This window comes from Musca vetustissima, unplaced genomic scaffold (assembly GCF_032173495.1).
Source record: "Musca vetustissima isolate MV318-11 ecotype Yass unplaced genomic scaffold, APGP_CSIRO_Mvet_v1 utg26488, whole genome shotgun sequence".
In the NCBI taxonomy this organism is placed as follows: Eukaryota; Metazoa; Arthropoda; class Insecta; order Diptera; family Muscidae; genus Musca; species Musca vetustissima.
Window position 1 is genome coordinate 1 of NW_026881321.1, and position 108,852 is coordinate 108,852.

The 108,852-nt window shown below is 34.5% G+C and overlaps 1 protein-coding gene across 1 annotated transcript; it reads left to right on the top strand.

The window, feature by feature from the left end:
- Window positions 1-18,512: 18,512 nt before the first annotated feature.
- On the top strand, window positions 18,513-80,396 carry LOC133327307 (uncharacterized). The gene is made up of 3 exons (XM_061535872.1): window positions 18,513-18,717; window positions 66,685-66,798; window positions 80,272-80,396. Exons 1-3 carry the CDS (start codon window positions 18,513-18,515, stop codon window positions 80,394-80,396), a joined length of 444 nt encoding a protein of 147 aa, XP_061391856.1.
- The last annotated feature ends 28,456 nt before the right edge of the window (window positions 80,397-108,852 follow it).

The window sequence follows — 108,852 nt, forward strand, 5'->3', positions numbered from 1 at the left end:
ACAGTTGTTGTATCATTTGTCTATAATATGTTACACCACTTTTCTAGTGGCCAGCCGTTATAAGATTTTTCAAAACTCAACTTAGCATCGATCAATCTCCGGTGTATATTAAATTTAGTTTTTATCATTTCAGTGGGCGCTGAAGGGTTCAACCTACTGTACCGTACTAGGCACCAATCATTCAAATTTCTTTTACTACTTTGTAGCACTGTATTTAATGATATTTTAAATTTCTTTGTATTCCTTTATTTTATGTTTATTTTTCCTTCATTTCTCAGCTTGTTGGAGCCGTGCAAGGTTTTTCTCTTCCCGGTAAAAATTAATGCCATTACTATTTTTATGAACACAGCTGTGTATTTTGACATAATCACCTTAAAAACAATAATGTTCAAAAATTCCAAGGTGTGCAGTTTTCAACATTATGGTTTCGCCCATTGCAATAGTAATAAAATATTTAAATCGAACTTAAAGTGTGTCATATGTAGGGGAGACTGGGACACCTTCGGCATCCGCGCATCTTCGGAAATGGCGTTTTTGATATGAAGCTCTCATTGTACATCAATGCATGGTCAAACGGCTCATCAGGCATATTGGAAGCAATTGTAGGTGTGTGAATTAATTATCCATCGCTACAACAAAACTCTGCTTTGAAAAGGACTGTTTTTAGAATGAATACAAATGTCGAACTTTGACAAATTTTAATTTAATTCGCATATGCAAGTTTCGCAACAGGGCGGAATAAATACAAGTTATCAACATATGACCTTTGTAAGGCCACTTAGACCAATGAGCCGCTTAACCAACGGCAAACGCGTCTCATAATAGTGGGTACGTAGGTTCTTCTCCTGGCTTTCCTTTTCATATCAAAACTTAGATCATTAAGCTCGGCTCGAAAGAGTATAAATAATCACTTAAAAATTACTTTCAAATGATCACTGCCATCAACTCACACAGCTTAAGTAAACATTTCCTTCTCGAAGGTGTTTTCAATATGGTGTACTACCTCGTGAAAAGCGGTTACCACTGATTTTCCCTTTACTTACGCGTGCTGTTTGTACTTTAGCGGGTTGCGTATGTTGCTCATAATCGTGTTGTCAACAGTCGTTCCATATTTTTGAGTAAGAATGAAGTCAGGCTTATTTGCCGATAGGATATCGATTCTATATCGATTCCTGTATTAACCCGATGTGGATATTAAATTTAATAATTCTTTCTATCGGAGCCAGTGTTGTCGTCTCACTCCGATGGAAGTTTACCTGGAGACTTCTGTGAATTGTGCTCCAGTATACGGCCGTCTTGAGTATCTTCTCCTCGCGTTCCTTCCTTGTGTTTCTTCTTCAACCTCGATTTTTGCTCACGATCACGGGAAGCGCCCGTGAGGAGGCAGATAAACTCCAGTATTACTACGGGACAAGACGCTGATATGCATAAGAAATAATAATGGTCATTAGACAACATGGGAAATATTCAAAAAAGTTTGTTTAAACTTCTTACTTCTTCCAAGGTATTTTGAGAAAAAGGTTTCCAGAGGCCCAAGGATTGAATGTCCTGGTAATTGAGAATTTAGTTCAACATGCCGAAATGAGAGGAGAAACTAGAACGCATATTTACAAATTCAACATGCCAAAGTGAGAGGAGAAACTGGAACGCAGCTGAGGTAAGCGAACCACATGAAGGAGAACCGAGAGTGTTACATATTCTTAATGTGATGAAAATAGTTACTGGCAGATTTCTATGGCTAGACGAAGAAGAATCCGACCGCATATCCTGTTTATGCTGTCATCGATGGTCATGTTTATCGACATTTACCGCAACATATTAACGACGATGATTGTTTACCATGGAATCTGTGTGTACCAACGTAATTTAGAGTACAAGTTCTAATAGAAAATCATGATAGTGTAGCAAACAGTCATCTTGGAATCCGAAAGACAAGTCAGAAGGTAACCAACCGCTTTTTGCTGGTATGTTTCAGAAGCAAAAATCAAAGGGTTTTGAGAACAGGCAATTGCACGATATTGAGTTCTTATGATGCTGATTACCGATAACCGCGAATTAAAATTTGGTAAATTTCTTCGAAACATAGGTGTTGCGGGAATGTGTCCCTGCGCTAAGTTTCACAAGGTTGTGGACAAATACAAAGATTAGCAAATTCGATTTTTTATTAAATTCAATTATTTATGTATGTTTAAAATCCTAACTGTGGAATAGTTTTAAATAAGAATGCACATACGTTAATTCAGATTTTTTAGTTTATAGTTACTTTTAGTACGAAAGCGCGAAAACATATTTTTACAAATTAATTTCAATACATATAATACAGATTCCAATAATTTGATAAATGCGATAAAGTTAATTTCGCAGCCCTATTACCTACTTTAAGTCACGTCGAGTAAGGCAAATATTGATATAGGTCTTTCGAGGACACCTCGAGACGTCATAATTCTCCAATACTTTCTTCTGGCCCTCACATTTATCGGGAACGAAAGGCCGGGGAATGTAAGGTGCCACATGTATGTACAGCCCTAGGCAGCCTTGCAATTTGTGGATATGCTGGAGCTGCCTTACTCACTTTACATATTTGGCATTTTCGTATAATATTTTGTAAGTCACATAATGTTCTTGTTGAATTTCATTTATGGTGGTTTCGTAGTTTCCGTGATTATATTTTGCTTGCACCACGATGGTATACTGAACTTTGGCTTGTAATTCTTAAACTTATTAAGGGCTCATGGCAGGCACTCGTGGACATAATAATAATAATGTCAGCAATTTTGTTTCGTTCTCTGCAGACACTTTGCACTATATATATGTATATATATGTACTAAATGGAATTGGTCGAATTCTTTCTCATTCTTGAAATCTAGAAGTGGTTGCGGTGCGGTTGTGAGAAGAAGGCACACCTTAACTATTAGGCGTACAACAATACCGTTCTTTAATTTAATCTCTACTATTCTGACGTTTTTGTCTTCACCACTAAAACACGAGTGATTCGTCCTAGACACCACTCAGGTGGTGGTGTGGTGTAGCCTCTTTAATCTTTGCCATCTGTTGACATGAATGTGATTTTATGGGTATAGTTGGGAGGGGGATCCTCGCAAATAATGACCAGGAGTTAGTCCTCCTAACTGATACTGAGCACAATGGTCTCGATTTAAGTACAGATTCGATTCATACTAGGAGCGTTGTAAATTCTTCAAAGGTAAAGTTCCCCTTAACAGTGACTTTTTTCAAATGAGACTTCATACTTTTCACGGCTGCCTCCCATAGGCCGCCCATGTGTGGTGCATAAGAAGGTATACAAGTCCACGTGAATCCTTGTTCGCTGTAACTAACACATTGCTTTTCTTCTAGAGCTTTTAAAAAAATCAGCATGTCCTTGTAAGAGTTTGCGGTTGGCGCCGACAAAGTTACGTCCATTATCTGAAAAAATGCAACAAATCTGGAGAATTTAGCCAGGAAGGCATCTGCAGACAGATCAGAACAAGTTTCTATATGTACGGCACGAGTACCGAAACATACAAAAACTGCAGCGTATCTTTTCAGTAAGCGTAGGCCTAGTGAATGGCGAAGGTATAAGAGAATGGCAAAGAAAACGGCAATCTTTCCCTCGGAAGATCCCCCATGATCTGATTCTGAAACTTCCCCTAATAAATTGTGCATTTCATACATTTTCTTTATGAATAATCCACTTTTCACTTTCGAATAATATTATGTAGTCTCGGTATATAATATTCCTGTCTTACAATTCTGAGCATTACATTATGTTCCGACATTTCTACAAACCTATTACGTAAACCATAAAGTACACCAAATAAAAATGACAGCAATTTTCCAAAAAAATTTTTCAAATGTCCGCTATTTTGTTAAACTTTGAACGAAGTCAATAATCCTAGTTCATAACTAGCTCATAAATTTTGCTCAATTATAAATACACAACTTGACAGTTGGTCGGATAAAAAAATCATTTTTGTACTAATTTGCTCTGATGTAAAACACAAAACACTGCTTTATGTGCGGAAAATATGCAGTAGAATCTCGATGTAACGATTTATATATTGTCAGCTCTCATCGCTAAATCTAAAATATCTTAATATCAATTTCCATTTTTACTTACTGAAAACGAATGAAAGAATAAAACTACCTCTATTTTAATTTTTATAAATATTTAGTTTTATTAGCATTTGTTGAGGATTTCCCGAGAAAGAACACACATACAGTTTTATAAAAGAAAAATGTTATAAACGTCTTTATTGAACAATGCAAACACAACGAACGAAAAAATATTCCAGAAAATTTATAAAGCAAATTTTCAGGAAATTCAAATCCTACTCAATACAAAAAATACTGTTTCATTAACATGTAATTTCAACACCACCCCTTAATGAAAACGTATTTCACTTTAAGCCCATCTTTTCAGACAATTTCTTGTTTTTCAGTTTGGCTAAGGACTTTGTCAAAATATCAGCAGGATTTTCGCTTGAGGGCACATACTTCAAATCTAGCTTTCCGTCCTTGAAAACATTCCTTACATGATGTACTCAAATGTCAATATGCTTGCTCCTGGAATGGTATACTGGGTTTTTAAAAAGTTGTTGAGATCCAATGTTGTCACCATATAAGGTAGTGGCATTTCTCACAAGTCTTCCAAAACCAATTTCATGCAACAAGTTTCGAATAAAAATGATTTCTTTCGTCGCTGCAGATAACGCCATATATTCGGCTTCGGTGCTACTTAACGCAACCGTTTGTTGTTTTTTAGATTCATACATTACTGCAGCTCCAGCCAATATAAATACAAATCCTGTAAAAGATTTTCTGTCATCTGAGCCACCTGCCCAGTCGGCATCTGCAAATCCATATAATGGATTTCTAGTACATTTGTATTCTAAACATTGGTTTATGGTTGCATTTAGATATCTGAGAATATGGTGAGCTCCATTCATGTGCTTAGCATGCGGATCATTGTTAAATTGTGATAATTTAGTTACTGCATGTAGGATATCCGGTCTTGTGCATAGTCCAATGTACATTAAAGAACCAATCAGAGACTGATACTTTTTCATATCCACTTTTTTGCAATTTTCACACGCATCCGTACACTTCTTAAACTTTTGACCCGGATCTAATGGAGTTGCAACTTTTCTTGTATTTTCCATTCCATTTTCTTTTAAAAACTCTAAAATCATATTCTTCTGTGAAAGCTGTATAGGTCCCGTGGGCGTATTTCTCTTAATCTCCATCCCCAGAAAGTAGTCCACGGGTCCTTTATCGTGAATGTCTAAGTACGATCCAGTCTTAGATTTCACCTGTTTTATGTAGCTTTCATTGGAACTAACCAATATAACATCATCCACGTACACAACGAGAATAATAATATCCCTTCCCGTGTTCATGGTATACACACATGGATCAATCACACATTGTTTAAATCCAATTTGCTTCAAAATTTCGTCCAGTTTTTCATTCCACTTTCTACCGGACTGTTTGAGTCCATAAATTGCTTTTTGTAGCTTACATACCTTATCCGGGGTTTCGGTATTCTCAAACATCTGTGGTTGGGCCATATAAATGTCAGCATCGATTTCCCCATTGAGATACGCGGTAGTGACGTCTATTTGATGCGCATATAATTTTAATTCTGCTGACAAAGCTAATATGGTGCGTACAGTGGAATATCGGGTCACTGGTGAAAATGTTTCTGTGTAGTTTACCCCGTACTTCTGACTACAGCCTTTCGCGACTAGTCTTGATTTGTAGCGCTCTAAATTGCCATCCTTGTCTTGTTTCTTTGTGAACACCCACTTGCATTTTATAATGGGCACACCATCTGGCTTATCCACCAGTTGCCATGTTCCTTTATCGACTAAGGACTGATATTCGAGTTTCATCGATTGAATCCACATATCCCGTTCATTTCTTGCTAAAGCCTCTTCCACAGTTTTTGGAACTTCTGTTTTATCATTTATTATGAGATTGTTCATAATTCGCTTCCCAGATCGCAATACCTTGTAGTTTAAATCATCATATTGAGGGGACTCTTCAATCAGGGTTACACCTTCTTCAACTATTTGGCTTGGTTCCCTGATAAGCTCTGCCGATGCCCGATTTGTTTCCTCCGAATAAACATGCCTTGTATTTTCAGCAAGTATGGAAGCATCGAATTCTTCAACATTTTGGATTTTGTCTTCTTGACATATTCTTTCACCAAATATATCATATTTGTTTATAGGGTCGTTCGACACCGTTTCTATAAACTTAACATCTCGGCTTTTGTATAAAATATTTCTTTTTGTGTCATATAATCGATAAGCTTTCGATTCGTTGCAATAACCTGTTAAGACACATTCTATACCTCGGGCCTGGAACTTTGACTTGCCAGGTCGTTTGTCCAACTTGATTGCTTTGCATCCAAAAACTTTCAAGTGAGCGTCAGTTGGCTTTCTGCCACTCCACCGTTCAATCGGTGTAACACCTTCTACTGCTGTTGTAGGACAACGATTTCTAAGGTATACTGCAGTACCTACGGCTTCACCCCATAATGATTCATGCAAACCAGATCCGATTAACATGCTACGAGCCATTTCGACGATGGTTCTGTTGGCTCTTTCAGCCACTCCATTTTGCTGCGGCGTATATTCAACTGTTAGTTGCCTCTGGATTCCGAGTTTGTCCAGACATGTGGAATATTTGGTACTTAAATATTCCCGGCCATTGTCACTTCGCAGGACTTTCAATTTTTTTCCAGTTTGCCGTTCAGCCATAGCGATAAATTTTACAAATGCGTTATATATATCCCCTTTGTTCTTCAAGAAATACACAAAAATCATCCTTGAATAGTCATCAATGAACAGAGCGAAATATCGTGATCCACCACAAGAATCAATGCGCATAGGTCCACATATGTCGGTATGTATCAATTCTAAGACATCTTTGGTACACTGAGTTGCTTTCTTTGGAAATGATTCAACGTGGATTTTCGATTTGTAACAAACATCACAGTCTAATTTTGGTGGTGGGGTTTTTATATTCAAACCATGAACAATGTTTTGTTTTATCATTTCTCCAATAGCCTTTACATTTAGGTGACTTAGTCGATTGTGCCAAAGTGAAATTTCGTCATTTGATTGCGCCGAGTTCATGTGATGTAGTTGGACATTGGGTTTGTATATGTATAGCTGCGAACATTTTTTCCCGCTCAAAATCTCCTCGTCCCCATCTCGGACCCAGACATTGCCATTATCGAATGTTACGAATAGTTTTTCGTCAGCCAGTTTCGATATTGATATAAAATTATACTTTAGTTTTGGCACATAAAGTACATCACACAATCGTACATTTCTATTTTTATATTTCAGATGTACTTGCCCAATTCCTTCGGAGAATATGAAAAAATCGCCTGCCAGTTCAATTTTCTCCTTGTGTTTTCGAAATTGGTGGAACATGTTTCTGTCACAACACATGTGACTCGTTGATCCACTGTCATAAATCCATGTGGATTTCTCTAAATCGCCACTGGTTATTCCATTTAACATTGCATTTGCTGCAGTTCTTCTCGATTTACAATCTCGTGCCATATGCCCCTTCTTACCGCATTTATAGCACTTGATATCGGTCTTCTTACAGAATTTTTTATCCTTTGATTTTGACACGAAGGCCTGATGATGATTCTCTTCCACTGATGATTTACTTGTTCGTCTTTCAAATTCTTCCATAAGTTTATTTTTCAGGACTTCCAATGTTGGTAGAGCGTCTCTTGATTCCATTGCGATGACAAAGTTCTCGTAGTCTTCTGATAAGCTATCTAACAATATAATGGACAACAGATCTTCCGTTATATTTACCTCAACCTCGGAAAGCTTTTCAACTACGTCGTTGAAATTGGTCTGATGTTCTGACATTGATTGACTTTGGGTCATCTTCGTTGCTAGTAGCTTACGGAACAAATATATTTTGCGAGCAGGACCTTTAGGTTGAAATTTCTTTTCCAGCGTCTGCCAAGCACTTCTGGAAGTTGTGCAGTGCTTTATAATATTAAGCTGGGATCTCTTCATACTTAGAAGAATTGACGATAAAGCTTTTTGATCTTTGGTTTCCCATATTGTACGACCAGCATCATCGGAAGGTATCGGCAAAGCTCCGCTAACATAATCCCACAAATCAGCATGAATTAACACGGAACGCATGTGAATCTTCCAGCCGTCGTAATTTGTTTCCTCCAATTTTTCAATTTGGAATATTGATGACATTTTTGAAATTCTTTATTTTCAGCAGCACACAATTGTTTATTTTTAAATTTATTCGCGGCACAACTATTTTTCTTCTATTCTTCGATCTCTGGGCCCATAACCTTTGTTGAGGATTTCCCGAGAAAGAACACACACACAGTTTTATAAAAGAAAAATGTTATAAACGTCTTTATTGAACAATGCAAACACAACGAACGAAAAAATATTCCAGAAAATTTATAAAGCAAATTTTCAGGAAATTCAAATCCTACTCAATACAAAAAATACTGTTTCATTAACAAGTAATTTCAACAGCATTTTATACAAATAAGAATATTACTTTCAGTTTTTATTTCATTGATAGTTTTAATGAAGGTTATAGTATTTTGCTTATGTAAAACTTCAAGTTATTGGGGTATAACTTCTTCTTGATGTTGTCTTAAAACTCTATTTGGCCACTCTCATAAATTTGTGCAAACTATTGGTTCATACAAGAAATTTTACCCTTCCATTGCTATATTTTGAGTAACGTTTTACCAGTAAACCGTTTTACTTTAAAAAAGTCGATGTAGTTGATTGCGCTAAAATAACTTTACTATCTAACATGGAATGGCAAGTAAATTTGTTTGAAGGAAATAGCGTTTAAAGTTACAATACACATTTGGTCGATTTTTGACAAAACTCCCCCCACAGATGTAACTTTATATATAAGGACTTGTAGACTTAAAGGATAAGAAAATACATTGACATAATTTTGTGGCCTATATGTTGCAAAATATTGTTCGAAACTATAGTCGAGTTAGGTCTATTTCTTTGCTATAAAGATCCCAAGATTATTAGCTTAGGACCAACAATTTGGCACGTCGTACGACTTTTTGACTCATTTTACATATTTATAAGTAAATCAAAACGTAAGTTTTTTACACATACTATTATTTTTATTAAAAATATATATTTTTTTTTCTTTTTGTCATCTATTTTTATTTTCAAAATCTGGTCGTCTTAGCTATATCTAAATCTGAACAGGAGCGCTGGGGAAAATTTCAAATTATGGGTCTTTGGTGCAGCATCCAGGAATCGTATAATACTGTAAATGGGAATTTGAAGCGAATTTTACCAATTTTTGACCATGAGTCAAATAAATTAGCTACAGTCGACTCCGCTTTACTGAAACGGAAAAAAATCTGGATGTTTGTTTCAGTTATCCGATGTTTTCACTTAAGCGAAGTTCGGTTAACTGAAAATAATTTCAGTTATCCAAACTTCTCATAAGGGAAACATTGTCAAGTTTTAAGAATCTCAAAAATTCATATTTTATATCGAATTAGACGATAGAAATTCAAACGAAAATAGACGATAGAAATTCTAACTGGTTGACATGTTCACTGCTCAAAGGATTTTTATTATGAACAGTATTTTTTATGTGTAAGATTTCATATTAGCCGATTTTAGTCTTTTTAATAGCCGACCTGCCTGTAATAAGGCGGTGTAAATGAGTAACATTTTTCCTTGAAATTGTTTTCATTATAGACTCTATAATTAATGAAAAAAACGTCGAAAAATCATTAATTGCAGAAAAATATCTGTTAGGGCGGGCTTTGAATATGTGTATTCCTCAATGCAAAATATTCTGTCACTATCCTTTATTCTCGCAATTTTCAGCAATACGGAGTGATTTGAAAGGAAATTGGAATATTTGACTCCAAAAGCTATTTCAGTTATCCGATATTTTCAGTAATGCGAAGTTTCACTTATGCGGAGTAAATTGTGGGCGATTGACCTAAAATTTAATGGTGCAGGAAATCAGTTTCACTTATCCGATATTGTTCAGTTAAGCGATTTACAGTAAAGCGGAGTCGACTGTATACTAAATTTCGACCTGTACATTGTTGACGGGTTTTAATTTTTGATATTTATTTGTTTTAAGGGGACCCCCCCCCCCATTCTCGGGGTCAAATTTTTGTGGCTTAATTCCAATCTACACTAATTCAAGAATGTCCCTGCAAAATTTCACGTAAAAATCTCAAGAACTCTTGAAGATATAGTCGATTTATTGTGTCAGCATCAAGTGACGGCTGAAGGGCTTCTCAAACTTTAAACGTGTTTTCTCTTTTGCGAATGGCGTGTACGATAACTCAAAAACTAATAACCCAATCGATTTCAAATTTTTACACGTTTCTCTGTGAGTGTATAGCTATCGTATGAACTAGGATAAAGCCAATCGGTGAAGATTCCTTATTTTTTAATTTGGTTTTTAGTAAAAAATCGGCGATTTCCGAAAATATTTTTTCAAAGGTCCGCCATTTTGTTAATTTTAGAGCGAAGTCAATAATCTTAGTTCATACGAGAAACAAACATGTAAATTTGTAAATTATTTTTCTTCCTTTTTAAATTTTTAAATATATAGCATTTCCACATTAAATACAAACCTTTTCCAAATTAAATGAAACCTTTTCCAATTGAAATGAAACCTTTTACAAATAGAATGAAACCTTTTCCAATTGAAATGAAACATTTTACAAATAGAATGAAACTTTTTCCAAATTAAATGAAACCTTTATTCTTATCTAAGGAAATATAATATTTGCACTAATTTTAAACCAATATTTGAAAATTAAATCAAAGAATATTAACAAATATAGTTGTATGGCTATGTAATTAACATAAATATTCTTTAATTCGGTGTGATTTCATTTAATATCTTTACTACATAAAACTAAATAAATAGTAACACAAACTGGGGTATTTCTTGACATTTTAATGCTTTGAACAGAAATTTAATTTGTCAGCTCTTCTTGCCAGTCGTCAGCATGTTCAAAATACTTTGAACAGAATTTGGTAGTACAGAAGATTTGATCGTTGGAGTGTTTTAAGATAAGGGTCTAGAATCCCACATGCAGCGTTGATAAGACTGTTGTTGTTGGTGGTGAGATTTTATGACGCACACGTGGGAAACTCTCCACAGATCAAATTCTATTATTAGAACAAATAGTTTACTGATAAGTATTATGTGTTTGAGATTAGGCTAAGAAAGAGTTGTTTAAGTAGAACCTAAGGATAAATATTTTAAAATAAAATTAGTGCCTTACAACCACTCAAACAGTACGGTCAGGAGCACCGTGTCGTGTCTCCTTAATTTATTATACAGACGAGCTGCGGCTGTCTGTATATTTTTATCAATAAGAATTGAATACCCGGTCCTAAATGCGAAACACATATTTGACTTAATAAATTGTTGATGATAAGGTAACTGCTTATCTTAATGAAGGGGTTCCCGACTTGCAGCTTGTGGAATTTTCAAAACCATGTCCATAACGTAGTTAGAACAATCTTGCCGAGTAAGCTTTTGAATACTTCGCTCGATTACATCAACAATGTTATGTTCCATTGAAACGTCACACAGCTCAGCTCTTGCACATAATTTTATTTTGGAAAATGCATTTTCGATTGGATTTAGCATTGGAGAATAAGGCGGTAAGAATTTAAGGTTGCATCTTTTGGATTCGATCAAATTTTTTATGTCATGTCGCTTGTGTATTTGAGCGTTATTTTCCAAATCTGGATTGATTTTCTCAAAAAAAAAATTTCTATAAATAATTTAAATCTGCATTGACACTGTAATTAGAAACGATTGTGTGATGTACAACTACCGCGTTGTTTATTGCTGCAATTATAGTGACATTACGACCTCTGACCGTAGGCAACACAATGTGTGACTCTTGTTCCTTGTCTTGAACGGGCTTGGGTTCTTCGTATGTGAAGATTAAATCTACACTCATCAATGAATATAAATTTTTCTCCTTGTTGGGGTATCCATTTTGTAAAGTCTTGAGCATATTTTTGTCTCAAGCCTAATATTCTGGAGTCATTCTTTCGTTCTATTTCAATAGAGGCCATCTTAAACGTAATTTTTAATTTCCGTAATCCATATTCTATGCAGCTTGTGGAAATATTTATATCATTTTCTCTCAACAGTTTAGTTTTTATGGCTTTGAGGGTAATTCCAGGTTGACTTTCTATATAGAACTCGATCAGACTTAAAACTTGTGGTGTCAACAACTTAGTTCTATTTCCTCCACGCTTATTTTCCTTCAATGTTCCAAAATTTTGTTTGTATCTTCTTATAAATGTTTTTTCGGAATTTATGTTTATGTAGGTTAAATTTGCAGCCTCGGAAATGGTTCTCCCCTCTTCATAGAATTTAAATAATAACAATTTCATGTCTTTTGTTATTTTGTTATACTGACCCAATTTGTTTCGCGGTCTTGTAGATGTAGCTTCGGTAGATTCTGGAGCATTTCCACTTGCAATACTTGGCGAGGATATTGATTCTTCCTCAGGTTCCCAATTATCAGAGCTTCCCGAGCTAAAATCAGGTTCGCATTTATTTTAAACATTGCTATTTTTAAATACAGTGAACTCTCGATAATGTGAACATCCAAAACAGTAAACTCTCGACAATGTGAAGTAATTACAAACAAAATTTTGGAACATTGAAGGAAAATAAGCGTGGATGAAATAGAACTAAGTTGTTGACACCACAAGTTTTAAGTCTGATGCAACCTTAAATTCTTACCGCCTTATTCTCCAATGCTAAATCCAATCGAAAATGTATTTTCAAAAATAAAATTATGTGCAAGAGCTGAGCTGTGTGACGTTTCAATGGAACATAACATTGTTGATGTAGTCGAGCGAAGTATTCAAAAACTTACTCGGCAAGATTGTTCTAACTACGTTATGGGCATGGTTTTGAAAATCCCACAAGCTGCAAGTCGGGAACCCCTTCATTAAGATAAGCAGTTTCCTTATCATCAACAATTTATTAAGTCAAATATGTATTTCACATTTAGGACCGGGTATTCAATTCCTGTTCTTAAATATTTATTTATTAAAATGTCAAGAAATACCCCAGTTGGTATTACTATTTATTTAGTTTTATGTAGTAAAGATATTAAATGAAATCACACCGAATTAAAGAATATTTATGTTAATTACATAGCCATACAACTATATTTGCTAATATTCTTTGATTTAATTTTCCAATATTGGTTTAAAAATACTGCAAATATTATATTTCCTTAGATAAGAATAAATGTTTCATTTAATTTGGAAAAAGTTTCATTCTATTTGTAAAATGTTTCATTTCAATTGGAAAAGGTTTCATTCTATTTGTAAAAGGTTTCATTTCAATTGGAAAAGGTTTCATTTAATTTGGAAAAGGTTTCATTTAATTTGGAAAAGGTTTCATTTAATTTGGAAAAGGGTTCATTTAATTTGTAAAAGGTTTCATTTAATGTGGAAATGCTATATATATTGAACATATATAGTTAGAATCTTAAATTTTACATGGAATACTGGTTGGGAAGTAGTGTTGATACAGCATTTCCAGATTAAATGAAACCTTTTACAAATTAAATTAAACTTTTTCGAAATTAAACAAAACCTATTCCAAATTAAATGAAACCTTTTGCAAATTAAACGAAACCTTTTCCAATTGGAATGAAACCTTTTACAAATGGAATGGAAATTATTTCAAATGGATTGAAACCTTTTAGAATTGAAATGAAATATTTTCGAAATTAAATGAAACATTTATTTTAGTCCAAGGAAATATAATATTATTTCCACAATATGTGAAAATTAGATCAAATAATATTAACAATTATATTTGTAAAGTTCTGTAGTTGTTAATTTGTGATTGAATTTTTGCATTTAACATAAATATACTTTAAATCAAAGAGATTTTTTTAAATCCATACTACATAAAACTAAAAATAAGAATACAAACTGGAATAGTTCTTAATGTTTAAAAAAACTAGGAGGGCATTCTGTTCTATGAAATTTAACTAGATTAACCTAATGAAGGGATTTCCGACGTGCCGCTTGTGGATTTTTTAAAACCATGTCCATCATGTAGTTAGAGCAATCTTGCAGACTAAGCTCTTCAATACTTCGAATTTTAAACATAACTAACTCACACACAAAGGTACAACTACAAATCTGTTTCTAAATTGTAAAAATACATTAAGATAAGCAGTCATCAAGAATTTATTAAATCAAATATGAATTTCGTATTTAGGACCAGGCATTCAATGCTTGTTTTAAAAAATATAAAAATATTGATTGTTGCTTTCAAAATTTCATAGATCAACCAGTGAGCGGAAAAGTACATTCGGTACACATTCGGACGGGGCCGACCATATAAAACCTTACAAAACTTTCACGAAAATCTAATTTTTGTGGTTCTATATTCTGAGCTTGGACAATATTTCGCGAAATTTGACCGACTAGAAGTCAACAAATATTTACTAATATTCAGTGGAGGAGGGCTGTACTTGACCTGATTCCTTTTATCGTGGGTTATGTTGTGATGTTGGGCTTTCAATTGTAGCCTACAGATCGACTCGAAAAAACACAAATAATTAAGTTTTCGGTCCACTTCATCCCAATATTATTATCTGATAATCATCGAAAATTATAGGCGTTGTCCTTGAAATTACCTGGATCCTCTTGGAAAATTTCAAAGCTATCAGCGCTATATTTTCATCCTCTAGTGTGGTAATATGTCACTAAAATATATATGAATACGTAAGCACCTGTAAATTTTTAAGTGATCTCCCACATCCGAGTACCTACGACAATATAATTGGTATCAATTGGATATACTATCAACTTCTCGGGTATATGTCCTTTAGGAGTTAATGTATACGCTATAGAATACAAATTTTGTAATTTTTCACACAAAAGTCAGGGTCGTCATATCTCGACTACCTGAGTCGATCTAGACATGTGTGTCCGTCCGTCCATTATAATTTGTAAACACGATACAGACCACAGTTATGGACCAATCTTTACGAAATTTTGCATGTAGGATGGGTTCTGGTCAATGAAGACCCCTATTGTTTTTGGTAAAGATCGGTTAATATTTAGGGGATGAAATGGACCAAATACTTAATTTTTGTCTGATTTTCTGGTCGCTCTAGAGGCCGCAATTATGGCCCAAACATCGCGAATATTTACATGATCGATTTGAAATGTTTCATGAGGTTCCAGTTATGGTCAAGTACAACGCTTATAATTTTCGGTTATGATCAGATAATAATTTTGGGATGAAGTGGACGGAAAACTTATTTTTTTCTGTGTGTGTGTGTGTGTTTTTTTTTTTTTTTTTTTTGATTCGATCTATAGGCTACAATTATAAGCCGAACATCACAACACAACCCACGGTGAAAGGAATATGGAGAAGTAATTAGAAGGACTGTACTGAATATTAGTTATATTCGGAAAATATGTCAGTGTAGGGAAGTGGTGCTGTTGAAATATTGCACGGGCTCGGTATAAAAATAAGCAGAAAGTTAGAGATCCGTGGTAGTTGTGTAGGGTATCGTATGGTCGACCCCCTCCGACTATACTGCTCCACTCACTGGTTTTAAAATGTCAAAACATATCCCAGTTTGTATTACTATTTATTTAGTTTTATATAGAAAATATATTAAATAAAATCACACTGAATTAAAGAATATTTATGTTAACTACAAAAAAATCAATTACAATTACATAGCCACAACTATATTTGCTAATATTCTTTGATTTAATTTTCAAATATTGAAAACGGTCATTTTGACCGTTTTTCAATTTCAAGTACAAAAACAATTGTGTATATTATGACCCAGCTTTTTAAAATTTTGTGACTTTTTCTACCACATAGAACTACGTTTATTAATCATAGTAGCTGCTTCCTCCCCTCTTTTATTCCCCGTATTCACATGTGCTATACCTATATTGCCTAAATGCGGTCATTTTGACCTTTTTGAAATATTAAATAATCGAACTACTTTCATTATTGTATAAAGTAAATTTCTTATGTGACCAGATCGGTACAACAACATCGAAACCAGTTTGCTACTCTAGAAACGCGGGAAAAATAAATTTTATATTTCCAGTCGATTTCACTTTTAGAGTACAAACTTCCTCTTTTTCGAACATTTAGTCCGCGCTCTTATTTTTCAAAAGGGGAAACTCGAGAGCCCTACCACTGAAAACAAATAATAACAACGTAAAAAATATTAAAAAAAATAGTTAAAAACATTCCTTTAGACAATAAAAATTCTTTCAGAATGAGGTCATTTTGACCGATTTTAGGCAATATAGGTATTAATGGAAATGTTATATCTCCTTGGACAAAAATAAAGGTTTCATTTAATTTGGAAAATGTTTCATTTCAGTTGGAAAAGGATTCATTTACTTTCAAAATTTCATACAAATTGAATTTTGGTGAACAGATAGAGCAAGGAATCTTGAAATTGGGAATTTAAATCACTTTTAGAGTGTAGGATTGAGGTAGCTTAGGAAATTCGTACTTATGAGTACGAAAAGTCCTAAATTTAGTACAATTTTGTTTTTGTGAGAACGTATGGAGTTGAAAATTTAGAGCAGGGCTGTCAACACTAATACATGCAAATATTTGTTATTGTATTTGTTTCAAATACACAATTGTGAAAATTATTTTTATACCATTCACCACACTGTGGAACTGGGTATTATGTCTTTGTGCATGTGTGTGTAACAGGTAAAAGGAATCGAGATAGACACATGGTTCCTTTTGAAAATATGCATAGAATCACTTTCTAAGTCGATTTGTGCATGCCCGTCCGTCTGTCTGTCTGTGCATGTTAAATTGTAAACAAAGTACAGGTCGCATTTATGATCCGAATTGGATGAAATTTGGCATAGGTCACTTATTCGGCCCAAGGACGAACCCTATTGAAATTGGGAAAAATCGGTTCAGATTTAGATATAGCTCCCATATATATATTTTACCGATTTAATGTAAACGGTCCCTATATATCTTTCGATTTGCACGAAATTTGGTACAGCCTAATCATTTAGGTCTATAATGATGTATGCCAAGTTTCGAGAAAATCGGTCCAGATTTAGATATAGCTCCCATATATAGTTTCGTCCGATTTCATGTAAATGGTGCCCCAAAGTCCCTATATATCTTTCGATTTGTACGAAATTTGGCATAACGTACTGAATTGAGCCTAGAGTTATGTCTGCCTTGTTTCGTGAAAATCGGTCCAGATTTAGATATAGCTCCCTTTTAATATAGATTTACTTTAAGTTTTTTTTGAAATCGCTTAATATTTGGATAGAGCTTCCATATATATTTTCGCCCGATTTCAAGTAAATTGTTAGTCAGTTTGACATCAATTTTTGCACAACTTACAAAATTGAGCATAGAATTACGCAGTTGCGTTTTCTAGAATTACAGACATAGCCCAACGGATGACCTATTTATATTTGTTTGAACTCGATTTACATACTTTATGGATAGATCTAGGTAGATGCACATTTACATAAATATCACATATTTTATTTCATTCAATTTCATGTTAATAATCCTGTTTAATATACCCATAGTGGTGAAGGGTATCATATAGTCGGCACCGTCCGACTTTACTACTTTCCTTACTGTTTTTTTTTTTTTAATTTATGTTTCTCTCTTATTAAACTGTGAGAAAAATTGTAAAAACTTGTATTTCAAAATTTAAGACCGAAGAACATTTTGTATTCAATGCAAATATGCTTGTTAATGATATATTTTCCTATATAAAGATAGATTTGCTTCTGTTTCGCCAATCCCCATTGTATTGGTCGCATATTTCGATTTTTCTGAACTAATTTTTGTCAAACATGTCCTAATTTTTTCGTTCAGTGTATGAAAACAAAAAGGAATGAATGACAATTTTGAAAATATTTTTTTATTTTCAAATATTTCTATTTTTATCTTTGTGTGTGAGAGAGTTTTGACACACACCGACATCCCATGGGACCTGTTTTGGGCACTGCTGGTATAGAGACTTTTTGGGAATTCGTATTTATGTGTACGATAGATTTATACGGATAGTTTTGGTACAATTTAGATTTGGGTGAAAGGAGAGAGCTAGAAACTTAAAATTTGGAATAATGGCTGTTGTAGTGTAGAATTCAGATATGAAAGTATAATACTTAAGTGCACTAAAAGGTACTATATTTGGTACAACTTGATTATGTGTGAAAGAATAGGTCTGGACTCCTGAATTTAGGAATTTAAATTACTGTTGGAGTGTAGGAAAATACGAAAAGGGAGCAAAAAGTACTAAATGGTACCAAATATTTTACAATTTGGATTTATATGAACGAAAAGCGCTGTGACACTGTGATTTTTAGTGTAAACCTTAATTTTCGTTTCATTTGGCGAAAATTCTTAAACAATTTATGTTTCCGTGAACCTGACGTACATGAAATTATTATGTTACTATTTTACAGAAGCTCGTGCAGAAATATCTGGACCACCTATTCGTTACCTAACTCCCGGATCCACCCTAAAATTAAACTGTGTCATTGTTCAAAACACGGAAAATTCTGAATACATATTTTGGTACCACGATAACCGAATGATTAATTATGACTTCGACCGTGGGATTAACGTCTCAACAGACTCAGGTAAGTAGGTCATTAAAAAACGTGCATTGTATACTGTAAGACGGCAATATAATAAATCCCAGTATAAATACAATTTTACAAAAAGCTTATTTTGCTAAACCTCAATATATATAAACATATAAAACCCGGGGCCGGCCCGGGTATAATTAAAATTAAAAAACACTCTATTCGAATACTTTTGCACATATAAGAATCAAACTATTAAGCTATTTTTAATATTTTATCCACAAGTTTATACTTTTAATATGGTTTGGCATATTCTGAACCAATTTTTTTATGATTTTATGTGGGATTTTCTTACATTACATTTTACTCTTGTGTGTGTAGAAATTTAGAAAACTCTAGTGGAATTAAAAATTTTCTGTTGCAAAATTAAATTTATTAAAAAAAATAATTTCGGGGTGCTCGGACAATTTCATTGAAAATTTAAAAAAAAATATGTTAGAAGATTAGCATGTAATAATGTTACAAATATGTTACAAATTCTGTGCAGATTGCATTCTGATTATAAAATTTAACGTGCTGTCAGCATAGTCATATAAAAATAACAGGTTAAATACTAAATTTCAGAAATTCTGTATGTATTGACAAACATGACAATTTTCAGGGAGTTGTATTATAAACATATTATCTTTAAAAATAAAAGTACGGCTAAGACACTCAAAATTCCAAAATATGTGCGGGACGTTTAAATGGCTGATATGTCAAAACATGTACTTTAAAAAATCATTTTCAGCGGTGAAGTCAGTCTTTAAAGTCCCCACATGTTTACCCGTGTAATTTCGATACATTGAAAAAGGTTTACAAAAGTATAATTGGGCTCTACCTACCTAATACCAAAAACAGTAAAATCTTGGCCACTTTGGGAGATACCCCTAAGAATGTTTTTGATAATTATAGTAATACAAATAAAATGAAAAACGTGCCGGGCCTGGTCGGGCTGGGAATTATGAAAATGAAAAACGAGCCGGACCCGGCCTAATTAAAATAAAAAACTCAATTCGAACACTTTTGCACATGCAAGAAAAATCAAAATATTAAGCGTTTTTTAATATTTTATCCACAGTCTTAATGTGGTTTGGCATACTCTGCACCAATGGAGGTGGATGGAGCGATCCCCCTGGCCCCCAGATCAAACTCAGCGTCTTGTAGAGCGTGAGTTTGATCTGGCGAGAGGTAGCCAAGCTTTTGAGTTATATAAAATCGTTCACTACCTCGATGCTGTAGTTCTCAAGTTCCTGGTATACTGTCGATGTCATCGACTTCAGTCCGATAGCACTTTATATTCGATGGGAAAGAGACTTATTCCTAAATAGTTGACACATATCGTCTTGTCTCCCTTTGTGTGCACGGGAGACAGGATGCTGAGTTTCCAATCATTAGGCATGGATTCCTCTAGCCAAATTGTACTAATCAGTTGGTGCATGCTCCTGACCAGCATCTGACAACCGGTCATGAATAGTTCGGCTGGTAACACAACGGCACCTGCTGCTTTATTATTCTTCAGCCGATTGATTGCTATTCTGACCTCATCTTGGCTATACCGTCATCTATTTCATGTCTCGTTTCATGACAGCTATAATACAGGGCGTAATCTTCTGATTTACTTACGCCAGTACCTTTCCATCGCATTCCCTGTAAGGCAATAATATCGGCTTTGTACTTCTTGAGTACATCCGCCAAAGCGAAAACTGTGCCTGTTTTGTACAACGTGCGCACATTCCAAGTACAGATTCGCAGATCGTGGTTCTTAATACGTTTTTTTTTTCTGAGTGTGGCAACTAACCCGACGCCTCAACCCAATTTTTTTATAGTTTTAATGGGTGAACTCGGGGCACATATCAGCTCACTATTTCAACGGGTGATAAAAATATTTGCCCAAAGTGACACCACGGGGAGGTCAGTGTCCACAATTGAGATGAAAGAGGGACCAAGATAAGCCTGGTATTCACCATGTTAAAGCCAATCAGAGCCGTTGCTTGGTATCTCTCATCCCCTACTCCCCTGTTTAAATGCAAGACTTTTTGATAAAATTAGTGATCGTAATAATGGTTTGCTGTGGGCATGTGTCTACTGTAGAACCTACGAAGTAGACTTTAATCGCTTCTGTAACAATATATTTATATATATTTACAGATGTTGAGTATGAAATTGATTTGGAACAGTTTTCTTCTAATGCAGGGCTGTCCACACTAATACATGCAAATAGTTGTTATTGTATTTGTTTCAAATACACAATTGTGAAAATTATTTTTATACCCTTCACCACACTGTGGTACAGGGTATTATGTCTTTGTGCATATGTTTGTAACAGGCAAAAGGAAACGAGATAGACACATGGTTCCTTTTGAGAATATGCATAGAATCACTTTCTAAGTCGATTTATGCATGTCCGTCCGTCTGTCTGTCTGTGCATGTTAAATTGTAAACAAAGTACAGGTCGCATTTATGATCCGAATTGGATGAAATTTGGCATAGGTCACTTATTCGGCCCAAGGACGAACCCTATTGAAATTGGGAAAAATCGGTTCAGATTTAGATATAGCTCCATATATATATTTTACCGATTTAATGTAAACGGTCCCTATATATCTTTCGATTTGCACGAAATTTGGTACAGCCTAATCATTTAGGTCTATAATGATGTATGCCAAGTTTCGAGAAAATCGGTCCAGATTTAGATATAGCTCCCATATATAGTTTCGTCCGATTTCATGTAAATGGTGCCCCAAAGTCCCTATATATATTTCGATTTGTACGAAATTTGGCATAACGTACTGAATTGAGCCTAGAGTGATGTCTGCCAAGTTTCGAGAAAATCGGTCCAGATTTAGATATAGCTCCCATATATAGTTTCGTCCGATTTCATGTAAATGGTGCCCCAAAGTCCCTATATATCTTTCGATTTGCACGAAATTTGGCATAACGTACTGTATTGAGCCTAGAATGATGTCTGCCAAGTTTCGTGAAAATCGGTCCTGATTTAGATATAGTTCCCATATATAGTTTCGCCCGATTTCATATAAATGGTGCACCAAAGTCCCTATATATCCTTCGATTTGGACGAAATTTGGCATAACGTACTGAATTAAGCCTAGAGTGATGTCTGTCAAGTTTCGTGAAAATCGGTTCTGATTTAGATATAGCTCCCATATATAGTTTCGTCCGATTTCATATAATTGGTGCACTAAAGTCCCTATATATCCTTCGATTTGCACGAAATTTGGCATAACGTACTGAATTGAGCCTAGAGTGATGTCTGCCAAGTTTCGAGAAAATCGGTCCAGATTTAGATATAGCTCCCATATATAGTTTCGTCCGATTTCATGTAAATGGTGCCCCAAAGTCCCTATATATCTTTCGATTTGCACGAAATTTGGCATAACGTACTGTATTGAGCCTAGAATGATGTCTGCCAAGTTTCGTGAAAATCGGTCCTGATAGTAATACAAATAAAATGAAAAACGTGCCGGGCCTGGTCGGGCTGGGAATTATGAAAATGAAAAACGAGCCGGACCCGGCCTAATTAAAATAAAAAACTCAATTCGAACACTTTTGCACATGCAAGAAAAATCAAAATATTAAGCGTTTTTTAATATTTTATCCACAGTCTTAATGTGGTTTGGCATACTCTGCACCAATGGAGGTGGATGGAGCGATCCCCCTGGCCCCCAGATCAAACTCAGCGTCTTGTAGAGCGTGAGTTTGATCTGGCGAGAGGTAGCCAAGCTTTTGAGTTATATAAAATCGTTCACTACCTCGATGCTGTAGTTCTCAAGTTCCTGGTATACTGTCGATGTCATCGACTTCAGTCCGATAGCACTTTATATTCGATGGGAAAGAGACTTATTCCTAAATAGTTGGCACATATCGTCTTGTCTCCCTTTGTGTGCACGGGAGACAGGATGCTGAGTTTCCAATCATTAGGCATGGATTCCTCTAGCCAAATTGTACTAATCAGTTGGTGCATGCTCCTGACCAGCATCTGACAACCGGTCATGAATAGTTCGGCTGGTAACACAACGGCACCTGCTGCTTTATTCTTCTTCAGCCGATTGATTGCTATTCTGGCCTCATCTTGGCTATACCGTCATCTATTTCATGTCTCGTTTCATGACAGCTATAATACAGGGCGTAATCTTCTGATTTACTTACGCCAGTACCTTTCCATCGCATTCCCTGTAAGGCAATAATATCGGCTTTGTACTTCTTGAGTACATCCGCCAAAGCGAAAACTGTGCCTGTTTTGTACAACGTGCGCACATTCCAAGTACAGATTCGCAGATCGTGGTTCTTAATACGTTTTTTTTTCTGAGTGTGGCAACTAACCCGACGCCTCAACCCAATTTTTTTATAGTTTTAATGGGTGAACTCGGGGCACATATCAGCTCACTATTTCAACGGGTGATAAAAATATTTGCCCAAAGTGACACCACGGGGAGGTCAGTGTCCACAATTGAGATGAAAGAGGGACCAAGATAAGCCTGGTATTCACCATGTTAAAGCCAATCAGAGCCGTTGCTTGGTATCTCTCATCCCCTACTCCCCTGTTTAAATGCAAGACTTTTTGATAAAATTAGTGATCGTAATAATGGTTTGCTGTGGGCATGTGTCTACTGTAGAACCTACGAAGTAGACTTTAATCGCTTCTGTAACAATATATTTATATATATTTACAGATGTTGAGTATGAAATTGATTTGGAACAGTTTTCTTCTAATGCAGGGCTGTCCACACTAATACATGCAAATAGTTGTTATTGTATTTGTTTCAAATACACAATTGTGAAAATTATTTTTATACCCTTCACCACACTGTGGTACAGGGTATTATGTCTTTGTGCATATGTTTGTAACAGGCAAAAGGAAACGAGATAGACACATGGTTCCTTTTGAGAATATGCATAGAATCACTTTCTAAGTCGATTTATGCATGTCCGTCCGTCTGTCTGTCTGTGCATGTTAAATTGTAAACAAAGTACAGGTCGCATTTATGATCCGAATTGGATGAAATTTGGCATAGGTCACTTATTCGGCCCAAGGACGAACCCTATTGAAATTGGGAAAAATCGGTTCAGATTTAGATATAGCTCCATATATATATTTTACCGATTTAATGTAAACGGTCCCTATATATCTTTCGATTTGCACGAAATTTGGTACAGCCTAATCATTTAGGTCTATAATGATGTATGCCAAGTTTCGAGAAAATCGGTCCAGATTTAGATATAGCTCCCATATATAGTTTCGTCCGATTTCATGTAAATGGTGCCCCAAAGTCCCTATATATATTTCGATTTGTACGAAATTTGGCATAACGTACTGAATTGAGCCTAGAGTGATGTCTGCCAAGTTTCGAGAAAATCGGTCCAGATTTAGATATAGCTCCCATATATAGTTTCGTCCGATTTCATGTAAATGGTGCCCCAAAGTCCCTATATATCTTTCGATTTGCACGAAATTTGGCATAACGTACTGTATTGAGCCTAGAATGATGTCTGCCAAGTTTCGTGAAAATCGGTCCTGATTTAGATATAGTTCCCATATATAGTTTCGCCCGATTTCATATAAATGGTGCACCAAAGTCCCTATATATCCTTCGATTTGGACGAAATTTGGCATAACGTACTGAATTAAGCCTAGAGTGATGTCTGTCAAGTTTCGTGAAAATCGGTTCTGATTTAGATATAGCTCCCATATATAGTTTCGTCCGATTTCATATAATTGGTGCACTAAAGTCCCTATATATCCTTCGATTTGCACGAAATTTGGCATAACGTACTGAATTGAGCCTAGAGTGATGTCTGCCAAGTTTCGAGAAAATCGGTCCAGATTTCTATATAGCTCCCATATATAGTTTCGTCCGATTTCATGTAAATGGTACACCAAAGTCGCTATATATCTTTCGATTTGCACGAAATTTGGCATAACGTACTGAATTGAGCCTAGAGTTATGTCTGCCTTGTTTCGTGAAAATCGGTCCAGATTTAGATATAGCTCCCTTTTAATATAGATTTACTTTAAGTAATTGACGCACCAAGGAACCAATAGGCTGATAGGAACAAAACGTTCTGAAATTAGTATAACCTAACCTGTGACAAGTTTTTTTTTGAAATCGCTTAATATTTGGATAGAGCTTCCATATATATTTTCGCCCGATTTCAAGTAAATTGTTAGTCAGTTTGACATCAATTTTTGCACAACTTACAAAATTGAGCATAGAATTACGCAGTTGCGTTTTCTAGAATTACAGACATAGCCCAACGGATGACCTATTTATATTTGTTTGAACTCGATTTACATACTTTATGGATAGATCTAGGTAGATGCACATTTACATAAATATCACATATTTTATTTCATTCAATTTCATGTTAATAATCCTGTTTAATATACCCATAGTGGTGAAGGGTATCATATAGTCGGCACCGTCCGACTTTACTACTTTCCTTACTGGTTTTTTTTAAATTTATGTTTCTCTCTTATTAAACTGCGAGAAAAATTGTAAAAACTTGTATTTCAAAATTTAAGACCGAAGAACATTTTGTATTCAATGCAAATATGCTTGTTAATGATATATTTTCCTATATAAAGATAGATTTGCTTCTGTTTCGCCAATCCCCATTGTATTGGTCGCATATTTCGATTTTTCTGAACTAATTTTTGTCAAACATGTCCTAATTTTTTCGTTCAGTGTATGAAAACAAAAAGGAATGAATGACAATTTTGAAAATATTTTTTTATTTTCAAATATTTCTATTTTTATCTTTGTGTGTGTGAGAGTTTTGACACACACCGACAGCCCATGGGACCTGTTTTGGGCACTGCTGTTCTAATGCCATGTACTGACGAGCGAACACCGACTTTTGTACGTTGTTCAAATCGAATCACTCTCTGAATAACCAAGAAATTTGTCCCATCCCTAACAATTGAGAGAATTTATCGAAAATAAATTAATTTTGACAGTTTGAAAATATTTATAAAATTTTCAAACTTTTTCAGAAAAATTGAAAATGATGAATGAAAAGTAAAAAAATTTCTAGTTTTTTATATATGAGGATGTACATTTTTGTAATCTACATAACGCAATATGCATTTCTTTCCCTTTGGTTCTAATTATCGTACAAAACGAGAAAGAAATTTGGGGAAACCCAAACAAAAATTCTCCGATTTTGTATATGTGACATTTGAATTGAACAAATATGAAAATATATTTGTAACAACAATATTTTCAGAAAAAATGGAAAACATGAATTAAAATTATATAGATTTGGGTCCATACTATATTCAGGAGAAAGAAATTTTTTTTATTTAGATCCATATGCGCTTCACGCAAATATGTTACAGTTTGTGTGTAAAACAAGAAACAATTCTGAGAGCGAACTCACTGTGCAGTGGGTCCATGTAAAAATTGTAAATTCGTGGAATATATATATTTTTTAAATATTGCATTACAAATTATTCTTATATTAGTTGATATTTGCAGGGCTTTGGACTTTTAAACAAAATGTAACGTACATTTGGCAATTACAAACTCTTTTGGGTAATTTCATTGGAATTTTTTGCAAAAAAAAAATAAAAAAACTAGTGGTCGATTTGAAATATTTAAGAGGCATCTGTTTGGCCGATGTCGATGGTAATGGCTTCGAAAGACAGTATTTAAAAAATATGTATTTATTTAACAAAATAAAAAGAAGAACATATTTTATAATAAACAAGTTAAAAAGCGTTAAGTTCGGCAGGACCGAACTTTGGATACCCTCCACCATAGGTAAACTTACAGATACTTGAAATGAAAATATAGGGAAAATACCAAAAAGTGAACCTATACCGATAATTCTACAAACCGGTTTATGTAAACCATTGTGTACACCAAATACATATTTCAGCAATTTTAAATGAAAACCCCAAAGCGTGGACGTATACTAATAACGCATGGTAGAATATACAATACTCAAACTTCTCCGATTTAGATTACATACTGTAGGAATTAGCGTATACTTGGGGTTATAGTTATATGAGGGCTATGCCTAATTAATGTCAATTTCGAACCCAATATTTTTATTTTGTATTCAATTCTTTCCTTCAGGAGGTATAATTATATGGGAGAGATGCCTAAATGCTGGCTGATATATTTCATTATCGTCAGGTTCGACTTTTTTTATCGCGATAGAATTCCATAATTTGTAGGGCAAAACTGACTATATGGAGTAACGACTATCAGCTCACGGAACTAATCAGCTAACTAATTTATTATACGAAGGGGGTTATATGGGAATTATCAATATGGGGGTGGACATTTATAATTTTTGGTAGGAAGATTTGTTACCATATGCGACATATTACAGCGAATTAGATGGAAAAGCGCGCTCAAAAACCCCAAACTACCGAAAATTGAGGGCGTATTACAAGTGGGTTACTCGACAAAATGAGCGTATATTTATAATTTTTAGTGCAGAAATTTGGTACCCATTAAGAATCCATTGTGCAAAATTTCAGCGCATTCGGTTTAAAAACGCGCTTAAAATACCACAAAAAAAACGTAAATTGGGGGTACCGTTATATGGGAGCTACAAGAAAAAGTGGGGGCTACCAGAAAAAGTGGACCTATATTTATAATTTGTAGTGTAGACAGGTGGTACCCAAAAAATCGACCTATATTTATAATTTTTAGTGGAGACATTTGTTACCCAAAAAGAACCCAATGCGAATTCGCTTGAAAAGCGCGCTCAAGAACCCCAAAATATCGAAATTTGGGCGGTACCCTTACAATTGGGGCAACCGGAAAATTTTGCCTATATTTATAATTTTTAGTGCAGAAATTTGGAACAAAAAGAACCCAATGTAGCAAATTTCAGCGAAATCGGTTTAAAAACGTGCTTAAAAACCGCCATAATACCGTAAATTGGGGGTACCGTTATATGGGGGCTTCCAGAGAAGAGCGTGATTACAACGGACGGACGGAGGGACGTGGATAGATCATCTTAGAATTTTACCCTGATAAAAAATTTCAGTAGTGTTGGCGGTTTATTTGGGATACCATTTTTTTGCAAAACAAAATACAAATTGTTTTTGAAAAATAGTCAGGCTGAATCCCAGTTTGTTGTTTTTATAAAAAAATCAAAAATATATAAATACTTTATAGGGTCGGAAATGAATATTTCGATGAGTTACAAACGGAATGACAAATATGTTGGAGTGTTTAAAACAGTTAACCCCGCTTAAATACGTCAGTGATAGACAAAGATGTATTTCTGGAAGACATTTCACGAAAACTTTCAAAACAATAGATTTTATGTGCACATGTGTGGCAAGTGCACTAGCAAATGTAAGCCATTTTAAGTAAAGTTGCCAGATTTAAAAAAATACATGTGGTAATTACGGGGGACAGATTTAAAGGTACGGTTACTTTGGGGTAGGTTATTTAGGGGCAAATAAATGAAATGGGTAATTAAAAGGGGGTAATTAAACGTGCAATTTTGTAAGGAATTGTACTGAAAATAACTGGGTATTCTGAAATCGGATTAATTAACCGTGGAAGGTAATTAAGCGGGGAATACTGTACACATTTTATTTTCATAAAAATCGTAAATAAATTAAATTTTCGTATTAAAATATTTGTCTATCTCGACTTCTTCGTGCTTCGTGTGTGTGGAGCGCGCAGGTTCTAATAGCTCTATAACTTCACTGGAAAACATCTCGTGTTAAATTTTCCTTACCGATACTTCACTACTTATGTGTGGATCTGAAATAAGAAGTTATCATTGATAAATATCAAGGTTCCTTTGAACAATTCCTTGAAATATTCTGTCTGTATGACTGAACATGTTTATTTCGAGGTTCTACAGCCTCCTTCGACAATTGACTCATTGGCAGCATTGCATTATCTATGATGGTCGCCCCATGTGAAAGTAATTTAAGCATTGATGCCAGTCGGATAATTCCACATACATTTGCGCGGTGTTAAAGGCACATTCTCTTAATTTTGTTGTATTTATTTTGTGCCCACTTGAAATCGCCTCTAATAAAATTTTAAATGTATTCTGTATTCTTATTCTGCTTTTTTTTCAAAAAATATTGTCATTATTGGTATAACAAAAATTGGCTTCAGGCATGTCCACCAACAGTCCAGTTTCGGAATCTTTCTTGGATTTCTTCTTCTCTTCCTGATCCATTGCAAGAAGTCGTCAATAGAAGTCCATGTTTTAACATAATCCTATATATTTAGGACACTCCTTACTTTAGATATTTTAAAGGTTTTAGCAACATTGTTCTACCGAAGTGGCATCCATATTACAGTATCGGTCCAATTTCCGTAAGTAGCTGTAATTTGGAGTTCCGTGTTTTTGAAGGCCGCAACTTTAACAGAACAATTTCGATATGGTTCCATATAAAGATTGCTGTGATTTGGCATCTCGGGTTTCTTCTGAATAAAAAACTGCATAAAAATCATAATGAAAGGGGTTTTTATGATTTGCTTGGCTAGCATGCAAGGCTCCGCTTTATTTCCAATTATATATCAAATCGTCTTACTAACAAGTGTCAATATTAGTCCCATTTGAAGGGTAGTTCAGAGAAATTGTTTCCAATTTGATACTTTGGCTTCGGACTGAAGTCAAAACCTTTTACAAAAATTGTCAAATTGTTTTTAACCGCCTGGTGTCTCTTTCAGTATGTTTAAGATCCTACAATACCAACCTGAACTTTTAGTATTTAGTTAGCGTTTTTTCTTGTTTCTTTTTTATTTCAAGATGGAGATAAGATATTCTATAGAGGGTACCATGTAAGATTTTTATTATCGATGGATTGAACATTTTCTCACACAAAACATAAAAGTTTATTCTCAAACAGAAAAACAAAAATATCCTGAATAATGCAATAAAAAATAATAGAAGTTTTCTCAATATTCTCAAATAAATGTATGCACTTATTTATATTTATCGGAAAACACACAAGTCTATATTTCACAAATGTTTATTTAGGAATGGAAAAAGGGAACTGATGAGGATCAGTGGGGTGATCCGAAACTGTAGTCTTCCCTGCCTTACCCCTCGGCAAACAATGCCATACATTCCCCACTAATAAATATTTGTTTTTTTTTATAAAAACGACAAACCGGGATTCAGCTTGACTATTTTGCAAAAACAAAATACAAATGGTATCCCAAATAAACCGCCAACACTATGGAAAAAATATTTTAATTTCAATGTAAAATTATTCATATAATACAATTTATATTTTCAATATAAAAAATCAGAGCATACTCTATAATAATATAACAAAGTAAATAATTGTGGAGTGAATTCAATCGATCCTCAATCGATTTCAACTCAATAGCTGATCTAAACTTTTCCAAAATTTGTGCATGTAATGGTTTCGTCATCATATCGGCTACCATATTTTCGGTAGGTCAGGATTTTCCAGATAACATAATTTTTATCGACATTATCTATAACGAATTAACGTTTGGTGTCTATATGCTTTGTGCGGTTGCTCAGATTTTCCTCATTTATGATACATAGACAGCTTTGATTGTCCTCATAGATAACAGTTGGGGAGGCTTGTATAATTTCCATGTCTTCCAATAACTTCCGTTAACAGATGGTTTCCTTACAAGCTTCAGAAAGCGCTATAAATTCCTCCTCTGTTGAAGATAATGCAACATAAGACAACTTTTTACATGACCAGCTTAACAGGCGACTATTAAGCAAGAATACATATCCTGAATTTCACTTTCTACTTTCTCTATCTGCTGCCCAGTTTGCATCAGCGTAACCTTCTAATAAATTGATGTTGTATTCCGTTTTGCTGAGTCTGAGGAAGACGTCTTCTGTACCTTTAAAATATTTTAAACCTCTTTTCGACCAGTTCCAATCCTCTAGATTTGGATCACAAAGCTTTTGTGCTAATTATCATTTTTCAAAAGTTTTTTAGACTTTATCATTCCATATCCATAGTTAATCGGATACTTAGATGGTTTTGCTTTTATTTAAATTCTATTGATTCCATAAATCTTTAATGGATCTTTTCTATCGAATGCAAAACTTTTATGAATAATCTCTAAAAACTTCTAGGTCAAAAAAAAAATCACATCTCCGAGGCGACATGTATATGTGTTCCTTTAAATCTCCAATAAATAAAACTGATTTTACATCTAAATGGACTACTTTCATATTTTTCGTACCAGCAACGTATAATAAAACTTGTAAAGTTTCGTGATTAACTACAATCTTGCTTTGAATTGATTTATATTACCTTAATCATCACGCATTATTTTATCGGTCCATCTACATTTCACAATATTTGCATTCAGGTGGTTTAACCACTTCCCATATTTGTGAATTCCTTTATGACGCAAATTCTTCTTTCATTGCGTTTACTCAATGGTTTTTGTTCAGATTTCAAAGCTTTATCATAACTTCCAGGTTCAATGAAATTCTCAGACATGATACTATATCCGTACTTCGGTGAAGACTTACCACGAGTAGTACGGATTGACTTCCGTAGCATGGTGGAAGATTCTACTTCCACAGTCGTTGTTGCTTTCAAAGAAAATTTCTTCAGCAGTATCACAAATGTTTTGTTTCTTTAATATAACAACTGCAATATCATCGTTCATTATGTACATTGGTTTCATTTTTGCTTTGAATAAACTTGACATCCCTGCTTATTGTTATTCTTTAAGTTTTCGGTCAACCATTCTACATACATTTGAGTGATCGTCATATCCAACGAATCTTAGTATATTGCTTCTACTGTCAAACTTCCTTAGTTTTTTATTTGGAATAACCAAACATTTGTAGGTGTCTTACATCAGGTCACCGCCTTTCCCACAATTCATGTGGAGTGGTATCAATGGCTCTGGAATATACACACAAAATACATTTTGAATGTAATAAGATGTCTTATTGCTTCCACCAAAATGTGTTGGGTAGTTTCCCTTCTTTTAATAAACATCTATAAATCTCAACAATCGTACGATTTTTCCTTTCTGCCCTGCCGTTTTGTTGTGGACAGTAGGGGACGGTATATTGGTATTGAATTCCCTTGCTTTCCAAATAGTGTCTTATATATATATATATATATTCACCTCCGTTGTCAGATCTCAAAATTGACGGATATCTTCCAAATTTGTTCTTTACGAATTCATCCTTTGAAAGTAACATATTGAGTATAATCACAAAAAATCTATTCCCCCGGTGTAACCGTTTGCATAGGACCGCAAACATCTGTGTGAACTATAATGCAACGCTGGTGTTGTTTTCTTTTCAGATTGTTTGCTAAATGGCGTTCTTTTTAGTTTGGATACTAACACTATTATCTCTGAACACAACGTGACAATTGACACTTCAATGTCAAAATTTCCCTTTCCACTTGATTCTCCAAATGGACCATTTGCTACAGTGAATCGTTCCATACAGGGTTTCAGGGACGAAAATTGCGACCGTTGTGAACTTATGGGGCAGGTTATTCCTGAGTCTAAAACCCAACCCGATGTATTGTTTAATGTTGAAAAACAAAAATTTCTACTATCCTCATCTTGCTCTTTCGCTTCATTCACTTGGTTCCATGCTTCATACTTACTCCTTGACTTCTTAAATTTCCAGCAAATCCTTCTCAAAATGTCCTCTACCTTTACAGAAATGGTAAAGGCCAGACTAATTTTCCCCAGACTTGTAACTCCTCAGTACAGAATTCGTAGGTATATTTTTCTTATGGAAAAAAATATTTTAATTTCAATATAAAATTATTCATATAATACAATTTATATTTTCAATATAAAAAATCAGAGCATACTCCATAATAATATAACAAAGTAAATAATTGTGGAGTGAATTCAATCGATCCTCAATCGATTTCAACTCAATAGCTGATCTTAACTTTTCCAAAATTTGTGCATGTAATGGTTTCGTCATCATATCGGCTACCATATTTTCGGTAGGGCAGGATTTTCCAGATAACATAATTTTTATCGACATTATCTATAACGAATTAACGTTTGGTGTCTATATGCTTTGTGCGGTTGCTCAGATTTTCCTCATTTATGATACATAGACAGCTTTGATTGTCCTCATAGATAACAGTTGGGGAGGCTTGTATAATTTCCATGTCTTCCAATAACTTCCGTTAACAGATGGTTTCCTTACAAGCTTCAGAAAGCGCTATAAATTCCTCCTCTGTTGAAGATAATGCAACATAAGACAACTTTTTACATGACCAGCTTAACAGGCGACTATTAAGTAAGAATACATATCCTGAATTTCACTTTCTACTTTCTCTATCTGCTGCCCAGTTTGCATCAGCGTAACCTTCTAATAAATTGATGTTGTATTCCGTTTTGCTGAGTCTGAGGAAGAAGTCTTCTGTACCTTTAAAATATTTTAAACCTCTTTTCGACTCGTTCCAATCCTCTAGATTTGGATCACAAAGCTTTTGTGCTAATTATCATTTTTCAAAAGTTTTTTAGACTTTATCATTCCATATCCAGAGTTAGTCGGATACTTAGATGGTTTTGCTTCATTTAAATTCTATGGATTCAATAAATCTTTAATGGATCTTTTCTGTCGAATGCAAAACTTTTGTGAATAATCTCTAAAAACTTCTAGGCCAAAAAAAAAAAAATCACATCTCCGAGGCGACATGTATATGTGTTCCTTTAAATCTCCAATAAATAAACCTGATTTTACATCTAAATGGACTACTTTCATATTTTTCGTACCAGCAACGTATAATAAAACTTGTAAAGTTTCGTGATTAACTACAATCTTGCTTTGAATTGATTTATATTACCTTCATCATCACGCATTATTTTATCGGTCCATCTACATTTCACAATATTTGCATTCAGGTGGTATAACCACTTCCCATATTTGTGAATTCCTTTATGACGCAAATTCTTCTTTCATTGCGTTTACTCAATGGTTTTTGTTCAGATTTCAAAGCTTTATTATAACTTTCAGGTTCAATGAAATTCTCAGACATGATACTATATCCGTACTTTGGTGCAGACTTACCACGAGTAGTACGGATTGACTTCCGTAGCTTTATGCTTTGAATTGCTTTATATTACCTTCAGCATCACGCATTATTTTATCGGTCCATTTACATTTCACAATATTTGCATTCAGGTGGTTAAACCACTTCCCATATTTGTGAATTCTTTTATGACGTAAATTCTTCTTTCATTGCGTTTACTCAATGGTTTTTGTTCAGATTTCAAAGCTTTATTATAACTTTCAGGTTTAATGAAATTCTCAGACATGATACTATATCCGTACTTTGGTGCAGACTTACCACGAGTAGTACGGATTGACTTCCGTAGCATGGTGGATGATTCTACTTCCACAGTCGTTGTTGCTTTCAAAGAAAATTTCTTCAGCAGTATCACAAATGTTTTGTTTCTTTAATATAACAACTGCAATATCATCGTTCATTATGTACATTGGTTTCATTTTTGCTTTGAATAAACTTGACATCCCTGCTTATTGTTATTCTTTAAGTTTTCGGTCAACCATTCTACATACATTTGAGTGATCGTCATATCCAACGAATCTTAGTATTTTGCTTCTACTGTCAAACTTCCTTAGTTTTTTATTTGGAATAACCAAACATTTGTAGGTGTTTTACATCAGGTCACCGCCTTTCCCACAATTCATGTGGAGTGGTATCAATGGCTCTGGAATATACACACAAAATACATTTTGAATGTAATTAGATGTCTTATTGCTTCCACCAAAATGTGTTGGGTAGTACCCCTTCTTTTAATAAACATCTATAAATCTCAACAATCGTACAATTTTTCCTTTCTGCCCTGCCGTTTTGTTGTGGACAGTAGGGGACGGTATATTGGTATTGAATTCCCTTGCTTTCCAAATAGTGTCATATATATATATATATATATTCACCTCCGTTGTCAGATCTCAAAATTGACGGATATCTTCCAAATTTGTTCTTTACGAATTCATCCTTTGAAAGTAACATATTGAGTATAATCACAAAAAATCTATTTCCCCCGGTGTAACCGTTTGCATAGGACCGCAAACATCTGTGTGAACTAAAATCCAACGCTGGTGTTGTTTTCTTTTCAGATTGTTTGCTAAATGGCGTTCTTTTTAGTTTGGATACTAACACTATTATCTCTGAACACAACGTGAAACCCTTTCTTTAAAATTCTATTAACCGACAATAAATTACATTGGGACGATGGTATAAAAAGCACTTCAATGTAAAAATTTCCCTTTCCACTTGATTCTCCAAATGGACCATTTGCTACAGTGAATCGTTCCATACAGGGTTTCAAGGACGAAAATTGCGACCGTTGTGAACTTATGGGGCAGGTTATTCCTGAGTCTAAAACCCAACCCGATGTATTGTTTAATGTTGAAAAACAAAAATTTCTACTATCCTCATCTTGCTCTTTCGCTTCATTCACTTGGTTCCATGCTTCATACTTACTCCTTGACTTCTTAAATTTCCAGCAAATCCTTCTCAAAATGTCCTCTACCTTTACAGAAATGGTAAAGGCCAGACTAATTTTCCCCAGACTTGTAACTCCTCAGTACAGAATTCGTAGGTATATTCTTCTTATGGCGTTCGCATTATTTTATTAGACAAGCTTCGACAGTTGTCATGGTACGTTCTTTCACTTTACGAGCTTCCAATGTCGTAACCAACGTATCAAACGATGGTGGCAAACTGCTAAGTAAGTAGTGTATCCTTTTCAAAATGATTCTTTTTGCTTCCATTATCAGCATAAGCTGAGAATCCTTTACTGAAAGTCCAACAATTACGATAGCATCTTCATTGCTCTTCCTCTACATCTCATTTTAAGTATTTGGAAGTGGATCAATCACACATTTCCATACGCCTTCTTTCCGCAAGATCAACTCCAATTTATATTTGTTTAGATGGTAGCTTTTCTCATTCAATTTGGCAAAAGTTGTCCTTAAAATGTCCTTGGCGAATGGCCCATAACGTATTGCAAGGATCTGTGACAAGATTTTCTCTTGCACTAATTTATACACTGCGTATCATAACTATAGACGCACCCTTAATTCACTTGGTATATTAGTTGACAAATAAAATGGACCCATTAAGTTATTGTTCACAATAAAACGATAAAAAACACATATTATTCAACAAAAATAATTAATTTATTCTTTATGGTTTCGCCGAATTCTGCCCTTTCAAAATTGCTGGTGTTGCATAACTATAGACGCACTTTTACAAAATTAGAAAAAAATATTTTTTAAAACTTAAATAAAATAAAATAACTTTTATAAATAATGGGTAGGGCCTCCCTTATTTTGAATAAGTTCAAAAATTGTATCCATCACACTGTTGATCAAAATTATTCGCAAGTCTTAGTCGATTGGCCGCCATTCATCGATAATCACTTCTTGGAAATAAAATAATGTTTGGTATTGGCTGTTTTCTGCATAGACACGACGAGTTAAGATTCCACACATGTTCTCGATCAGATTCTGGTCGGAAATTTTAATATTTTTCGATTTTAACCATACTTGAGTATGGCCACTTTTATGAACTGGTGCGCTGTCCTGCTAAAAAACGAGTCCTTGATTGTTGCTGCTTTCCCAAAATGGCAATAATTTGTCTTCCAAGACTTGAACGTTCTCCATTGAATTCATCCGACAACATGGAAATGTCAAATAAAGCATTCCGTGGCTATAAAATGTTCCCAAGTTGGCGGTTACCGAAATATCGTTATTTCTTAATACAATATTTCGGTGGCGGTTCCTTAATGGCCTTGGGAGCATTTTATAGCCATTATTTGACATTTCCATGTTGTCGGATGAATTCAATGGAGTACGTTCAAGTCTTGGAAGACAAATTATTGCCATTTTGGGAAAGCAGCAACAATCAAGGACTCGTTTTTTAGCAGGACAACGCACCAGTTCGTAAAAGTGGCCATACTCAAGTATGGTTAAAATCGAAAAATATTAAAATTTCCGACCAGAATCCGATCGAGAACATGTGTGGAATCTTGAATCGTCGTGTCTATGCAGAAAACAGCCAATACCAAACATTATTTTATTTCCAAGAAGTGATTATCGATGAATGGCGGCCAATCGACTAAGACTTGCGAATAATTTTGATCAACAGTGTGATGGATACAATTTTTGAACTTATTCAAAATAAGGGAGGCCCTACCCATTATTTATAAAAGTTATTTTATTTAAGTTTTAAAAAATATTTTTTTCTAATTTTGTAAAAGTGCGTCTATAGTTATGCAACACCAGCAATTTTGAAAGGGCAGAATTCGGCGAAACCATAAAGAATAAATTAATTATTTTTGTTGAATAATATGTGTTTTTGATCGTTTTATTGTGAACAATAACTTAATGGGTCCATTTTATTTGTCAACTAACATACCAATTGAATTAAGGGTGCGTCTATAGTTATGATACGCAGTGTATGTATCGGAAAAAACACACGTCTATATTTCAGAAACTTTTATTTATGAATGGAAAAAACAATTTTAATTTCAATATAAAGAGTGTACTATGTTTTCAATACAAAATAAAAATCATATCATACTCCATAATAATATAACCATGTAAATAATTGTTGAGTGAATTCAATGGATTCTCCAAAACAAATATATTTTCAAATGTGACAACACGTAAAATATACCTTCCAATTATGTTATTTGACACTATTTTCCTTCTTTTTGAGAAAACAAAATTTGTCAAATATTTGAGTGTAATGTGAACACAAAACCAAGAGTGTAAAATTTGACATTTTTTGGTCAAACAAAATGCAAAATCCATGCAATGCCCAAATAACCCGCCAACAATACTGAAGTTGTGCTTTAACTAGCAATACCAACAACAACGTTATGTGCATTCGTCGCAAAGTAACGAAACATAGCAGTGGGGAATGTATTGCAGTTGTCTGCAAATGCGTTGTTGACAACGAAGTCAGGCGCCAACTAACTTCTCATTGAGGTCGTATCGCTGGTAACGTAAGAACTTCGATTTGTTACAAGAGACATTTGGGTATGAAAGTTTTTTTTTTTTTTTTTTGAAAAGAAGCAATAAATATCTTCTGGGAAGAATATTCCAACAAAAAACTGGTGAGGATCAGTGATCAGGATCAGATTTTAATGATTTTAATTATAAATGAGCTGGTAAATGAATACCAATGCATGTTAAGGTTCGTAACTTTGCACATATATATTTGAAGATTGAAAAGGGAAGAAAAATAATGTACAAACAATTTTTGTTTTTGTTGTTGTTTTTTGTGATCAAAGAAATGTCCTTATTTTTGATGGCGGGCATGATAACTCCTCACTGGAACACCGGAATCCGAAAATTCTAACGGTTTTAGAAAGAGTACATGTCTGGCTCTCGTATGAACTAGGATTACTGGCTTCGCACAACAATTAAAAAAATGGCGGAACTTTGAAAACTTTTCTTTTTTAAATCGCCTATTTTTGACCTAAAACTAAGTTAAAAAATGAGGAAGATCTTCGCCGATTGGCTTTATCATAGTCATACCATAGCTACAGAGAAACGTTCCAAAATTTAGTTCAAATTAAGTCAAAATAAAAAATTAAACTTTTTGAATGAATAAAAAATTAAAATTTGAATATAAAATTAACATTTTTAAATTAAAAAACGGGACTCCACACCATTTAAATAAGATAAATAAATAACAGCTGATGTATACACTGTGTGCTAATGGTTTGGATGTCGGATTTTGGGGTGTCTTGGTTTTTATTATTATATTCATATATTATGTCGTGTATTAATCGTTGGGGATAGCTGTTTTTCTTCAGTATTCCTGTGTATTTTTCTATGTTTTTCCTTATGTATTGTTCGCCCGTGATGTATTTTATTTTCTTTAGAAGGCTTCTTACAGTATTCACTTTCATACTTCTTGGTTGCGTCGAGTGATAGTATAATGCGTCCGATGATGTATCTTTGATGTACCATTCAGTTTGTAACTTATTGTCATTCCTTATAATTTGCATGTCTAAATATGGTAATTTATTATTGACATATTTTTAAATCCAAAATTGAAGGTTTGTTTTGGAAGCTGTATTATTTCCTGCAGGAATTTCCATTTGTCTAAAATATTTTTAATGGCAAGATGTATAGGTATATTTGTGAATAGAGATACAACGTCAAATGATACCATAATGTCGTCCTTATCCAATTTTATGCCTTTTAGTTTGTCTTTCAGGTTCATGCAGTTTTTTATATTATATGTAGGTGATATTATTGTCCTAAGTAGTTTTCCAACGTATTGTGCTAGATTGTAGCAAGTTACATTCGTAGATGCTGCTATCGGTCTTAGTGGAGTATTTTCATCGTGGATATTTGGTAATCCATAAAGGTCTAGCGCTGATGCAGATATGCTGGTTAGTTTAGATTTTTCCCATTTTGATATTAATTCGTTTTTGTGCAAATCATTTACTAAATTGTTAATTCTTTGTAGTTTTTCAGTAGGTTCTTCTCTAATTGGTTTATATGTTGTTTTATCGTCATGTAATTTGTTATGTTTATATCTATATTGTTCTTTGTACATGACGACTGTTTTGTTGCCTTTGACTGCGGATGTGATGATTATTTTCTCCTCGATTATTCCGCTTGTAATTTGATATTCTGTTTGCTATTATTGCCCTATTAACTTCATTTTCTGTATTGTCTTTAATTTGTTGCACCCATTTTTCCATATCTGCTATTAGTATAATTTATTCGAAGTTTTTTAAATTAATTTAATTACAAAAATTGGTCAATAACATACATAAAAAAGATTTTTTGCCAGTATTATGATATTGTAACAAGCTACGGTTGTAGGATTTCCACGTTTTGTTATGGGCGCCATATTAAGGAATTCTTTGCCTTCCGGAATGAAAATACTTAATTAATATTAAAAATATAACGGTTTAAGGTTTATTTAGAAAAGCGATGAAAGTAATTCTGCTTGACAACTACAACTGCGAACATGAATGAACATGAAAAAGTACAAAAAATACGTTGGCATATGGAGCATTATTATATTACGCATAAATAACAATAACAACATGTAACGACAACCATCACTGCCACGTATACATGCTGAACGGTCGCGAATAACGAACACGAACTCTCGCTACTCCGTTGTGTTAACCAGACAACCTACTCGTGCGAACCTGCGAACAAGAATGAACATTTCTTGTTGATTCCGCTGCTTTTATGCTCTCAACAGAGAGCTTTCCACACACAACTCAACGATCGTTGTAAAGCTCAACTCAACGAATAGATAAAATGTTCAACAGCTGGTTCGTTTAGTGTTACTCCAATGCGTAACGCATGACCATAATATATTGTTATGTTTACTTTGCGTTAAAATATACGTTAAAGTTAAAAGGTTTACGTTATCAATAGAAAAGTTGATCAACTTCGTCGTTCACCTAAAACTCCAACTAAAGTTAAAAATCACCCGAGTTAATTTGCCTCAAAATGAGGAAACTGATTATTTTTCCGGTGTTTCGCACCAAACAGTTACTCTATGTTTGCTGATGTTGCTCATATTTTTTCAATGATAGTTTGCACAATCAATTTTCCTCCTTGTGATATTGATGTTTTCAATGGTGACATTCCTACATGGCCAACCTTCCGGGATTTCTTTTCGGCTTTGTATATAAAAAATTCACGACTGAGTGACATAGACATATTATGCCATTTATTAAAAAAAACTTGTGGTGATGCTGAGGTATAGTATAAAAATTTCCCTTATCTCATAGAAATTTCAGTTTGGCATGGAAAGCTTTAAACGAGGCCAAAATGCTATCATTAGTTAGCATTTTGGTTAACAACCAAATTAATACTTTATGATCTTCCAATAATAGATAATAAGACAAGCGCCGCTTTAAAGAAAAATTAAAATTATTGGATGCGGTTCTGCCATGGTCATTTACGATGTTCCCACTGATAATTGGGACCCAATTTTAATATTTCTTTATTTGCAAAGACTTCCAAAAAATACAGTTTCGCTGTGGGAACAATATATAAAAGATAAATCTGCTTTGTCCTCTTGGAAAGATCTTGATCTCTTTCTAACGAAATAATACAAACACTTACTTGCCTTAAAGATATAAAAGGAATAGATTCCAATAAACATTAATTGTTTGTCAAAGGTCACGATGTTAGGAACTGCACAAGTTCATATAGTTATTTAAAATGTAATAGACGTCATCATAGTTTACTCCACAATGATGAGGCACCAAACAATAATTCAAATAATTATATGGGTACGACCCAAGTTTCTTCACAAGCCACTCATGCACCGCATGTCATCAACTAGTTCTAATCCAAATATACCTTCCACCTCATCAGGTCAAGCTTCTAACTGATTAACTAGACAAGTATTCCATACTTCACAAAACAAAACTGTTCTTTTGGGCACAGTGAATATTATGCCATTTATTAAAAAAACTTGTGGTGATGCTGAGGTATAGTATACAAATTTCCCTTATCTCATAGAAATTTCAGTTTGGCATGGAAAGCTTTAAACGAGGCCAAAATGCTATCATTAGTTAGAATTTTGGTTAACAACCAAATTAATACTTTATGATCTTCCAATAATAGATAATAAGACAAGCGCCGCTTTAAAGAAAAATTAAAGTTATTGGATGCGGTTCTGCCATGGTCATTTACGATGTTCCCACTGATAATTGGGACCCAATTTTAATATTACTTTATTTGCAAAGATTTCCAAAAAATACAGTTTCGCTGTGGGAACAATATATAAAAGATAAATCTGCTTTGTCCTCTTGGAAAGATCTTGATCTCTTTCTAACGAAATAATACAAACACTTACTTGCCTTAAAGATATAAAAGGAATAGATTCCAATAAACATTAATTGTTTGTCAAAGGTCACGATGTTAGGAACTGCACAAGTTCATATAGTTATTTAAAATGTAATAGACGTCATCATAGTTTACTCCACAATGATGAGGCACCAAACAATAATTCAAATAATTATATGGGTACGACCCAAGTTTCTTCACAAGCCACTCATGCACCGCATGTCATCAACTAGTTCTAATCCAAATATACCTTCCACCTCATCAGGTCAAGCTTCTAACTGATTAACTAGACAAGTATTCCATACTTCACAAGACAAAACTGTTCTTTTGGGCACAGTGAATATTGCTCACCAGGGTATTACATATCCAGCTCGTGTTTTAATAAATCCCTTTTTTGAAGCATCCTTTATAACAGAAAGGCCACAACAGTGTTTTTGTATAGAAATAACTTCAACTTAAACTACTATTTCCGGCGTAAACCAATCTGTTTCAGTAATGTCAGAATTGTGTCGTTGGCAGTACAATCTTTATGGCAATGACAGCATTAGTAGTTCCCACTATTTCAGGCAATTTTCCATCGTTCTCCATCAGCAGGGAAATTGTCGCAAATGTGCCAAATCTTTTTGACTGTTTGACCAGTAGACATTTTAATAGGAGCGGATTTATATCCTAAAACACTTCTGCCGGTAATACAAGCTATATGTTTGGTTCCTTAATTGCACAGAAAACTGTATTCGACTGGGTTATTACTGATCCAATTCCTACGAGTGACATAGGTCTCTCTAACAGTATTACCACATTTTCAACAAATGTTCAATTTTCTCCCGAATTTAATCCTAACCAGACTATCCTTAGTTTTTGGGAATTAGAAAAAATTTCAAAGCGCACTTTATTGATTAAACCCGAATTTAACGGCTATTATATAAATCTCGGGCATTCAAGGACAAATGGTCTACAACAGTTCCTTCGAAATGAGCCATTACTCCTTAGAAACTCAAAACTAAAGAAATATACGATGGAGTAGTTCGTGAGTATTTGAATTTAGACCATACGAGGCCAGTTTAGACTACGTCGAAAAATTCTGCAGTTTTTTTCTGCCTCATCGTCCGGTCATCAACCCAGATAAACAAACTATAAAACTACGGGTTTGTTTTTAATGTGTCTAACCGAGCATCGAATGGGAAAAACATCAGCAACATACTGCACGTCATTCCGACTCTTAAACCTGACTTGGCCCTCCCTATTTTACGATGGAGATTATTTTATTATTATTATTACTATATATCAATTATTTTTAGTTGTGATATTAAATGCAGATCAAACGGCTCTATAGAGAATTTTTTTTAGATATTCTCCCAATAATCCTATCGAGGATTATGAGCTACAGACAGACTCGAACATTTAATAGAGTCTCAAATTCTTCTCATGGAAACAAACCTCTGAGCATTAGATGGAATGCTCAATTATATATTTTCTACTTTAATGTCAAGCCTCTTGTCCACAAACATAACACTGTGATACAAAACAAAAACAATTTTTTCAGGGGTTCTAATGTACCAATTCCGTTCAGTTGGAGTCCCTGGACCACGAAAATACCTTTGGTTTTTCAGGGTCACTTCGAAAATTGGTGTTATAACGGTAAATGTAGAGAAAAACGTGGTTTCATAGATTTTAATTTTGAAACGCGTATAACTTCATTTCATATTTCCTTTAAAGAATATGCATAGAATAAATACAAAAATGTGTATAAGTCATCCATTTTTTAACCTCGTAATATAATAAAAATTATATGGCTTGATATCATAATTTCATCGTACAGTCCAAAGAAAAATAATTTTTTTCTTTTTATGCGTATTTTTTCACATTCCAACCGCTGTAAATCAGCCAATTCTCTACCAATTTACAAAGTATATATCTTGTTTGAAAGGAAAAATTCTACTCTGCGAAAGAAAAGAAGAATAGTATAAATCCGTTATAAAGTAAATAAGTTATTTGCGTTTCAAATTGAAAATCAATGAGACCACGTTTTTCTCTACATTTACCGTTATAAAATTAATTTTCGAAGTGACCCAGAAAAACCAAAGATATTTTCGTGGTCCAGGGACTCCAACTAAATAGAATTTGTACATTAGAACCTCTGAAAATTTTTCGTGTCGCACAGTGTAATTATACAAAACGGGAAGTGCTTTCCGCAATTGCTAAACTATTTGATCCTATAGGTTGGTTAAGCCCAGTAATTATAGTAGCAAAAATTATTATGCAACGCCTTTGGCTAGGCAAGTTTGATTGGGATGATTCTCTTCCGTATTCGACAGAAAAAGAGTTGAAATATATCAGGGTGTTAATTCTATTCAAATACTTCGTTGGGTCGTATAGCCGAACTCCATAAAAAGTTGCACCTATAAAAACAATTTCACTTCCAAGGCTAGAATTGTGCGGCGCAGTTTTAGCAAATTTGGTGGCATGGACAACAATGGCTTCATCTGCACTTGATACTGATATTTAAAAACCTGGTATCCAGTGCCATGTTTCATTCTTTTCGCATTTTCAGGATATTATAGAAGATTTTTCTAAAAGTTCCCATTTACCATTGAATCCTTTTCTAGACGATAAAGGCGTTATGCGTTTACCTCAATCCTCAACTCTTGTATATTCAGAAAGACATCCAATCTTATTATCCTACCACTCTAAACTTTCACTTCTTTTAGTTGAAAATTTGCACAACATTTTCATTCACGATGGAATTCACTTAGGTTTGTGCATGTTACGCAAGCAATATTGGCTATTGTCGCAAAATATAAACCTTGTTTCTTAGAGAAAAAAAGATCATGCTTCCAAATTATAGCATCACTGCCTCCGGAGAGAACAGCTATAACAAGACCATTTGAAACTACAGACGCTGATTTCGCTGGTTCATTTTAAATCAAATCTTTTACAGATAGATATTGTAAACTTATGAAGGGCTATGTATGCGTATTTGTCTGCTTTTCGACGAAAGCAATACATTTTGAAGCTGCATCAGATTTGTCAACAGCAACATTTTAGCCGGTTTTCATACATCTATTTCACGGCGTGGGTGCACCTGAACTATATTTTCCGACAATGCACTATAGGTCAAATGACCACTTTTTCTGTGAAAAATTCATAGCGGCAACAAAATCATAGTATTCGTCTTGAAATATGGCCCAACTGATTTTTTGTTACTAAAATTGTTATTGTTGAATTTGGAAGAAATCGGTTCAGATTTGGATATAGCTCCCATATATATATTCGTCCGATTTCAGGTTTAAGATGCACCAAATCCGCAATATACAACGGATTGTGATGAAATTTGGTTTGTACGATTTTTAAGTCCGATCAAAAATGCCTTTGCAAATATGATTCAAATCGGATCTAATTTATATATAGCTCTCATATATATGATCTATCCGATTTCAACTTAAACCACACCAAAAGCCTACAGGTCAAATGACCAAAATTAAAACCTGTAAGAATTTTATCAGTAATCATAAATTTATTATTTTGTGATTTGTGCTCTATTACAAAAAAATTTAATTAAAACAATTTGAATTCAAATAATAACTTGTTTTATTATATTATTTGCTACTTACTTAGCTGGCTTGTTAGAGAACGGTTGTTCCATAAGCCGAGCTTAAAAAAGATTTCCAAGCGCGTCGGTCTTGTGCGCAAGTCCACCAATTTGGAAGACCACGTTCCAAGATGTTGTTTTCTACTTGGTCTTTCCATCTAATTTGTGGCCTTCCCCTTCTACGGGAACCATCAGTAGGTTCATTTTTATATGCCTTTTGAGCTGGGGCATCTTCATTCATCCGCACAACATGGCGTAGCCACCGTAGTCGCTGCAGCTCAATACGACTGACTATGTCGATGTCCGCTTATAAATTGTAAAGCTCGTGGTTCATTCGACGCCGATATTCACCGTCGACGCAGATCGGCCCGTAGATCTTTCGGAGAATTTTTCTCTCAAACACCCCTATAGCTGCCTTATCTGCTTGTGCAAGTACCCATGCTTCTGATCCATATAATAGCACGGGTAGTATCAGCGTCTTGTAAAGTGTGAGTTTGGTCTGGCGAGAGGTGGCCTTGTTTCTAAACTGCTTACTTAGACCATAGTAGCATCTGTTGGCCATCACAACCCTTCTCCGAATTTCAAAACTGATGTCATTCGTTTTATTTATGGCGGTACCAAGGTATATAAAGTCTTTAACTACCACGAAGCTGTAGTTCTCAAGTTCCACAGTTGGTCCGAGTCTACTGGACGTCTTGCGCATTGATACCATCAGCTTGGTCTTTTCGCCGTTTACTGCCAGACCCACTTTGGCAGACTCCTTTTCAATTTGTTCAAAGGTGGCTGTTACCGCTCGCAATGTTCGACCCATTATATCGATGTCATCGGCGTAGGCGAGTAACTGGTGTTGTTTGGTGTACAGAGTGCCATTTCTGTTCACCTTTGCGTCTCGTATGACCTTTTCCAGTAGGATGTTAAAAAGATCACACGACAAACTGTGACCTTGTCTGAATCCTCGTTCGGTATTGAACGAGGATTCAGGAGGATGTGCCTGCACCAAAGCCTTCGGTTTGGTGTTTTACTCGTTGGTAAAATTTCCGGACTTCATTCTGACTCCGGTACATCTCGATTTGCTCACGCTCACGTTTTTCTTGTTCTTTCTTCTTTTTTCTGAAACCACGTTTCTCCTCTCTCCTTTTCTCCCGATAATTCTCCATCATGTTACGTGTTGCTACTGTCTGCAGGGTTGCCCTATACGCTGCGTTTTTCACATCAGTAGCATTACGACACTCCTGATCGTACCATGGGTTTCTTGGTGGTGGTTTTTGGTACCCAATTGTTCTTTTTGCTGCAGTTTGTAGGGAGTGGGCAATTCTTTGCCATTGTGCAATGTAGTTATTAATAGCTAAAATCTAATTCATTTTGCAAATTTAATTATATGCAAAATTTCAAAGAGGTCATATTGGTTCTTTTTTTTTAATAGCTCACTGAAAATCTATCTATCAAATTACTTTAACTCTTTAAAGTCCTCATAGGCTAAAGGGTTATTTTCAAGTATAGTATCGCAAACATAAAAAATGTTTTCATTTAATATAAATACGCTCACTTGTATCTATATTTTCCAGTTTACACTACTTAATTATTTTAAACACAATCGAAATAATACGCACTCAAAGTTGACTAAGCACCACAGAAATATAAACATATTTATAGAATAAATTGTATTGAGCGACTGGCACGTTCAGATGTGTAACGGTACTTTATATTTAGCACAAATAAATATCACGTGTCTCTATTTTAGAATGTTCTAAATACAAAAATTGCAACAACTCGTGAAGAACGAAACTTTGATTTTTTAAAACGGTCATTTGACCTATAGTGCAATGGTACCAACTTTGTCGTTGCTTCAAGAGAATTAGATCGAGAATTCAAAATTGTATATCTGGAAAGTCTAGATTGGATTTGTTCTCAATATAATCACCAGCAGCTTTTACGGAAATTTATCCCAGCTGGAACACCACATACATTTTCGTAAACACGCTAATAACTTACATTTCACTTTCTCGTAGTGAAGCTTGTTTAAATTCAAGGCACTTGTGTTCTATGAATGATTGTGCAGAAAATCCTATAGCGTTAAAACCAGGTCATTTTCTAATAGGGTCTCCTATTCTGGCTCCTGCCGAACCATTAATTGAAGAATCTCCTTTGCATATCGTCAATCGGTATCGTAAATTAAAAGCACTTACTCAGCAATTCTGACTCCGGTGGAAAGAAGAGTATCTCAAAAGTCTCCATAAGCTTTATAAGCGACAGTATCCCGAGTTCGATAAACAAACGGATGATGTTGTAGTAATACGTCACGAGCAATTACCTCCCATCGCGTGGAAGTTAGGTTTATGTTTATCCAGGTACCGACGGTCGCGTTAGAGTAGTCGATATAAAAACGAGATTGTAAGACGACCAGTAGCCATGTTGGTAATTTTGACCAATTAACAATTGATTAAATTTCTTAAATTCGCAGCCTTTTTCTTTTTTCGTAGAGAAAAAATTAAATAAGATGGTAGTCACTCCTCTGCCCGACTGTGAGGATGACGTAATCATGTCGAACGAAGACAGAGAAGATTACAGATGTGGCTCCGCTTACTGATATGGACCCCACTCCTGATACTAGGACTACTTCCAAAGCTGCAGCTGCCTCTCCTCTTAATCAGTTTGCTTTATCAGAGGCATTAGTAGTCCAACCTGTTGTGACCGGGATGTCTTCTGAGCCAGAAGCTCCTCTACGGGAGACTGCACCTGTTGGTTCAGTACGCTCTTCTGGAAGCGACCCAAAAACGAATTCATGTGAGGGCTCTGCAGGTTCCATAAAGTGTAGGATTTGCCATCAGAAGCACCACCCTAGGCATTGTGGTAGCTTTAGACGGCTACCACTAAACAAGCGCCTCTGGGCCGTGGGCAAACTTCACGTTTGGTCCAACTGTTTTGAGGCCGCTCACGTGCTCCGTAATTGCATAAATTACCCCGAATGCGAAGAGTGTAGGGGCAGACATCACACCCTACTTCATCCGTCCGATCCCTCTTCTCCTTCCCCAAGGATTGTTGTCCGCGTTCCTATAGACGTAAACGTCCGTCCGCTTCCGCTGGTCGGTCCGTTCCACCGACTCAAGTGAATCCGCAGTCTGGCAATACAGTCAATTGTAACATTGGGCCAACCATAATTGTTCAACTCTTCCTGGGTTCTCGGCGAGTCCGCGTCTGAGCACTTCTGGACCCATGTGCAGTTAATACCCTATTTGCAGTTCACTGGTCCCGTAGGGCCCGAGCCCAAATCGCGTTGGGCTCTTATTACAATACATTAAAAAAGTAAAGTATAATGAAAGTATAATGTTAAATGGGCCATTGAGGCAATTTTATTTTGTGAAAGAGAAGACATCGCCTTGAGGGGGAAGTAATGTCTACTGAATACTGGTGTTAGACGTAAACTTAGAAAATTTTTGGAGAGTACACCCAAAGATTCAACACACCTGAGTACCAGAATACAGAACGAGTTAATAGAACTAATTGAAGAATACATCCAGAAGTCTATTGTTAAGGAAGTGAAAAGTGGTGTATTCTTATCGGTTTTAGCGGATGAAACTATGCATTTGTATATAGTTTGGGTTTAGATAAAAAAATCGAGAGGTTAAGAATATTACGGCGTGTCTAACATGTCAGGCAATTACAATGGAGTGCAGACCATTTTTAAATCAAAATTCATTTCTGCTATATACATTCATTGTTCTTTTCACATTTTTAAAATTAAGTTCAAATGCAGGTTCAAAGATTTAAAAAATTCGAAGTATATTTTCTACAATTTTGGGCATTTAACATCCAAAAGAGTCTGCTACATTATGTAGAATATTTTAGGAAGCAAGTAAATCTTTCAAACGACTACATTCATCTTATTAAACAAGATGGGTTGAGCATCATGATTGTGTACAAATATTTAGCGAATCTAAAGAAAAAATAGGTGGAAAAGGTGAGATTTAACTTGGATTTATTTCTAAGAAGTTGAAGTTTCAGTGCCAGGAAGGTTCGGTACGCAAAAGTAGAGGTCAAATGTAATGAGTTCCAACTCGGAGTATTTTTATAGAAATACATAATTTGTCCCATGTTTGGATGATAACGGATTCGCCGAATTCGCTGAAATTTGGGGCATTGGATTCTTTTTGGGTACCAAATGTCTCCCCTAAAAGTTACAAATATCGGTCCACTTTTTCTGTTATCCTCCATATATCGGTACCCCCAATTTAGCGTATTTTCGCTGAAATTTGGTACACTGGGTTCTTATTAGGTACCAAATTTCTTCACTAAAACCTGTAAATATAGGCCCATTTTTTGGGCATTGGATTCTTTTTGGGTACCAAATGTCTCCCCTAAAAGTTACAAATATCGGTCCACTTTTTCTGTTATCCCCCATATATCGGTACCCCCAATTTAGCGTATTTTCGCGTTCTTATTAGGTACCAAATTTCTTCACTAAAACCTGTAAATATAGGCCCATTTTTTCGGGTAGTCCCTATATAAGACACCTCAATTTTCGGCACTTTTGGGATTCTTTAGCGCGTTTTTAAAACAGTCGCATATTGCAACTAATCTTCCTACCAAAAATTATAATATTCGCCTCCTTTTAGGGGTAGTTCCCATATCGACGACTCCGAAGCATAGTATGCTATGTCGACTTAGCTTGTTTTAAAAAGTTCTTTACGTTTTTAGATACTACGATCCTTAATTTAAATTCTCTGAAATTATAAGCAAAAATGTACTTAGCATGGCACGTAAGATTCAAGAAACTTCCATACTTTGAAAGCTTCTACTGAAAAATTCACTTTTCAGACTTAGCATACTATTCTTCGTAGGCGTCGATATATCTACTTTTATATATTAAAATAGTTAGCTGATTAGTTCCGTGTGTAGGGGTTGGCCCCATATAGGCGTATTTTACCAAAGTATAGGGGATAGTCCTTACTCGAAATAGTCAGTTTTCCCCTACAAATTATGGAATTCTAAGCCGATTAAGCCATCGGTTGTAATCATTTCGCTTTCTAAAGAAATCGTGCTAAAAAACTCGAACCTGACGATAATGAAATATATCGGCCAGCATTTAGGCTTCTCCCCCATAAAATTATACCTCCTGAAGGAAAGAATTGAGACATAAAACAAATATATTGGAATCGAAATTGACATATGTCGGTCATTAATTAGACATAGCCCTCATATAATTATAACCCCAAATATTCGATATTTCCTACACTATGTAATCTAACTTTGTACCAGTAGTTTGGGGATTGTATATTCTCCCATGCGGTGTTTGTATTTGGTGTACATAGTGGTTTACATAAACCGATTTGTAGAATTTTCGGTATAGGTTCACTTTTTGGTATGTTCCCTATATTTTCATTTCAAGTATCTGTCATTACACCTATGGTGGAGGGTATCCAAAGTACCTAAGGCGGAAATAAAAAACTAAAGGAACTGATGAGGACCAGTGGCGAGATCTGAAACTATTGTCTTCTCTGCCTTACCCCTTGATGGACAATGCCACACATTCCCCATTAATAAATAGTTTCAAAAACAAAATACAAATGGTATCCCAAATAACACGCCAACACTACTGAAATTATAATTTTTGACAATGAATTTCAATAAATTTTTCATGGAGATTTCTTGTTGTGACCCATATTCCGAGGACTGTTTATAAATAATTATTATCTAAGTGACATTGAGAGGATTTGTCACTCAATAAAAAAAGAACGAAATAACCAACAAAAAATTATTTTCACATATCGAAAACATTCAATACACATATGTACATTGCGGTGTCTGTACATTTTCAGCAAAACAAAAACATAAAGAAAATCTTTGATATTTTGTGCTTGCTTTGTGCATAGTTTTCGCAACAACAAATCGTGATATCATTTTTGCAATAACAATTCTATTGCGATCACCTCATCAGCCGTCGTACTTGTCAACAAACAGTACGTCATCTCGTATTCTGCTTTTCCGGTGCTTTATTGCATACATCATTTTGTATTTTTTTTCTACCCATTTTCCCAAGTCACCTGTTGACTGGCTGAACCTTCCTTTGTCATGTCATGTACAGACGCGCGTTGTTCACTCTCACACTCGTTGTTCGAGCGAACACCGAATCACTCTCTGAATAAACAAGGAAATTGTCCCATCCCTAGCAATTGAGAGTATGTAACGAAAATAAATTAATTTTGACAGCTTGGAAATATTTATAAAATGCTCAAATATTTTCTGTAAAATTGGAAATAATGAAAGAAAAGTAAAAAATTGTATATATATATATATATATATATGTACAAGGATGTAAATTTTGCTATCGACATAATGCAGTATGTATTTCTTTCCATATGATTGTAATTAGCGTACAAAACAAAAAATAAATGTGCGGAAATCAAAACAAAGAAATGGATTTTTACTATTGTCAGGAGAAAGAGGGTTATTTTGTCTTTTTAAATCCATATGTGTTTCACGCCGATTTTTCCAATGGAAAAACAAATTCTTTCTGGAGATTCAGGATGAAAATTAAAAGTAGATAAAAATAAAATCACCCCAATCGTCTCCGAAACGACGTAAATTAGCCAGAAAATTAAACAAAAACAAACGTGAGGAAAATGAGAGCACTGAAAACGATTCTCCGTCGAATTCTAATTGATCCTCCTATGTTTCAAATATTTATCTGCCTTTAAACTGTCAATCTACAAATGATTTATCTAACGGAGAAACAGTCAACAATCCTCTTGCCCCCTTTTGAATCATGAACTTATAAGCCATTAAAAAAAGAGTTCTTATAATTAAATCTAATCTTGGTCAAACTACTGATATAGTAATTCATAAATTCAACTCAATTTCATCATTTAAAGTTATTGTCGCTGATAACATCTATAATCGGCTTATTGATTCTGTTTTGTGGCCAAAATACACAATTGTGCTTGAATATATATACAGGGAAAAACAACGACCCGTAAATATCGCATTCATACCTGAAAATAAAGTATTATTAAAAAGTTGTTAATGACAATATATATTCTCATAAAAATTATCAAAAATATAATGTTTTTAGAATTTGATTGAAAAAAATAAAAAAAGCTATAGAACTACACCTTCGACTAGATTCGGCATTTTAAAATTGGGCATATTCGGCGATATACAGATAATGCTATATTATTTCCTTAAAATGTTTCTAAGTTTGTCTTTAAAACTAATATTTTAATATGTTTCGAAATTACATACACAGGTGGACAAAAGTCCCCGACATTTGGTCTCTAAAAGATTTTAACAGAAATAAAGGAAACAGAAAAAAATTGCATTTAACAATAATTATTATTTATTTGAATTCTATTTAAGTTATAACATAAGGCTACATTAATGGTTATAGATAAAATAATGGTTTAGAAAGGTTGGGTGGACAAAAGTCTTCGTCATGTAGTAAAGTACTTTGTCAATTTTTCTTTTTTTGATCACAGCCTCTACATAGAATTAACTAATTTTTTGGTAACGTCTGGGCTTATTTTCTGCAATACCTCCAACAGTGCCTGTTTTAGCATACTTTTGGAGTTAATATGATGTTTTCGAACACATTAATCCAAGTGGTCCCATAAATGCTCTATCGGATTCAGGTCGGGTGACCGTGGCGGAGTTTTAAGGGTATGCAGAGTGTTGTACAAGTCCCACATGCGATCTATTTGTGCCGTGTGCTTGGGGACATTGTCACGTTTAAATTAGTAATCGTCTCCAAATCCTAGCAATTGAGCACTTTTAGATATTCTTTAAGAATATTCAAATACAGTACTTTGCCCATTATTTAGGTCGTATTCAGGTCTTGCCTTGCTTGTACGCATTTAAAATTATTTTTCTTTCTATAATTGTAGTTATTTTTTTTGGATTCATTCTTACAATCTACGTAAGTACCGTTATAAAATTCATACAGATTTCTTTTAAAGTCCCTACTCTTAAAGAAATCACTAAAACGGTAAGGTACTTTATTGAATGACGGTGATTTTTGTCCACCCAAAATGTACCAATTTTCCTTTTTACTATCTAAATATATATATAAAAGTGGAAAAAAATTTGTTTGTTTGTATGTTACCGATAGACGCCAAAACCGCTAAACAGATCTTAATGAAATTTACACTGTATGTCGGGACATGCCCTGAAAGTAATATAGGCTATATAAACTTTTAAAACTCCGCGTGGATGCGGAGTTATAGCATCAATAGTAAACATACCTCAAATTTTCTGAACATGTAATATGCGTTTATCTTTAGAACGGTTACAGATAACCCCTTCAAAATTTATCTGTATATCGTAGGTGTGAATACACATTATTCATAAAAATATGAGCGAGAAAAGATCGGTGGAAATGCACTCTCCGTTACACTCAAAAAATCTACATGTAGAAAATAAAAAAAAAGGTTTTGTTTCTAGATTCAAAGCCCGAACAGATTTTACTGAGATTTTTACCGCACATCATGCCAACCGAGGGAAATAATATAGGCTATTAAACTTCCAAAATTTCACGTGGATGTGGAGTTATCGCATCGAAAGTAATTATACATCTGAACTAATATTCATTTTCTAAGCTTATATCTTAAGAAGGGTTACAGATTCCCACTTCAAATTTGGCTGAGTAACTTGCTACCAAATACGCATCATCCCTATAAAAATTGGCGTGGTACAATAGGGGAAAATGTACTCCTCACTGCATTTAATTAATCTAAATGTAGAAAATGGAAACTCTTTTGGTTGTTGACACAAAAACCGCTAAATAAATTTTACTGAAATTTTCGCAGTAAGTCATGCCAACCCATGTAAGTAAGATAGGCAAGATAAACTTCGAAAATTCCGCGATGACGAGGAATTATACACTGCATATCATAACTATAGACGCACCTTTAATTCAATTGGTATGTTAGTTGACAAATAAAATGGACCCATTAAGTTATTGTTCACATTAAAACGATCAAAAACACATATTATTCAACAAAAATAATTAATTTATTCTTTATGGTTTCGCCGAATTCTGCACATTCAAAATTGCTGGTGTTGCAAAACTAAAGACGCAAAATTAGAAAAAATTATTTTTTAAAACTTAAATAAAATAAAATAACTTTTATAATTAATGGGTAGGGCCTCCCATATTTTGAATAAGTTCAAAAATTTTATCCATCACACTGTTGATTAAAATTATTCGCAAGTTTTCATCGATTGACCGCCATTCATCGATAATCACTTCTTGGAGGTAGAATACAGTTTGGTATTGGAGGTTTTCTGCATAGACACGATGAGTCCAGATTCCACACATGTTCTCGATCGGATTCTGGTCGGAAATTTTAACATTTTTCGATTTTAACCATACTTGAGTTTGGCGACTTTTATGAACTGGTGCGTTGTCCTGCTAAAAAACGAGTCCTTGATTGTTGCTGCTTTCCCAAAATGGCAATAATTTGTCTTCCAAGACTTGAACGTACTCCATTGAATTCATCCGACAATATGGAAATGTCAAATAAAGCATTCCGTGGCTATAAAATGCTCCCAAGGCCATTATGGGGTATTTGTTATGATTACAAATACCTCAACAATTTAGCTAGCTATGGATGATATTTTTGAAATTGTTCTTATATTTGGGAAGTATAAATATATAAATTTGAATCCAACATGGAGACAATTGCGCATTAGATGATATAGGTGTCTAATTTATATGTGATTTTATTGTTCCTCAAATATATTTTTCATGGTGTGAAAAATGTTTCCATTGATAACGACGGCACCAATTTGACTCACATTTTCCTACGTTTTTAATTGCAGTGGGAAGAGTTTTACCAACAAAAATTTTGAGAATAACCTAATAAAGTCGGAGATTGGAGTAATCGAATGTTGTGTTACACCTTTTATAAATCAAGAACGTCTGGGACAATTTTGATGTTTATGAATTGTATATGATCAAAATGAGGAAAATATTATGCGTATTTTTTATTGCTGAAATATCACATAATTTAAATGGTAAATAGTTTCTGAAATATATTTTGCATGAGGTCGTTAATTTTTACAAAACCTAAATTGATGCAATTCGGATACGGCAAAACAACGTTTGCCGTTTCTGCTATATTGGAATAAAATTTGTGTAAAATGAAAAATTTTTGACATTCTAATTTTTACATTTTGTCAATTTGTAAAAAAAAAAAATTAAAATTTGGATTTTTTAATTTTAAAAATTTAACCACCATTGAAGAAAAAGGCTATGAATTCAATATGGGAGATATCCAAAAGAGAAATACTGATTGTGGAATAAAAGTTATAAAAGTCCGAAATCTATTGTGGCTTATCATTATAGCTGATATATTTCAAGGATGTATAGAGGAAATGACTAACTCAAATGCCACAAACCCTATCTTCGGACTTGATCATGGTTTCTTAAGAATAATAATACTATATCTAGGACCGGTAAAAATATTATGATGTGATAATGCATTATTGTGAATTTTAAAAATACAAACTCAAACTTAACAAGGATCATACGTCAGGTATATAAGCGATATTAATCGGAGTGAGAAAGGGATCCCAATCATATCATGGGGAAATAGTTGAGAATATAGACATAAAAAATTGCTGTAATATAAATGAAGGATTGTAGTGGTCTTGGAACGATTAATGAGAAACATGTAAATATTGGAGAAAATAATATATGTATGGTAATATTACAACTGATTAGAAAAGTCAAGCTAAATTTTTTTTAATACTACCACCGTTATTTAAAGATTATTTAAAAATGTATTTGTAATCTATTGAATAGAATATTATATACTAATACATATTCCGGCTGCTACGAAATTATTACTGATATTACACTACGAAATACCTACAAATAGTTTTCGACGCTAACTATCTAATGTTAATAACTTATGTATGGGCAGCGAAGCGCCACGGGTTCAGCTAGTTATTGTATAAAAAACAATTAAAAAAGTTATTGTTAAATATAATTCTTTTCGCGTTTCCTTTACTTTCTGGGCATGGCAGCTGTTAAAATCTTTTAGATACAAAATAACAGTGAGTTTTATGCATCTGTGTGCTTGACAATTAAATTGCAAAAATCTATTTCTGATGGTGCGTGTGACCTTGAGACGTCAAAGTCCGCCGTTAGAAAATATAGCCTTAAAAGTCAAACATTGAGTCACATATTAAAACAAAATATAACCTTTAGAGGGTCTGGTGCCGAATGTGCCCCATAAAATGCCGAAGCTACCGGGATAATAGTACATTCGGCGAATTTGTCTTTTTTTACAAAACTGTAAACATCTTTAAATAACTATATATAATTAAGTATCAGAGGACATTAATCAGCCCCCTACTTTTACATGTGAATTGGGGGATTCTGATTCTACACTTAACATTGAGTGTTGGCGTGATACCGAGATGCAGTGAAACCCAAAAATAAAGAAAAGAATAACGAAATAGTGTTTAGAAAATATTTTCAATCTTTATTGTAATGTAGATGGGTTTCGTGAGAAACAAGATTTTACCTTAGCGTGCGTTAACTACGATAGCGAGAGATGTTTATTCAACGAAAGCGGGAAAGCAAGTTTAACAAACGAGAGTTAGAAAGCAAGTGTTTTATCTACGAGAGTTAGATTGCAAGTGTTTACTCTACGAAAGCGAAAAAGCAAGTGATGTTGCGATGGGCAAGAAAGCTACAGCAAGGCCGTGATCAACAACTACAACCACAGCATTGGAAAGCGCCTCTCTGCATCCGAACTAAGCGAATGTAGTTTCCAGAAGATATAGTAGAAGAGAGAGAAACTCTCCCCTACAATCCGAACTAGGCGAATGAGGCTCCTGGAAGATATTTTTATCGAACGTTCCCACGCCTCACTTTCCCACCCCTGCCGACCGAGGGGGCGACCTCCCCATTCGTAGGGATCACGTACACACCATAATATTTTTAGTACCATCATAGTGTTCAACATAATACGTCTACTTTTTAATGTAGGTAACCGAATTAATTTTAACCTGCTAGTATAAGAAGGCAACACAAAATCACTATTCCAATGTAAACCTCTCAGTGCAAAAAGTAAGAATTTTTTCTGCACTGATTCGATTTTATCGGAATATATTGCATATTGAGGATCCCATACAACAGAACCATATTCTAATATAGGTCTAACAAGAGACGTGTATAGTTGTTTTGTTATATAAGGATCCGAGAATTCTTTGGCCCACCGTTTTATAAAACTTAATACACCATATGCTTTTTTTACCATAGAAATAAGATGATTGTTAAAGTTTAATTTTGGATCCATTAAAATACTGTTGATAAAACCGAACCGTTAATATTGTATTGCCTCATCAATAAAGAATTTCTAGAAAAACACATATGTTTACATTTGTTCAAATTTAAATCCATACAATTTAATCTGCACCACTGAAAAAGGTTATTTAAATCATTTTGGAGTAAATTGGATTGTTTCTCAGAATTATGGGTCATGAATAACTTGACATCATCTGCATACATTAACAATTTAGAATTTACTACAGAAGTTGGCAAATCATTTATAAACAATAGAAAAAGAACCGGCTCGAGGTGACTTCCTTGTGGAACACCTGAAGGTACGTTAATCGATTTTGAGAGACATCCTTCTAACAAAACTAGCTGTGATCTATTTTGTAAGTAAGATGATGTCCATTTGACTAAGTATATACTGAAACCCATATTATCTAATTTATATAATAAGAGTTCATGGTCAACCCTATCAAAACCTTTACTAAAATCTGTATAAATGGTATCAGTTTGATTTCGCTGAACAAATCCCTTTATTACAATTGAAGTAAACTCTATAAGATTTGTTATAGTTGAAAGACCACTACGAAAGCCATGTTGATATGAACTTAAAATGGATTTAATTTTGTGAGAAATAACAGCAGTAATTAATTTTTCAAACAATTTTGGGATATCACTTAATTTTGCAATTCCTCTGTAGTTTGAGACGTTTGATAGACTACCAGGCTTGTGCAACGGTACTATAAAAGATTTCTTCCATATAGTGGGAAAATAACCAGAATTTAAGGAATGATTAAATAGCAACGTAAAAGGCGTTGCTAAAGTGTCAGAACAATATTTGAGAATTATGCTAGGCATACCATCTGGACCTGGAAGTTTAATTGGTTTTAAAGTATGTAAATTTTTAGCAACATCTTGAGTTTGTATAAATAGCATATATATTTGGAAAAACACAAAAAAATTGCAAAACATTCTGCTATTTCAGAGTTGTTTACAAACTCCTTATTGTTGCATTTCAAAATTGTGGGTTTTGAGGAGACTTCTTTTTAAGTTAACAAACTCATAAAATGACTTCGGATTGGTTTTAAAATTATTTTTGATCTTGTTGAGGTAATTTTCTATAGATGAGCCTGACTTCTTATATTTTCGAAAAAGTTTATTTTTTAAATTTTTTATACTTGATAACTCACGCGAAATCCATGGATATCTGTCAGAATTTTTAATTCTAACAGTTGGAACACATTCAGAAATAAATTTAATTATACATTTCATAAATTATAAAATTTATCTATTATAAATTCAAAATCGGAGTGATTCTTACATTGACATGCAGTTGTCCAGTTTACAGATGAAATACAAGAATTAAGCTTTCGAAAATTTGCTTTTTTATAGTTAAGAATATTTTTAAATGAGTCACATGAACTTTCGTTAATTGTAGAATTATGGCTCATGGTTATATATAATGTTGGATGATGATTATCTTCTGGAGTACATATAGCAGGAATTCGAATTAATTCAAAAAATTGTGTAAAATTTACAAATACTAGATCAAGGATTCTATCATTACAATTTAAAATATTATTTCACAAAATCGATTAACAATATCAAATGTATATTGGTTTACATTTGCTTCAGATGTCAAAGGCGCTAAACTTTCTGAGTCTGGCAATGAGGGCCACTTTACAGATGACATATTAAAATCACCAAGAACTAAAATTCTATCGGAATCATTCATAATATTAATAATTGAGTTTAGTGCTGCCAAAGTGCTGATTATAAATATCATATATACCTTGATATAAATATCAAGGTATATATGAGCACGTAACGAATAGTTTAAATTTATCCAATTCAATTGATATGTCAGAAAAACAATTTAATTTAATTAAATTAGTGGAAAATTTGGCATCAATTGCAATAAGGATGCCGCCACCTTTTTTACCAGTACGATCTTTTCTAAATATTTGATATTTTGAACACATAATTTCACTATTTAACAAAGACGTTTTGAGCCAAGTCTCAGTAAATACAATAATGCTAAATTTAAACCAATGCTATCAGTAAATAAACGAGTTAATTTAGTGTTTAACCCCCTTACATTCTGATAGCAAATGGTAAATAGGTTATCTAGTTTTTTGATACTGGTTCAGATCTCTGAGGTAAATGAGCTAAATTATCTGATCTTTCTAGAAATTCTTTAACAAACGCTCTAGCAGGCCAAAAATCTTTCGATATCAAACGTGGAAATATATCATTCTGAACTAATATTTTAAATGATGATCTACTTTCAGAGTATGCCGATCGAAGCTTGTAGCATCTTAGAAAATAATTACCATTTATTTTTGATTTGATATAGTAATTTAAATCCTCAGCCGAGGTATCACGCACAAACCTAGACACAAAAACCATTTTCATGACAGGGGCCATTGATAATGGTCTTTGGGTAGGTAGTGGGGAATTGCCAGCTACAACCTCGGAAGACGGACCAGATGAAGGAGCTGACAACACCTGTGTACTAATTCATCGAGTTCTTGGTACAACACAAATTCATCGAGTTCTTGGTACTTATTAAACAAATTCGAAAATTTTTCAAAACGACTTGTTAATGATGTAAAGTCTTTCTTAATGGATACAAGCTCCGATTGCAAATCTTTTACAAAATTATAAAAATCGGCAGAAAGTTTTCTACAGCACCAACGAACGCCAACATTGTCTCTAATAGTATCAACTACTTTCGCGTTGATACGACCACACTTAACATGCCACTGATTTAAACAAAACCAACATGTAACGCACAATTCATCTTCGTTAGAGATGTTACACAATTCATACCATTGTAAAAAAATGTTTAATTCAAATATTTGAAAAACAGATAAAACTCAAAAAGATACTAAGAAAATAAACAAGAATAACGTTACAACAAAGAAATGAAGAAATGTAACAAGGGAAGCAAACAGGGAATGGAACACAGAATACCAACTAGAAAACAAATTGATTTTTATTATTTATCACAAAAACTCACTACACCAATTAGCACAGACAAATCCAAAATATTTTTTAAACACTGTTACCACTTTTTAAGATTCACAAACGGGTTAAAAAACACAAAATAAATATTTTTAATCAAGAACAGGAGCACGACAAAAATTTATCAACAATCACGACAGGGTTGCCAAACGTTTTGCAGAGAAGATTTCCCCATTGGGCTCCGAAGAGCGGCCAATTAAAGTGGTTAATTGTAATGCTGTAGAAGGTGAAACAATGTATCGAACTTAAACATTGAGTTTGTTGCCGTTCAAGTTAAACATAATTTTAAGAAAATTATGTTCCACCTTCGTCTCTTCAAATAACTTATGAAAACCACAATCAAGTTTTTGGTTGATTTTAATGTACCAAGTATTTCGTGGAAGATAAATATCCGAAGATAAATCCTTAATGCCTGGTTTTGGTCTATTTCAGATAAATTCTGTCCGTAACTCCAGCCATATTTTCTAGACCTTATCTTTGTATTTCAAGTAGAAGAGGGTTACATTAAACGACTGAACCACAAACATACCACGAAGATCAATACCATTCGACCATAGAAATGAACCTCGCCTTTCCAACTATCAATAATGTCGAAAATAACATAACATTCGTATGGAAAAAACTAATGTTTTCCTACAAAAAACTACATACATTTAAGTGAATTGTTACAGAACACTAACTGACATGTCCTTTTATCCTGTATTTATGTTCTGAATCTGAATATAGTTTACAATTAGCTCTGTGTGCCGAAAGATTTTTATAAAAAGTTGTCTGGACTACAATGGAACACAAGCATTTGCGAGATCTAAAAATAAAAATAATAAACAATTCAAATAAGACAGCAAACCTGTTTTAAATGGATTGAAGCGTTTAAAATATGGATATGATTGTGAACCTGATAAGATCCCATGTTGCATTCTAATGCCTGATACGCCTTAATCATCTAGGCCGTCAAATATTGTCAATTCTCCTCAAGTAGAAGGAAATGTAGCTTCAATTTCTACTGATGCCCTGAACCTCATCATAGCCTTTTTCACTCACGTAGTCGTGTCTCGACCAGCTCCTGTCATCCTAATACTACTGGTTGTTGTAGGACTTCAGTGTTGTCCATACCGCGGACTATTAAAGACTAATTCGTTGGACTCGAGCTGGGGGATCCTAGTTTTTATCACTCCAGCGTGGTTGCTGGGGTTATAGCTCAGCCAGGATGTGGTTCGAATGGGTTATTTCTATTTGTGTCTATAATGCTCAATTAAACTGAATTACTGTATCTACTGGAAACCACATTCACATAGTTCGGATGCAGACAGGCGCTTTCCAATGCTTTAGTTATTGATCACTACCTTGCTGTTGCTGTATTGCCCATCGCAACACTGCTACTTCTAGTGTTTCATAAGACAGTCACATAGGTCATATATTATTTGTTCTGTACTTAAATGACCTCCCACCAGCTATTACAACGTCAATAGTTTCGAAGTTTGCTGATAATGTTAAACATATCGCGAATCGTGAAAATATCTTTAATTGGATGGACATGCGTTCTGTAATTATTCAAAAGGATCGTACACGTAAGTAAATGTAGACTCCTTTGTTGATCTGGATGTTATTATAGAAAAAATCCGTTTCTACTTAAACATGTCAAAGACACAGTTATAGTTCGATGATCTCTATGTGACCAAACGTCGAGCTTAGTGTTTAGTACTTTGGAATTTTGTCAACAAGAACTATACTGAAAATGGTGAAACGAAGTCAAATTTTTAATTGATTCCTTTTACGACTCTGTAGATGCAATAAAAAATGCAATCTTACGCACGGAGTAGTTGCTTGTGTTGTTTTTATTCCTAATAAATATATGCATGAACGGTTGGAAATTGTTAATTCTACGGATTATGGGGTGTCCGTGAATATAAACAACAAATACTATAAACTAACGTTATTTTTAAAAATCATTGTTTGTTTGAGGTACACAATAAAAAAGAACTATACTTTCTACAATAAAGCACTGTATGGATACGATTTTTTGAGGGTGTATTCTTCTGCAATACACCTTCCAAAAATCTCACCCATACTATTCCTTGAGGTCGAAATAAGAATGTCAGGTAAAAAATAAAATTTCTTTCAACGTCGATGAATTGAGTGACGCCTACAATCAAACCACAAAAGTCGGACGGGGCCACTATATGATACCCTTTACAACTGTGGGTATATGTATATCAGAGATGCGCAAATATATGTACTGCATATGTACATTTTGATTTTGACCTCATTTCATTTTAAGAGGTAGCTAAAATTATATAAAATTCTACTGGTGTAATGCTCACATTCTCCAGACTTAAAATATATAAAGTTTTTATACCCTCCACCATAGTATGGAGGGTATAATAATTTTGTCATTCCGTTTGTAACTCATCGAAACATTCATTTCCGACCCTATAAAGTATATATATTCTTGATCAGGGTAAAATTCTAAGACGATCTAGCCATGTCCGTCCCTCTGTTGTAATCTTCTGAAGGAATTGAAATAGGGTGCTGAAATTTTGCATAGGTTTGTCTTTTGTCTGCAGGCAGGTCAAGTTAGAATATGGGATATATCGGTCCACGTTTAGGCATAGCTCCCATATAACAGTAATTTTCGGTATTTTGGAGTTCTTGAGCGCATTTTCAACCTAATACGCTGAAATTTGGTACATTGGGTTCTTATTGGGTACTAAATGTATCCACAAAAAATTATATATATAGGGCCACTTTTTCTGGTAACCCATATAACGGTACCTCCTAATTTTCAGTATTTTGGGAGTTTTGATCGTATTTTTCCACCGAATTGGCTGTAATTTAGTTCGGATAGCCCCCATATAAGGTTACCCCAAATTTTCGATATTTTGGGGTTCTTGAGCGCGTTTTTTAACCGAATTCGCTGCAATGTGGTATTTTGTAGTTGTATATGGTAACAAATCTCCCTACCAAAAATGTTTAATATTCGCCCCCTTTTTGGGGTCGTCCCCACATAACCCCCTTTTTATACCCTCCACCATAGTATGGATGGAGGGTATATTAATTTTGTCATTCCGTTTGTAACTCTTCGAAATATTCATTTCCGACCTATAAAATATATATATTCTTGATCAGGATAAAATTCTAAGACGATCTAGCCATGTCCGTCCGTCTGTTGCAATCACGCTATCTTCTGAATTGAGAATTGAGATAGGGTGCTGAAATTTTGCATAGGTTTGTCTTTTGTCTGCAGTCAGGTCAAGTTACAATATGGGATATATCGGTTCACGTTTAGGCATAGCTGCCATATAACAGGCCCATTTTTTGGATAGCCCCCATATAAGGGTACCCCCATTGTTCGATATTATGGGGTCATTGAGCGCGTTTTTCTACAGAATGCGTTGTAATTTGGTATTTTGTAGTCGTATATGGTAAAAAATCTTTTTTTTTTTTTTGTAAAAAAATATGGATTCCTGGCCTATAGCATGCATTAAGCAGAGTAACTTAAATAAGAGGTGCACAGCATTTTGTATTATCGGTATATCTACACAGCAGCACTGCGCCCTTTGCAATCGACCGAATATACTTATGAACCGATTTCAACAAAATCCAATTAGGCTAAATTTGGAACCTTGTGCAAAATCTCATCGCAATCGCAAGAAAGCGTGTACTCATGAACCGATAGAGCTGGAATCTGGAAATTTGAAGTTAGGATCACTGTTCGAGTGTAGGATTGGGATATGTTGGAAGTTTTGGAAATTCATACTAGGAAGTTTTAGAAATTCATACTAGGAAGTTTTAGAAATTCATACTAGGAAGTTTTAGACATTCATACTGATATGTTCTAAATGATACTAAATTTTGTATCTTGAATCAAGCTTGAATCATGAGATTAGAAAGCTTGAAAAAAATGCTACAAAATTTTTAATTATGGTCAATATTGATGTGTATGTTGATTAGCTCTTCTGACATATGCAGTTCTCTGTAAGAACCAAATATAATAATATATATTTGGACATGTGAGAATAATTTAATTCTCACATACCTAACGAAGTAGCTGACATATGCCGTGAACTAGAAGCTTACAAAATTTGGACAACGTCTCTTATGTACCATTTTTTAAAATTTTATCTGCATCTACCTTTAAATGATGCTAACATTTTGAAGCTCGATTTTGCGATTGGCGGGCACGATAACTCAAAAGCTAATAACCCAATCGATTTCAAATTTTTACACGTTTCTCTGTGAGTGTATAGCTATCGTATGAACTAGGATAAAGCCAATCGGTGAAGATCTTCCTTATTTTTTAACTTGGTTTTTGGTCAAAAATCGGCGATTTTCCAAACATATTTTTTCAAAGGTCCGCCATTTTTTTTTTATAGCGAAGTCAATAATCCTAGTTCATACGAGAGCCAGACATGTACTCTTTCTAACACCGTTGGAATTTTCGGATTCCGATATTCCAGTGAGGAGTTATCATGCCCGCCATCAAAAATAAGGACTTCTATTTAATTACAAAAAACAACAACAAAATTTGTTTGTAAATTATTTTTCTTCTCTTTTAATTCTTCAAATATATATGTGCAAAGTTACAAACCTTAACAAGTATTGGTATTGATTTACCAGTCCATTGAAAATCTTGAATAATTAAAATCGTGAATGGGGGAGGGGGGTCCCCTTAAATATTTAAGTGAATTCCCCTTTAGCGCGTTCAAACAATTTTTACTGGCCAAAGCAAATGTGAATAGCACTAATTTAGGGGATTTCTCTTTATGTATAAGATCAATGTCTTTTTTTACACGGCTTCTTCTGGAACCAATCTAATTTTGAGGATTACGCGATTTAGGCGCAAAAAATTGTAACATATACTTTTTTAACTTTGGACATCGTCACGCACATGCTAAATACCAATTCTTATACTCCACACAACTATGTTGTCAGGATATTATGCAGTTATGGACGAAATTTTTGCTTGTAAATCCAGTTCTAAATCAACTAATTGAGGAAGAATGTAACATGTGCGTGACAGATACAAATTTTTTCGATGGAGATAGAAGACAAACTTTTATTTGAGTTTGTCATCTCAAGATCCACACATAACAAGATTATCAAAAAAATTTCATATAAGAGTCTGTACGAAACATATGATAATATAGTCACGCATGCGATACATATTTTCTTACACTATTTAACTGCACTTACGACGGGATTCTGTTGGTATATATATATATAGGTTTATATATATATATATATAATTCTTAGTAAGATATTACTTTACTTGAATTTAATATTTATTTTTGATATTGTTTTAGCTAACAGCGTTCACACTTACGACAAATGACACTATAAAACTAATAAATATATGCCCAAGTTACTCTCCACGCGAAAATGGTACAACCAAAAAAAAAACTACCGTTATTTTTCAAAATTCAACCAAAAATATATTCTCCGGATTGCAAAGAATATTTCCTATATCATTTCATATCTCTCTTAACGAATTGATTTTTCACTTGTGTGGTTGACCTTTTTGTGGAATTCGTGATATGTCAATTTTTCGGTGAATTTCGGGTAAAACAGAAGAATAAACCCCAACATTTTTTCTGAAATTTCTTGTATAAAATAAAAAAAAATAGATATGACGACATTATTTTTTCGAATCAAAAACAAATAATTTTCCTCAATATCTAGTTTTATTGTCGCTGTCCAAATTGAAAAGAATATTTTATATATAATTTCATATCTCTCTTTACAAATTGATTTTTAACCTATATGGTTGTCGTTATTGTGGAATTCGTTATATCTATCTGACCAATGTGTACCTAAATCAATACGCTGTGTAAAATTATATTTCTATCGGGCGTACCTTGGGAGCTTGATGCTCCCGGAAGAATATATATGGACGAAAATATATATGAGAGCTATATCTTAATCTGAACCGGTTTTATCCAATTTCAATAGGGTTAGAAACTACAATAACTATATGACAAATCGGAAGTCTACTCATAATCAATATCCCACGAGACAGCAATATTGGTTGAAAATTACACTAGGAACTCATATATATCAAATCTCATTTTTAAAACATTCACCAACAATGTATTAGTACATGAAACATGGGATTTTCTTAAAAGGGGTCAAATCAATTTGTGCAAAGTATTTCAGAAGATATAAGGAAAATTATTGTGATATTTCTTTTAATAAACACAAACAATTTAAACATATTTTTTGGGAAATGAAATATACGATTTTTCTCTTCTTACAGATTTTCAGTCCTCAGAGCTAGTTATCTCTAACACAAGGCGTGAACATTCGGGAAACTATACTTGTGTTGCAAGTAACACGCAGGCGGCGAGTGTTTTAGTTCACATATTTAAAGGTAGGTAATAAAATAACATAACATAATAACATAAAATATGTATATATATATATACACCTAAGTCTGTTTTTACACGGTTTTGATATAACACGGTTTGAAAATTGAATATTTTTAATTTTTTTAGACGATTTTATTCCATTTAGCACGATTTGAAATTTTACGTTCTTAAATTTTTTGTCAAATTTAATTTTTGCGAAGTATGTTCATATCACAAAAAAGTATTTATGAAAGAAAAAAGTCTGAAACCAACGATAGTATCGATAGTTTGCGAACACTGATTTAATTCGAGTCTACACTAATTCAAGAATGTCCTTACAAAATTTCAAGTGAAACTCTCAAGAACTCTTGAAGATATAGCCGATTTATTGTGTCAGCAACAAGTGACGGCTAAAGGGCTTTTCAAACTTTAAACGCGTTTTTCTCTTTTGCGTTTGGCGGGCACGATAACTCAAAAGCTAATAACCCAATCGATTTCAAATTTTTACACGTTTCTCTGTGAGTGTATAGCTATCGTATGAACTAGGATAAAGCCAATCGGCGAAGATCTTCGTTATTTTTTAACTTGGTTTTTGGTCAAAAAATCGGCGATTTTCCAAAAATATTTTTTCAAAGGTCCGTCATTTTGTTAATTTTAGAGCAAAGTCAATAATCCTAGTTCATACGAAAGCCAGACATGTACTCTTTCTAACACCGTCGGAATTTTCGGATTCCGATATTCCAATGAGGAGTTATCATGCCCGCCATCAAAAATAAGGACTTCTATTTAATTACAAAAAACAACAACAAATTTTTTTGGTAAATTATTTTTCTTCTCTTTTAAATCTTCAAATATATATGTGCAAAGTTACAAACCTTAACAAGCATTGGAATTGATTTACCAGCCCATTGAAAATCTTGAAAAATTAAAATCAGGAATGGGGGGGGGGTTCCCTTAAATATTTAAGTGAATTCCCCTTTAGCGCGTTCAAACAATTTTTACTGGTCAAAGCAAATGTGAATAACACTAATTTAGGGGAATTCCCTTTATGTATAAGATCAATGTCTTTTTTTACACGGCTTCTTCTGGAACCATCTACCGTGTAAAAGCAGACTTAGGTGTATAATATTTTTGTTTTCTATTGCATCGTATGTCACATGGGCCATCAATGTCGCATGTACTATCAAAGTGACAGCATATACTATATTAATGACAAATGATTTGTTTCTGTACATTATTCCAAGATTGTACGAAATTTAAGCATTATTCTCGGAGAAATGCAATTTAATTTTTTGTTTTTCCTTTTTCTCCTTTTGTAAACACTATTAACCGTCAAAAACATCATATACCTGTATAAAATGTACTAAACGTCATTAATTTCAATATTTTACCATAAATACAATATCTTGATATTTCTAACTGATACATGGAGGAAAAAAACGCCTCTCTAACATATGTCCCAAACATATTTTGCAGCAAACATATATATGTTTGCAACAGTCCCAAACATAACATATGTTTGGGTCCCAAACATATTTATGTTTGCATCCAAACATATTTATGTTTGCATCCAAACATATTTATGTTTGCATCCAAACATATTTATGTTTGCATCCAAACATATTTATGCTTGCATCCAAACATATTTATGTTTGCATCCAAACATATTTATGCTTGCATCCAAACATATTTATGCTTGCATCCAAACATATTTATGTTTGCATCCAAACTTATTTATGTTTGCATCCAAACATATTTATGCTTGCTTCCAAACATATATATATTCATTTTAAATAAATTTATATCTTATACATAGTTTATTTCAATATATATATATATATATATATATATTATTTTAATTATAAACATAAATTTACATATATTAATATGATTATAAGTATCTATAAACTGATATATATATAATATCAAATATAAATAGATACAATATATATATATATATATATATGTCTATTTATATTTGAATTCATATATTTACCTTTATATCTTTATTAAAATTTTGTTGGGGTTGTCTTTCATTCGTCAATTATGGCCTTTGAGATATTTACCATATCTTATTAAATCGTACAAAACCTATATGAAAATAAAATATGTAAATATATTATTCAAAAAAATAATAAATGCAGTATTCTTACCTCCAATCTGCAACTCAATTTGAAATGTTGGTGTTGACACACACTGAAGAAGATTTTTTTCGAACTGGTCTTCTGAGAGGCTTTACAATTCTAAAAAAAGAATGTAACAAGCAAAAAGAACCAAAAAACTTGACTCATAGGCAAGTATGTGCGAGAGGGGACGCGGCCGAAGAAACGCATATGTTCTGTGTTTGTTGTTGTGACGATTTGTTTCACAACAAGCAGGCCCTATTTTGCATGACGATGGAAACAAAGCACATAACACAAGCGTTTCTTCGGCCGCGTGCCCTCACGCATCCACTTACTGGAGGAAAGACAATGTATTCCAGTTGTTGTTGTTGCGACCATTTTTAACAAGCAGGCTTTTTTGCATGGCGATGGAAAAAAATCGGTGCAACAACAACAAAACATAGAACACATATGTTTCTTCGGACGCTTACATATCATACACCCACTCTTACCAATTTTTTTTTTATTATTTATATTATACATAATTTATGTTATCTTTTTTTCATATTTAATTCCTTTTTTTGTTCCTTACACTTTATTTAACAATTTAGTTAACTTTATTTAACACTTTTCTTTAACACATATTTTTCTCTAAGCACAAAAGTACTTGTGCGTGCTCCGACAGTGACGAAATGAATGAGAGATGAGAGATTTATGTCAACCGAAATCGTGTAATGTGCTATAGAAGCTGAAGAATAAAACAAACAAAAAGAACCAAAAAAACTTGACTCGCAGGTACCGTCATGCAAAAACGGGCCTGCTTGTGAAACAAATCGTTACAACAAAGCAAAGAACACATGCGTTTCTTCGACCCTCGCAGCAGCAACAACATAGAACTCAACACAAGCGTTTGCCCGCATACAGACCACCAAAGTGCAACTACCCTCCCCTCGCCCCTTCTGCATCTCATAATGCACCATACACAGAGAGAGAGAGAGAGCACTGTTGTTACGCTCTTCGAAAAAATGTTCTCTCAAACTATAAAAAATATGTTCAAACATAAAAAATATGTTAGTACCCAAACATATAAAATAAAAATATGTTACAAAATGTTGCAAACAAATATATGTTTGTATCCAAACAAAATATGTTTGCATCCAAACATATATTTGTTTGCAACCAGTTCCAAACATAAATATGTTTGGATGCAAACATATTTCTAACATATATTTTTCTGCGTGTACTAATAAAGCATGGTAGAATATACAATCCTCAAAATACTGCAATTTAGATTACATAGTGTAGGAATTAGCGAATATTTGGGGTTATAATTATATGTGGGCTATGCCTAATTAATGACCGACATATGTCAATTTCGAAACCAGTATTTTTGTTTCGTGTCTCTATTCTTTCCTTCACGAGGTATAAGTATATGGGGGAGATGCCTAATTGCTGGCGATATATTTCATTATCGTCAGGTTCGAGTTTTTATCACGACTTCCTTAAAAAGTGTAATGATTACAACCGATGGCTAAATCGTCTTAGAATTCCATAATTCGTTGGGTAAAACTGACTATTTCGACTAAGGGGGTTATATAAGAACTACCCCTAAACGGGGGCGAATATTAATAATGTTTGGTAGGATAATTTGTTACCATAGCCGACTACAAAATACCAAATTACAGCGAATTCGGTTGAATTTTGAATTTGAATTTTTAGTTGAAAAACGCGCTCAAAACCCCTAAAATATCGAAAATAGACCAGTATCCTTATATGGGGGCTATGCTCGAACTTGAAGTGCCTGCAGACAAAAGAAGACTATATGCTAAATTTTGGCGATCTATCTCAATTCCTTCAGAAGATAACGTGATTACAACAGACGGACAAGGCTAGATTGTCTTATAATTTTACCCTGATCAAGAATATATATACTTTATAGGGTCGGAAATGAATATTTCGATAAGTAATAAACGGAATGACAAAATTAATATACTCTCCATACTATGGTGGAGGGTATAAAAAAGTAAAAGACGTTGATAAGTTCGAACTTTTTATATCCTCCACCAAAGATCACATATATATATTTTGCGTTTGTGCCATTGCAAATGTTAGGTAGGAATATTCGACATCCAATGAGAAAGATAAAAACCAATTCGAGAAAAACGGGCTCATAATCCCTAAAATACCGAATAATAGCCGATATCTCGCCATCGCCTTATCAGGCATATTGGGCTATGTGGCTTTACATAGCCCGTTGGATGATAAGTCAAAATTTGGTTTATACATTGAATTATTTTTTTTAATTTTGTTAGTAATAAAGGTAAATGTTCCTTAATTAAGTTATAGTTTGTGACATTTTATTACCTGATATTTTTAATACTTTTTTTAAAGTATGTTGCGCACGCTTTCAAATTTAAAAACTAGGATTCGCTGTTGTATGTGTTTATGTAGAGATCATATGGTGTTTACAGTTACCCACACCTGTAGTACTTATTTAATCTAATTTCTAAAGCAAAATTTGAAATTCTGGGAGTAAAAAAGTTTCGCTCTAATTTGTATATGTATATTAAATTTGTCATTCCGTTTGCAACACCACAAAGTATATATTCATTATCAGTATAAAATTATATATCTACACATTGGATGTAATTTTATATTTTGGGTACTCATTGTATAGCACATTTCCCTACAAAAAATGTTTAATGTTGAGCCACGTTAATGGCAGCTCATATAACGGTAGCCCCTCTATTAGATATGTTGGTTCAGCGTGCCGACGTTTTTATATTCAGTTATTTTCGTTTTGTTTTCTATATTAATTTAAATTATATTATTACTTATTATGGGCTAATTTATTCGATATTATTTACTTTCTATTAATTCCCATTTAAATGTGTATTAATTTATTCATTTCGGTCCATGTTTACTTATATTCTATTTATTTTAATTTAATTTATTATTGTATTTCATTTTATCTTTGTTCCACTGTACATATGTGCATGCACGCATAATTGTGGATATACATATATACATTATCAGTTGTCTCGTCCTGTGGGCCTATTCTGTAACTTTAAACAACATCCGATATTGTTTAAATTTCTTTTGTTATTGTAAAAACAATAAAACAAACAAATGAAATTGTTGTAAAATAAACAATACCGAATGTTGTTAAAAAGTTACAGAATAGGCCTACTGTTCGTCTGTATGTTTTTTTAGTTCAATAAATATTGTATTTTGAAACATTGAACCACCAACTTCTTTTATTTTTCGCTGCCTTTTTTTGGTCGTCGGTTTTACACTGCCCAAGAATCTTTCTGCAGTGCGGGTTTATTTAAATAAAATAATTAGAACTCCCTGCCGGTCAAGAAAACTCTCTTGATCGTACCATATATTTTAATAATTTCAATCATATTTTCTCATTTACATTGGAAAACTTCAACATACGAAAGTAAAGCGAGACTTTCTAATTTAATTGTTTTATTCGTCATCCAATATGCCAAAAAAAAAAAATTTAATACCGAATGAAGATGGAAGCTATTTCAAACCGTTAACTGATATTGATAATTTATGATAGGAAGATTTGACACCCCATGAGAATTTGAAAAATCAAATTAGAGCGAATTCCGTCGAAATACATTTCAAAACCCTTCAAATACCTGATAAAGGGTGTTCCATTATATGGATGCTACCGGGAAACATGTACCAATATTGATCATTTTTTGTAGAGACATTTTCTAATCAATGAGAACCCAAAATATCAAATATCTTCCTAATTGATTGAAACAAGAGCTCAAACTCACCAAAATGCCGAACTTTGGGTGTAGCTTTATATGGACATTCCCTAAAAAGTGGACAAAAAACTAATATTATCGACAAAAACATGATATTGATTGATATTTGATTGATGCCCAATGTAAATCCTTAATATTAAATTACAGCCGATGAAACCCTGAACACAGTATAATAGGGAAGAACCATTATATGGGGGCTACGCTAAAAAGTGGGCCAATATTGATAATTTTATGTAAAAGAATGTGTAACCCAATGAGAACCCACAATACTAAATTACAGCCAATTTGTTGAAAAACATGCCTATACAATAACGTGGACCGATATATCCCATTTCAAAATTGCTCTATTTTTAATATTGCAAGTTCTATTGTGATTTCAACAGGCGGTCAGACAGACGGACATTCATAAATCAACATAAAATTTCTACCATCCAAAAAAACCCACTTTGAGGTTGCAATTGCTTTTTTATTTTTTAAAAGTGAATTCACATAAATATTGTTTAGTTTATTGCAATTATCGGAACAATTCGATATCGACAGCCATAAATTGCCCCCAGATTAATACTGGACTTAAACGGCATTTACATTAGAACTTTTTACCGGGTTAACCTACTTTATGAGGATTTAATTGACATATTTGTAAAGGTATTGACAATTGAAACCCACTGGGTTAACGAAATCCGGTTAAATGTAAACGTACTATTATAGATTAAATTTTATATTTTCGATATGAAAATGGTTTTCTACTAGAAATTGTCGACTATCACTCTTTGTTTGGCCAGATTAAGAGCGCATTCTGGAAAAATGTGATGTTTATCTTATTATTTTCAGAGCATAGGATTGGAATATAATAGGATTTCTATCGTTGGAAGTGATTTTATGACAGCAATATGACATGATTTGTTGCAATATGATCATAGAAAGATGCATAAGTAGAAAATAAGCTACAGTATTCTATTGCAATTAGCTAACACCAGTTCTGTGATATACCTATTTTTTAACTGTGATTTATTTATTTTATTATTTATTTTTATTATATAAATGTTGGTGGAGTCCCGTTTTTTAATCTAAGTAAATAATAGAAAAATTACAAAAAATTAAAGTAATTTAAAATAAGTGCAATATTCAAAATATAATGAAAGAAATTACATTTTTATACCCTTCACCACACTGTGGTACAGGGTATTATGTCTTTGTGCATATGTTTGTAACAGGCAAAAGGAAACGAGATAGACACATGGTTCCTTTTGAGAATATGCATAGAATCACTTTCTAAGTCGATTTATGCATGTCCGTCCGTCTGTCTGTCTGTCTGTGCATGTTAAATTGTAAACAAAGTACAGGTCGCATTTATGATCCGAATTGGATGAAATTTGGCATAGGTCACTTATTCGGCCCAAGGACGAACCCTATTGAAATTGGGAAAAATCGGTTCAGATTTAGATATAGCTCCCATATATATATTTTACCGATTTAATGTAAACGGTCCCTATATATCTTTCGATTTGCACGAAATTTGGTACAGCCTAATCATTTAGATCTATATAATGATGTATGCATATATAGTTTCGTGAATATATCGATTTGTACGAAATAAAGTTAGATATAGCTCCCATATATAGATATTTCATATATAGTTTCCGATTTCATATAATTGGTGCACTAAAGTCCCTATATATCCTTCGATTTGCACGAAATTTGGCATAACGTACTGAACTGAGCCTAGAGTGATGTCTGCCAAGTTTCGAGAAAATCAGATTTAGATATAGGTCCTTTATATAGTTTCTATATAGCTCCCTATATATATAGTTTCGTCCGATTTCATGTAAATCGGGCACCATATATAGTCGCTATATATCTATATATTTCGATTTGCACGAAATTTGGCATAACGTACTGAATTGAGCCTAGAGTTATGTCTGCCTTGTTTCGTGAAAATCGGTCCAGATTTAGATATAGCTCCCTTTTAATATAGATTTACTTTAAGTAATTGACGCACCAAGGAACCAATAGGCTGATAGGAACAAAACGTTCTGAAATTAGTATAACCTAACCTGTGACAAGTTTTTTTTGAAATCGCTTAATATTTGGATAGAGCTTCCATATATATTTTCGCCCGATTTCAAGTAAATTGTTAGTCAGTTTGACATCAATTTTTGCACAATTTACAAAATTGGGCATAGAATTACGCAGTTGTGTTTTCTAGAATTACAGACATAGCCCAACGGATGACCTATTTATATTTGTTTAAACTCGATTTACATACTTTATGGATAGATCTAGGTAGATGCACATTTACATAAATATCACATATTTTATTTCATTCAATTTCATGTTAATAATCCTGTTTAATATACCCATAGTGGTGAAGGGTATCATATAGTCGGCACCGTCCGACTTTACTACTTTCCTTACTGGTTATTTTGTCAATAGGTCAATAAATCCGCTCTTGAAAACGATGGAAAAAAGCCAACGAAACGTCGAGCAAAATATGAAATAAAAATAGTTTTATTTTCATAACAATTATTTGACTAAAAAAGCCCAACAAAAACCAGTAAGGAAAATAGTAAAGTCGGACTGGGCCGAATATATGATACCCTTCACCGCACTGTTAAAAATTTAATTTTAATCAGCATCCGCTCGAAATACATATGGAAGCCATGGCTACATCTGCACCAATTTCAACAAACCGCAATAACGACATTCAAGTCTCAATTTGTGCTAAAATTTCGTATTAATCGGACAAACATTAGGACTTTGGTGCACCATTTATGTAAAATCGGACGAATATATCGAAATCTGAACCGATTTTTCCGAAACTTACAACATATCATTCTAGACTCAATTCAGTATGATATGCCAAATTTCGTGCAAATCGAAGGATATATAGGGAATCGGAAGAAAATATATATGGGAGCTATATCTAAGTATGAACCGATTTTCACGAAACTTAACACACATCGTTCTAGACTTAATTCAGTGCGCTATTCCAAATCGAAAGTTATATAGGGACTTTGGAGCACCACTTACACAAAATCTGACGAAACTTACCACTCATCATTCTAGACTAAATTCATTACGCTATGCTAAATTTCGTGCAAATCGAAGGATATAAAGGAATTTTGGTGCACTATTTACATAAAATCGGGCGAAAATACATGGGAGCTATATCTAACCCTCATGTTTCTAGACTTAATTCAGTACGCTATGCCAAATTTAGTGCAAATCGAAAGATTTCGAAAAAATCGGACGAAAATATATATGGGAGCTATATCGAAATCTGAATCAATAGGGTTCGTCCTTGGGCCAAATAAATGAGTTGTGCCAAATTTCATCCAATTAGAATCCAAAATGCGACTTGTACAATTTAACATGGGCAGACAGACGGACGGACATTCTTAAATGTTACAAACATATACACAAAGACATAAATTGTCCTTCTTAAGCTCATAAATGCTCCTTTCTAAGCATAAACAAAAAATATTTTAGATTTCCGAAAAATATACTTATATTGGCTGCACTACGCTTCTAGGCAACCCCTATATAGGTGCATATGTATCCTTTACACTGAATATACATATCAAAAATACATTTATTTATTAAAAACAAAGATTAAAGTGATAAAACTAAAATTTAGAAAAATCGAAGCCAAAAGTAAAGAAATCCTTTTTTTAATCGAGTTTACAGGGCATGGTCAAAGGTGCCCCCTGTGTAATTTTACGGAAATTTGTAATAATTTGTGTTTTTAGGTAATATATATGAAAGAAATTACATTATTTTTGTTTGAAATGATTGTTGGAATGAAAACAAATTGTTTATTGAAGCAAAACGACTACTAAATTCTTTCTGCGCCCTTACAAAAAATAAAACAAGAAATATATAAATGTTTGGGGTAAACTCAGCTTCTGAAAATTTCCAGAAAATTATGCTTTCGACATGACCAAAGGCGTTAAATTATATTGATGACATATCGTGATTTGGAACACGCGACGAAGATCATGATACAGCTTTGAAGTCTGTCCTTGAAAGTTTAACCAAAAATGTGTATGGAAGACTTGACAGCAAATGTTCGTGGGACACGTACGTTCAGCAGAGGGATTCACTGCGGACCACTAGAAAGCCAAAGTTATTCAAGACTTTCGAGCCCCAGAATCGAAAGAGGAAGTGCGCAGTTTCTTGGGCTTGGTAACAATAATTGGAAAATTCTTACCAGCTGATTCATTAAGAATACTTCTTACAAATGATGCAAAATTCGCCTGGAGCCATAGACAAGAAGAAGTTATTGTTAAATTGAAAAAAATGTCTTCCGAAATACCAAATCTTTCATACTTTGACCCAAAAAACACGGGTAATAGTATGTGCAAGCCCGGTGGCTTTAGGAGCCATCTTTTAGCTTGGTCTGTAGAAAGGTTATATTACTACCTAGCTGGATTGGAGTTTGAACTTGTAACCGACCACAAAGACATAAACTTCAAGGGGCTATTTCGAGTATGGGGAATGAAAAGTGGCAGTCTAAATCATCAAATCCTCATTATGTCTTCGGTTTGAATTGTCAGCAATTGACCCAATCTTGTTACGGGGAAGTCGCATCGTAATACCAAAAGCGTTACGACCAAAGATGTTAGATCTGGCTCATGAAGGCCACCCTGGTTAGTCCGCAATGAAACGTCATCTGCGCTCGAAGATCTGGTGGCCGCTAATAGACAGGAAAGCAGAAAACTTTGTGAAAGCTTGTCATGATTGTCTTCTTGTTTCGCAACCTAATAATCCAACACCAATGCAGAGACACCCATTTCCAAATGGTCTCATGTTTAACATGGTTTACTTTTTTTTTTTATTTTTAATTGATTACTACTCTCGGTATCAGGAAGTCGTATTCTTAAAGTGTATAACCTCAGATGCTATAATTAAATCTATGAAGGAAATATTCTCAAAAATTGGAATACCGAAGTCCATTAGAACCGTCAACGGGAGACAATATGACAGCTACGAAATCAAATCCTTCTGTTCAGAAAATAACATACCTCTTATCAGAACTCCTCCTTATTGGCCACAGGCAAATGGTGAAGTGGAAAATGTGAACAGGCCCTTGGTAAAACGATTGAAAATAGCTGCTGCGAACAAACATTACAAAGAGGAAATTCAAAAATTCCTTTTAATGTATAATGTTACGCCACATGGAACTACGGGCACAGCCCCCAGTGAATTAAAATTTAAAAGGCGCATTCGTGATAAAATACCTGGTATTGAGGATCTATCTGAGGAAGTGATTGATTCGGCTGCTAAAGATAATGATTTGATCTCAAAAAAAAAAAAAAAAAAAAAAACGGGAAAGAAAAGGCGGACACGGTAAGAAATGCAAAGGAATCTTTCATCCAAGTAGGGTACAAAGTATTGTTGAAAAACGTAATTTTCCCCAATAAGCTCACTCCAAATTTTGATAAAACTGTATACGAAGTGATTGAAAGGAATGGCATAGAGGTATGGTGAAAAAGATTCCGGAAGCTCAATTTCCTCAATATTTTCCGGATCAACAAAATCCACATTCCTATCATCACGGAACCACTTCCTGACATTGCAGAACCAGCCGACCACCAAAAATCAACCATTATTGCCGTCTCTGTCAACACAACAACGGAACTGATGTCCCTCATGACCAAGGACCATTGAAGCTAAGACCGAAAAAGGTTGAAGGGATGTGGCAACACTGATTCTGCTATCGATAACATTAGTTATTCCGATTGAATTTAATCGTTTTTGATATTTTAATCTTTGATTCTTATTAGTTGAAAACTGGCGAATTCCAATAAAGTTTAAGTTTGTTAATTGTTTGTAAAACCCAACCAACCCGTGTTTCATTTTCAAAATACGGGTTATTACACAGGGTATTTTTGGCTTTATCTCAAAAAATTTTTTATTTCACAGTGACAACGCGATGAGTTTGATTATCCAATTTAAAGGAATAAAACCAGTAAGGAAAGCAGTAAAGTCGGACGGAACAACTTTATGAAACCATTTAATAATGAACATATCATTGTTTGTAAAACCCAACCAACCCGTGTTTCATTTTCAAAATACGGGTTATTACACAGGGTATTTTTGGCTTTATCTCAAAAAATTTTTTATTTCACAGTGACAACGCGATGAGTTTGATTATCCAATTTAAAGGAATAAAACCAGTAAGGAGAGCAGTAAAGTCGGACGGAACAACTTTATGAAACCATTTAATAATGAACATATCTTGCATTCTATGGACAATTCTAAGCAACTTTGGTGAAGTAACCACAGGTCTATCTCGATAATTTTTCTCAAAAAATAGACGAATAATAGTTAAAATATGTATGAAATGCCCTCTGGCGGTGCTCATAGGTAAAAATAAAGAATTTCTCAACCCCAAAAGCCCCCATATACACATAAAAAAGATAATATAACGATGAATAAAAAATCGAATTTTGAATCAAAACAATGGTATAGGGAAAAATCTGGGGTACTCCCTTTTTGCACAATGCCTCCCATATGACAGTTCGTCTGATGGTATCGTCATTCTATACATTGTTCTATTATGACTCTTGGGGTGTTGGCCCGGTCCACGCAGCTTCTATTTTGTCTAAAGCCAGCTTGTTCATCTCTCAGAATGTTTTCTATTTGACCTTTAATTATTTTCTGTATATTTGTTGCCTGAATTGTCTATATGGTGTTGAACAGGGTTATTCCTCTCCAGTTGTTACAATCTTTCATGTCGCCATTTTTGTGCTACTTCACAACAATGCCTTTCTTCTTCCCAAGAAAAAATTATGTGAGATCGAAGTATCTCAGATGTGTTTCTGCCGTCGGCTTTTTAATCTATGTTAGAATATATTGTCTGTCTATTATCCAAAATAACATGCGAACGGACTTACATTTTAGAAAAATGTATTTATTTAATTAAAGTTTTCTATATTGCAAATTTGGAAAATAGTACAATGTATTATCTCCGGTCCATACTTTTTGATTGGTATTATAAAACAAACAAATTTTTTATTCTCTTCTATCCTATTTTTTCTCACGCACAAAATATGGCCAACAAGAAGAAAAAGTACATACCTTGATTGACAAAACAGTCTACAGAAAACTGAAATAGATGCCTAAAATAAAAAGTTTATATCCATTAATATTTGGACATATTCTTTATTAGTTTCCACACCATCCACCATAAGGTGGAGTGTATATTAAATTAGTCATTTCGTTTGCAACACCTGGAAATTTTCCCCGTAGAGTATATATTCGTGATCGGAATACATTTGATTATAATATACGTTATGAATATCCGTCTTTTGAAATAACGATAGATATCTGGTATTGAAAATTGGATATACCGGTCCATGTCTTACGGTACCCTCAAATATTAGGTATTTTGATTTTTAGCTCTTTTTTTAACTTGTCTATTATTCTCATTGGATACCTTAGTATTTGTTTTCGGCGTAAGCAAACAAATACTTAATTATCATTTACATTTAATTACAAATATGCTACAATAGAGTACAGGCTTAACAACTCATAAGTTCTAAACTGAATTTTGTATGTGGATATAAACACATTCCTTATAATTATATATTTTTCATTACAGGGGACAATCCTGCCGCCATGTACCACGGACATGTTGGTTCATCAACAAAATCATATCAAATACAGCTACTGCGAATTGTTTCGGTTCTATGTTACATCTCCTATGTTAAACCAAATTATTGTTGAAATAAAAATGTTGTATATAACGAATTAATCTTAACACGTAGCATTTAAGAATAGTTAGAGTTAATCCAGTATCAAATTTATGTTGTATCTGTTTTTCTTAGTTCATTATTAAATTGTAAATAGTTTTTTTAAGGGATCGATTATTTGTAAACCACTTACACTTCTATTGTACAAAATATTTTTAAATAAAAACAATTTCTAAATTTGGAATATATTTATATATGTTCCTAGAACAGGCAAATTTGAATAACCAACAAATTAAATTTTGCCGTAGATCTTCAAATAAAAAAAAATGTATAAAAATACTATAACCATCTAACATTTTAAGGATAACGTGTAGTCTATTTAATAAAAAATAAATGGTAAGTCATATTTGTACATCTCTATCTTCTGTTTCCTTTTATTGAATCTACATTCCCAACTTGAATTTTTCAAAAGAAAAAAGTTAATGATGACGTCCGTATAATATTTTATTTGCATTATTATATTGAAGGAATTCATGATATAACAACCTATATTTATTGGGAATAATACGAAAAATCAATAGTAAAGGTATAAACAGTACACACATGTGAAATAATATATATTACCGCACCTTCTTCATATGTTGTTGAAAAGTTTTCTATTGCAATTCAAGAATTTCATTTGTAATTTAGATTATTTTAGAAGTAAATTGGGAATTCAATTAATAATTCAAATATTAGGGTATTTATATTTTGAAATGTGTAGGGTCGGATTTAATATTCGGATCCTTTTAAAATGGCTGACGGTCTTCTCACGGTTTTCCATCGTGATGATTACACTATCCCATATCATGTTATTCTTTTGCAATGTAACAGTAATATTAAAATTAATTCGATCAGAACTTTTAACATCTTCTGAAATCTGTTAATATATTTGCATCAAATCAAATCTGTTGATGTTTAGAAAATACAAATTTCTCTGTTAACATGTCTTAAAAAACTTAACGTCTTCAATATATATTAATTTCCGAAGCCAGTATGAAAAACCAGAAAAACGTGTCGAAAATTTCTTCTTCTTTTCACAGTTATATATAATAGACAACAAGTAAGAAAGAATGACATGCTTGATAACCACAGAAACATGAAATAGTCGCCTAGAATACAAAAAATTAGAACCGCTACACAATATAAATTATGCATTTCCACAGGTTGAATCACGACAGATATTTGGAATTGAAAAAATCGATAACGATATAAAAGAAAAATTAAATATTAGAAACATAGCAGATCTAAATAGCGTTTTAAAGAGGAATGAAATGTTCGATTAACCGGATATTATTCCATCCTTAACGTATGATTTCGGTTCTAGTAGCTAAGGTTAACCGATTTCATCCAAACCTTGGGCATTGTAATATGTCTACCAAAACTAGTTCATGTTCGAAGATCGGAAGGAACATCGGTCCACTCCTTCTGATACCTCTCCCACAAAAAAGTCAAAATTGTGCTAAAAAAAATAAATTTATAATATCATTCGATCTGACTATCCGATTTTAAGCAATCTTTGTACAACCTATTATCTTTAGTCAAGCCTATACAAATTTCAGGCGAATGGTAAGTCAGATTTGAACCAAACTTTGTACAACCTATTATCCTTACCAAGCCTAGATCAGGTTCGAAAATAGGACGCAGTGGTCCACTCATTCTGGTAACTCCTCCACAAAAGATAAACATTTGCAATACCAGGCGCATGGAATCTCCGATTTGAAGCAAACTTTGCACAACCTATTATCATTATCAAGCCTAGATCAATTCCAAAAATGGGACACATTGGTCCACTCCTTCTACCCAACAATGGGTAAAACTTTGCAATTTTTATAAATCCAATACGAGGTGAATGAAATGTCCGATTTAAACCAGACTTTGCACATCATATAACCATTACCAAGTCCTTCTAGTGCCTCCCTCATAAAAGCGTCTGAAAATGCCAAACTGGATTTTCTGGAAATTATGGGATGGTTAGCTGTTGCTGGGATGGTTAGGAGTAATTTCACCTCGGAATAGTTATGAAAAGAAAAAAAAAACAAAAAAGAAAAAAAACAAGGGTTTTTGAAAAAAGAATTTTCCAAATAATGGAGGTTTATTCAATGAAATTCGGTGTAAAATTTGGAAACGAGATCATTATTTACAATTGAGAAAAAAGGAACAACCAGTGGAAAACAGAAAACATTTAGTTATCTGAATCACGACGTCTGCGACTCTATTCAGCAGGGAGAGAGGACTGCCATCAATAGTGGATCAACAGGAACGAGAATCGGAGAACCAAAAGGAAATGACCAGGAGTCGGAGCTACGAAATCGGAATGCTCGCTTGAAATCGGGAAAGGAGGTCACGAATTTAAACACACCTCAATTCTTCAGAGCAGTGTGGAGAATATTCTTCGAAAGTGGTAGTCCGCGAACTTACGGAAGTGGGTTTTGAAGCTTTTGACTCTGGCCTCCCAGAGGCCACTTATTTGAGGTGCCCTAGGTGGAATAAAATGCCAGTTCAGATTCTGAAGAGAATATTGAGAGATCAAAGCCGAACGCGAAACATGAATGAACTTTCCAGCAAGAACTTTGGACGCCCCTACAAAGGTCGTACTATTACCGGAATATACTTGGGAAGGGCATCCTCTCCTAGAAACGAACCAATGAAAGGCTGCTAGGAACGTGGCGTCGACAGGTCGGAAGTAAGCACAAACAAAAAACAGGAACATGTATACGTAATCTTACGTGCGTATGATAGAAGGGTCCTAATTGGAGCCGAGAGAAATTACTCCGCAACTGAGAAGGAATTCCTAGCCATAGTGTGGGGTATTCGGAAGATGCGCCCCTATTTGGAAGGTTATCACTTCAATGTTATTACTGACCATCTATCATTGAAGTGCCTCAACAGGCAGGTTGGCACGCTGGGCCCTAGAGCCACAACAATACACTTTTTCGATTCAATAACTATATAAGCCCCTCACTGCTATTTTTAATATTTCGCTATCTACAGAATATTTTCCTCTGTTCTGGAGATCTAGCTTCATTATCCCCTTACATAAGTCTGGTAGCAGAAATGTTATTGAGAAATATAGGGGTATTGCGCCATTCCAAAACTTTTCGAACTTCTAGTATCACGTAGAATAATTCATTTCGTTTCGCCAATAATTTCACCTTGTCAACATGGTTTCATAAAAGGGAGATCCACTTTAACTAATCTGATGGAATTAACATTCCATGCACACTATGGATTTTCTACAAAGCAACAAACAGATGTAATTTACACTGATTTTAGTAAGGCGTTTGATACGGTTTTACACAAACTTTTATTATTTAAATTGGACGCTATGAGTTTTCCATTCAAAATTTTGTCCTGGATTTGATCCTACTTGCAAAACCGTACTCAAAGCGTGCCTTATAATCATATTTTCTCTAGCCATTTAGGTCCATTATTATTTGTGTTATACCTTAATGATCTTCCATCAGTGATTCAATTTTCTAAAGTGTTGATGTTTGCTGATGATGTAAAACATTTCAGAAATTTAGACTCACAAAATCAAGCCCTTACTCTACAAAATGATTTGCACTCTCTTGAATACTGGTGCAGTATTAACGATATGTCAATGTTGTCAATGTTAACGACAATGTTGACTCCTTTGTTTATCTTGGCGTTATCATAGATGATAAATAGCGATTTAATTGGCATATTGAGTCATGCGTAAATAAAGCCAAATCTTTACTAGGATTCATAAAACGATGGTCTAAAGAGTTTGACGACCCTCATGTGACAAAACGTTTATTTGTTAGTCTAGTTCGGCCTACATTAGAATATGGATGTGTATTGTGGAGTCCGTTTTACAGTTGTTATTCTAAAAAAATCGAATCTGTCCAAACACACTTTCTCTTATCTGCTCTAAGAGGTTTGCCTTGGAGTACAGTTGAGGCACTCCCCCCTTATGAAAATCGTTTAAAAACTAATATCTTCCAAGACTAGAACGAAGACGTTTAATGCTAAGAAATATATTTTTAATAAAACTTTTACGCGGTCAAATTGACTCGAAAGTTTTAATCGGTGAAATCAAGTTTATCAAGTTTAACAACCTGTATAATTACATTCTATGTTTAGAACTGTAGAGTGCAAGCAGTTGCTAGATGTTTATGTTTGTCCTTATTGTTGTGTTGAATTAACTTTAAATTGTATAACCGGCTGATGTTTACTGTAGCCGGGGTTTCTCAACATTACTAACCCTCCATAATCCGGATTATGGGGTGCACGTTCTCCCTACGTTATGGGGAGGAGGCCCCCTGGGACGGCAGGGGCTGGTAAGAGTGGCGTGGAAACGATCAAAAAAAAAAACAAAAAATACAGGAAGGGTGGCTGCAATGTTGTTGTAGATGCATTGTCACGGCAACCATGGAAACTTTGTGTGCCCGAACCCCATAGACAACGAATACTACAGGAAAATTATAGGCAAGCGTCCGCAGCTCATATGGGAATACGTAAAACAATCAACCGCATATGCAGCAGATATTACTGGCCGGGAATGACAAGGACATCACCAGATTCGTTCGGAGCAGTGAATCCTGTCAACGCTATAAACCGTACCAGGTCGCTCCGTCAGAAGAAATACTGGGTTCTTGGTTTTCTTCGATCGTTTCTCCAAATCGGTGGAACAGATACCACAGAGAATAGTGACTGCGGAGGGGATAGTGAAGGCGTTCCGCGAAAGAATCCTTGCTCGCGTTGGAACCCCAAAAATCCTTATATCGGACAACGGAAATATCCCTGCACCACCAGCTAACCGCATGCCCACAAGAAAATACGAAAGAGCCAACAGAACGGTGAAGACAATGATTGCTCAGGTATGCCGGATTAAGCACAATCGGTGGGACGACTTCTTATCGGAAATATCCCTGGCGATAAATACGGCGACTTCTGAGTCGACCGGATATAGTCCTGCCGCGAACCTAGATTGCCGAAAGCACTATACGACGAAGCTGTCCCTGGTACGGGGCACAACCCTAAAATCCCTGAGGAGAGGGCGAACGACTTACAGGAAGTTTTTAAAATAGTATGGAACCAACTCAGTCTGGCGGCTGAGGAACAGCGACGACTGGAAACCGGTTGTTGGGGAGAAGGTACTAGTATAGCAGCGTACACAGTCCAAGGCAATTGAACAGTTTGCTGCTAAGCTGGCACCAAAATACGATGGGCCATTCGAAGTGATAGAATTCGTATCACCAGTGATAGCTAGAATACGAGGACCCGACAAACGTTCGACCTGTGTTGCCCATCTTAGTAAACTTAAACCGTTTGTGATGTATTAACGTTTTTCCTTTGTCATCTACAGATTTAACCAGCAACATGAAAACCAAAGCGGCACAGAAGCAGGGTGGTGATTGGCCAGTTACCAAACTTTGTGTGGTTCGTTTGAACCGATTGACGCCGCAGGACATTCTCCAAATAATGAGAAATTTAAAGGCCACACGAAGTCGCCCGAGCCCTAAAGATTTTGCGTAGCAGGGAAATCACCGCGGAACTCGCTGCACCAGCGAGTACATGTCGTCAGACGACGAGCAGAAAAGACCATCAAGACCGTTGAGAGAGGGTAGCCCAATGCCTAGCACCCCGTCCCCTGTGGTTTCGCCACAGTCTGAGCGAGGAATTCGGCGTGGAACAACACCCCATGACCATTGGGGTTGGTTGTTAGCGAGCCCGGTTCCTGCTAAACCAAATGGGCTCCCTATAACCCCCGGCCGCGGCATTCAGGCTAACTCACCTAGCGGGCTCTCGTTTGAAAGCACGATCGTCGGGAGTCCAGGAAGTGACGTTGCCTAACTCCAACAAATATTGGAAGGGGTCCCAAAACCCGAATACCCAAGACCATTGGCTGTTCCAGAAGCGGTGGAATGCATGGAAGAGAAATCGAGGTTGAAAAGTGCGGTGGTCGTACCGAAGGAGGCAGAGAAGAGAGTGGAGTTCGTCTGCTCAAGAGCACTATCTCCGCACCTGAAAGCAGCTTTAGCACTACATCGTCCAGGCAACCAGTACAAGAGAGTCGTGGCCGTTCGCGAAAAGAGGTTGCGGATATTGGTTGGCCGGAAGGGAAATTTGACGGTCATTCCTCGCGGTCAAGAGGACCCCACCCCAGGGAAGGGGGAAGAGTGACGACCAAAAATCGTTGCACTCAATTTTGCCCACACCATGTATTTTTCTATTTCTTAATAAATAAAAGATATTCTAAAACCCACCATTCTCCTTTGGCTCAGTCAAAAGAAAGCAACAAAATACAAGGGTGTTTGAGGATTGCCTCTTTTGACAACCCCGGAATTTGAGTTAGGAAAATTGAAGAAATTCCTAACTCAAGGGTTCGACTTGAGTATGTCAAATGTACTTACTCCGTGGTTCAATGTGATTTTGTTCCAAAGGACACTCACTATATATGGTTTGTCCAAGGGCGCAACCAAGTCTTCCTCTCGAGGCATCAATATTTTCGGCCCAAGAATCAAAATCCTCCTCAGAGTAAGCTTTTTTTCATATATATATATATATATTTGTCCAACAACAGGGCAAGTTGTTTGTTTGGCAGCAGTGGTTTCTTTTTATCGTTGGCCTTTTATTAATTTATTCACAGAATTGCCTTAATGAGTAAGGCAGTTAGTTTCCAATATAATTTTATTTCAGCAAAAAAGTTCACGAGCAAGATTAATGTTTTTTATATTATTTTAAATATGAGTTGTTTAATTAGTTGCACTTGCAATTCTATCACTCAACTATTGTGTTGGGTGATTTCACTTTTATTTTGCATTCTTTCCCGTCACCAAAATTAAACGTCTTTCTTCTTTGAATGTTTCAAATAATAATGTTTTATTGTTCTATTATTCTGGTATACCAACCAGGATAGCGGGACAATATTTTTTTTTTTTTGAATTGAACAGCAGCAGAACGATCGACAGAGGCAGAGAACATTCCTCTTGTTAGATCGTTCAACTGCTCTTGCGTGTAAACTAAAGACGTGCACAGTTCCATCTTAACATACCAGTTTCTGTGCTATAACAGAAGTGAGTATGTACAGTTAAATACATTCGTGTTTCTGTTATAAGTTGATAATGCTATTCTCTTTAACTGAATGGTGGTGAGTAGATAAAAAGAGAATGAGAGCAATATATATGTTTGCTTATGATTTACTCAAACAGTTACAGGTGGGAATGCCATAAGTACTTATGGTATTATATCGAACATCTGTAAAGAAATGTATTGTGGAGTCAATATCATTTGAACTACATAAGAAAACAAAGATAAACAAAAATGTTTGTTAAGTTTTGAATGCAGTTTGCGTGCAAATAAAAAAATACATATGTAATAGTTTTATGTTCTGCAACAACACCTTTTATTAATTCATATAAATAACATTTAGTTAACAGCAAACAATTCAGTTTTTTGAACATAAACAATAACGTACAAAATAATGCTTATAATAAAACAGTTAATATATTATCAATTTTTAATTTAAGTAAAATTATGAACTTCAGGTAACAAAAATAATTCAGTCTTTTTAAATATAACATAAAAAATAAAAATGTAATCCGAATGCTGTGAAAAATGTAAATTTTAGTTTTCGAATTAAAATTCAAACTTTTATATTTTTAATCTTGGGAATTAATGTTAATAATTAATATTATCGGTTATTAATGTTCGCACAATTGAGAATATTCTCTCTGACGGTGCACTAGATGCCGGTATTGCAAATATCCGGCAGCACAGTTTTTATAATAATGGGAACTCGTTCTTTCTATCGTTCCACCCTTTTAAAACATTAAAATCATTTTCAAGAGCCACTACAGTATTTTTATATTTAGTTATTTCATTTTCAATAATGGATTGGTTAGAAGTTGCACTTTGTATGGGTTGCACATACTTTTCAAATAGAGAATATATTTTCGATGAGTTTGGTTCAATATCTGCAATATTATTTATTACTTCATTTGCGAAAGGAACCAACAAAGATGTGATCTTGCTAATTATTTCATCTTGCTCTTCAATATTAAACTGTGTAAGCTTATTTGCCGGTGGAAATAAAAATGTAGCTAACTTATGATAAATGGTTATGTTGTTGTCTACTAAGGAAATTAAAGTGTCGTAAATATCTTTTTTAAACTGAGTAATAAAAGTAGGTTCTTCATTATTTTTTGCATTGACTATTGTTTTTAAATTATTAACGTGAGGGTGAACAAACAAAGGAACTACCCTCAAGAGCTTGGGAGGCTTCCATGAATGGCTGTAAAATTGATATTATTTGGTCCAGATTATATTATTTTATAATGCAATATTTCTCAGAAAGATTTTTCTTATTAAGAAATTTTTGAATATTAGCAAAATTAGATTTAATTGATATTAATGTGAAATAAACAGTGTTCCACCTTGTTGGTGTATAGGTTTTTAATGAATGAAGTATTTAAATCACAATTCAAACCTGATTTCTTAAAAATTTGACAAGTTTAGATGACATTGTAACAATTTCATCTATTTGTGGGGATGTTTTTATGCATTTTTCTATTGTGTTGTGAAGCAGGTGATTGATGCAATGAATATTTTCATGTTCTTTTAATGCCGCTTTTATATTGCTTCCTCTATCGGTAACTACTACTACTGTCATTTAAGGAACAATTAAACTCAGCAAGCAAATTATCCAACTTATGCTTTATATTGGTGCCTATATAAAGGAAATAACAGACATTTTTAATAATACAACGTTTAATATGTTCTTGATTTCTAAACTACAGGAAATTGTTCTATACTATTTTTAACGATTTTTCAAATTACCAATAATTACCTGTTTTTAGAATACCTTTCATTGACTTTACTCCCAGAAGCTTACTTTTATAATCTCCTTCCATAATAAAATGGACCGTTAAGGCGAGGTAAGAAATTTTGGAGTAGTTTTCTGACCATAGGTCACACGTATGAGCATATCCAACCTTTCTTATTGCCGAAATATCACATTTAAGCTTCGCAAAGTGCGTATCATAACTATTCTCAACGTTTCTGTATATTGTTGTTGGATGAGGAAGTAAAGAATCAACGTTAATATTGGCACCAAACTTACTTCCCCTTGTCCTTTACTAATGACATTCCGATTACCCATCCTGTAATTATTTGTGTGCAGGCTTTTTAGCGTCATTGTTGGGCTCAATTAATTGGCTATCTTTTTTATTTTGTACTACAGAATAACATTTATGTTTGTTTAAGTTCGATAATGAATTTTTGTTGTATTTATATACAGTATTTTTCGGTTAATTGCACATCAAAATGTGCATGATTTGCAAAAAACAAAATGTTCTATTTCAATATCATGTTCATCTTTTATAATTCCAAAACAGTCCCATATTTAGCTTCGTCCTCTTTTGTCACTTATTTTGTATTCACCCGACACAATTTTTTCTTTTATATTGTTTTCACGTCAATACTGTTTTATTTAAAGCGCACGTGCCAATCTTAATGCACTTGATTCGCCGCTGTTTAACTTGAATATCTCTTCAACCACCAACATTGTGTGTATTGTACTGTCAAATATTTGTTGTACAACAAATATTTGAGCGTGCAAACAAATAAATATAAGCAAAGCGAAAAATAACTGTTTGGAACTGTATCTCTTTTGAAGGGTGGAAAGAGTATGTTTAAGCAGAGCATAACTGAACTGTTATACTCATTCTCTCATGTATACCAGTAACAGCTGATAAGTATTTGGTGTATTTGTTTTTGCAATACTTTCAGCTTTACCATTGCACGTCTTTAGTGTAAACAACAACAAAGAGAATAACACTTCTCTTTGTGCGGCGAATTCACGTACATCGCACAAAGAGGAATAACAAGAAGGGCATTAGGGCGGCTCTGATTTAATGACATAATATTATTGAATTACAATAAAAAAATGATGTAGGAATATATATTAATAAACTGAATTTACATTATTTTATATAATCTATAATTAAAATGTAATTAAAATTTATAAACAAATTTAAATGACTCCTGAGTCAAAAATAATTAAATTAATTTAATAAAATTATTAAAGTGATTTAACATGCCGGGCCCCATTGAAACCTCCGGTTTCAATCAAATTTTCTTCTTGGGGTAAAACAGCTAATGTTGAATGTGGTGTTTTTACTTCAGCCACTCGAGCAAAGCCATCTGCCCCAGGGATAATATTTATGACACGGCCGAGAATCCATTTCATGGGAGTGACATTTTCTTCATGAACAAGAACCAAATCACTGATCTTCAGGTTTTGTTGAGGTTTTTTCCAACGATAGCGATTTTGAAGTTGAGCAAGATATTCGTTGTGCCACCTGCGCCAAAAATGAGACTTTATACCTGAGATTCTCTGCCAGTGTTGCAAATGAGATATCTCAGAATCAAAATTTGTCTTCTCTGGAACACTTTGCAATGGACAGCCAATTAATAAATGCCCAGGAGTAAGGGCTTCCAGGTCATTGGGATCTGTTGATAAAGAGCCAATCGGACGCGAATTTAAAATAGCTTCAATCTCCACCAGGGCTGTGGATAATTTTTCAAATGTAAGGCGAGCATTATGAAGCGTTCGGAACAAGTGACCCTTTGCTGATTTTACGACCGCTCCTCATAATCCGCCAAAATGAGGGGCCCTGGGAGGAATGAAGGAAAATTCGATGAATTTTTATGGAAGAAAAATCAGCAATGGCGCTTTATTTGCCTCCTTGTGAAAATGATGGTGGAATTCATTTAGTTTCCTCTCAGCGCCAATAAAATTGGTAGCGTTGTCGCAACAAATTTTTGAAGGAATGCCCCTGCGACCATTGAACCGATTTAATGCGGCTATAAAGGCTTAACTGGACAAATCTGAGACCGCTTCAAGGTGGACAGCCTTTGTAGCGAAGCACACAAATACTGCGATATATGATTTATATGGAGCTTTTCCACGGATTCTGAGGTATGTGGGTATAGGGCCAGCGAAATCGACTCCAACTACTTCAAATGGACGAGAACCAGTTACTCGATCCTTGGGTATGTTACCTATTACATGGGTCAGCAATTTTGGTTTGTACCTCGAGCAATGTATGCAGTGATGAACCACTTGTCTTGCCAAAGATCGGCAATTGATAATCCAAAATTGTTGTTGAACCAAAGATACCAATGCTCTTGGGCAGCAGGGTAATTTGTGCGATGAATATGAATTATCATATTTTTAACAAAATGGTCAGTTTTTGGTAGGAGCATTTGGCATCTGTAGTTAGATTTGAATTTAACAAACGACCACCTACTCGAATTAACGGCACTCCAGCAACTTCTTCTATAAATGGGGCTAGTGATGACAGCTGACCAGAAACAGTGCCATGTTTTGAAAATTCCATAAATTCCTCTGAGAAATAGTGCTGTTGGATTAGCCGTACAATTCTGTGAAGAGAATGTTTCAATTCATCTGGAGTTATTGTGACCTCTTTCGGAATTTTCCTTGAACGAAAACGAAAAATGTATTAGAAAATTCTGAGACATTTAAAATAATTACTGAATTTATGGACAGTCTTCAGCATATAGGGCAATTCTTCAATTTTTGCTGCTAACGTGGTTTTACGCCTTTCTAGTTGCAATTCACACTCGCCTAGATCTGGGCTAAACCCCTTTGGCCACTCGGGAATTGGACTCGTGAGAAAGGAAGGGCCTTGGAACCAAGCAGAATTCAACAAATCGTATACAGTGCAATCTCTTGATACTAAATCGGCTGGGTTCTGGTCCGTTGGGACATATTGCCAAGAGACATTATTGCAAATTTCTTGAATTTCTTTTTTTTAACGATTTTTCAAATTACCAATAATTACCTGTTTTTAGAATACCTTTCATTGACTTTACTCCCAGAAGCTTACTTTTATAATCTCCTTCCATAATAAAATGGACCGTTAAGGCGAGGTAAGAAATTTTGGAGTAGTTTTCTGACCATAGGTCACACGTATGAGCATATCCAACCTTTCTTATTGCCGAAATATCACATTTAAGCTTCGCAAAGTGCGTATCATAACTATTCTCAACGTTTCTGTATATTGTTGTTGGATGAGGAAGTAAAGAATCAACGTTAATATTGGCACCAAACTTACTTCCCCTTGTCCTTTACTAATGACATTCCGATTACCCATCCTGTAATTATTTCTGTGCAGGCTTTTTAGCGTCATTGTTGGGCTCAATTAATTGGCTATCTTTTTTTATTTTGTACTACAGAATAACATTTATGTTTGTTTAAGTTCGATAATGAATTTTTGTTATATTTATATACAGTATTTTTCGGTTAATTGCACATCAAAATTTGCATGATTTGCAAAAAACAAAATGTTCTATTTCAATATCATGTTCATCTTTTATAATTCCAAAACAGTCCCATATTTAGCTTCGTCCTCTTTTGTCACTTATTTTGTATTCACCCGACACAATTTTTTCTTTTATATTGTTTTCACGTCAATACTGTTTTATTTAAAGCGCACGTGCCAATCTTAATGCACTTGATTCGCCGCTGTTTAACTTGAATATCTCTCCAACCACCAACATTGTGTGTATTGTACTGTCAAATATTTGTTGTACAACAAATATTTGAGCGTGCAAACAAATAAATATAAGCAAAGCGAAAAATAACTGTTTGGAACTGTATCTCTTTTGAAGGGTGGAAAGAGTATGTTTAAGCAGAGCATAACTGAACTGTTATACTCATTCTCTCATGTATACCAGTAACAGCTGATAAGTATTTGGTGTATTTGTTTTTGCAATACTTTCAGCTTTACCATTGCACGTCTTTAGTGTAAACAACAACAAAGAGAATAACACTTCTCTTTGTGCGGCGAATTCACGTACATCGCACAAAGAGGAATAACAAGAAGGGCATTAGGGCGGCTCTGATTTAATGACATAATATTATTGAATTACAATAAAAAAATGATGTAGGAATATATATTAATAAACTGAATTTACATTATTTTATATAATCTATAATTAAAATGTAATTAAAATTTATAAACAAATTTAAATGACTCCTGAGTCAAAAATAATTAAATTAATTTAATAAAATTATTAAAGTGATTTAACATGCCGGGCCCCATTGAAACCTCCGGTTTCAATAAAATTTTCTTCTTGGGGTAAAACAGCTAATGTTGAATGTGGTGTTTTTACTTCAGCCACTCGAGCAAAGCCATCTGCCCCAGGGATAATATTTATGACACGGCCGAGAATCCATTTCATGGGAGTGACATTTTCTTCATGAACAAGAACCAAATCACTGATCTTCAGGTTTTGTTGAGGTTTTTTCCAACGATAGCGATTTTGAAGTTGAGCAAGATATTCGTTGTGCCACCTGCGCCAAAAATGAGACTTTATACCTGAGATTCTCTGCCAGTGTTGCAAATGAGATATCTCAGAATCAAAATTTGTCTTCTCTGGAACACTTTGCAATGGACAGCCAATTAATAAATGCCCAGGAGTAAGGGCTTCCAGGTCATTGGGATCTGTTGATAAAGAGCCAATCGGACGCGAATTTAAAATAGCTTCAATCTCCACCAGGGCTGTGGATAATTTTTCAAATGTAAGGCGAGCATTATGAAGCGTTCGGAACAAGTGACCCTTTGCTGATTTTGACCGCTTTTCCGCCAAAATGAGGGGCCCTGGGAGGAATGAAGGAAAATTCGATGAATTTTTATGGAAGAAAAATCAGCAATGGCGCTTTATTTGCCTCCTTGTGAAAATGATGGTGGAATTCATTTAGTTTCCTCTCAGCGCCAATAAAATTGGTAGCGTTGTCGCAACAAATTTTTGAAGGAATGCCCCTGCGACCATGAACCGATTTAATGCGGCTATCTGAGACCGCTTCAAGGTGGACAGCCTTTGTAGCCGATATATGATTTATAATTCTGAGGTATGTGGGTATAGGGCCAGCGAAATCGACTCCAACTACTTCAAATGGACGAGAACCAGTTACTCGATCCTTGGGTATGTTACCTATTACATGGGTCAGCAATTTTGGTTTGTACCTCGAGCAATGTATGCAGTGATGAACCACTTGTCTTGCCAAAGATCGGCAATTGATAATCCAAAATTGTTGTTGAACCAAAGATACCAATGCTCTTGGGCAGCAGGGTAATTTGTGCGATGAATATGAATTATCATATTTTTAACAAAATGGTCAGTTTTTGGTAGGAGCATTTGGCATCTGTAGTTAGATTTGAATTTAACAAACGACCACCTACTCGAATTAACGGCACTCCAGCAACTTCTTCTATAAATGGGGCTAGTGATGACAGCTGACCAGAAACAGTGCCATGTTTTGAAAATTCCATAAATTCCTCTGAGAAATAGTGCTGTTGGATTAGCCGTACAATTCTGTGAAGAGAATGTTTCAATTCATCTGGAGTTATTGTGACCTCTTTCGGAATTTTCCTTGAACGAAAACGAAAAATGTATTAGAAAATTCTGAAACATTTAAAATAATTACTGAATTTATGGACAGTCTTCAGCATATAGGGCAATTCTTCAATTTTTGCTGCTAACGTGGTTTTACGCCTTTCTAGTTGCAATTCACACTCGCCTAGATCTGGGCTAAACCCCTTTGGCCACTCGGGAATTGGACTCGTGAGAAAGGAAGGGCCTTGGAACCAAGCAGAATTCAACAAATCGTATACAGTGCAATCTCTTGATACTAAATCGGCTGGGTTCTGGTCCGTTGGGACATATTGCCAAGAGACATTATTGCAAATTTCTTGAATTTCTGCTACTCGGTTTCCCACGAATGTTGACAAAGTTGATGAATGTGAATTTATCCAATGAAGGGTAATTTGAGAATCGGACCAGAAACAGATTTTTGAAATAGGAAATTTAAAATACGTTTTCAATTGGCTTCGGAATATAGCGAGTAAATGGGTAGCACATAATTCCAGACGAGGTAGAGTTCTTGTTTTTAAAGGTGCAACTCTGGATTTCGATGCACTTAAATTAAATGATATGTTGCCGAATGAGGCTTCGCATCGAAAGTACAGGCAACAACCATATGCCTTCATTGAGGCATCTCCAAAACCATGGAGTTGAATATTGGTATAATTCTGCTTTCGAATGTATAGAGGAAATTTAATTTGCGACAAATTATGATAATCCGCCATAATATTATTCCAAGCCGAGTCAATTTCTTCGGTACTGATTCGTCTCAATCACATTTTAAAATCCAAAGATGTTGGAGCAAGATTTTGGCTTTTATTATGAGAGGGCTTATTAAGCCCTTTGGGTCAAAGAGGGTTGACGTCAGAGACAAAATATTTCTTTTAGTATTATGTGAATACGTTTTTGATGGCCGAAACTCAAAGTGGAATGTATCATCATTTGAGTGCCATGTCATTCCCAAAGTGGTAGTGACACCATCTTCCATTGAAGTCAATTCTGGCCATTTGTGACCACAGACTTCCCAACGTCGTAAGGTTCGGAAACGTTCTGCAGCATAATTCAATGCTCTGATGGCCAAATATGGTGCTGAGGCAGTTCCGTATGTAACGGTATTAAGAGCAAAAGTTTTTACCGGTTGTGTAGAGTCATGTCTCCAAAGAATCAACTGGAGTTGCCTAAGGGTGGACCAATACCTGCCGATGCATTTTGACAATATCAGCTGTCAGTTCAAAGCGATGGCATCTGAAACGGAGCAAAGTGATTAATAAATTGTTTTGGATTGTTGGGCCCACCATCATAATCTCATTCAGGGACAATTGAGAAGAAGTACGACATGATGCGTCAAAAACAACAAGCAGTTTCGTGAGAACACAGTGATGTGGTATATAGTAATTAGAGACACCAACTTCGGCTTCATTCACCTGTAACATGTGACCCATTTCTTCATATTCCCTGAGGAAGTTTGAGTAATCATTTTTCAAGTTTAGGTTTCGGTTCAATTTTCGCTCCATGGAACAGAAACGTCGAAGAGCAGTATCACGGGAATCGCCAAGACCATTTGGATCACCCTTTAGGGGCAACTTCAACATTTTGAACTGAGACATTTTTCACAAAATTTAAATCTTTAATTGAAATGTTTTCATCGGGGTGATATCCGGTAATATTCCGGGAGATAAGAAACTCCAAGGATAATTTTTTTTTTTTGTGTTTTGTAGGAGACCCTTAATTTCGAACAACCAATTTCTAAGACATAGGTATAATTTGGATATTTCTTTAAGTTATAAAAATCAGTTATAAAAATCACCGCTTATAAAAATCTCCTCGGAACATGAGTCAAGTAAAGCTCGTCCAAGTTGAAATTTCCCTTCCGAGTCACGAACCAATACTAATGCTGTATCAAGGATTACATTACTCACTTGAGGGCTAGGTTTGTTTTGGAAAGTACCATGTGTGGCAGAGATGAAGGTGATGGTTCTTCTTGAGAGCAAGATGGCTGTTCAATTTGCTTATGTAGAAGCGAATGATTACGTTGTTTACAAAATCTGCATGAATATTTTAAGGGGCATTGTATGTAACCATGCCCTTTTGCGAGACAGTTCAGACAAAGTTTTTTGTGTTTCGCTTGTTCAATTCGCTGATTTGGAGTTAAACGATAAAGCGTTGGCAAATTGTTATCATATTGCCCGATATCGAGCAATGCGTGCAAACGAAATCTTGAGGCACATTTTTTGTTACAAACGAATGTTTATGAGAGGGCTTATTAAGCCCTTTAGGTCAAAGAGGGTTGACGTCAGAGACAAAATATTTCTTTTAGTATTATGTGAATACGTTTTTGATGGCCGAAACTCAAAGTGGAATGTATCATCATTTGAGTGCCATGTCATTCCCAAAGTGGTAGTGACACCATCTTCCATTGAAGTCAATTCTGGCCATTTGTGACCACAGACTTCCCAACGTCGTAAGGTTCGGAAACGTTCTGCAGCATAATTCAATGCTCTGATGGCCAAATATGGTGCTGAGGAAGTTCCGTATGTAACGGTATTAAGAGCAAAAGTTTTTACCGGTTGTGTAGAGTCATGTCTCCAAAGAATCAACTGGAGTTGCCCTTTGGGTCAAAGAGGGTTGACGTCAGAGACAAAATATTTCTTTTAGTATTATGTGAATACGTTTTTGATGGCCGAAACTCAAAGTGGAATGTATCATCATTTGAGTGCCATGTCATTCCCAAAGTGGTAGTGACACCATCTTCCATTGAAGTCAATTCTGGCCATTTGTGACCACAGACTTCCCAACGTCGTAAGGTTCGGAAACGTTCTGCAGCATAATTCAATGCTCTGATGGCCAAATATGGTGCTGAGGCAGTTCCGTATGTAACGGTATTAAGAGCAAAAGTTTTTACCGGTTGTGTAGAGTCATGTCTCCAAAGAATCAACTGGAGTTGCCTAAGGGTGGACCAATACCTGCCGATGCATTTTGACAATATCAGCTGTCAGTTCAAAGCGATGGCATCTGAAACGGAGCAAAGTGATTAATAAATTGTTTTGGATTGTTGGGCCCACCATCATAATCTCATTCAGGGACAATTGAGAAGAAGTACGACATGATGCGTCAAAAACAACACGCAGTTTCGTGAGAACACAGTGATGTGGTATGTAGTAATTAGAGACACCAACTTCGGCTTCATTCACCTGTAACATGTGACCCATTTCTTCATATTCCCTGAGGAAGTTTGAGTAATCATTTTTCAAGTTTAGGTTTCGGTTCAATTTTCGCTCCATGGAACAGAAACGTCGAAGAGCAGTATCACGGGAATCGCCAAGACCATTTGGATCACCCTTTAGGGGCAACTTCAACATTTTGAACTGAGACATTTTTCACAAAATTTAAATCTTTAATTGAAATGTTTTCATCGGGGTGATATCCGGTAATATTCCGGGAGATAAGAAACTCCAAGGATAATTTTTTTTTTTGTGTTTTGTAGGAGACCCTTAATTTCGAACAACCAATTTCTAAGACATAGGTATAATTTGGATATTTCTTTAAGTTATAAAAATCAGTTATAAAAATCACCGCTTATAAAAATCTCCTCGGAACATGAGTCAAGTAAAGCTCGTCCAAGTTGAAATTTCCCTTCCGAGTCACGAACCAATACTAATGCTGTATCAAGGATTACATTACTCACTTGAGGGCTAGGTTTGTTTTGGAAAGTACCATGTGTGGCAGAGATGAAGGTGATGGTTCTTCTTGAGAGCAAGATGGCTGTTCAATTTGCTTATGTAGAAGCGAATGATTACGTTGTTTACAAAATCTGCATGAATATTTTAAGGGGCATTGTATGTAACCATGCCCTTTTGCGAGACAGTTCAGACAAAGTTTTTTGTGTTTCGCTTGTTCAATTCGCTGATTTGGAGTTAAACGATAAAGCGTTGGCAAATTGTTATCATATTGCCCGATATCGAGCAATGCGTGCAAACGAAATCTTGAGGCACATTTTTTGTTACAAACGAATGTTTATGAGAGGGCTTATTAAGCCCTTTAGGTCAAAGAGGGTTGACGTCAGAGACAAAATATTTCTTTTAGTATTATGTGAATACGTTTTTGATGGCCGAAACTCAAAGTGGAATGTATCATCATTTGAGTGCCATGTCATTCCCAAAGTGGTAGTGACACCATCTTCCATTGAAGTCAATTCTGGCCATTTGTGACCACAGACTTCCCAACGTCGTAAGGTTCGGAAACGTTCTGCAGCATAATTCAATGCTCTGATGGCCAAATATGGTGCTGAGGAAGTTCCGTATGTAACGGTATTAAGAGCAAAAGTTTTACCGGTTGTGTAGAGTCATGTCTCCAAAGAATCAACTGGAGTTGCCCTTTGGGTCAAAGAGGGTTGACGTCAGAGACAAAATATTTCTTTTAGTATTATGTGAATACGTTTTTGATGGCCGAAACTCAAAGTGGAATGTATCATCATTTGAGTGCCATGTCATTCCCAAAGTGGTAGTGACACCATCTTCCATTGAAGTCAATTCTGGCCATTTGTGACCACAGACTTCCCAACGTCGTAAGGTTCGGAAACGTTCTGCAGCATAATTCAATGCTCTGATGGCCAAATATGGTGCTGAGGCAGTTCCGTATGTAACGGTATTAAGAGCAAAAGTTTTTACCGGTTGTGTAGAGCCATGTCTCCAAAGAATCAACTGGAGTTGCCTAAGGGTGGACCAATACCTGCCGATGCATTTTGACAATATCAGCTGTCAGTTCAAAGCGATGGCATCTGAAACGGAGCAAAGTGATTAATAAATTGTTTTGGATTGTTGGGCCCACCATCATAATCTCATTCAGGGACAATTGAGAAGAAGTACGACATGATGCGTCAAAAACAACACGCAGTTTCGTGAGAACACAGTGATGTGGTATGTAGTAATTAGAGACACCAACTTCGGCTTCATTCACCTGTAACATGTGACCCATTTCTTCATATTCCCTGAGGAAGTTTGAGTAATCATTTTTCAAGTTTAGGTTTCGGTTCAATTTTCGCTCCATGGAACAGAAACGTCGAAGAGCAGTATCACGGGAATCGCCAAGACCATTTGGATCACCCTTTAGGGGCAACTTCAACATTTTGAACTGAGACATTTTTCACAAAATTTAAATCTTTAATTGAAATGTTTTCATCGGGGTGATATCCGGTAATATTCCGGGAGATAAGAAACTCCAAGGATAATTTTTTTTTGTGTTTTGTAGGAGACCCTTAATTTCGAACAACCAATTTCTAAGACATAGGTATAATTTGGATATTTCTTTAAGTTATAAAAATCAGTTATAAAAATCACCGCTTATAAAAATCTCCTCGGAACATGAGTCAAGTAAAGCTCGTCCAAGTTGAAATTTCCCTTCCGAGTCACGAACCAATACTAATGCTGTATCAAGGATTACATTACTCACTTGAGGGCTAGGTTTGTTTTGGAAAGTACCATGTGTGGCAGAGATGAAGGTGATGGTTCTTCTTGAGAGCAAGATGGCTGTTCAATTTGCTTATGTAGAAGCGAATGATTACGTTGTTTACAAAATCTGCATGAATATTTTGAGGGGCATTGTATGTAACCATGCCCTTTTGCGAGACAGTTCAGACAAAGTTTTTTGTGTTTCGCTTGTTCAATTCGCTGATTTGGAGTTAAACGATAAAGCGTTGGCAAATTGTTATCATATTGCCCGATATCGAGCAATGCGTGCAAACGAAATCTTGAGGCACATTTTTTGTTACAAACGAATGTTTTTTTTTTTTTTTTGATTACTGTGTGAGTAATTTGTTGTTGTATTTGGGGTAAATTTTTTTGCTGATCTACGGCACTGAGCATCCAATTGTTGACAACACTTGTCCAACATGGAACAACACTCAGCCCAATAGGGCTATTTTTAATAGTCTATGAATTCATCACATCGTTGTTTTGTCTCCGAATCAACCTTGCTCATAGCCAAATGAATTATGAATGCATCACAAATTTTCTCATATGAGCCAAGGGACTTTAATGAGCTATAAAGAGCAGAAATCGTATCAACAATGTTTCTTAACTGCTTCGGGACAGGTTTATTCGACTTCGAAAGGTCGAACATTGTTGTGACATTTTGAGAAAAATCAAAGTGTAGTTGTCGTACCTCTCTTTTAAACGTTTAAGACCACTTGGATAATTTTTATCTGTGACCCGGAATGCCTTTATTGTGGCAAGAGCTTCCCCACTGAGACAAGAAAGCAAATGATACAATTTTTCCGAAGTGGATATATTTTGGTCATTATGAACCAAATTATTAAATGTATTAATAAAGTTTTTGTATTCCAAATACTTACCATCGAATTTGGGCAATTTAAGACTTGGAAGTCTGTTCGATGGAGCTTGAGGCAGCACAAAAAACTGATCACCAATGCTTGGTCGTCTGCCTTGTGCGATGAGGGTAAGAATGCGTGATTTGATGGTGACATAAAGCTCGCCAATTTCAGCTCTAGCATTGTCTTGAGGGGATATCGTTCAATTTGATTTTAGTAGTAGGAAGCTTGTTTATAGTATGATTCTATAATTCCCAACCTGCATTCCAATTCCGTATGAGACAGAGAGGGATTGGATTTAATTATATTTTTTATCCGAGTCATACTACCCTTAGATGAGCCACGCTGTTGTTTCAGCTCCTCAATAGTTTTTTCCCTTTGCGACACTTGAGCTGGTTCATTCATCATGTTGATTTATTAATTCAAATAAAATTTAGGTATGTAGAAAATTTCTTAACCACGAATATGTTGCGTAATAAGAGCAAGCATGAGAAAGGTTTTTTTTTATATTCCATCAAAATGGAGAAATAATTTATGTAGAGTATGTTGTCTCACTCTAATTTTTAGTTTCAGCAATGTCACTATATTGCTTTTTAAAACGACGCTACTGTTTTTTCCAAAATAATATAAACCATGGCTGACGGGCCAAAAATTAACCAAATGCACTTGGTTATGCAATAACACAAATTTTTTGGAGGTTAGAAGGACACTTCACAAGTGTCCTGTCACGGTCGCCAATGTTTGAGGATAGCCTATTTTGACAACCCCGGAATTTGTCCAATGTGTTATTGAAGAAATTCCTAACTCAAAGGTTCGACTTGAGTATGTCAAATGTACTTACTTCGTGGTTCAATGTGATTTTGTTCCAAATGGCACTCACTATATATGGTTTGTCCAAGGGCGCAACCAAGTCTTCCTCTCGAGGCAGCAATATTTTCGTCCCAAGAATCAAAGACAGAAGACACATCCAGCACAGGTGAGTGATACATTGAATAATTCTGATAGCCGTCCTAGGATTCCCAAAGAAATCCTTCTCATCCAGGTCTTTTGCAGTATAATCCTTGCGTATCCTTGCATAAGTAGAATCCTTACATGAGCAGAATACTTGCATTAGTAGAATCCCTCCGTGTCCTTGCTCGAGTACTTATTAAGGTCTCCTTCATTAGAATCCTTTTGTATCCTGGCTTCAGTACTTACTAAGGTCTCTTGCAACCAGTGTTGCCAATTTAGCACTTTTGAAACTCGTTTAGCACCAAAAAAATTGATCCAGCACCTAGCACTTGTTTAGCATTTTTTTTTCTGGAAAGTTCGGACGGTAAGAACTGTTTTTACCCTGCACCATGTGGAGTGTATTAAAATTTTCTCAAAAAATGATCGGGTACTTTATATGCTTACTATAGCATCGCCTGCTATTACCTAAAATGAAAACCCAAATTAAGAGCGATGTAAAACTCATGAACCTAAATTGGGGAGAAGAAAGGAGTTCTTTATTCATCGGGAATCCCGAATGCCAAATTGAAGCCATTTCAGTGTACAGAAAATGGGTCGCGTCTCACGTTATAATGGGGTTATGTCAAAAGATGGACCTACACTTCGTCGGAAAAAGGTACTAATTCTTAAAGGATACAAATAGGATAGAACCTATAGAGATAGAAAATTGTCCGCATAAATATATCCTACCCAACGAGAACACAGATAATGTGATAATGTAGAGCAGTACTTTAATATGAGTACTATGTGACTTGTTTTCTGCACATATGCCATTCTCCCAAAACCCCATAAAAACCGACATTAATACTTTGTAGTGAGAAAATTTGACACACCATTAAATTCAAAAGTTTCAAATTATAGTCAATTTGGTGAAAAACTTGCTCGACGACCCCAAAATGCCGGTCTCTAGGGCCTACCTCAAAATTTTTTACCTAATGATAATACAAGATATTAAATTAAGGGGTCCCCTCATTCTCGGTTTTAAAAAATTTAATTTGTTACTTTGATTTAATTCGAATCTACACTAATTCAAGAATTTCCCTATGAAATTTCAAGTGAAAATCTCAACAACTCTTGAAGATATAGCCGATTTATTGTGCTAGCATCAAGTGATTCTGGTTGTCCCAATATAACGGTACCTCCAAATTTTCAGTATTTTGGGGATTTTGATCGAATTTTTCCGTCGAATAAGCTGTAATTTAGTATTTTGAGTTCTTAATAGGTAATAGTAAATCTCTCCACAAAAAATTATGAATATAGGTCAATTTTTTCGGATAGTCGACATATAAGGGTACCCACAATTTTCGGTATTGTGGGGTTTTGAGCGCGTTTTTATACCGAATGCGTTGCAATTTGGTATTTTGTAGTCATATATGGTAAAACACACAAACAATTATTAATATTTACCTCCTTTTTGGGATATTCCCAATATAACCCCCTTTTTATACCCTCCACCAGAGTATGGAGGGTATATTAATTTTTTCATTCCGTTTGTAACTAATCAAAATATTCATTTCCGACCCTATAATGTATATATATATTCTTGATCATAGTAAAATTCTTAGACGATGTAGCCATGTTCGTTCGTCCGCCTGTTGTAATCACGCTATCTTCTGAAGGAATTGGAATAGGGTGCTGAAAATTTGCATAGGTTTGTCTTTTGTATGCAAGAAGGTCAATTTCGATCCGAATTCGCTGAAATTTGGTGCATTGGGTTTCTATTAGGTACTAAACGTCTCCACAAAAAATTATGAATATAGGTCCACTTTTTCTTGTAGCCCTCATATAAAGGTACCTCCTAATTTTCAGTATTCTGGGGGTTTTTATCGTATTTTCCACCGAATTGGCTGTAATTTAATAGGTGCCAAATCTGTCTACAAAAAATTATGAATATAGGTCCTTTTTTCGGATAGTCCCTTTATAATAGTACCCCCAATTTTCGGTATTTTGGGGTTCTTGAGCGCGTTTTTTTACCGAATGCGTTGCAATTTGGTATTTTGTAGTCATATATGGTAACAAATCTCCCCACCAAAAATGATTAATATTCACCCCCTTTTTGGGATAGTCCCAATATAACCCCCTTTTTATACTCTCCACTATAGTATGGAGGGTATATTAATTTTGTTTTTCCGTTTGTAACTCATCGAAATAATCAATTCCGACCCTATAAAGTATCTATATTCTTGATCAGCGTAAAATTCTATGACGATATAGCTTTGTCCGTCTGTCCGTCTGTCTGTTGTAATCAATCTAGCGTCTAAAGGAATTGAGATAAATCGCCAAAATTTTGCATAGTGCCGTCTTTTGTCTGCAGGCAGATAAAGTTCGAAGATGGGCCTTATCGGTCCACTTTAGGCATAGCCCCCATATAAGGGTACCCCCAATTTTCGGTATTTTGGGGTTCTTAAGCCCGTTTTTCAACCGAATTTGCTGCAATTTGGTATTTTGTAGTCGTATATGGTAACACATATCCCTACCAAACATTATTAATATTCGCCCCCTTTTTGGGGTAGTCCCCATATAACCCCATTTTGTATACCCTCCACCATAGTATGGAGGGTATATTAATTTTGTTTTTCCATTTGTAACTCATCGAAATAATCATTTCCGACCCTATAAAGTATATATATACTTGATCAGCGTAAAATTCTATGACGATATAGCAATGCCCGTCTGTTGTAATCACTCTAGCGTCTAAACGAATTGAGATAGATCGCCAAAATTTTGCATAGAGTCGTTTTTTGTCTGCAGGGAGGTCAAGTTCGAAGATGGGCTTTATCGGTCCACGTTTAGGCATAGCACCCATATAAGGGTACCCCCAATTTTCGGTATTTTGGGGTTCTTGAGCGCGTTTTTCAACCGAATTCGCTGAAATTTGCTACATTGGGTTCTTATTGGGTACTAAATGTTTCCACAAAAAATTATAAATATAGGTTCACTTTTTCTGGTAGCCCCCATATAACGGTACCTCCTAATTTTCAGTATTTTGGGGATTTTGATCCAATTTTTCCGCCGAATTAGCTGTTATTTAGTATTTTGAGTTCTTAATATGTACTAAATCTCTCCACAAAAAATTATGAATATAGGGCACGTTCGAAGATGGGCTTTATCGGCCCACGTTTAAGCATAGCTCTCATATAAGGATACCCCCCAATTTTCGGTATTTTGAGGTTCTTGAGCGCGTTTTTCAACTGAATTCGCTGAAATTTGGTACATTGAGTTCTTATTGGGTAGCAAATCTCTCCACTAAAAATTATAAATATGGGTCCATATAAATATAGCCCCCTTATAAGAGTACCCCCCATTTGCGGTATTTTGGGGTTCTTGAGCGCGGTTTTCAACCGATTTCGCTGAAATTTGGTACATGTGGTTCTTAATGGGTACCAAATTTCCCCACAAAAAATATAAAAATATAGGTCCATTTTCTGGTAGCCCCCATATAGGGGTACCTCCCAATTTCCAGTTTTTGGGGGGTTTTGACCGGATTTTTTCACCGAATTGGCTGTCTCCACAAAAAAGTATAAATCTCCACACAAAAAATTATAAACATACCCTCATATTTTAGACATACCCTCATATAACTTTTTTTCACCGAATTGGCTGTAGTTTAATAATTTGAATTCTTATTGGGTAGCAAATCTCTCCACAAATAATTATAAATATATGTACATTTTTTCGGGTAGCCCCCATATAAGGGTACTCCCAATTTTCGATATTTTGAGGTTCTTCTAAAGATTTTGTGATAAAAAAAATTCAAACATGACTATAATGAAATAAATCGGCAGACATTTATGCATCTCCTCAATATAGTGATATCTCCTGATGGAACGAATTAAGATCAATAATTAAAATATTGGGTTTAAAATTGGCATATTCCGGTCGTTAATTACGCATAGCCCTCATATAATGATATCCCCAAATATTCACTATTTCCTACACTATGTAATCAATATTGGTCCCCCTTTAGGCATACCCTCATATAACTTTGAAATCTAAATTACAGGAAAAATCCCCATTAAAAATTGCTGAAGTTGGCATTTGGTGTACATAATGGTTTACATAAATCGGTTTGTAGAATTATCGGTATATGCCCACATTTTGGTATGTTCCCTATATTTTCATTGCATGCATCTGTAAGTATAACTATGGTGGAGGGTATCGAAAGTTCGGCCCGGCCGAACTTAACGCTTTTTCACTTGTTTATAAATATGTTTGTTAATTTCGGAGACATTAAGAAAAATTAAGCTTAGGCACGCGCTACAAAATTTTCCCTTTAAAAATTGGATATCAGTTTCGATATGAAATATCTGCGAATTGGCTGGAGATAAAAATTGCGGATTTTTTTTACAGCTATAATGGGTTATTCAAGATTATATTGACATTTAATTTTTTTGAAAAAAAATGTCTAATACATACTTTTTTTACTTTGAACACCATCACGCACATGTTACACTCGTAACGCAACGTTACACACACATGTACTAAAAAATTAAATTCAAAACATAATGTTTTAAAAATGATAATTCTTACACCACACACAACTATGTTGTCAGGGTATTATAGCTTTGTGTGGCGCCAAGACCTTTTGTAAATCATTATGCAGTTATGGACGAAATCCTGTTCTAAATCAACTTATTGAGGAAGAATGTAACATGTGTGTGACGGATACAAAATTATTCGATGAAGATAGAAGACAAACTTTGTTTTGTTTGAGTGTGTCATCTCAAGATCCACACATAACAGCATTATCAAAAAAAATTCTTGTATTAGAGTCTGTATAGAAACATATGTTAATTTTGTCACACACGCGTTACATAGTTTCGTACATTATTTAACTGCACTTACCACGGGATTCTGCTGATATATATAGATTTATACATATGTAATTCTTAGTAAGATATTACTTTATTTGAATTTAATATTTATTTTTGATTTTGTTTTAGCTAACAGCGTTCACACTTACGACAAATGACACTATAAAACTAATAAATATATGCCCAAGTTACTCTCCACGCTAAAATGGGACAACAAAAAGAAAAACTACCGTTATTTTTAAAAATTCAACAAAAAATATATTGTCCGGATTGCAAAAAATATTTCCTATATTATTTCATAGCTCTCTTAACGAATTGATTTTTCACCTGTGTGGTTGACCTTTTGTGGAATTCGTGATATGCTTTATAGGGTCGGAAATTAATATTTCGATGAGTTACAAAAGGAATGACAAAATTATATGCGCTCCATATCGAAAAATACTTAATACTTAAACTTTTGAATATAAATATATTGTTTGTTTTGGGACTTGCTGTGGATTTTGACGTAGAATATTTTATTCTTTACCTAAAATTATGTTTCATGTTACTTTAATGCATTTAGTCGAAAAAAAATACTGGAAAATGTCTTTAAAAAAAAATACAAGAACATTTTGAATTTTTGGTTTAAAATGTATGACTTTATATTCGATATATACATTATATATACAGATTTCTCTTATTTATTAAAAACTGATGGAGACTATTTTTGTTCCTTATATGATCCTTCTAAAATGACATCTTGTGGGATAGATGGGTAAAAACTAGTAATAAGTACGATTTTGTCCCTAAAATGAGTTTTTGTTTTTTAAAATTTTTGACGTTTAGATTTTTGAGTTTTAGTCTATTATGAGACTTATAGTAAAACTGATGGAGAATATTTTTGTTCCTTATATGATCCTTCTAAAATGACATCTTGTGGGATAGATGGGTAAAAACTAGTAATAAGTACGATTTTGTCCCTAATACCATAGACAGACGACAGCCTTAATTTGCATTAAAATTTTCTTAATTTGAATTAATATTTACCCCTGACAGACGAGAGTTTCTGCATTTACGAAACAGTTTTTTGCTTCAAAACAATTGCTTGTCTGTGTGTAGGATGAATTTTTTTTACATTTGTTTCGATTTGTTTCGGGATTACATCTTTAGGGAATAGATACATGACATAAAGGAGGAATAGCAACTATGATCATAGCAAAACAGCTCCCGATTTAAAAAATGGTTGAGATTTGCCTGCATTTCTTATTTCTATTTTCATAAATATAAATAAATTTGACAAGAAACAATTAATTTTCGACAGCATTGCCATATTGAAATTGCCTAATTCAGTTTGATTTTGTGCGTTAACAACATATAAAAATGAGGATAATGTACAAGTTAATTTGAATTAAGGCTGTTAATGCAAATTAAGGCTGTCGTCTGTCTAGGCTATAAAATGAGTTTTTGTTTTTTAAAATTTTTGACGTTTAGATTTTTGAGTTTTAGTCTATTATGAGACTTATAGTAAAACATTATGGCGAACATTTCTGTAGAATGTTCTGAGCTGCTTTAACCCCAGAAGTGATTTTTCAATCACTTCTGAAAAGTGGACCGAAAAGACCTCTTCAATGAGTCGGTAGAGGGTTAAAGTTGTATAGCAAAATATTCCCCGATATTTTATCAGTAATATTGCCGAAGACACTATTATAGGAGGCGCGTTTATTTAATGTTTACTTATCCTGTCAGGATTCCGTTTATTAAAACACTGTCTGACATTTTAACAATAAAAAAATATATTTATTAATTCATTTAAGTATTTTATAAAGTAAAGTAAATAAAGAAAATAATGATTGTAGGCAACGATCGTGTGCGACTCGTCTTGTTCGTTCGTTAGCTAAACAACAACTGACTCTCTCATCGTCTTC

What these genes read in the sequence shown, in the direction of transcription:
- LOC133327307 (XM_061535872.1), top strand. Translation starts at nt 18,513, where the DNA reads ATGAAATTATTATGTTACTATTTTACAGAAGCTCGTGCAGAAATATCT. An exon ending in TAACGTCTCAACAGACTCAG is followed by an intron (nt 18,718 to 66,684) that starts GTAAGTAGGTCA and finishes CTCTTCTTACAG; the next exon opens with ATTTTCAGTCCTCAGAGCTA. An exon ending in TTTAGTTCACATATTTAAAG is followed by an intron (nt 66,799 to 80,271) that starts GTAGGTAATAAA and finishes TTTTCATTACAG; the next exon opens with GGGACAATCCTGCCGCCATG.